Genomic DNA, 144179 nt, shown 5'->3' on the forward strand with positions numbered 1-144179 from the left:
TGAATTTTCCTGGAAATTTTTCAAACTTGCTATCATACAAAAACACTAAGTCATTTACTTTGAAGGTGCGCAACTTGATATGGTAGTCGTGCCAAGCCTTTTCTCGCTACTTTTGTACCTGCTGATGAAATCCAGCCAGAAATCGTTCTTCCTCGAGTTCTTCTAATTGCGCAAGCCTTTATTCTAGAGCTTCGCGATCCATCATGCCTTCGAGTGCTGCTATTTGCAGACTAGGTACAATGTATTCCATTGGCATGACAACTTCGTGCCATAGACAAACCAGAAATGTGTTTGTCCCATGAATTTATTGCACATTGTCCTATATGCCCATAATATGATAGGTACATGAAAGTCCCAGTTGTTTTGTTGCATGTTACATACTTTGGCCGTTGTCAGTTGAAGCACCTATAATTGAAGATAAACCCTCTGAGTCCACATCGGACCAAAGTCAATAGGTCGAGATCATAGTCGACCCAATCTTGTCTTTAGAGGACCCACCTTTAGATGATACTGTCACCAAAGAGAATGAGAACAACACCATTCATATTCTCTTCGTAAACACAAACTCCGATGAACATGGGGGAAATCTACCCATTACTTTACTACAGGAAGGAAGTTCTTCAGAGACTTATCCAGCCGTTTATTCGGTCCCACCTCCAAGCAATCTAGTCGTTTCCTTTGATTGGAATCTACTAGGGAGACCCCGCCTACCATCTAATGTACCATTCCGAATAATAGTACAAGCTTACAGAATGATCATGGTTGGTACTATCATAGATGAAGGGGCTTCTGTGAGTATCCTTTCCTCAACTTCTTGGAAAGTGCTTGGTTCTCCATCGCTTCTGCCTGAGATTCAAAATTTGACAGGCTTCAACAAAGGAGCTAGTCAACTGTTAGGGATCCTTTAAAATTTTCCTATAACTTTGAGAAGGAAGACTGTTTATCTGAACGTGATGGTAGTCCAAGGACCTCTAGATTGCAATCTTCTCCTTGGGCGTGACTACGTTTATGGTATGGGAGCTATCGTTTCCTCACTCTTCCGAGTGATGTGTTTTCCACATGAAGGCAGAGTGGTCCACCTAGTTGACCAACTTTCATTCCCTGGTTCAAACACAACTATTATTCAAATGCCATCCCTAACTGGTCTTTTTGAACAAGGAATGTGTAATCAATCTCCAGTCTGTCCACCTGATGATCACAAGTGATTCGGTGATTGTGACTGAAACCCAGGAGGCATGCGCCCTGGTCTGCTTTGGTAGAAAAACCCTGGATATAAGGTAGGTTTCTGCGTAGGAATATGACTAGTCTGATACCCCTGTCCATTTAGAAAAATATATTTGGACTGGAAAAATATTCCCGCGTCAAAGGTTATGTGATTAGGATTGACAATAGTCACCTTTGTCTATTTCGATGGACATCACCAAGGAAGTGTTTTGTCTGCGACGCGGGTGGAACAATCTTGCTAATGCAAGAACTTCCATATGGGGACCTGGAAACTTTACTTTATACCTGGGGGCATGCAAACCTTTTGCACACAAGTGAAAAGCGACCAGTGTAACTCTAACCCCGTAGTTTTTACTAACTTCAACTGCTTAAGTTAGGTGATTGGTCTGATCAACCATTCACCTTTGTCAGGACCAACGGAAATGGCAAAGTAAAGGAGATGTTTCCCATCGAGAAGCTATCCTACCTAACCTTAGTAGTTCTTTAACCCCCTGGACAGTAGTTGGTCATTCCTAGCTTGCATACAAAAGGTTCCGGAGCAAAGTTGCACATGGGGCAAGCTCCCTAAAAAATGAACCTACTGATGAGACATCCTTATTATATGACTGGCACGAGCAGTTTTAGACAAAGTTCAAGCTTGTTAAAAAATAAACCTCGCCATGAGCAGTTTTACACAAAGTTCAAGCTCGTCCAAAAATAAACCTAGCAATGAGCAAATGTTCCCATAGAGTTTAAGCTCATTAAAAAATGAATCCCACCTTTTGTAAATAACCATTGCAATTGCGTAATTATTAGCTTTTGAACCTTGGTCGTGTTCTTACCATCACCTCCACTATTTTTTTAGCTGATCCTACGCCTCCATTTGATTGTTTACTCTTTTGAGGAACAGCTACGACGAGTAATTCTATTAGCCACCTTCTTTACACTGCCGTGATTGAAAAGTTCCAAACCTTACCTAGAACCAGTTGCTATCCAAAAAACATCACTCATTCCTAAAAAAACGAGTCTCCTTTAAGCTCTTTTCATCTGACTCGTAAAATATGAAAAGATTGCCGAGCAATTGGCCTCTCCAGATCATTAAAGCAATCAGAAGTGCCATTCCTCCTCTAGATTTTAATCTTTTTGGACCTGAGGGATTATTACACAAAAAGATTGAGCGCTTGTCTTGTTTGGTTCATTAAAAATATCGAAAAATCATCCCTTTCGTATTATTTTACACTTTTTCGGACTTAAGGGATTACATTATGAAAAAGGACCACTGGAGTTTCCTTTCCATCCCTTTTTAGACTCTCTAAAATTGAAAAGGACCAAGTTATATTTATCATTAAACTCGTTAAAACAATAGCGACAAACTTGTACATGCAGATAAGAGCAAGTTTCACTATCGTTAGGCTGGTTAAAACATAGCGACAGGTTTGCCCGAAGGGAAAATTATAGAACAAGCATATGTTATCCTCCTCAAGCTTGAGAAAAATAAAGAGGTACTGGTCAGCAATGACTGGGGAAAAAGGGAAGAAAACTTGAATAGCTTCATTGGTAGTAGGTTTCTCTTGAACATGACACTTTCACTCCATCACCATGATTGAGTCGGGTTGGGTTATTTCGTTCGCCAATCATATCACTATTGGTCCACTATACCATCCACCTTGGGGTTAATGGTACCAATCCATTTCAGTGTCACCGGTATGTTCAAGAGAAGTCACTTAGAGAATTCACCAACCTAGCCAACATCTCATCCACTTCAATACCTTCACTCTCCACTTTTCATGACCGCCACCCTGAACCTTATATCATCAGATCGTTTTCACTTCCACAAGATCATTTGCTCCATTCCGTGTCGTAGATGTGGGATTCATTAAGACCCTGTTACACTAAAATTTGTCACCATGACTATTTGCAGTTAGTATGGCTCCATCAACTGTCATACTATCCTCCTTGGCAAGTCTCATACCTCTGCTCTTCATGTCAAACTCCAAGAAAGAGAGAAAGTCTTTAAAAATCTATATATCTCTGGGTACGCAGTTTCTCTTAGCCTTACCTGCGTGTACACACCTCAAGTTCACAATACCTACGTACTTGTATGCTCTGTCTATAAAGGGGTGGGTGCGTACTCCTGTAAAGGTCAAAAGGCGCAAGTTTCACTTCAAAAAAGTTACTTGTGGTCATTTCTAGAGCATTCTAGAAGCTTGTTTGACGTGTATTGAGCGCCTCCAGATGGTTCATAAATCCCTATGAAAGAGGAACTTATCCCATCAAGAGGGGAGCTATTCCATTCAAAGAGGGGCTTATCCCATTGATGGTGGACCTGATTAACTTCCTCTAGAGCACTATAAATACAGGCATTGGGCCAGAAGGAGGAGAGGTTGAAAGCTGAACATTCCTAAGGGTAGATGCTGCTGGAATCACCCACTTCCAAATAAGGCTAGGAAAGGATGGGAATCTCTCCTCTCAAGCTCTTCTCTTCGAAACCTGCATTCACTAACAAGCCAAAAGATTACATAGCACCTGATAAACTTATAAAATAAAACATATTCATCATACAGACCAAGGAGTATATGAAACAAATCATGTATAACAATCTGTTGAGAAAAGTGAGCTTATTTGTATTAAGTGGAAACAAAAGAAACCATTACAACCTGAGCCTTGGTGTTGTGCAGGTCCCTCCTAGGGTCCAACAAGAGTTTTCCTTTACTTTGATCAGCTCACCCACTTCCAAATAAGGCTAGGAAAGGATGGGAATCTCTCCTCTCAAGCTCTATAAGGAAGTCCTAATTCCAGCAGCATCTACCCTTAGGAATGTTCGGCTTTCAACCTCTCCTCCTTCTGGCCTAATGCCTGTATTTATAGTGCTCTAGAGGAAGTTAATCAGGTCCACCATCAATGGGATAAGCCCCTCTTTGAATGGGATAGCTCCCCTCTTGATGGGATAAGTTCCTCTTTCATAGGGATACATGAACCATCTGGAGGCGCTCAATACACGTCAAACAAGCTTCTAGAATGCTCTAGAAATGACCACAAGTAACTTTTTTGAAGTGAAACTTGCGCCTTTTGACCTTTACAGGAGTACGCACCCACCCCTTTACAGACAGAGCGTACAAGTACGCAGGTATTGTGAACTTGAGGTGCGTACACGCAGGTAAGGCTAAGAGAAACTGCGTACCCAGAGATATATAGATTTTTAAAGACTTTCTCTCTTTCTTGGAGTTTGACATGAAGAGCAGAGGTATGAGACTTGCCAAGGAGGATAGTATGACAGTTGATGGAGCCATACTAACTGCAAATAGTCATGGTGACAAATTTTAGTGTAACAGATTGCCCCCTAAAGTGCGAAGTGTGTAGTAGATTAGGGTTTCATATCATCTAGGAAGGGTGAAGTACTTTATCATTTCAAGGATTATCTTATGGAGAGCCCAGTCGGAACCTGCAAGTATTCAACACAAATTACATATATAAGATCATATCATCGCTGAGGTAGGCATTCCCATACTCAGATTGAAAACTTTAACTAACAAACTAACTACTGCTGTGATACAGGAATGATTTCGCAGTACATCATAATCATAGAATTTTGTAGACACAGTATGGACGCAGCCATCTGTTTATAGTTAGTCTACTGTATAATGAATACAAAACTCCTCGCAACCTGGATGATGGAAACTAGATCCAGGGTCTTCATTTCTACTTCCCGAAATAGTACGATTCTATCCATGCGAATAAATGAGTTGATGTCGAACATGGTAGAAACCACTTGATTACCAGTCAATGATGTAAACTGTTAACAAGTGTGAGAGAAACCACCAGTGATGTCAATGGTTCTCAAAGTACCCAATACAATCCATGAGATGTGAATGAATGAGTTGATGTCGAACATTTCACGGAATCCTTCGATCGAAAGTCAATGATGTAAACCGTCGTCAAAGGCGAGAAACCTGCCATTGATGCATGCAGATTTCAAGGTACTGACGATTTCTAGGTCATCTCTCTAGATAATGTGTTGATGTCGATAGAAAGTGACCCGTTGCAGGCAAGCCCACAACACGAAATCATAGATCAAGTTGAAGAAATGTAGCTGTAAGGACTGACTCAGGGATGGTTGAGATGGATGACGGGTATTTTGCAGATGAATGGTTTATTTGCAGTGACCTCTTGAACACATAATGACACAACAGATGGCTTGGTGACATTTGACCCAAAGTTAATACCCGGCTGAAGACTTTCAATGTGGTTTGATCAACTGTGAGGCAAAGGATTTCCCAACCCAGGTGAATGAAAAGTGTCGTGTTCAAGAGTGGTGATAAGGCTTCTTCTGAGACAAAGGATAACAAATAGGCTCATTTTTCTCTCTTTTCCCCCACCATTTCTCGCAAGTACCTCTTTATTTTTTACAAGCTTGAGGAGGATAACATATGCTTGATTATAAGCTCATCCTTCGGATGAGTCCAACTTAGTTTTGATTCGAACCCTAAGAAGGAGTGGTCCGTTCCTGTTTGTAATCGAACAGGTCCTTTACTGTGAAATTTTAACGAGTCCAGTATAGGAGAAACTCGGCGTTTTTCATTTTTAGAGAGTCTGAAAAAACTTAAGAAGACTCCAGGGTTGAACTTTTTCGTAAATTTGTGTCTCCCAAGCCCGAAAAAGTATAAAATAATACTTGAGAGAACCGCTTGATCTTGCGACCAAGGAGTACTTTCATGATTAGTGTCTTTGACCTGAAAAGTAAAAAGCGATCAAGGACACGTAGTTTTATTTCCAGTATCGAATTTGAAACGACAAAAATTCGGCAATCTTTTCCTGTTTTTACGGTCAGAAAAGGGCTATAAGGGGACCGTATTTTAATTCCGTTTTAACGAGTGTAAAAGAAACGCTCGGCAATCTTTTCATGTTTTAGGAGTCAGAAAAGGGCTTAAAAGATGACTCTGATGTTTTTGTTTGTGAAAAATGACAATTTTCCCTGAAAATCCTTTTATCCTGCACAAAAACCAACACATTACTCATACCTGTTTAAAGATAGATAAAAATACTTTGAAAAATACCTTTTCACGGTGGAAAATAAACAAATTTGACATTTATTTACTCAAAAAACCTATAAAAAGGGCTTTTACCATTTCATTTTTACCATTTTACTATTGAGGAGAGAAAAAGGGCTTTTGGCAAGAAACTTCCCGTGGACATTGCGGAGAATCTGACCGTCGAAACCGAACGCCGTCTCATTAGGTATTCTACAACATCCTCCTCTTCATTTGCATCCGTTTAGAATTTGTTTTTAAGCTTTAGTTTCATTTTTTGGAGGCCTTGGGGGTTTCAAGGTCCGCTTTTCGGGGTGCGCAGGTGCTCCATGGGTGACCTGCGTACCCCGACATTTTCTCAGTTGGGAAAATGCCGGGCGTACGCAGCTTGCCTTAAGAGAACCTGCGTACATACGCCCTGTCTCCAAAGGCGGGCTGTGTACACCGCGGGGAGGATTTTCAAACCTCCATTTCTCCAAAATGAACCAAAAACTTTTAAATTTATGGACTCTAACAGATGTTTTATGGTGTGTAGATTGCCCACCATGTTTGATTGGTGTGAGAGAGAACACGAAGATGTTGATTTGGCCGCCATTAATCACCAACCTTCCATTGATGCTTTGAAGATGTTAGTGTCAGTCTTTCCAGCCTTCCTCCAGTGATCAAATATGCTCTTACAAAGTGGTCTCAGAGTGTCAAGGTCAAATTTTGTCATTTCAGTGAGTCTTCAAGCAAAATTTGGTCACTAGGCATTAGGTCTAGGGTTTGCTTTAACTCCTTCTAAAGTTGTCCAAATGTCGGTCCATTTCACCATTCAGCTGAGTCTATCATCCTTCATAGGGTTTTCATTATCATCTCAGTGTCTAATGAGTCATTTTACACCTTGTCCAAGCTTCAGTTGCGCCTAGGCAGGGTCATTTCCCTCTCCTAGGGTTTTGAAAGCTAATCTCTCTTGGGTGGTCAAATCACTAGAAAAACTTGTATCCAGATGTTCATACACCTTCCCCTATCTTTCATGTACCTTATCCAACACTTCCCATCCCTTAGATCCGCCAAATTCCTCATTTTTGCACAAACCCTAGTTTCTAGCTACAACCTGGCTATTTTCTAGGTTTGGCCTGTGTTTTGCCCTTTTGGACCCCTTCCCCTCACTCAATCTCTAAGATTCCACTTCCCCCTGCTTCCTAACATACCTACCTACTTCCAAAAATTACCCCAAGAATTTAGAAGCCCCTTATCTCCTTCATTTCGACAAAATTCCTTGTTTCACACATCGGGGCAAGTTTCACCCAAATGATGTTTCAGAGCAATAAAATATGAATTTTTGGAAACTGAGAGAGGTTTTTGTCCAAAACATGCCAAATAATAAAAACCTCTTTCACTTTTTTCACAGGTGTCATGGTTTGAGAGAAATGTCAAGAATTCCGTTGCCTCAGGAGAATCAAAGACACCTCTGAAGTGACCTTGGGAAAATCAAGTTTTCGCCTAGCTTGGTTGGCCAAATGATTTGCTTGATGGGTAAAATGATAACTAGACACAAATATATTTCCAATGAGCTATCATGAGCTCAATTTGGGGTTGAGGAAGGCATTTAAAAGTTGACTGCAACAGCACTCTTCCTTGAGGCAGCCTCATTTGGCACATTTTGACCAGTCTTGGGATATTTGATTTTTGATAGGTCAAATCAACACCAAAATGAAAAATTCCAGTTGGGTTAGAAAGTATGCTCAGAGACCTTTCCAACGAGCTATTCTGTACCCAATTCCGACACCGGGAAGGCCTCCAAAAGCCTCCTGTAAAAACGCGACCCGTTGAGCCTGGCGCGCGACCCGTCAGGGGCGCGCGACCCATCAGGCTGCCTTTTCCAGTGCAAAATTTACACAGGTGCGACCCGTTGAGGGCGCGCGACCCGTTGGGCAGTGCGCGCGACCCATCAGGGTTTCCTCCATAGAAAATTGCCAGCAAGCTGCCAAATGACCCCAGAATTGTTCGAGCTTGCAGTTGAACCTGCTCCAGGAGTTGATACTGAAGGTATTGAAGTTGCAACAGAGTGTCTCGTGGATGTTTTCAAGCTTGGCACAAGGTCTGGAGATGAGCAATTGCAACCTCATTTATTGATTGACCTTTTCAAGTCATCTGGATTGGATTCATGTAGAGAGCAAGAGTCAACAAATCCCTACCATGCAGTATCTTCTCTCACAACTCCATCTGAAAACATTTCTCCAAGGCCTATCAATAATGAAGAAACACCTATATCTGTGGATGAAGCTGTTTCTGTGGAACCTAGAATGCAAGAAGCAGGAGGCAATTCTCAAGATGAATTATTTGAGCAATTTCGGGAAGGTTTGGAAAATGCTGGCTTCTTTGGAAACACACCTGTTGGTTCTCCTGATTATGTTGAACAATTGAACAAAGCTAAATGTGTACTCAAAGACACTATGAAGGAAATGGAAAAAACAGGAACCTCTTCTGGAGCAGAACATAAAGTCCTTGGTGAAGCATTCAAAATTCAAGGCAATGCAGCCATGTCTTCAAAACGATACTTCGAGGCTATTGATCTGTATACATTAGCTATATCACTGTCTGGGGATAATGCTGTATATTATTGTAACAGGGCAGCTGCTCATACCCAGGTTGGTAAATACACAGAAGCAATAGAAGACTGCAACAAATCTATTGAGATAGATGCACACTACAGCAAGGCATATAGCCGTTTAGGCCTTGTTTACTATGCACAAAGAAAATATCACGAGGCCATTCAGCAAAAGGAGGCTGAGAACCGCTTGTTGCAGCAGAAGTTAGAGATGGCACAATGGACGATCACATATTTAGAGCAGCACAACAAGCAGTTGGAGGATGAGCAAGTTCTTGACGAGTTGTGGAGGATTCGTGGAGACCGCATCTTGAATAGAAGAAGACCCGGTGATCTATTGCCCGCTGGGCGAGAGTCCATGCTTATCCGGCTCAATGCACACTTGGAGAGGATGTTGGCTAAGGCCAACCAAGAGAAGAAATTGATGAGGAACATGAAGAACCATTACTGGGCAAGAATGCATGTGTGCAAGGCAAAGATGAAAATGTTTCAAAGGCGGTTGACCGAGCCACTAAAATGGAGAAAGAGGCCCAATCCCCTCCGTATCTTGGCTGAGGCTTCACTCAAGGATCAAGGCACTAAATAGCCTAGCCACAGCACAAATCCCAAGAAATTTTGAGAATTTTGGGTGAATTTTGGCATTTTCAAGCAATTTGCAGGTTTTTCCCATTAATGGGTCTCACCCCCCACGCGACCCTTCATCATGGCAACTCCATTTGACAAAAACTCAGCATTTCCAGATTTTTCATGCAAAGTTACACATGCTCATGGATGGACTTGAGATTTGGTGAAGTTTTGGGCCTCCAGAAAGTCAAAAAACTAGTAAAAAATGACTTTCTGCCACTTTTTTGAATTGCAGAAAGCAGTCTTGGGAGATTTGATTTTTGATAGAGCAAATGAACTCCAAATTCAAAAATTCTAGTTGGGTTGGAAAGTAGACTCACAGACCTTTCCAACAAGCCTACTCTTGCCCAATTTGGACACCTGCAACTGCCCTAAAAGTGGCTCCAAAGGCGCGCGACCTGTCAGGCAGGGGCGCGCAACTCGTTAGGCAGATTTTTCCAAAATGCACTGTACAGCTCAGAAAAGCGCAATTTGACTCAGTTTGACTTTTTGGGGTGAATTATGATTCTCTTTGATGTAATTATTGTACTTTAAAGACACTTTTACTCTTATGTAACACTTCTATAAGATTCATTCATGAAAAGGGTAAATATTAAATGAATGAATTGGTTTCCTAGCTTATAGAGGCAAGTTGTTTTGACTGCCTAGTTTGTAGTGCTTAGTTTAGAAGTGGTTGAAACATCTCCTAGGATAGTGAGATCAACCCATGTAGGCAGGGAAAGAGGTTAGATGATATATATTATGTACTTTCTTGCTCATTTTCATGGTTGGACTCTTGAGGGATAAGCTATCATTGTATTATTCACTGTATCTCTGCAATTTTTGGCTAAGGAAGACCAGGGTTTTGCAATCCTCTTTGGGATTCTTGTGGACTCATGTGTTGATGGTGTGTTTCTCAATGTTCTTGTAAGCTTGTTATGTAATTCATTTCCTTTCTTTTACTTCTGCACATTAAACAAATGAAGTGTTAAAGTAAGAATTCATGCTTGCCATGCTTTGCTTTTAAGTTTGTTTAATTTCAATGTTTTCTTCTGTCTAAAGAGAATTCAAAGTTATTGTTTGCTATCTTTAGCTCTTCATCTTTCATTCCTGACCATACACCTCAGTTAAAGGCATCAGCACTGTCTCCTACCTCGCCCAAGGAACCCCCTGCAGAAACTGTGTCCAATCCCCGCACCCAAAATTGCCCTCTCCTCAATTTGCCACCAAAAACCCAAAAAATCCCAAATCAACCCTTTTGATCAGTATACTAGCCTAATATTAGTGTTACATTATTGGTCATCTCATCTATTGAAGATTTTACGAGATAGACCGGAGAGAGCCTTCTCCTGCCCCGTAGGGCTAGCTACGAGGCTAAATGGTTTGATGTTGCCTTGAGGTTTACCTCTCTCAGCCTGAGGTGAAATTTCAAGCGCTAACAGAAGGCATGCGGTCTTTACAAATACTGGGCCATACCTGGCATGAGGGCCCAGGTGCGCTTTCTAGAGTGGCTAGTTGAAAGGTGGAACGTTCAGGATCAGTGCTTTTACATTGGAGGGCACCAGCTCGAGATAGAGCCCTCAGATATTTACTTTCTCACTGGTTTGCCCAAGAGGGGCGAACAATTGACTCTGTCCGGGACTAGGCCGGGTGGCCAGTCCATTGCTAGTCTCCGACTAGAGTGGTGTAATAATCAAAACCAGGATAAGGGGATAGAGATTAAAAAGATATCCCGACCTGAACTTATGGTAATTGCCTTTACAGTTACCAGACTTTGCGGGGCTGCCGCTTTGCACATTGCCACTGGATCCCAGATGCGGATGGCGATTGATTGCTATCGGGGCACCATTTTCAACTGGTGCGATGCTGTGTTGGCCAACTTAAAGGGCCAACTGACTAGGACCAAAAACGGACAACTGAAGACTTTTGGTTATGGGCCTTTAGTTGTGAGTTTTGCCCTAGAGAGGGTTCCGATGCTGATCCCACAGCAGCTCACTGTTGAGGTTGGGCCTCCTCGAGAGCCTAAGTTGACTCGATGGGTTGCGGTGATGGCCTGTCATCCTGACGAGGGCACGGAGGTTGTCCGATTTAGACCGGAGTATTTTCACTGGTTAGAGAACCAGGTCTTCTCGATACAGGATTTTCCTTATGCCGGAGTTGATTTTCGTGGAGATCCGGACATGATTCTTCCACCGGGAGAACAGTGGGATGACACAGGTACTTCATTTTTCACAAGTTTTTAAATTATCTATTTTTTTGTTTTTATATCGTCTCAAAGCTGACAGTGACATGTTTCAAAATGCAGATGTAGGTCCACAGCATCCAGCCAATCTCCGACCTTTCTAGAGGAGAGTACCAGTTGCACCGACAGCGACCCCACAGGACGCGGCCGCAGAGACCTTAGCTGAGTTGGAACAAGACCTAGAGCGTCTTACGGCAGACATACCAGAGACTACTATAGATGATATTCCTATCAGGCTTCAGCGCTATGTCGTCGTAGTCCTAGGACCTTTTAGGAGGTTCTTGTGTAGGGTAGCCCGTTCAGTGGTGTCGTATAGAGAGCATCACCAGTGACTGGATGGTCGCTTTTGTAGACACATGTGACATTTTGGTTTTTTGTACTTATCATTTTTGCCGATCATAAGGTGTTTTTCAACCTATGATCGAAGACGATGTATTTTTTGACACACTCCTATCTATATATATCATTATTACCGGCTTATCTTGTTAAACATGTGTGATGAAATGTTTTTAAATTTACATGTATGATTATCGCAAATGTCTGTCTAACATTCGAGAAGCAATTGCATCTGCTAATGTATTTAAAGACCTTGGAATATGCTGATATTCAATGTAATCAAATTCATGTTCCAAGAGGCGCACTCTAAAAAATAACCTTAATAACACTGGATTTCTAATGGCATACACTCTATTAAGCTGTAATACAACGAGTTCATAATCTAACCTCACTATCAAACTCCGAATCCCAAACGAAATAGATTCAGACAATAATTCAATCACTGCACTGTATTCTGCAATGTTGTTTGTTGTTTGACCGAGGCTCACCCCATGCATAGAAACTAACTCGTCAGAGGGCGAATAGATAACCCAAGCTGCGGAAGAGATATTCCGTGTACTACGACAAGCACCATCAGCGAATCCAATGTACGTTTGGAGAGGCGTTGACATCTGCAATATCAAGAGTAAAACCAAGATAAGCTAGAATAACGACAAAAAACACACTTTCTAAGCTAAGCACACTGTCTATACTAACAAACACGCCAGCTAGAAAGAAAAAACTTAACCTAACTAAGATCTCCATACCCATCATTTAAGCATAATACCTCTTTAGGTAAAGTCCATTTCTGGGTTTACCCAAAGAGTCCCCGTCAAAATCTATCAGCTCATAGGCCCCTTTTGCTAGCTTTCACTTGACAATGTAGGGCCCATGCCACATAGGAACGAATTTTCCAGCACCTAATATATCGTTAGCTTGATCATATAATAGCACTAGGTCTCCTTCCGAAAAATTTTGAGGGGTCACATTTCGATCATACTGAGCTTTCATACGTTTTGCGTGAGTCTTGATTGCCAATGCAGCGTCACGTCGAGTCTCATCTAATTGAGCTAAGTATAATAAACGCTTCTCCTCTTCGGAAGTAGCTGGAAGTAATTCGATAGCCATTTGAAGTGACGGGATTTCACATTCAATGGGCAGCACAACTTCCAAACCATAAACTAGTTGGAAAGGAGTGAACCCTGTTGATGTTTTCACTGAGGTTCGGTATGCCCAAAGCGCGGAAAATAACATGTTGTGCCAATTCGACCGATGAATACCGATGATTCGTCGGATCATGATAACTAAAACTTTGTTGATGGACTCAACCAGACCGTTCGCTTGTGGATAATAAGGAGTTGAGCTATCGTGACGTAAACCAAGCTGGCCTGTAAGTTCTGTCATCATAACGTTTCGAAAATGGCACCCATGGTCAGTGATTATCGCTTGTGGGACACCAAACCTAGCAATAATGTGATTGAATATGAAAATTGCAGCTGTCTTGCCGTCTGCATCGAATGTAGGCATCGCCTCGGCCCACTTAGTAAAATAATCAACCGCAAGGATGATATATGCATGCCCCCCGGCCGAGTGAGGGTTACATGTAATAAAATCGATACCCCATTTGGCAAAAGGACCAACGACAATTATAGAGTGGAGAGGAGCAGGTGGTGCGCGCATCTTGTGATCAAACACTTGACAGTTGTGGCATTTCCGGACTGCAATAATACAGTCTTTAAACAAGGACGGCCAGAAGTAGCCAGCGCGCAATATATTTTGGGCTGTGGCATACCCAGACGTATGACCGCCACACGCTCCAGGGTGACAGTCATTCAAAACCATTTCAGCTTCCTCGTGAGTTAAGCAACGACGAAAAACCAAGTCTGCCCCACGGCGATAAAGAGTATCTCCAATAATTTTGTACTGTTGGGACTGGAATCGAATTTTCCGACGTTCCAACTTTGAAATTTCAGGCCAAAAGGATTGGGTCTGGAGATAGATGATTATATCCCCATACCACGGATCTAAAGTGCTGATGAGAAACAAAGATTCGTCCACAATGGGTTCCTCTGCCACAGTTTCTGTGTCAGCACGCGGGAAGTCACACATTAACTCTGCAAAAACTAAAGATTTCTTAGACTTAGATTTTTCAAACTCCAAGTCGAACTCTTGCAGGATAACAATCCATTTAGAGTACTTGCCCCCTAGCAATTGTTTAGTCAAAATGTAGATCATAGGGTTGCAATCCGAAATGACTGTAGTTTTACGGAATAGAATGTAGTGACGAAAACGTTGGACAGCTTGAACGGCTGCCAAAGCCAATTTCTCCACATGTGAATATTTGAGCTCAGTGGGGTTTAATGTCCAACTTAGGTAATAGATCACATGTTCTATTCCGAATTCGTCTTCCTGTACTAAGACCATTCCAATGGTGGAATGAGCGGCGGCAAGGTACAAAAAGTAATCCTAGTTGTAGTTGGGAGGATGCAGCAACGGTGCATGGGTCAACGCGTGCTTGAGCGCATCAAAAGATTTCTGAGATATCTCATCCCAAGAGAATTGAGCGTTCTGTTTCAACAACCGAGTAAAACCCTTGGTAATCTCGGCGTAGTTAGGAATGAATCGGCGTAAAAAGTTTGCTTTCCCCTGCAAACTTTGGAGTTGGTGAAGACTCAAAGGAGGAGGCAATTTGATGATAGCTTCTACCTTCGAGGGATCGACGCGAATGCCGGCTTTTGAAACTACAAATCCCAGCAATCGTCCCACTTCTATATAGAAGACACATTTGTGTGGGTTCAACCGTATACGATAATGCCTACACCTCATGAAAATTTCTCGTAAATGGACAAGGTGATCAGCTCGATGCAATGAGTGAGTGGGCAAATCATCGAGATACAGTTGCACAATGTGTTTGATGTCATGAAATGCATAAGACATCGCCCTTTGAAAAGTGGCTCTGGCATTCTTAAGCCCAAAAGGTAATTTGCAATAAGCAAATGTCCCCCATGGACAAATGAAAGCCATTTTTGGTTGATCGGCAGGTAGAATATTGATTTGATTGTAACCGGAAAAACCGTCCATAAAGGAAAATATTTCACTGCCGGCACAATCATCAATTATTTGATCGATATAGGGCGTTGGATAGTTGTCCTTGGGACAAGCACGATTGATATCCCTATAGTCGATACATATTCTTATTGTTCCCTGTTTTTTGTTAACCGGAACAATATTCGATACCCAATCCGTTAACGAGATCGGATAAATGAAACCTGCTTTCAACAGCTTCTCAACTTCTGCTTTAATCGCAGCCGCTTTTCGTGGGTGAATCTGACGCAAACATTGCTAGACGGGTTTAGCATCCGGGTAAGTCTTGATCTCATGGACAACAATTGCGGGATCAATTCCTGGCATTTCCTCATAGGACCAGGTAAACACGTCGCGGAATTCTTGAAATAGGGCCTTGTATGTCTGAATTTCGTCATCTGAACACGAGGCACCTATATGAATGTGCTCAACAATTCCGGGCTTGACTGAAATGTCAATGGGCATAGTGCGAGAAATGTTTCCCAAATTCAGCTTCGAATCAGGATGTTTCATTGGACTCTGAGCTTCTTTGACATATTCAACTTTAAAGATTGATGAGAAATTGTTTTCAAAACGATCATCCTCAGGTAAAAACGAAGATCTATGATGGAGATCTTCCCCTGGTAAATCGTCTACGCACAGGACTTCACAAAGTTGTTCGTCAGATGACACAACTTCGGGAAATGCTATTAACTCCGAGGTTGACGCGAAAAGTGATTCCTCATGGACCACATTCATTTGGTCGATTTTGGTTGAACTCGGGTCGATAAAAGACTGCACGGCTTCATAGGCAATTTCATATGGACTCAAAGGCATTGCGTCACCAAATGAGTCTATCTCAGATTCAGAAGGAACGATCCAAGGATCGTCATAAACAATGGTGTCTGAAGTAATCATATGAATAGATGCAAATGGAGACACGGCGTTGATTGGAGGAAAAGGAAAAGTTCCCAGTAAACCGACATCTTTAACTAATCCTACGCCAACATCCTTATAAGGGATAGCTATTTTACCGACATGCTGGATACTTTCTGAAGAGGCTGGGTCGAATGAAAAATAAGCTAGCTGGTCTATGGTTACGATCTTGCCATTATGTGGAAACTTTATTACTCTGAAGACCGATGAAACGACCGCTGTCATAGCGTAAGACCAACTTTGACCCAAAAGAAGGTTGTAGTCTAGAGGGGCATCAACCACCTCCACATCTAGACTAATGGTTTTTCCTTCAACCCCTATAGGCAAATCCTGTAGAATGCCAAACGGATGGAACCCACGACCATCAAAGGCCTTAAGAATTGTCGGGGATTGATTTAGTGATGGAGAACCAAGTGATCTCCAGCACTGTATCGACATAATACACGTGGAAGCTCGCTCATCAATTACAGTCCGATGAATAGGCATGTTTTTGACTATCACTGGGATCTGGAAAGCCATCTGATGAGGCAAACGCGGTGTACTATTTTCTAGATCAAAGATTATTAGGTTCGGGTCCTGAACATCAACAGCTCCTATAGCCGACAAAAGTAATTTTCGCTATGCTGGGCATGATTGCAGCACTTCTAAAGCCGACATTGCTGAGGGTGAAACAGCTAAATCCTCAACAATGTTGTAATTCTGGGCCGCTCTTGCATGTGGATTGAAAGCAGACCTTCGAAGTACACCCTTGGTGGGCGGTTTGATTACTAAGTCAGGGTTAGGTTTCTCGATCTGTAGTGGATCGGAACCGGCAGCTGAGGTTGATGGATTTGAATGAGAAGATTCTGCTTCTTTCGATCCATCAACAAGACTTTTACTACCATAATCTTGCGATCGAGTCGCAATCCTTACATGAGACATCATCAATATGGGTTCTTCACTGGCACTCGAGGAAGAACCTATCATCTTACTCTCCTGCTTTGGAAATGGATCTTTCAAAACAGCAGGAGTTGGGGAACCCTTGACGATTTTCACAACCTCGGCCCGATGAGGGCAATCTCTTGTAAAATGATCCTCTTCACAAATAAGACAAGGATATCGAGGTTTGCGCTTTTCGTCATTGGTTTCTAAATTTTCTGTTTTCTCCTTTGGAGTCTTGTCTGCTTTATTCTTCTTCTTGCCTTTCTTCTTCCCACCGTTTTTTGATTTAGCCATAGATGACTCTACAGTGTGAATATTGGCAGAAACTTTAGCAGAAGATTCTCCTGTCGGGGAGTCTAGTAAGGTTATAATGGGCGAAGAATTCTTTGAAGACTTCTTCTTTCTTTTAGTATTTACCATACCAATCATGCCATCAGCAGCATGAGATCCCGAAGGAGCAGCAGCGATTTGATTTGACTTTGGAAGATCTGGGATCTTTTCGTGTAATGTACCTGACTGAGTGTAAACTAAGTCAAGGTACTGCACTTGAGCAATCACTTGCTCCTCAGTAACTACTCCGGCCTTAGCTACATCTTCAGTAATCTTCGGTAATAATGATTTAACAAACCATTCAGCTAAGATTTGGTCCGGGATAAAAACTTTCACTAATCGCCTTCGACGTCTCCATTCATGTATATGATCGGAAATATAAGTGGACGTCGACTGTTTTAATGAAGTTAGTAACTCCGTGCCATTATCATATCTGACCGGCAACTGAAAATGAGTTAGGAACGAGGTAGCTAACTGACTAAAATTATAAAAAGAGGCCCGTGGTAACTCAATGTACCACTTGGCCGCGAGACCAATGAGCGTACGCTGGAAAAGACGTAAGCGGATTGAATCATCCGAGATGGAATTTGAAGCACACCAGAGGTGGTAAGTCATCACATGATTTGATGGATCCTCTCCAGACTTACCCTCGAACTTGGGAATGTCACTGGGCAACTTATTTGGCATTGGCAGCCGAAACGGAAGATAATTGATCGGATCGTTCGTTAGGCGCGACAAGTCTGGTAAATCCAAAGTTGCGATAAACGGTAATTGCTGATTAGGATCCCTAAAACTCTAGGTCACAAGACCAGTCCGAGGAGGAGGATATCCAGGATAACTTGGAATAGGAATCGCATTCAGGATATTGTATCCTCCCGGAAAACCAGGATTAACCGGACCGTACTGGGGTTGCTGAGGTTGTTGATAAGTGTACCCAGGATACGGTTGATACTGGTAAACTGGTTGTTGGACAGCAGGCCCGTATTGGTACTGTCCCTGGTACGGTTGATAAGTGAATTGTGGTTGACTAGTGACAACCGTACTTAAACCAGGCTGTCCTACAGGCATCTGAACCGTAGTTTGAATCATGGATCCAGAGAATGGTAAAGATGTCTGAGGCGTAGTTGCAGAGATAGTAGAAACCGGAGCTGTCGATACTCCAGAAGTAAGTGTGGTGAATGGAACAGATGTTGCGGTAGTTGCAGCAGTCGTTTGAGATGGAGTACTAGGTGCAATGGGCGACTGAGTAACTACCGAAGGTACAGAAGTTTGAAATTTAGACTGGACTGGTTGCTGGGGTGAACCAAAAACTAAGGGATGTCCAGCTTGAGATGACAACTGTACACTTGGCTGCAATACCTGTTGAACTTGTGATGGATCCCACACTATGTTCATTCCGGGGTATTGACACATGACAGGTTGAGGATATTGAGATCCATAACCGGATTGAGGGTAGGATTGATAATTGAAAGGTACATTTCCTGTACCTTGAACATAAGATTGACCTTGGGGTGGTTGATAACCTTGACTCGAGTACTGACCTTGAGGTAGATACCCTTGAGGTAAGTACTGATACTGGGGTTGACCTTGAGGTACAAATTGATACTGAGGTTGACCTTGGGGTACATATTGAGGCTGGGGTTGACCTTGAGGAATGTATTGCACTATGGGTACATACTGTCCTTGAGGTTGCCCCCCAGACGCAATTTGTGTACCTTGAGGTTGCCCCCTAGGCATTAATTGAGGCTGCCCCCCAGGCGGTAACTGGCCACCTTGAGGTTGAGAACCGGGAATTGAACCTGACATCATGTAAATGTCTCCTACACCCAACGGATTATTACCATTGTTTCCAGCTAATAACCCATGTTCAATGGGTTGAGGAGATGCTCCCGCAAAAGTACCAGAAAGTGACTGATACCCAGAGGGAACAGAAGGACCGCCGTACAAGAAAGATTCAGGAGATTGAGTGAACATGGACGACTGACCAGACATATTTACAGGAGTATAAATACCTCCAGGTGGATAAGGAGTACGAGGTGGAGAAAAACTTGACCCTGAGTTGTCCAAATAATTGGTTAACGAAAGATACCAAGTAGTACTTCTAGGAGGACTGTAAAAGATGGATTCACGCTCCCTTAGATCAATAGTAGGTTGATCTTCAAGGATAGAGATGCCTATTTCTTCTTCTGGAGCAAGTTCTTCAATAGCTATCAAACCAGCAGGAAGATTTTCGGTGATGACTCTTTCTACCCTAGGTGAATTAGGAGCACTAGAAGTTGGAGTAACAGGTTCAGAGATTTCAGGTTCTTCGCCTATATCACTAGTAGATGAAAAACTACCAGCAAGCTCAGAAACTGCAACAGCTTCAGGATTATAACCTGTTTCTAGACCTTGGTAATCTGGATGGACTACCAATGATGACTCTCCTTCTTCAGGTGAACCTACTTTACTGCCACTAGGAGTTACAAGGACTTTCAAACCTTCGTAATGACCCAGGACGTCTTCAGGAGGTTCGCCCCGAAGTCTACGGGACTTCCTCAAAAAATCGGCCACGGTAACAATCTCAGGAGACTGGCCCCGAAGTCTACGAGACTATCTCGGTAATTCAGCCACAGTTAAAAACTTTTAACTACTGCACACGCAAACAAAGTAAAATCTCAAAGCAAACTGTATAAAGTCTCTAAAGAACCAAACAAATTCGAATCACACGCCTAAAGAAGCTAGGGCGTCAAACCATACACAAACAGTAGCCTTCCGGACTGAAAACACTAGTTGGTGATGAAGCCCAACATCGTCGAATTCAGTACAGAAGTGGTGGGTGGAACAGTTACCCCGGCAACCTGCTTAATGAATAGACCGGCACAAGTTCCTCCACTTTAACCGTCTCGAGTGAAGTGAACCCCCCGGAAAATCCAAGTGAGTCTAGCCGACGTCTGCTCCAGGTACAGTGGGATCTTCCCTCCACCGTCACCTCGGGTAGAATCCTAAAGATAATGGTCACTAAGGTTACCAACAGCAACAAATATACCTGGGGGAACAGTCTACGACCCGATAGCACACAAGGGCAGAGTAACAAGCTCAATCCCCTTGCCGGCTCCTTGACAATAATCCAAGGTTTACCGACAAGTGACCCCAGGCTACTCGACAATAATCCGAGGTTTACCGTTTGTAGTACGTGCGTATCTGGCATCTTTCCCAATGAAGGAGGATTGATCCCCTCACTGGTTCGGACACGGTCTCGTGCTTCTCCTTTAAGAGTAGCTTTCCCAGAGTACAAATGAAACAGTTGGATTTTTCCTACCACAAGATGAGCTACTTGTTTGGTTTTACTATCTTGGAGAGTTAATTACTCTCCTACTCCAAGACACTAGCCTGATCTATATTGGTGTTTCAGAGCCCTAGTAAATAAAAGTTACTAAGTTGATTTTACTTTAAACGTTAATTTTTTATGGCTTTTCTTTAGGACAAAAGGTAGTGGAGATGAAACTGATGGTGTGTAGACTCAACTGAAATCCACTAAAAAGATGCACTTAGGATGATTTATACTAATTTTCTTTTTCAATGAATTCCCTAGCTAAGAGAGTTGGAGAATGAAAAATTGACATAAAGACAACTTTCTTGGCAATGAAAATCAAAGAAACAAACTCTTTATCTTTTCCAAAGCATACAACACATGACCACTAATTACTTCACGAAAATTCCTTTTCTTTTCAAAGACTCAAATGCTACTAAAGCAAACTTTTCTTCAACAGAGATTTTTTGGATTTTAACCTATATTAACAAAGCATGTAAAACTTACTTTAACAGAAATCAAAGTTAAAAAATCTATGGCAATCAAATCAACTCAATTTCACCCAAAAGCAAATCTAAGAGAAATTCACCTAAAAGTAAATCTAATGAAGCAAAAGCCTAGCAAGTATGATTCCAGGATGTTTTACTTAGTCAAAATTTAATTAAGGACTAGTTAATGCAGAATAAAAAACCAGTCAAAAACAAAAATCAAAATCTTTTGTTCTTTTTCTTAAGAATAAAATTCAAAGTTTAATCAACAAACTTTTTTGAGATTCGGCAAAGAGACAACACAAAGGTAGCTTTCTCACAAGGGTGGATTCTATGAAAGGTCCAACTCCTAAGAAGACTGAAAAGACCAGGGAGATCCAAGGTTTTACAACTTCTAAAGCCAAAGTCACTACAGGACCAATGCAAAAATCAAACCCTAGGGCAAAATCTCTATGAATTTCACTAAAACTCTTGACACTGATGAAACAAGCTTAGGTGAATACTTCTGATAGGTAACCAGTGGATCTGGGCAGCAAAAACAAATTAAAAACAAAATAGGCAAAAAAGGAGAAAATTGAAATTTTCTCAATTTTGACAGGGTACGCAGGCAACCTGTTTGCACAGGTGTGTGTACGCTCTGTGCACAAAGCTGCAGTGCGTACAGGTACGCACTGTGCTTAACTCAGAGGGTGCGTACTGCTAGAAAAACCAAGAAAAACTAAAATCTAATTTAACCCTAAGCTATCCCACCCAAATACACAGTCAAACAGACAAAAACTAGAAAACAAACGACTTTTCTCAGATCAAAGTTTCACACAAAGGAAAAATCATTCACATCAATGGAGTCCCCAGTGGAGTTGCCATTTTGTCCGCAAAATTGACTCTTTCCGCATGACAGGCCCTCCTACGATGGGTCTCTTCTTGTCAACATCAGCTCATTATCCAAGAAGTTGACTTAGGAACAACCCTTTCAGTACTTTGAAGCTTGCATGCCTCAATGGCAAGTTTCTTACTTCCGGCGACAGGTTTACATCAATGGCCTTCGATCGAAAGATTTTACGCTGTGTTCGACATCAACTCATGTATTCACACCATGTGAATTGTACTGCAATACCTTGAGGGTCATCATCATTATCAGTGATTCCTCTCGCGCCTGTTAACAACTTACATCATTGGCTAGTAATTAGGCGATGTCTTTCCATGTTTGACATCAGAACATCTTTCACATGGATCAACTTGTAATTCGGGTGAATATTGAATGAGTTTGAAGACCCCGGATCTAGTTTAATCCATTCGGGCTACAATATATTCAGGAAAATAAAGACATCAAATTTACATCACAGTTGCACAGATAATCATCCAAACTAAAGGATGATGGTTCTACCAGAATCATCAATCTGCCACACAAACGATTGTCTGTCTTATGTAAATGAGTATGAATTTATAAATATGAGCATGGGAATTCCTGCCTTAGCTAGATCATGAAAATATTGTGAAGATAATGTATTGTATTGTATCTTATTACAGGTCACCTTCCAGTTTAAAAAACCTCGGATCCTCATTATAAAGCATTTCACCTGACATCAAAAGGATTTACGACCTCATGCTTTAGGGGGCAACTGTTATAGACATATTTGGGCACTACAACCCCAATCAAATATGTCCATAAAACAAGGGCTTATAAACCCCTAAAAGTGTTGCTTCATACCCTAAAGGAACAAGGTCAGTTGATTACATCATCTCCCAGAAGTTCTCCATGAAAAACTACTTAGAACTGGTCAAAACTGGACCATATAGGCTGCTCCATGCATAGGGTGCGATGCATCTCGCCTATTACACATGGGGGGTACGATGCATACTAGAAAGCCCTTCTGTAGGGTGCAATGAGTGAGAGCAGACAAATGGCAGAAGCAATTTGCTAGGTGGAAACCCAAAGAATCTTCTAGAAACTGCTCATATGACACTTGCCTCTCTAAATTCGCCCAGGGATGAGTAAAAGATCTGAAATCTCCAAGTGGAACCAAGAAATATCAATGAAATGACACTAATAAAAATCGCAAAATCTAACTCACTCTCCTATAAACATCTATATATGGATCCCTCATCCAAGAGATCCAGAGGCTAGAATTTGGTAATTTGCAAGGAAGTGTTGTTGGTTTCTCTTTGAAGACATTGTTGGGTGATCTTGCTTTGTATGAGGTGAAGAGGGCTTTCATGCTGGGACGATGATGCTGGATCAAATAGCCTGGTTGTAATCCTCTCTTCTACTACTTCTATCAATAAAGCTATTTGATTTTTCCTCCATATGGTTGTATATCTCTGACTCTTGTTTATATATGCATCTATATGGTTAATGTATATCTGATCCTACATTATTTATGGTTATAGATCTCTATGATTTGATGGTATTTTTCTACCTTGACTCTACAGGTGTTCTTTGAAGTGAGACAAGCGAGAAAGAAGTGGTGAAAGCTGTATCAAGGGGGAGAGGAAACAAGCAAGAGACTAGCGAAAGACTAAGGTTGGTAATTTCTGCTTCTCTCTCATCTATCTCTCATAAAGGAAAACACAAGTGACTTTAGTTTGTTTGTTTCTAAGATAGCTACCTATCTTAGTGGGACTAGCAACTTTGAATGGACACTAGTTTTCCCGATAACACCAAGGTCTTAATTTTCGCTTCACCGAATAGCATAGATCGATACATGTGAATATATGCATTGATGTCGAACATGCATGAAATCATTTGATTACCAGTCAATAATGGAGACCATCAACAGGTGCGAGGAAAGTCACCAATAATGGTGAGGGTCTCCAAGATGCACAGTACAGTCTAGCGAGTGTGAAAAATGTTTTCTTCATTGAACACTCATAGAATCGCTTAACTAGGAGCCAATAATGAGAACCCCTGATCGAACACGAGGTGACCTGCCACTAATGTCTACAAGTACCAAGGCACTGAATGTGTTTCTGGGTTGTCTTCCTAGATAGTGTCTTGAGGTCAATAGGAAGATACTTGTCGAAAGGTAGGCAATACTGTGTCCTACATCAATCGACATGAAACAAGACAAGAATGATTTGTTTTTTGAGGAATCTTTGAACATTGGGTCTAAATGACAGAGGGCATGATGAAAGGATATGCTTGATGGGTTGATGGAGGAAACAAAAGGTTAACCATTGAACAATAGAAGGCACGACAACTGTTTTAACCATGCAGCACTAGACTCATGAACACCAAAGAGTGTTAGGATACAAAGATGCAAGAACATAAGGGTATTTAGGCTAAAACTCATAGAATGGTAGGATTCATATTGAGAGGCTGTCACAAGGAAGGTTTATCTGAGGGAGTGTGTTACAGGGAAAAGTGTTTACACAGAACTGCTTATCCCACTAAGGTTTGATAGCTACCTTAGAAACAAACAAAGTAAAGCTACTTTCATTTTTCCTTTATGAAATATAGATGAGAGAAGAACAAAGAAGACCAACCTCTGTCTTGCACTGATCTCCTAGTTCGATTCCTCTCTCTCTTGATAGTCTTTCGCTACTTGCTCCCTTGTACGCTCAGCTTCACAGAGTACCTGTAAGATCACAGTAGCATAGCACTATACAAGAACATGGATCTATAATCATAAACAATCTAGGATCAGATGTAAATTGACCATACAAATGCATAAAACATAAATGACACAAGAGTATGGAGGAAAACTTGAATAGCTTTTATTGATAAACAAGAAAAAGCCAAGGGAGTTACAACCAGTTGTTCTGACCCAGCATCATACTCTCAGCAAGTAAGCCCCTCTTCACCTCATACAAAGCTTAGATCACCCAACACTATGATGTTGTCTCAAGAAACCAACAACAATTCCTTACAATATGCAAAATTCTAGCCTCTGGATCTCTGGGATGAGGGATCCATATATAGATATATGTAAGGGAGATGAGTCAGCTTGTGATTTGATTAGTGTCTTCCCTCTGATAGTTCTTGCTTCCACTTGGAGATTGATGATCTCTTACTCATCCTTGGTCGAATTCAGAGAGGCAAGTGTCACAGGAGAAGTTTCTGGAAGATTCCATGCCTCTCCACCTCGCGGAATGACACTGCCATTTGTCACTTCTCACCCATCGCACCCCATAGAAGGGATTTTTGAAATGCAATGCACCCACACAGTGTATTTAGGTGAGATGCAATGCACTTTGCCTATGGAGCAGCTGAAATGATCCTGTTTTGACCAGTTCTGAGCAGTTTTTCATGGAGAACTTCTGGGAGAAGCTGTAATCAGTTGACCTTGTTCCTTTAGGGGTTAGAACAACACTTTTAGGGACTTAGGAGCCCTTGGTTTATGGACATTTCATGCTTGGGGTTGTAGTGCCCAAAATGTCTATAACAGTTGCCCCCTAAAGCATGAGGTCGTTAATCTTTTGATGTCGGGTGAAATGCTTTATTATGAGGATCCAAAGTTCTTTCAAGCTGGGAGGAGACCTGTAATAAGATACAATACAATACATTATCTTCATAATATTTTCATGATCTAGCTGAGGCAGGCATTCCCATGCTCAGCTTTATAAATTCATTTTCATGTACATAGGACAGACAATCGTCTGAGTGTAGACTGATGATTCTGGTAGAGCCATCATCCCTTTGATTGGATGATTATATGTATAGCAATGATGTACATTTGATGTCTTTATTTCCCTAAATATATATCGCAGCCCAGATGGATGAAACTAGATCCGGGGTCTTCAATATCGTTCGATCTTCACTCTAAGTACAAGTCTATCCATGTGAGAGATGTTCTAGAGTCGAACATGGAAAGACATCGCCTGATTACCAGCCAATGATGTAAGTTGTTAACAGGCGCAAGAGGAATCACCGATAATGATAATGACCCTCAAGGTACTGCAGTACAATTCACGTGGCGTGAATAAAGGACTTGACGTTGAACACAATGCAAAATCTTTCGGTCGAAGGCCATTGATGTAAACCTGTCGCTAGAAGTGAGAAACTTGCCATTGAGGCATGCAAGCTTCAAAGTATTGAACGGGGTGTTCCTAGATCGACTTCTTGGATAATGAGCTGATGTTGACAAGAAGTGATCCGTCACAGGAGGGCCTTAATGAATCCCACATCAATGACACAGAACGGAGCAAATGATTTTAATGGAGGTGAAAACGATCTGATGACATAAGGTTCAGGGTGGCGGTCATGAAAGAATGGAGTGTAAATGTATTGTAGCGGGTGAGACACAGGTGAATTCTCTGAATCACTTCTCTTGAACATATCAGCGACACTGACGTGATGGATTGGTAGCATTAACCCCAAATGTGGATGGTGTGATGGGACCATAGTGATGTGACTGGTGAATGAAACAACCCAACCCGACTTGGATGTGGAGTGAAAGTGTCATGTTCAAGAGCGACTTGCTACCAACAAAGTTTCTTCAAGTTTTCTTCCCAATTTTTCCCCAGTCATTGCTGACCAGTACCTCTTTATTTTTGTCAAGCTTGAGGAGGATAACATATGCTTGTTCTATAATTTTCCCTTCGGGAAAACCCATCGCTATGTTTTAACGAGCCTAGCGATAGTGAAACTCGTTCTTGTCTGCTATGGACAAGTTTGTCGCTATTAAGTTTCAACGAGTTTAATGACAAAGATAACTCGGTCCTTTTCAATTTTAGAGAGTCTGAAAAGGGACGTAAAGGAAACTCCAAAATTCCTTTTTCGTCATCTAATACCTTAAGTCCAAAAAAGTATAAAACAATACAGAAGGGATGAATTTTTGATACTTTTAACGAGCCGAACAAAACAAGCACTCGATCTTTTTGTGTAATAATCCCTCAGGTCCAAAAAGATTAAAATTTAGAGGAGGGATAGCACTTCCAGTCCCTTTAACAAGCTGGAGAGGCCAATGGCTCGACAATCTTTTCATATTTTACAAGTCAGTTGAAAAGAGCTTAAAAGAGACTCGTCTTTTGAGGAACGAGTGATAAAATTGGGTAGCAGTTGATTCCAGGTAAGGTTTGGAATTTTCCAATCACGGCAGTGTTACAAGGATGGCTAGTGAGATCACTCTTCGCAGCTGTTCCTCAAAAGGGGTAAACAATCAAATGGAGGTGAATGATCGGCCAATATAGAGTGGAGGTGATGATGGGAACACGACCAAGGCTTTTAAATGCTGAAGTATTACATTCACGATGGTTATTTACCGGGAAATAGTTCATTTTTTAATGAGCTTAAACGCGGGGAGAAACATTTGCTCATGACTTATGTTTATTTTTTAACGAGCTTGAACTATGTGCTAAAACTGCTCGATACAACGGTCATTTCTTGACTTTACCATAAATGGCTTTGTTCTTTCAGAGATTGTATTGCATTATCAATTGCTTCATCAAACTAGTTAGAAATGAACAATATATGTTTGAAAAATGAGTTAGAACACTAATATTTTACTTGAATTACGTAAAAAGTAATGTAAAAGTGCTTTTTACCTCTCATTTTACCATTTCTTTTGAACTTTGGTTTGTTGGAGCTTTGGAGGTGCTTTCCCCCCTTGATCTTCATCAGCTGATTCCAGGAGATTCTGTGGATGATTCTTGGCGCCATCTGGACCAGGTAGGAGCTAAACTTGAGCTCTTTTATTTCATGCTTTCCATTTTGCATTCTGAGCTTGATTCCTGGTTTTTTTGAGCCTCTGGGGTTTGAAAAACTCGCCCTGGCTTCAGCGCACCCCTTGTGTATCGAAAGGTGCATTGGATGTTTTCCTGTCTACTGGCCATCTGACATGCAATGCACCCAGAGAACTACTATAGGTGCAATGGGCGCAAGGAGGGAACTTTATGCACAGTTTTTGATGGAAATTTTGCCTATTTCTCACCAAAATCAGGATCTAACTCTTCTCTTGTTTGTTTTCAGAGATTTTTGGAGCAAGATGACTATTACATGGCGAGAACATGAGCATGAAGAAGAGGACATGCTTGCTTTACATGATCCGGTTACAGTAAACGCACTGCGGAACTGTGGCTTGCTGAAGTTTTTCCGCATTTCTAGCATGAGACAACAAATCAACTTGCTGCAGTATTTGCTCGATGCTTGGGATCCTACCAACCAGGTGTTCCAGATTAGGGGCAAATCCATCCCCTTGACTGTAGTGGACATCTATTTCTTGACTGGCTTGTCGAGGCAGGGTGCCCCCATCTCTTTATCAGGTTTGGCTCGAGGAGGTGAATCTGTGAGAGATTATGTTCGTCGGTATTGCAGAGAGGGATCTCAGTCGAGTAAAGATGACAAGATCATCATCCGTGATGTCACTGACAGGTCCCTCAGGACTATTCTGTTTACTTTTGGTAGGATGGCTGGTGGTGCGGCTCTTCATGTAGCCAACCGATCTTATATGCAGTATGCCTTGGAATGTCTCCAACCGAAGGTGTTCAACTGGTGCGACGCAGTAATTCTTGTGATGAAAGAACAATTGACCAAGGTGAAGAGTGGGAGGTTGAAGAACTTTGGGTATGGTTCTATTTTGACTGCCTTTGCCTTGTAAAAGATACCTCTGATGCAGCCGCAGTATATTGCACTCGATTTACCTTCACCGACTGAACCACGTATGCAGAGATGGGTCGACCATATGTCTAGGCATGCTGGTCAGTCTCAGATTTGCTTTTCTAATACCTTCTTCGGGTGGTTTGATCATCAGGAGATGGGTTTATTCCGAGTATCCATATGCTTGTATGGACTTCCGGGGTGATCCAGATTTAGTATTGCTGGCTGGCGAACAGTGGGGCGCCATTGGTAAATTCTTTGACCATATTCTGATTTATCATTTTTCTTTTATAATGTCCTTGTGCTTTATTCTGTCAAGGCTTAATAAAACTCATGTGTTCATGTAGATGTTGGTCCCGTTTGGCCAGTAGTACGCCTGAGAGTGCCAGCTGCCGCCCCAGCAAGAGAGGCTGTTGGAAGGGCTATCCTTCGCGACCTCGATGTGGCCGAGACTCTCACAGCATTACAAGAACAGGTTGAGGGCCTCACTCTTGGTATTCCAGATGTGAGGACTGACGAGTTGCCCTTGAGGTTGCAGCGACATACTACTGGTGTGCCAAGACGATGGACTCGGCTCTTACGCATGATTGCACAGGCTGTGACTTGCTATCACGAGCATCATTAGACTAGGGTGCCCCCTAGCGTTTTGAGTTTTGGGTCATTTGACCGATTTTGTCTTGGTTACAAAACATTATGTATAAACCATAAACAGTTATATATATTTTTTATTTTCGAAGTTTTATTTTGGTTAAGTTACATGATCCAAATGCAAATATTGATGGTATGCTTCTTTTTATAAATGTTGCAAATGTCTATCTAACACATAATTTGCCAATGATTCAGTTAATGTGTTTAAGGTGATGGAAATATGCTGATATTGAATAAAATCAAATTGCCTTTCCAAAATCTTAACCCTTAGGAACATGCGATAAATAGCTGGATTTCGGACAGAGTAGATACCAGTGAGTTGTAGTATGATGAGTTGTGAGTCTAGCTTGACAATCAGTCGGCGTATACCATGTGTGATGGCATCAGAGAGAAGTTCTATCAACGCGCTATATTCAGCGATGTTATTCGTTGATCGACCAATAAATACCCCTTTGAAACTTACTAACTCGCCGCTTGGATCAAAAATGGCCCAGGCCGCGGAAGATAGGTTCCGCGAACTACGACTCGCTCCGTCGACATATCCAACACATGACTCCAATAGGTTTGACATCTGAAATAAATGTAAAAAGTGGATTACTTGACCAAAAAAAACACCTTAGTGAAAACAAAAACATAACAAAAGCATACGGGTTACTATACTGAATCACGCATAGTAACGCTTGAGGTACAACCCGTTACGAGGTTGTGCCAGTGGAATACCTTCATAATCCATTAACTCGTAGGCTCCTTTTGCTAACACTCGCTTAACAATATAGGGGTCCATCCATAAAGGCTTGAATTTACCTGCCCCCAATTTATCGGATTCTTGGTCATAAAGCAAGACCAAGTCACCTTCTGAGAAGACACGGGGTTTGACATTCTTGTCGAACTACGCTTTGAATCGTTTCTTATGGGCTTCGTTAGCCAAAGTGGCATCATGATGGGTTTCATCCAATTGGATTAGTTCCAAGAAACGAGCCTCCTCTTCTGAAGTTCTGGGGAGAAGGTCAATTGCGAGTTTGAGGGACGAGATTTCATACTGGATTGGTAAGACTGCTTCCAGGCCATATACCAGTTGGAAAGGTGTAAACCCGGTTGCATTCCTTACCGATGTTCGGTAAGCCCACAAGGTCGAGTACAGGATTAGGTGCCAACTTCTTTTGTGAACTCCAATCATCCTTTGCAGCATGCGCTTCAGGACCTTGTTGATTGCTTCAACTTGTCCATTGGCTTGCGGGTAATATGGAGTAGAGCTGTCGTGAGACAACCCTAGTTTGGCAGCTAATTCGACCATCATGTGATTGCGAAAATGTGATCCATGATCTGTGACTATAGCTTGTGGGACGTCGAATCTGGTGACTACATGATTGAAAAAGAAGAGGGGCAGCTATTTCACCAGTATTATCTAATGTAGGCATCGCCTCGGCCCATTTGGTATAATAGTCAACTGTGACTATGATATACCCATGCCCCCTGGTTGAGGTGGGGTTACATGTCATGAAATCGATGCCCCATTTGGCGAATGTCCTGACAGTAACTATTGGCTGCAGAGGTGCGGGTGGTCTTCTGGTTTTGCTATCGAAAATTTGACAAGCATGGAAACTTCTGACTGAGGTTATGCAATCTTTGAACATTGTTGGCCAGAAGTATCCTGCTCGTAAAATTTTTTGTGATGTAGCATAACCGGATTGATGCCCCCCACACGTGCCTGAATGGAAATCATTCAGGACTTTTTCGGCCTCCTCATGGGTGAGGCACCTTCTCAGAATTGTATCGATACCATGATGGTAAAGTGTATCACCGACGATCACGTAGTCTTTTTCTTGGTATCGAATACATTTTTGTTCGGAGTGAGAGGTATTTGGCCTATATTTTTGGGTTTGGAGATAAATGACTATATCCCCATACCACAGATTGCTTGAAGATATCAGAAACAAATTTTCGTCCACGATCGTTTCTTCGGATGTTTCATCGTTGGACGATGATGGGAGGTTGCATAATAATTCTATGAATACTAGAGCTTTCTTTGACTTGGATTTTACAAATTCCAGATCAAACTCTTGTAGAATTGCTATCCATTTTGAATATTTGCCCCCCAGCAACTATCGCGACAATATATAAGTCATGGGGTTGCAATCTGACAGAATGGTAGTTAGATATCATTTTGGGATTCAACTGCGTTAAGTAAGTCATTCACGTATGACCATTTCCATGAGAGGTAGTCGTAATTGACTAATTTCTCATGATTTTTGAATAGTTCACTTAGCACTCATTGCATCGGGTGATGTTCACAGGGGTGAAGAAGTGGGATTGAACTAGTGAAATGAATCACATAGCATCAATCATCACTTCCGGGGCTTGCACCCGGTAACCAGGACTTCCCAGGAGGTCACCCATCCCAGAACTCCTCTGGCTCAAGCGCGCTTATCACGAAATCTTTGTATCGCTTGAACAGCTGCGAGCGCTAGCTTTTCAACATAAGAATATTTTCTTTCTGTATCATTTAAGTTCTTACTCAAATAATATATAGGATGTTCAATTCTGTTGTCTTCTTGAACTAAAACCATTGCGATGGTTGTATCCGCTGCAGCCAGATATAGGTTAAAGTCTTTTTGATAATCGGGAGCATACATTAATGATGCTTTCATTAGGGATTCTTTTAAAGCATCAAAGGAAGCTTGCGCAACCTGATCCCAGACAAAGGGTACTTCCTTTTTCAAAAGACGCGTATAACCTTTAGCAAGTTCGGCGTAATTTGGAATGAACCTCCTCAGAAAGTTTGCTTTCCCTTGGAGTTTCTGAATCTGAAGCAAATTTGAAGGTGGAGGAAAATTTATGATTGCCTGAACCTTACATGGGTCGAGACGAATCCTATCTTTCGAGACTACAAATCCAAGTAAACGACCAGAACTGACACAAAATACACATTTGTGTGGATTGAGTCGTATCTTGTAGTATTGGCAATGTAGAAATATCGCTCTTAAATGTTGCAGATGATCAGTCCGCTTTTTCGAATGAGACGGAAGGTCGTCGAGGTATGGTTGAACGATTTTTTTGATGTCATGGAAGGCATAATTCATTGCCCTCTGAAATGTTTCCCCTGCGTTCTTTAAACCAAGGGGTAATTTTTGATATGCGAATGTGCCCCACGAACAAATAAATGCAGTCTTTGACTGGTCCTGTGGGCGGATATTTATTTGATTATACCTGGAGCGTCCATCCATAAATGAAAAGATTTCACATCTGGCGCATTCATCAATTATCTGGTCGACGAAGGGTGTAGGGTAGTTGTCTTTTGGACAAGCTTGATTTACATCCCTATAATCGACGCACACTCTAATTGTTCCTTGTTTTTCATAACAGGGACAATATTTGATACCCAATCGGTTAGAGGAACCGGGTAAATGAAACCAGCATGGAGAAGTTTTTCAACTTCTGCCTTAATGGTAGCAGCTTTCTTGGGGTGCACCTGCCATAGCCATTGTCATACTGGTTTGACATCTGGATACATCTTGATTTCGTGTTCAATGATACTCGAGTCAATGCCTGGCATTTCACTATATGACCAAGCAAAGACATCTCTAAATTTGCGAAAAAGAGCGTTATATATTTCCAGTTCTGAAGGAGAACAACAGTTGCCAACATAAATATTCTCTACAATATCTGTTTTGGTCGAGATATTTATGGCGATAGTCTCTTCAATGTTGGACAAGTTTCACTCGGAATCCATCGTGTTTGCAGTATTTGATAGAAAATAAAAAACTGAAGGATGATAAAGGTCATCAGGAGTATTTTAAGGATGAAAGTTCCCATTAATATAGGATCTTTTAGTAGGCCTACTCTGATATTTTGAAGTGAATGGGGGCTTCCATGGATCATTGGAATGCTTCCCGTAACTTGAGAACCATTGGGGAGGAAGTTTTGTTGATCGATGATTGTAATCCCTCCTTGAAAGGGAAATGAAATCTTCCTAAAATAGGTCAACACAACAACAGCCATAGCATATATCCATGGTCTTCCGAGTAGGATGTTGTAATCGAGATTTTCGTCGATTACCTCAACATCTATTTCTACTGTTTTCCCTCCTAGTTCAACCTTAAAGTTACTTAGAATACCATATGGGGTATATGTTCGTCCGTCAAATTCTTTTAATGTCATCGAAGATCGTGACAAGGTTGGAGATCCTAAAGTTTTCCAGCAACTCATCAACATAATACATGTAGATGCCCCCTCATCAATAATTATTCGATGAGCAGTTTTGTTGAGGGCTTTCACTTGAACGAGGAAAGCTAGTTGAGTTGGTAACTGAGGATCATATCCTTTATGATCGAAGGATACAAGATTGGAATCCTTTCGGTCTATCCCACCAATGGCTGATGATAAAGCTTTCTTTTGGGATGGGTAATTTTGTAGTACCTCAAGAGTCGACATAGCGGATGGCGATTGGGCCAAATCTTCCACTATATTATAATGCTGTGTCGCTCTAGCATGGGGATTAAATGTCGACTTGTGTACTACTCCCTTTGGTGGTTTTATTCAACTCGGGAATGATGGGTGGCGCAACTTCTGTCGAAGTTGTTGTTGAAATACTAGGTTGATCTTTATCCTTGTTGTTCGACAGCTGTGGATTCCCATAATCTTTGTTCCTTGTCGATATCAAAGCATCATTTTACTGTTTGGAAACCAACAACATCAGCACTTGAGATGGGGAAGCATTTCCACTGTCAACCAGATTTGTTCCTGGATTCGGAAACGGATCAGTTAATACTACTGAGGTCTTTGTATTCTTGAAAAAAAATTTAAGCTCAGCTCTGTGTGGACAATCTGCGGTCCAATGATCCTCATCGCATATGAAGCATGGATTTCTTGGTTTCCTATTTCTAGGAGGGTTTGCAAAAGATTTTTCAGGTGATGATTCTTCCTGTTTCTTCTTCTTCCCTTTGCCTTTCTTCTTGCCCCCTGGTTGCTTGGTTTCTTTGCCTTTATCTGTCGATACGACATTTACTTCCGAGGCAAGAAGTTCCTCTTTTTCATTTTGACCGGAAATCTTACGAGACTTTTTAGATGTAGCCTTTGTCGATTTCGTGTCCGTTGTGGGGAAAAATGCCTATGCAGGACGATCCTATCCACCTAAGGTGTGACAGTGCCTTAGCAACAAACAGAGACAGCTATTCTAGTATTCTTCCTTTATGAATTAAGAATGAAGAGAGATGGATTGACTAACCGGTGTCTTCCGTTTGTCCCTCGATCCAGTTTCTCTTCTCTTTGAGAGTTCCCAGCTAATTGCCTTCTCGCTCGCCCAGCTTCAACAGGTTCCTGCAAGATCACAAGAAGGGAACACTACACAAAGACATAGATTCATATTCATAACTAGTTCAGGATTAGAAATAAACCAAATACACTAATGCAATCATACATCAAAGACACATCAGCATATAGGAGAAACCAAGATAGCTTTATTGATGAATAACAACGTTCAGGAGGAGATACAACCAAGAGAGTTCCAATCCAGCATCTCCTTCCCAGCAAATGAAATTCCTATCTTCACCTCCCTTCAAAGCATTAAGCACCCAATGATTCCAATCTCAAACCAACAGCAATTCTTTGCAATAACAAAATTCCAGCCTCTAGATCTCATGGAGAAGAGATCCATATATAGATATTTGGAGTGAGGATGAGTCAGCTTGTGATCTGACTAGTGTCCTCTCTCTGTCAGTTCTTACTTCCACTTGGAGACTAAGAGCCTCTTACTCATCACTTAGTCGAACTCAGCAAGGCAAGTGTCATGGAGGAAGATTCTGGAAGCTTCCACAGTCTTGACACCTCTCACAAGAGACCCTGACATTTGTCATTTCCCGCTCAGCGCACCCTGGTGGTGCTTCTACCTGCGTTGCAATGCAACCAGCCAGTGTAACCTCTGCATTTCAACACAGGCAGCTAGTGGAGCTTCTGAATTGATCCTGAATTGACTTGTTTTTGAGCAATTTCTGGTGGAGAACTTCTGTGAATTGCGTCGTTTGTTAGCCTTGTTCCTCTAGGGGTAGGAACAACATGTTTAGGGACTTTGGATCCCTTGGATTATGGACATTTCATGCTTATAGCTGTAAGGCACAAAAATGTCTATAACAGTTGCCCCCTAAAGTATGAGGCCGTTTATCGGGTGAAATGATTTATTAGGAGGATCCGAAGTTCTTTCATTGCTGGGAGGAGACCTGTAATACAATACAATACAATACATTATTTTCATACTTTTTTCATGATCTAGCTGAGGCGGGCATTCCCATGCTCAGCTTTATAAATTCATTTTCATGTACATATAACAGACAATCGTCTGATGACAGACTGATGATTCTGAAAGAGCCATCATCCTTTTGGTAGGATGATTATCTGTGCTGCAAAGCTGTACATTTCCATGTCTTTATTTTCTGAATATATATCGCAGCCCGGATGGATGAAACTAGATCTGGGGTCTTCAATCTCGTCCGATCTTCACTCTAAGTACAAGTCGATCCATGTGAGAATTGCTCTGAAGTCGAACATGGAAAGACATCGCTTGATTACCAGTCAATGATGTAAACTGTTAACAAGCGCGAGAGGAATCACCGATAATGATGATGACCCTCAAGGTACTGCAATACAATTCACGTGGTGTGAATAGAGGACTTGGCGTAGAACACCACGCAAAATCTTTCGGTCGAAGGTCATTGATGTATACCTGTCGCTGGAAGTGAGAAACTTGCCATTGAGGCATGCAAGCTTCAAAGTACTGAAGGGGGTGTTCCTAGATCAACTTCTTGGATAATGAGCTGATGTCGACAAGAAGCGATCTGTCAAAGGAGGGCCTTAATGGATCCCACATCGATGACACGGAACGGAGCTAATGATTTTGATGGAGGTGAAAACGATCTGATGACATATGATTCAGGGTGGCGGTCATGAAAGAGTATAATGTATGGTAGTGGATGGGACACAGGTGACTTCTCTGAACGACTTCTCTTGAACATATGGTGACACTAATGCAATGGATTGGTAGCATTACCCCAAGTATGGATGGTATGGCGAGACCATCGTGATGTGACCGGTGAATGAAACAACCCAACCCGATTGTGGTACGGAAGAAAAGTGTCATGTTCAAGAGCGACTTGCTACCATCAAAGTTTTCTTGAGTTTCTCCCAATTTTTCCCCAATCATTGCTGACCAGTACCTCTTTATTTTTGTCAAGCTTGAGGAGGATAACATATGCTTGTTCTATAACTTGCCCTTCGGGCAAGCCCATCGCTATGTTTTAACGAGCCTAGTGATAGGGAAACTCGTTCTCCACTAAAGACAAGTTTGTCGCTATTTAATGCATTTAACGAGTCTAACGACAAGGATAACTCGGTCCTTTTCATTTTTAGAGAGTCTAAAAAGGTACATAAAGTTAACTCCAAAAGTCATTTTTCGTCATCTAATCCCTTAAGTCCGAAAAAGTATAAAACAATACAGAAGGGATGAATTTTCGATAGTTTTAACGAGCCGAATAAAACAAGCGCTCGATCTTTTTGTGCAATAATCCCTCAGGTCCAAAAAGATTAAAATCTAGAGGAGGGATAGCTCTTCCCGTCACTTTAACGAGTTGGAAGGCCAAAACTCGGCAATCTTTTCATATTTTACGAGTCAGATGAAAAGAGCTTAAAGAAGACTCATCTTTTGAGGAACGAGTGATTAAAAGGGGTAGCAGCTGATTCCAGGGAAGGATTGGAATTTCCAAATCACGGAAGTGTCACAAGGATGGCTAGTGAAATCACTCTTCGCATCTGTTCCTCAAAATGGGTAAACAATCATATGGAGGTGAATGATCGGCCAATGGAAAAGTGGAGGTGGTGGGCAAACACGACCAAGGCTTTAATGGTTGATGTTGTCGCTACATTCACGGTGGTTATTTACCGGAATAGTTCATTTTTTAACGAGCTTAAACGCGGGTGGAAACATTTGCTCGGTCTTATGTTTATTTTTTAACGAGCATGAACTATGTGCTAAAACTGCTCGGATCTTGCGTTTATTTTTTAACGAGCATGAACTATGTGCTAAAACTGCTCGAATCTTGCGTTTATTTTTTAACGAGCATGAACTGTGTGCTAAAACTGCTCGATTATCCAGTCATATGATAAGAATGTCTCATGTAAGATGCCATTTTTTATGGAGCTTGTGCCTTACCAAAGCTCTGCTCTGGAATCCTTTCTTTATGCATGTTCGGAAACGACTAATCCTACGAGTTTAAAGGGTTAGAGGTCCTAAAAATTTTAAAAATAAATAGCCGCCCCTTGCTTGCACTCCAAAAGGTTTGCATGCCCCCAGGTATAAAGTACGATTTCAAGATTACCTCTCAATTTGCAGATAAAACATTTGTTCTACCAGGAAAGGCCTACCTCTTTCAGGTTACCCAAAGATTGTTCCATTAATCTTTCAAACAAAACACTTCTTCGGCAATGTCTACCGAAATAGACAAGGGTGAGAGACTCCATCTGTCAACTCACATAACTTTGACAAAAGAATCTTATTCTAGAATAACCCCTCTTCCAAGACGGACGGGGTACAGACTAGTCATATTCTCCCGCGGAAACCTACCCTATACCCAAAGTTTTCTTGCCGAAGCAGACCAGGACGCATGCCCCCTGGGTTTCAGTCATATCCTTTCGAATCACTCGCGCTCATCGAGAGGACGGACCGTGGGTTGAGACATTTCTTGCTTGAAGAGACCATTTAGGGATGGTATATGACTATTTGCGATGCGTGATCCGGGAAATGAAAGCTGGTCCACGAGCTTGACCACTCTTCCTTCGTGCGGAAAACACATTACTCTAAAGAGTGAGGAGGCGATGGCTCTCATGCAATATATATAGTCTCGTCCAAGGAGTAGGTTGTAATCCAAGGGTCCTTGAATGACCATCACGTTCATTTGAACGGTCTTCCCTCTCAATGTTATGGGCACATTGGGGAGGATCCCTAAAGGTTGACTGGTTCCTTTATCGAAGCCTGTCAGATTTCTCATTTCAGGCAAAAGCGCTGGCGAACCAAGCGCTTTCCAAGCAATAGAGGAAAGGATACTCACAGATGCCCCCTCATCAATGATGGTGCCAGCCATTACCATTCTGTATATTTGAACGATAATTCTGAATGGTATGCTTGCTGGCAACCGGGGTCTGCCTAGTTGGTTCCAGTCGAAGGATACAACTCGGTTGCTTGGTGGTGGGACCGAATAGACGGCCGGGTATGATTCTGACGAAGTTCCTCACTGCGATAAAGGAATGGGCAAATTGCCCCCTTGTTCGTCGGAGTCTGTGTTGATGAAGAGAATTTGGACGGTGTCGTCTTTGTTCTCCTCTGTGATGGTATCATTCGAAGATAGAGCCTCTAAAGGAAAAACCGGGTCAACTGCCGCCTCAACTTTTTGAATTTCGTCAGGTATGGATTCAGACGGTTCATCCTCAATGATAGGTGCTTCGGCTGACCACCTGAGCGGGCCAGCCGGGTTCTCAACTGGTGAAGGACTTGGCAGGAGTTTTTGATATCTAGGAGGAAGTTGCACTGGTAAAACCGGGCGATCTTCCAAAACTCTTTTAGCCTTGTCTAAGAAGGGACAACGGTGGATGGCATGGTCGCCTTCACACAGTTTGCAGGGAAATCTAGCTTTCCCTCTCTGTCTTGTGGCTTCACTTTCACTAGTTGATGGTGTGCTGTCAACATGGCTATCAGAGGTTGACGCCACCGAATTGTGCAAGCGGGGAGACCAGTCCCTTAGTATCCGAGGGATGCAAGGACAATCTCTGTGAAAGTGGTCTCCCTTGCATATGACACATGGTGATTTAGGCCTGGTCAGTGCAGTGTGTGGATTTTCATTAGACGCCATTCGCTTGCCCCCAGTCGCTTTTGGCTCCTTCTTCTTCTTTTCTTTCTTCTTCTTCTCCTTCTTCTCCTTAGGAGCTTGGCTTTTGGCTCGGTTAGCTCCATCAAGCGAAGAGGAAGGAGGAGAGGAAGTGGAAGGTTGGTGGGCAGCTCTGGACTGGTCTAGCTGCTGATTCGATTGTTCAGGAATAGTGGTGTTTTGAACAACATTAGTTGAGAAGAGCCAGACAGGCAAGCCGATTGTCAGTCCTGGAAGCGACAATGTGGCCATATGGGGCGCTCCAACATCTCCCCAAGAGGAGAAGGGACTAGGACTTCCACCAAGGGGAATTCCTTGGTTGGAGGGCTCCATTTTCTCAACTAAAAGATCAACGCAGGAATAAGGGTGATTTATTATTCCGTTTAAAATAAGTTTTAATGACGCTTTAGACACAACTTACTTTTTCAATTTTAAAGAGTCGAGAAAAAGCTAAAGATGACTCTAGTCGCCTTCGATGTTTTAACGAGCCCGAAGTGACAAATGCTCGGATGGACTTTTTCCGTTATAGAGTCTGAAAAAGGCCAAAAGGAACTACTCTGGAGTTCTAGGTAGAGGGTGTGCCAAACTTTTCGCAAAACCACAGAATACTTTTTAAGGTACGGGCGGTCAATCTTCCTGAATGCTGTGTTCAGTGCATTGCGATCAGTAGGGAGGTCGACACGGCTTCCTAAGGATAAAGGTTTTATTCCTATAGGGGTCTCCCAATATATACGCGATGGTACGTGGGAGCACAATCCGTACTGGCGCTATCGTCCGTCAGGAGGAATCACCCACCATCAGCGAGATCGACAGTCACCAGGCTTTACGACGCCGGAACACGTCTCTAGCCTAGACCTCTATGTTGTGCGTTATGTTACAAAGCGTTATTAAGTTCATTCAGTTTATTTTATGTTGATCTTTCTTAGAAGTTTGCATTTTTAGGTTCACCACGAGATGTATAGACAACTTCCTAAATGCAATCTAAAATATGATAAGCAAATTTTATCTCTTTTTCAACAATGAAAATCCTAGCTACAAAGGGAAAAGAAAGACACCATCTTTTCTCAGAGAGGAATCAGCACACTCTAAATGCACTTTCCCTAAATCAATCATGCAAACTATCAAGATGCAAATGCACAATGCAAGTGTTTGTTTTCCGCTTTCTTAATATTGATGCCTAAAAAGAAAGCTTTTTGCACAACTTTGAATTTTCTTTTAAATGACAAATACAAACAAGTTTACTTTTCCAAAATCAGAAAGGGTAGAAGAGATTACAACACTTAACGATTTTCGAAATGAATACTTGTTTTGACACTCAAAAGAGACAAACTCAAACCAAAAGCAAAAATGAATGTATAACCAACTGTAAACAGCCAATGAACTCTCTCCTAAGATCACAATCAACAGATTTGAATCAAGGGCTACAGGATGACTATTTCATTCTTGCAAAGGGAAACTGTAAATGATGCCACAAAAAGATAAAAACACTCACAGTCTTTTGTACAAAAGGAGGCAGAATTTAAGCAGAGAAAAGGGGCTATCAGACAGGTACCTATGCTGGTTACAGGCTGCAAAAAGCAGACATCAAAACAAGGCAAAACAGAGCAGAGAACCCCAGCTGCACAAGGCCTAACTGGATCAGCGCGCCTGTATAACAGGGAAACTGAATTTCAACGCAGGTAGCCTTCACGGGAACTGCGTTGAAATGAAGAGTCTCTTCACAGAGCCTGCGCTGAAGGAGAAACGAGAGTTCCTCACTGGGTTCTGGGTCACGGTTTGCTATTTAATCTACAGTTTCAGGCCAAATCAAAGCAACAAGCAAGGTACAATCAAAGGGATGCTTTGAAGAAGGACTAAGATCTATCAGAAAGGATCATCAAATCATTTGTGAGTCCATTGTTCAGATCATAGACAAATCCAGTGATTGGATCAAAGCAGCAGCTGTCTACTTTGCATCTGAGAATAGCATATGCAGTTCGATTGTTGTTGTTGAGTCTATGAAACAAACAATGATAGAAACACAAATAAAATGACTAAACAGATCTCCCCAGCGGAGTCGCCAATTTGTTGTGGGGAAAAATGCCTATGCAGGACGATCCTATCCACCTAAGGTGTGACAGTGCCTTAGCAACAAACAAAGACAGCTATTCTAGTATTCTTCCTTTATGAATTAAGAATGAAGAGAGATGGATGGACTAACCGGTGTCTTCCGTTTGTCCCTCGATCCAGTTTCTCTTCTCTTTGAGAATTCCTAGCTACTTGCCTTCTCGCTTGCCCAGCTTCAACAGGTTCCTGCAAGATCACAAGAAGGGAACACTACACAAAGACATAGATTCATATTCATAACTAGTTCAGGATTAGAAATAAACCAAATACACTAATGCAATCATACATCAAAGACACATCAGCATATAGGAGAAACCAAGATAGCTTTATTGATGAATAACAAGGTTCAGGAGGAGATACAACCAAGAGAGTTCTAATCTAGCATCTCCTTCCCAGCAAATGAAATTCCTATCTTCACCTCCCTTCAAAGCATTAAGCACCCAATGATTCCAATCTCAAACCAACAGCAATTCTTTGCAATAACAAAATTCCAGCCTCTAGATCTCATGGAGAAGAGATCCATATATAGATGTTTGGAGTGAGGATGAGTCAGCTTGTGATCTGACTAGTGTCCTCTCTCTCTGTCAGTTCTTACTTCCACTTGGAGACTAAGAGCCTCTTACTCATCACTTAGTCGAACTCAGCAAGGCAAGTGTCATGGAGGAAGATTCTGGAAGCTTCCACAGTCTTGACACCTCTCACAAGAGAACCTGACATTTGTCATTTCCCGCTCAGTGCACCCTGGTGGTGCTTCTACCTGCGTTGCAATGCAACCAGCCAATGTAACCTCTGCATTTCAACGCAGGCAGCTAGTGGAGCTTCTGAATTGATCCTGAATTGACTTGTTTTTGAGCAGTTTCTGGTGGAGAACTTCTGTGAATTGCTGTGGTTTGTTAGCCTTGTTCCTCTAGGGTAGGAACAACATGTTTAGGGACTTTGGATCCCTTGGATTATGGACATTTCATGCTTATAGCTGTAAGGCACAAAAATGTCTATAACAGTGTCTATTGCGCCAATCATGCCATCGCCGGCATGAGAGTCATTGTTTGATTTAGGAGGAGGAGAAACTGAGAATTCCGGTCTAGGAGCATCAGGTATTTTATCGTAGAGTGTGCCGAACTGAGTGTAAATCAAGTCCAAATATTCACGAGCGATAACCTGCTCTTCGGTGACGACTCCCCCTTTTGCCACATCTTCCGTGATGGAAGGTAGTAATGACTTAATAAACCATTCAGCTAAAAGCTGATCGGGAGCATACGTTTTCACCATTCTACGACGACGTCACCACTCATGTATATGATCAGATATGTGAGTGGCCGTCATTTGATTGAAATTGCTAAGAAGTTCCATTCCCGTTTCGTACCTTATTGGTAACTGAAAATGGGTTAAAAAGGTTGTGGCTAGGGTACTGAAGTTGTCAAATGAAGCTCTAGGCAATTCGATATACCATTTTGTTGTCGGACTAGTTAACGTCCTCTGAAAAAGGCGAAGCCTAATCGAATCATTGTTTAGGGTGTTTGATGAACACCATAGATGAAAAGTCATCACATAATTTGACGGATCTTCACCCGGATTTCCATTAAATTTAGGAATATCTGATGGAAGTTTATGTGGAATTGCTGGCCACCAAGGGGCGTAAGCGATTGGATCGTTTGTTAACCTATTTAAATCAGGTAACTCTAAAGTTGCCATGAATGGTAACTATTGATTCAGGTTAGGCGAAGCATACCCAGGATAAGATGGGATTGCCTGAGCAGTTGGTCTTTGCATACCAGCATAATGCATTTGATGCTGGTAACTCTGGTAAGGTTGGTGGGCATGACCATTGTAGAATGGTTGATTTTGACCGTTTTGAATATACGGTTGCCCACTATTTGCAAAGATTTGTTGCTCAGAACCTTGGTATACTTGTTGGAACTGTGGTTGTTGGTATTGTACTAGCCATGGTTGTGAAGCCATGTGTTGTTGCCCAATACTAACTGTTTGACCAAGATGAGGGGTGATTGTACCCGTTTGAACTTGTGTCATTCCACCAGTCGGCGATTGTGGTTGAGTTGCAGGGTCAAGAGGCTGTTGCATTACAACCTGAGAAACTTGAGGTTGGCATACAATAGGTAGCGCTTGAACTTGCGACACCGTCACAATAGCTGGCGTAGTTGGTATACTTGACATAGGTAAGCATTGTTGCATCGAATATACAACTTTTGGTTGTTGAGGTAGTATCGGTACCCAACCGCTTGACGTAATTCCAGCATAACCCGAATTTTGTTGTGAACTCTCATATGGCTGTCCTCCCGAAGGGGATAATGAAAGGGTATACTGCCCCCCATACGGTGGTAATCCAGTACTTAAGGGAATGGTTTTCCCTTGAGGGCCGGACTGCCCAAATTGACCTCCAAATGGATCAATTTATTGAGACTCGACATAAGAGTTTCTAGATATTATTCTAGATGAACAAACAGGAACAGACCATACCGTTGAAATGGCCCCTGAGTGGGCTCCTTCTAGCAATTGAGAGCTAGTTGAGACAGATGGTATACCAGCGAACAGTGTTGGAGTGACAGCAGGAAGTTTTGCCGTCGCTGTGTCAGATGACACAGTCCTAGATGTTGACGGTTGTTCAGACATTTCTAGTCTATCCAAAAGATTACCTAGCAATTCTACAGGAGCTTCCGCTGGCGGTAGACTAATTTCTGATGAAGAAGGATACAGAGTGATCCCGACTCCAAATTGTAATGGAGTACTAGATGGAGGATCTTCCACAATCTCTTCTATAGCAATCAGACCAGGTGGAAGGGGTAGACCGTCAGGTTCGTAGAATATTTCTGGTGCCAAAGAAGGTATGGAATCTGCAACTACAGATGTTTGGGGAACAACACTCTCCGAACCGGTTGTAGATGGAACTGGTTCAGTGATACAAGTGTTTACCCTCAGACTAGGATCAGTACTACTGTCCTTCTGTGGATGCTGAACTTCTTCTGTAAAGGCAGGGATACCAGAAATGTTTGGAGTAACCATAGTCTTTGATGTTGTTGAAACACTCGTTCTAACTTTACCAGGAGATTTGGAACCGGTTAAACGAGTTCGCTTTGTCCATACTAGCTTCGATTCTGGAGACAAAGACGGTTGACTCGTAAGCCTCCGTGAACAATGGGGTTTCAATTGACTTTCTTCCACGATTGCGGATTACTCGATCAACTAAAAATAAAGGGGAAGTATGTTTCCGAATTAGATGAATTTTAGACGCTTTGACACAACTTGTTTTTTCAATTTTTAAGAGTCGAGAAAAAACAAAAAATGACTCTAGTCGCCTTTGATTTTTAATGAGCATGAAGTGACAAGTGCTCAGATGGACCTTTTCCGTTAAGGAGTCTGAAAAGGAACGAAAGGGACTGCTCTGGAAATCTAGGATAAAGGATTAAGCCTATTGTGGTCTCCCAAAATATACTCGACGGTACATGGGAGCACAAGTCCGTACTGGCACTTATCGTCTCAAAGTGGAGGAATCACCCAACCATCAGTGAGAACAACAGTTACTAGGCTTTACAACGCCAGAATACGTCTCTAGCCTAGACTTCTAAATGTTGCGCGTTAGGTTCCAAAGCATTGTTAGATTCATTGAATTTATTTTATAGTTGATCTTTGTTAAGAAATTTTCCTTTCATGTTCACCGTGAGATGTAGATGTATAATTCCTAAAATGCAATCTAAGATGATAAACAATATTTTATCTTCTTTGTGCAATGAAAATCCTAGCTACTAAGGAAAGAGAGACAATATTCTTTCACAAAGAGCAAAGAGCACACTCTAAATGCACTGTCCTAAATCAAACCAATCAAACAGTCTAAATGCAAATGCACATGCATGTATTTGTTTTCGGCTTTCTTAGTATGTGAATGGTAAAAAGAAAGTTGATGCACAAATCTGAATTACTTTTCAAGCGACAATTGTTAACAAGTTTCTTTTCAAAATAAAAAATGGATACAATCACAACATTTTACGATTTGGAAATGAATACTTGTTTTTGACACTAGAAAAACTACGAATTCACACCAAATACAATAGTAACAGGATAATCGACTATCAATTGCAAGCAAACTCTTTCCTATGACTGAAAATGACACTTACGACACTTTCAAATCAAAGGACGATAGTACGATTACGTTACTTTTTGCAAAGGAGAACTGAAAATGACTCAACAAATACACAAAAACATTTATAGTTCTTTTGCACAAAGGAGGTGGAATAACAGCAAGGAAAAGGGGTTTCAAACAGAGATATACTGATTACAGGTAGCAAAATTCATGAATAGAATTGAAAAGAATGAATCACAGAAACCAAAACTGAACAATGCCTAGTCTGATCAGCGCACCTGTAACACAGGGAATTTGAAATGAAACGCACCTACTACACTTGGGAAGTGCGCTGAATTTTAGATTCACAAAATAGTACCTACGCTGGGCCAGAGACAAGACTTTTCTTGGGTTCCAGGTCACAGTTTGCAGTTCAATTCATGGGTTTTGGCTGAGAAAATGGTAATAAGTAATGCAACAATCAGGGGTAGATCTAAGAAGGTTCTAAGAGCTACCACAAGGGGCAATCAGAGAGTTTGTGAATCAGTTGTTTAAGTCATAAACAAATCCTAGGGATTGACTGAAGCGACATTTATCTACTTTGCATTTGCATAGAAAATGCAGTTCGAAAGCTACCTGGCTCGACTGCAGGCTCCATCTGTAAGTTTATAAAATAGACAATAAGGAAGATAAACAAACAAACTAATTTGTCCCCAGCGGAGTCGCCATTTTGTTACAGGGAAAAGTGTCTACACAGAACTGCTTATCCCACTAAGGTGTGATAGCTACCTTAGAAACAAACAAAGTAAAGCTACTTTCGTTTTTCCTTTATGAAATATAGATGAGAGAAGAACAAAGAAGACCAACCTCTGCCTTGCGCTAATCTCCTAGTTCGATTCCTCTCTCTCTTGATAGTCTTTCGCTACTTGCTCCCTTGTACGCTCAGCTTCACAGAGTACCTGTAAGATCACAGTAGCATAGCACTATACAAGAACATGGATCTATAATCATAAACAATCTAGGATCATATGTAAATTGACCATACAAATGCATAAAACATAAATGACACAAGAGTATGGAGGAAAACTTGAATAGATTTTATTGATAAACAAGAAAAAGCCAAGGGAGTTACAACCAGTTGTTTTGACCCAGCATCATCCTCTCAGCAAGTAAGCCCCTCTTCACCTCATACAAAGCTTAGATCACCCAACACTATGATGTTGTCTCAAGAAACCAACAACAATTCCTTACAATATGCAAAATTCCAGCCTCTGGATCTCTGGGATGAGGGATCCATATATAGATATCTGTAAGGGAGATGAGTCTGCTTGTGATTTGATTAGTGTCTTCCCTCTGATAGTTCTTGCTTCCACTTGGAGATTTATGATCTCTTACTCATCCTTGGTCGAATTTAGAGAGGCAAGTGTCACAGGAGAAGTTTCTGGAAGATTCCATGCCTCTCCACCTCGCGGAATGACACTGCCATTTGTAATTCTCTCCCATCGTACCCCATAGAAGGGATTTTTGAAATGCAACGCACCCACACAGTGTATTTAGGTGAGATGCAACGCACTTTGCCTATGGAGCAGTTGAAATGATCCTGTTTTGACCAGTTCTGAGCAGTTTTTCATGGAGAACTTCTGGGAGAAGCTGTAATCAGTTGACCTTGTTCCTTTATGGGTTAGAACAACACTTTTAGGGACTTAGGAGCCCTTGGTTTATGGACATTTCATGCTTGGGGTTGTAGTGCCCAAAAATGTCTATAATAGAGTGCCATGTTCAAAGGAATGACTACTGCCAAACCACACTTTCTAATACTGAATGTAGTTGTATTGTCTACTTTCACTGTCTGATTAGTTTAGTGAGTCCAAACGGGTAAACTCGTCGATCTTTTCATATTTTAAGAGTCTGAAATGGATCATCAAAAGAGCGACTCTATGCCCTATCTGATTAGTTTAATGAGTCCAAATAAGCAAACTCGTCGATTTTTTCATGTTTTGAGAGTCTAGAAACGATCGTAAAAAGAGCGACTCTATACCTCGTCTGTTCAATTTAATAAGTCTAGATGAGACAACTCGGTGGTCTTTTCATATTTAGAGAGTCTAAAAAGATCGTGAAGAATGACTCCAAGGTGGTCCCTTTGTCATAGTTGTTAATCGGGTGCGACAAAAGGTTAATAGTATACCCAGATCGGTTACTTTTCCGTGAGTTAATCTATTGAATCCAGATAAAGAGAAACCTATGTTCAATAGATGTTGACCTCATTTTGTTAGGAGTACAAGGAGACAGACTAAACTCATTTTTCATCTTGAATTTTTTATGAGTCATGCAACAATAAACTCAACACCTTCATCAAATTTTAATGAGTCAAATGAAGAAAACTCAAGGTATTTTTTTCAGTTTATTAAGCAAGGAAAAAGAGGTAAAATAACTTCTCATTCCTTCTTCGTAGATTTAACGAGCCCAAAGAATGGTAAAAACTTAGGGATTTTTTCGATTTAAGAGCGAGAAATGGTCCCAAAAAAGCAAGTGCTCTGGTCGCTGCTGTAGATTTTTAATGAGCCCGGTGACAAAAACTCATGATTTTTCAGTTTAACGAGTGAGAAAAGTACCTAAAAGAATGCTGTGTAATCTTTATAATTTTTTAATGAGCATAGAGAAAAAACACGAGATTTTTTCAGTTTTATGAGCGAGAAAAAAGCACCTAAAAAGAATTCTCTAATGATCTTTTTTAGTTTAATGAGCTAGAAAAAGAGCAAAAAATAGTTGCTCGGGCTATCGTCGTATGTGTTTAATGAGCCCAACGATGAAAAACTCGGGGATTTTTCAGTTTTTGAGAGTGAGAAAATATCCCATAAAAGAAAAGCTCCTTGAGAATCGCATGTGGTGCTTTTACTGCTTTTCATTCTTGAGGGTATTTTCATCAGAAGTGGAAAAAAGTATAAAAAAGGCAGCAAATCCTATCCATATGGGTTCATCCATGATAAAAAATAATGGGGAATGGACTACTTCCTCGTTAATGATTTCAAAAAGTCATGTCTCCAAAAATAAATATAAGGAATTTTTTGAGCTTTCACATTCACCATTTTGACTATTTGAGAACTGTGAGAGCGTTTTGGAGCTAAAGAGGAGCATATTTTCCATAGACCATTGAAGGAGATCCGAGTGACCATTCGACATGCCATCAGTCCTAGGTAGAGGCTAAAACATTTCTCTATGAATTGCTTAACTTTTCTTATCAGTTTCTGGGGTGGATTTTTGCAGATCTGAGGTGCCCTAAAGCAGTATTTTCACACTAACACCCTCTGTCTGGCTTGTAGGGAGCATTAAACACCCTATATGACCTACTGGAGGGCATTAATCCTCCCTATGTACCACTAGGGGGAGCATTAGAGCTTGAGGGCACAGTTTAAAACCTCATGCGGTGATTCCTGAAGTTGTATTGCCCCATTTTGACTAATTTTTGGGTTATTTTGCATAGGTTTCAGGCCATAATGACTAGCCTATGGAAAGACTGGGCCCATGATAGCCAATAATTACTAAGGTGAAATGATCCAGCATGCATACTTTCTTTGCACTGTTACGGTTTATTGAAGTATGCAAAGTTGGAGCTAATGAAAGGGCAGGAGGATTTATTGAGACGGATTATCTAGTGCTAGGATGAACACGAGAAAGTGTTCAAGATTGGAGATCATGAGCTGGCTATTGACCGTGATGACATGTAATTTTTAACTGGTCTATTGTGCCATGGGGCATAGGCAAACCTAACCAGGGGTATGCCTGTTCCACGATCTACCCTAGAGGTGGTGCAATCCTACTGCATCCCTGAGAGTGGACTTGTCAGCAACAAGGTCTCCATAGAGAAGATAAGGTCTAGGTCTATGAGGGCCATTTTATGGTTGATTGTGTGGTTGGTAGGGTTAAGGAGTCCCCACATTACGACAAAGGCCCAACCGTTGCTTGCAATTGACTGTGTCCAGCCATAAATGTTCAACTGGTGTGAAGTAGTGCTTCACCAGTTGAAGGCAGAGTTAACTGCATGCAAGACTCAAACCCAACAATTTTTTGGGTATGGTACTTGGTGGGCTCCTGTATTGCAGCAATAATGTTGCAACTCCTAGGACTCCCTTCTTTACTTCTATCAACCCGGTAGTTCGAAACAAACTTGGAAGCGACGGTGCTGTATGCACAAGTACTATCTCTTGCCGCGACTGTCACTTGGTCAGCTGGCACAAGTCTGCTAGGAGCTTAAGCCAAATTCTATGAGCTCTTAGAAGAAGATTTTTAACTGATGGATGAAAGCTAACTCAAAGAAGGCTAATCTACTTGCAAAAAGAAACTAGAAATCTGAAAGGAAACGCAAACCCTAATTTCACCAGCTAGCCCTACTGATGCAAGAAAGAGGATGCAAGCTACTGAAAAAGATGCCATTGACTTCTAGGAAGGTAAAATGCATGTTTCTAAGCTACTTCTATAGTAACATCTGAAAAGAAACATCTTTTTGTATTTTTGAATAAGTTGTCAGAATTATCATGCATGTGCTTTGACTGTTTTGACTGTGCAGAGGTGGATTGGCGAGAGGAAATGCTTGCAGACAGTTGGGAAGGTTCAAAGAGGGCGTAAGGGGTCCCTAGCACCCTTCCAAAGAGATTCACAAAATTTGACTATTAAGAAACCGCGCTCGTGAGCTTCTACAGGAAGTCTGCAGGGGTTCTACAGGATGTTCAAAAATGGGATTTTGGAGGGTGGATGGAGGGAGAAAGGTGGAGAAGTGAGTATGGAGGTAGGATAAGGGTGTGAGGAGGTCCAGGACTTGGTGGATGGAGCTCAGGAGAAATGAAGATGGCTAGATTTGTTCAAGGAGGAGTGAAGCAATGTTGCACAAAAATTAGGGTTATGTGAGCAAATGGCAAACGTGAGGCAAGAATCCGCATTAGGGGATGGAGCTGATGGGATTGATGGGTTATGGGCAGATAGAGAAGTAGTATGGCTGCTCTGCAAGTTGTTTCTTCAACTGAACCAACGAAGACTTGGAAAATCAGAGACCTAGTTACATTAACCTAATCTAATCTAGCTAACAGTAAAGAGAATGAACAGAAGTTTATTTGCAATGAAACCATGTATGCTAACTATTCAATGAAGAAATCAAGAATCTGAACATGTAACCAACTTCTACAAATAGAAATCGAACACTAATGATTGCATGGCAAAGCAAGGACAATGTTTTTGGTGGCAGCAAGGTCACCTTGATCCCAGCTCTTGATCCCACTGAGGGAGAGGTGAAATCAGAGGTGCTTGATGGCCTTTTTCTGAAGCTCTTCCCTGTTCATAACCTATCAACTCAATCTGAACATCAAAAGCCTTTCTAATCATCAACAATGACATAGGTAATCAGCAAGATTTTAATCTACTTAACAGAAATTATTTTGCAAAGACATAAAGAACAAATAACAATACATAAAGGAAGCCTGGCACTTGGGTTGGGTCCAAACCCAAGAGCTATAGGTTCCTATAAAGAACTTAGAGTTGATGCCAAATAGAGCTGCTTTTCATTACCCAAAAATAATCATGTCACAAGAAAGTAATAAAGCAGTAGCTACAAAAATGAGTTGAGATAATGATAGCGCTATGGTGCAAAACCCAACAGTTCCAAAAGTAAACTACGAAGGCTGAGGCCTTCCTATTTATGCACTACGAGGGTCCTAGAAGCCCTCCTTAACTCAAAGGACTCAGCTGTTCAAACTGCCAGTAAACAGTCACTCTTCACAAAGCTGCTCGGCTGCCTTTAGGATTCGTTTTGGTGGCCTACTGAGCTCCGAGTTGAGGGTAGAGATTTCGAGGAAGGGCCATTTAATACAAGAGACAACCTCCCTACAAATCCTCACCCTTGCTCCCTCATGCTTGGCTGTCACCTGGCTCATAATTGCTTGGCTTTGCTCCAAAATTTGTCCAAAAGACCTGAAATAATGACGTATTAGCCTCCTTGGTAAAGTGACCACCCTTATTCATTCAAATAACATAAACATACTAAAAAAACGTGCATAATCTATGAAAAATGGTGGATTGATCAAGGACAATTAGGCAAAATGAGCCTAATAAGTTACCTAATTCGGGGCTCATCATCACCCCCCTGCTAAATGGGTTGCTCATCCTCTGAGAAACTAGTCTAGCTCCTCATCCTTGATTGCCTTGATCGCCTCTCTCACATCCCAGGCCTTCACGGTGATATCTTCTTCCCGGTCATGAAATCCTGCTTTCCATTCCACTTCCTCCCACTGTCTATTTTCCTCCTCTTTCTTAACTCCTTCTAGCAATCCCAAAAGCAAGGGAGGACTGAAATTCAGGCCAATCCAATTGGTCTGTAGATGTTGCATTAACTATTTGTAGAGAGGTACCCTTGCCAAGGCCTCCCTCATCCTGGTGGGAGAGTGGTATTTCCTTATCTTCAAGTTGTGAGCAGTGTGTTCCACCGCCTTGTGCAGGCATGAAGGCAGTTATCCCCCAATAGTCTCTCCATATCCTCAAAGTGGGCAATAGCTTGAGCCTGTTGCTCAATGTATTCTGGTAAATATTGAGGGCTATTGGCCAAGTGCTAGTGGGCGCTTATCACTGCTGAGGGGTCATCCGACTCTGCTCTAATCATTAGTGGCTCACTGACTTGTCTGCCTATGATACTGTGGACCTTTGCTACCATTTTTTCTTCATGATTCATCCAAGAGGCCATGACCATAAGTTGGACATCTCCTATCACGGTGTTGGGATCCCATGCATTCATGTTTGGAAGGGCTAATTTGTGCAACTAAAACTCTGATAATTTGGCCCTGTCCTCTGATGAACTACTGCCACATAAAGCTACAAATTGATGATAATTTTTAAATGGAGTGATGCCCCTTTGGGCCAAGGTGTTACTCTGAAACTGTAACAACTGATCCTTAAGGTATAGGGCATATGATTTGGCAGGCTGCCTACACTACAGAGCTTCCATCGCCTAGCTGGCCATGTAGGCCAGTTGGGCCTCCTTTTCTCGTACCTGCTGTTTCAGAGACTGTATCTCCTGGCCTGCTTGCAATTCCTTCTCATGTAGCTGTCTATTTAGTGTCTCAATTTCAGCCTGCAACCTTTCTCTTCTTTGCTGCTCATCAGGGGTTTCTTTGTCTGTTATGGGCTCTTTCTTTTGCTATTTTTCTCCCAGGATGTGAGGCCTGTCTTCCTTTTTCTATCCGTGTAGTTGTAGCTGCTGTTTAAGCAGCTCGTTTTATTCCTATAGCTTGGCCCGCTAGCTGCTCTCCACATGCCGTACCATAGCCAATTCATTTCTTGCCTCTTTGAGTTGTTCCTCCAAGGGACCTATATCTGCCACACCCTTGGACTTAGCGATCTTCATCCAAGTGTGGGTCCTCACTCTCTCTTCTTCTAGTGCAAGGAAAAGAGGCACTGTGAATTTTTTGGGAATGATCTTTCCGGCCTCTAAGAAGTTATAGTAGGAGCCAAAGCTGGGCTAGGGGCTAGGTTCCACAATGTTCTCCACCTTTTCTTCCTCCTATGGTGATTTAGCTGCCTATCCTTCCATTTCTTTGGTCTCCTTTAGCCTAGCTAGTGTTTCCTGTAGAACAGTCTCAGCATCCTGTAGAGAGGCCTTTGTGTCCAACATTTTCATTCTTTCTCTCCAGGTGGATGTCTTCGGGCTTCCCCATTCGTAGGTGATGGATGCCTTTGAGGGAGACCTCTCCTTTTGTGTAGCTAGGTTGTCTAAAATCATGATTGGCTCTTTTGACGGTGGCTGGGGTCTACCAATTTTTATCCACATACTCCTTCTTGCCTTAAAATACATTGAAGGCTCCCTCTTTCGCTTCCCTTTTTGATTTGGAGATGTGCTTAGGGTAGCTAGCACAGTTGTTGCCTCCCTAGCTAAAATCTCAGGTGATTTTTCCTTTTGTTGCCCTGTCTCCATGCTTCCTATAGAAAGTCCTGTGTCGACTGTTTTCTGGCTTCCTGTATAAACTATTTTCTGGCTTCCTATAAAAACTGTCTTCACTGTTTCGGTCTGCTTGGCTAGGGGTGTCTTCCCTTTTAATTTTGGTGTGGTTGCCTTGGTTGTGTCCTCACTTGTTTGGACTTTTTCAATCCTCTCTGCCCTGCTCTGCAATCTCTTCTCCCTGGGTGTTTGTGCCATTGTTCCTCCCACAGTTTTAGGCTTTGCAACTTGGCCTTTTCCTCATTTCTCTTCTTGTTCTGTATGTGGCGGTCTGTCCTGTGTTTCTTTTCCACTGGATTTCTCTTCTACCTCAATGTGTTCCCTTTCTTCACTACTGGATGAAGTGAGTTCCTCGGCCAGAATTCGAATATCATCATCCTTGGACATGTTGCGGAAAATCTCCCAAGAGAGAGGGACAGTGTAGGTATGGAGGGCATCTTCCACTAGAAGCTTGATAAGCCCATGATGGGCTAGCTGATCCAGTGTCCCTTCCTTCAATTTTGTGCCACACTCAATTAATGATTGTAGGAGGAAATAGGGGATGCTTAACTTTTGTTCTAGAGGTAAATCTATCCCATGTCTGAGTTCGCTCAGCAACCGGAAGTGATAGCCGTAAACAATACTGAACCTCCCCTCACAATTACTGTAGTTCATGATCTGAAAGCTGACTTCACTCCAAAAAGGATGTAGGATGGCTCTCCGGACCCCATTCTTGTCTTCTGCAAACTGTTCCTCTGGTAGGAAGAATTATTTCTTGGCTTTTTGGCCCAATGCCCTCTCCTCTTTGCTCCAGGGTATCCCTAATGGCAGATCAGTAACTCGACTAATGAGTTGTGGGGTAAGCTTTAGGGTCAACCCTCTGAAATTCACAGTGGCCAATGTCTTTGATTTAGGCTACAGGGACATTAAGAACTCTTCTGTTACCTCATCGTCATGACCTTGAATTCTATCACAAAAGGTCATCCAATTGGCACGGGTGAAGAGGTTCACCACCTCGAGATGTTCATGCAATTTCCTGGAATCCGAGGGTTCCTTCCTGATAAACCCCCCTAGCATGATGAGAGTGCTCTGTTTTGTGCTCCGAGTAGAAAGTACTTGCTGTTTTATGGTTTCCTTCTTCGAACTTGAAGACAATATCCCTCAGGTGTTTATGTTTTAACCTTGCACCAATTCCCTGGTTTTAAAAACTCGACTGTCTGTGTACAGAAGGAAGACTTGGGTTTCCCCAGACAGAGTGCAGAGCTCAATTTCCACCCCCCAGCATACATATAACCATGTAAAATTCACATTTTTTCTTACACAGGTTAGCCCTGACAGTGCTTTAACTTTTCTACAGGAGGAATTTTCTTCAAGAACCGTGGAGAAAAAATTGGACGCAAAACCAACGAAGAAATTTCATGCAACCACAAGTAAACTTCTATTTTGACTCACAGGTAGACTTGTCTCTAACCCTCCAATTCAAGACAACTCAATTCACCATGTTTTGGACATACACCATGCATTGGAAGGGTTTTTTCGAGCCTACCTCTCTTCGAAACTGCAATTTTGACGCAGAAAGTCCAGGTTTGTCTGCTCTGGGAGGCTATGCCATGTTCCCTGTAGAGCTTCTTCCTGTAGAATGCTTTGTCAGCTTCTGGAGGATGCTACGGTGCTTTTGAATGAGCCTGGGATGCCCGAGAATTTTGAAACAAGCCGAGAAGCTCGAGCTAACAGACTGTGGAGGAGGAGGACGCGTACCTCGCTGAGAACAGTTGCAAGTGTAAATGACAGCGGTTAGCGTGAGTTCTTCGGCCGAGAATTTTTGAATTATGGAAAAATTCATGATGAGGGAGTGAGGTGGCCAGGCCGATCTGTTAGCCAAAGTCATGGCCATCATTCCTCTGTGTGTCTCTAACCGCCATTACCTTTCCTCTGCCATTAACCGCAACCACCACTGCCAATCCTGCTGATTCTCCCCGACTGGACACTCCCCACGTGTTGGCTTCATGTCTCTTTGGTGAATTCAAATGTAACCGAGCTTGTTTCGATCCCACGAAGCCATTCGACTGACTATGGGTGGCCAGTTGACTGGCCACCAAATTCGTTCAATCCGAACCATTTCACAGACATGCAGTTTTTGGAATATAGTCTATGCAATTTGACGAATAAGGTTAGACACTTACCTGTGTGGCCGTGGACGTGTTCTGTAGGCTTCAGGACTTGGAACGATGGCTTCGCTCATTTCTGCTTCATGCACAGGTGCTGGAACTCCTTCTTTCATTAGTTGATGCTGTATGCACGGCTTTGGGACCCGATTCTTTGGTTGTAAACACTGCATGCACAGGTTCTGTCTGGTTTCAGCTGTCGAGGATGTGTTCACATCGAAGCAGAGCTTTTTACATGTCCCCTGTGTCAATTTTAGCTGCTACTGACTCCATAGTATGTGCTCCAAATGGATCAGCTGCTACAGGATTCTTGTAGGATATCTTGTAGTTGCTTCTCCTCTTGGGATGCAGGCTTAAACGAGCAGGGTTTTATTCGCTGATGAAGAGTCCTGATGGGGCTTTGACAGGTAGAGTGTGTGAGCCTTTGTGTGCTTGATTTTTCACTTGGAAAAAAATTTCAATCTGAGGAAAATAGGGCTCTTTGTATGACCATGCAGGAATACATAACCAGGTGGTTGCAATGGCGGTGGAAAGAGATGAAACAGGTGATGGATGGAAGAGAGGGGTGGCTGAAGGCCTAATCAATAGACTCCAAGCTTCAAATCCCCTTCCAAAATCGAAGTTGGCCTGCTCGAAGGCTCTACAGGATGTTTCCTGTAGAAATGCAGAACTTCCTGTAGAAAGCCCAAAAACTTCATGTAGAAAGCCCAGAACTTCCTGTAGGAGGTGGAATCTCGACCCGAATGTGATCAAATCTTGGGAAAAGTGAGTGGCTATGGAGGGAGTGTTTATAAGGATGTCCTGTAGCCTGGTACAGACCCCTGTCCTCATTTTGCATGACCTTCTTTATCTATAATGTATTCCCTGCAACCTGCAATAATTTTACAGAGATTAGACCTCTTTCTTTTCTTTTTCTTTTTTTTCTTTTTTCTCTTTTTTTTTTTTTTCCTTTTTCTTGAGAGACAGCAAGGGTTCCTCCATGAGGTTTGCACCCTCACTATCTGCCCTGGGTGCCTCAGAAATTTTTTCATCCAAGGATATTTTTTATTCCATTTCTTTATTTTCTGAGGGACAACAGCGGAACCTCCATGAGGTTTTCACCCCCACTATCTCCCCTGGGCGCCTCAGAGAGGTTTTCACCTAGGGATCTTTCTATTCCCTTTTTTTTTGGATGATCAAGGTGTGGGTGGAATAGAGGCAGAGCCCTGCTCCACTACCAACACTAATTTTTCCAAAGTTTCAATGAACTTCTGCCTCAAAAGGGGTTTCCTGTAGATTTTCAATCGATGCCCCTTGACAAGCATGGGGATGGCCTCTTCATCAATGGTCTTGATGAGGACTGAACCATTTTAATTACATTTCTCCACTGTATATGGTCCTAACCATCTTGTCCTCAGCTTCCCTTTGAAATCATTTTTATCTTGAGTCATACAACAGTGCCCAATCTCCCGGCTGGAATTGATTTTTGTTAAGGTGCCGGTCATGCCATATCTTCCTCTGAAGTTGAACTACTTCTGAGTGGAGGAGGGCCTGCATTCACTGTTTGTCTAATCCATTTAGCTGCAGTAATATTTCACGTTGAGCATGGCTGAGATCTAGGTCTAGCTGAGCTGCCACCCTCAATGTGTTGTACTCAAACTCTATGGGCAGCGAAGCTTTCTTCTCGTAGACTAGCTCATATGGTGTGAAACCTGTTGTAGTCTTCCAAGTGGTGTTGTAGGCCCAGGTGGCCTCAACCAGGCGATCTGTCCAATCCTTTCTGCTGCTGCTCACCACCTTAGTCAAAATCCCTTCCAATGCTCTATTAGTGACTTCCACCTGCCCATTTGCTTGTGGATGATATGGGGTGGAAGTCCTGTGCTTGATCTTGTGATGAGCGAGCAAGTCTTCAATCAGGTTAGAGGTGAACTGGCTTCCTTGATCGGTGACTAACTCTCTTGGGTAGCCAAACTTGTAGAAGATATTTTCCCTTAAAAACTCAACCACCTTTTCTTCTGTTGCTGCTTTGATTGCCTTTGTTTCTGCCCACTTTGTTAGATAGTCGGTGCACACAATGATGTAAGACCTTTGCTTTGAAGGAGGGTTGATAGGACCCACAAAATCCATGCCCCACTTCTCAAATGGCTCGAAGGTCACTTGAGGTTGGAGAGGCATTTCATCCCTTGGAGTCGGTTTCCCCATCCTCTGACATCGGTCACACTTGTTGATGTATCTTTTGACATCTTGGTGAAGAGTAGGCCAATAGTAGCCTGCCTGTAGAATTTTGAAAGCAATCCTTTTTGTTGTGGCCTCCACAAGGTCTGTCATGACAGGTTAGGAGGATGTCAAAGACTTCCTCCTCCCTAACACAATGCCTCAAGATCTGATCAGGGCCAAGTTTAAACAGGTTGCCCCCGATCCAAGTGAACGGGGCACTCTTCCTCACAATTCTTCTCTTCTCCTTTGAGGATAGATGCGGAGGGAATTGTGCTGAGACCAAGTAATTTTCTATATCAGCAAACCATGGAAAGCGTACTGAGATAGCAAACAAATGTTCATATGGCATCTGGTCATCCACTGTCCCTTCTTCACCTACAGGCAAATCCAATCTAGACAAGAAGTCAGCAACAAATTTTCTTTACCTGGCTTGTCGACAATAGTCAAATCAAATTGCTGCAACAAAAGTAACCATCTAATGATACGAGAATTTACATCAGGCTTATTCATTAAGTATCTAATCACAGCTTGATCAGTGTGTATGAATGTTTGATAACCATTGATATAGTGTCTGAACTTGTTTAGGGAATGGACTACAGCTAGGAACTCTTTCTTGGTTATAGTATAGTTCATTTATGCCTTGGGCAGGTTTTTGCTGACGAAGTATATGGCATATGGTAGTTTCTCCTCAACTTGTCCTAAGGCTGCCCCTATGGCTTTGTTCAATACATCAGTGTGGATGTGGAAAGGTAGGGCCCAGTTTGGACCTCTTAAGATCGGGGTGGACACCATCTTATCTTTCAACTCATCCAGAGCCCCTTGATAGTCGTCAGTCCATTTAAACTCAACATCTTTCCCTAAGAGGCCAAATAATGGTGAGGCTAGCTTACTAAAATCTTTAATGAATCTTCGATAATATCCTGCTAAGCCTAGGAAACTTCGAACATCTCTCACCTTTTGAGGAGGTGGGACCTTTTGGATGATAGCAATCTTGTTACGATCCACCTGTAATCCTTGCAGAGAAATGGTATGACCTAGCACAGTCCCTTCAGTCATCTGGAATTCACATTTTTCAAGACTTAGGGATAGGTTCATCTCAATGCACTTGGTTAGAACTTTTCCCAGGTTAGTCAATGCTTCTTGGAAGTTGGACCCATAAGGAGTAAAGTCATCCATATAAATTTCTACCGAATCGTGGACCAACTTAGAAAATATGCTCAATACTGCTCTCTGGAAAGTGGCAAGAGCATTGCATAGCCCAAAGGGAAGCACTTGGTAGGCAAAGGTACCCCATGGAATAGTGAAGGGGGTCTTATCTTGGTCCTCTAGGATGATTTGGATCTGATTATACCCACTGAACCCATCTAGGAAAGAGAAGAACTTCTTCCCTGCCAGTCCATCCAACACTTGATCTATGAAAGGAAAAGGGAAATGGTATTTCTTGGTGGCTTTGTTAATTTCTCGGTAATCTACGCAGATTCTCCACTTCTCGTTCTTCTTGGGCACAAGCACTAGAGGTGAGACCCACTCACTATCGGAGATGGGGTAGACGAATCCTGCATCCAACAAGTTTTGCAATTCTTCTTTGACAATGTCTTTAAGGGTTGGGTTCATTCTCCTCTGAGGCTGCCTAACTAGTTTAAAATCTTCTTTAATGTAAATGTGATGGGTACAGACCAAAGGATGGACTCCTTTCATCTCCTTATAGCTCCAAGCGAAAGCATCCAAATGATTGTTTAGTAAACTACACAGCTCCTTCTCCTGGGAGGGAGATAGGGAGGAGCTGATCTTTAAGGCTCTTTCGGGGCCAAATTCCACATTCTTAATTCTGGGAGAGGTCAGATCAGTCACACAGAGGTTCACTAAAGTGCTGGCTTGGGTACCCTCCACCAACTCTTCTAAGGACAATGCACTGGGAGGTGGATTTTGAATCAGCTTCTTAAGCAAGTCATCCTCGGTTTGAGGGCCTCCCCTGGTGGTTTCTACTGTGCACAATGGTGCAGAGTAGACCTCACCCTCATCTCCCTCTTCCAACCAGAGTGGTAAGTCATGTTTTAGCAAAGGTTGGGCAGGAGGGTATAGAACTAGTTGCTTAGACATAGGCCCATTCTTGATGGTCATGCTTCTAGCTCGAAAACTAATGTAAGCATCTGCAGTGGCTAACCAAGGCCTTCCCAAGATGAGGGGGTATCCAGTGAGCTTTGCCTTTGGCTAAAGGACCAAGAAGTCCGTAGGGTACTCCCAAGAGTCAATAGAGACCAAGACATCTTCCACAATCCCTTCAGGAGTCACAATGGAGCGATCTGCTAACTGCAGGACTGTCGAGGTCTTCCTTAAGGAACTCTGAATGTTGAGTTTAAGCATGGTGTCCCTGGTCATCACATTAATGGCAGCCCCTAGATCAGTCAAGGTATAGGGGATAATGGTGCCATTGATGTGGACATCAACTATAGGACTCCCAGGGTCCAAATAATTTGGACAGATTACTTGCCCCAACATTAGATCGGACAGTTGTCCTATGACATTGATAATTGAGGCATCTCTCTTTCGCCTGCCTGGGTGCCTGAAACACTTCTCCTTAATCAATTTGTTGTATATTGGTACATCTTTTATGGCCTGGAGAAGCGGTATTTCACACACAACTGTTTAAGTTCTCCCAGAAGTTCAGTCTCCTCTGGGTTTGGTTGTGTGGTTACTGTTAGTCACTCAAGAAAGGGTGGAATGGCTTTGGGTTCACTTTCTTGTTTCTATTCCTTGTCCTCCAGGGGAGGAGTTTGGCGATCTGGAAGGGTCTTCCCAGATCGCAGGTTGATCTCTTGGATCTCCACAGCATAGGTAGGGCATGTTGTCTCCCCAGTGTATACCTGCTGGGCCTGTCGGTTGTTGGGGTTTGGGTTCGGTTGAGCAGGCATCTGGGGTTGTCTTGGAGGAGCAGGAGGTAATGGTTGTGGCTGAGCCGATGGTGGAGGCAGAATGGTAGGAGAAGAGTTTTATTGGGGCCTCCACCCTGGTTGAGGTGCATTCCACTGAGGTTGTGGCTAGACATGTGAATGAAACGAATGAGCAGTGGGTTGATTATGGTATTGACATGGATAAGACCACGGAGGAGGTGCGGACAAGGAAGGATGAGTAGGGGGACCCCAAGAAGGTATGTGAGCATATTGGTTGGGGCTATAATAAGCTTGGGATGTCCCTTACATCCCCTGCTAGTAAGGTCTGGGCCCATGCGGCCTCCTTTGGTTGAGGAAGAAGGGAGGTTTAGTGGTTGCCTCAGTCCCTTGATTCATGGCTTTAAATCTGCGCAAGGTTGGGCATTGGTTTGTGGGGTGGTTTTCCTCACAAATGAAGCATACCTCTACTGAGTGAAATGGACACTCATTCTTAGGGTGCTTCCTCGTACATCTAGGACAAAAAATGGCCAAAGCCCTCTCAGCTTCCTCTTTCTTTTGTTGGATCCGAAAAGTATCAAGTTGCATGGCAATGGTCTGTCTCATCTCACTTTTGAGGTCTTCCATCTGATTAGCAAACTCATGCTTGGAGAAGGTGGTACTAGCTGAAAGTGGATTCCCCCTACCTCTTTTCCGGGCTGCCCTAGAATGGTTTCTAAACACAGTCTTTATGTCTTCATAAGGTAGTTGATAGATGTCTTCTCCAACTAGCATATGAAGGGTATCTAGAAGGTCTTCAGGGACTCCTCAAAGTAGAACCAGCTTCAGATATTTAGGGTCAAGTGTGCACTTGGCCCATTTATAGCTGAGTTGGAACCTTTCCTCGTAGTCTTCTAAAGACTCATCATTTCCCATGGTCATCTGAAAGATTTATCCCTTTGTTTCGTTTGCCCTACAGCAGTCCTGGTATTTATTGTTAAAGACTTGTTGCATCTGAGTGCAAGTGGTGATACTGTTTCCAAGTAACCCCATGAACCAGCACAGTGCTGCATCCTTGAGGGTAGAGGGAAAGAGTTTCAACTTTTTCTCGTCTTCTGCATAGTTATAAGTTCAACAAAGAACAACAAACTCAAACAGGAAGGTATCAGGGTCTTAGTGGTCAATCCATGGAAATGAGGTAAGACTGAGGGACTTATGTTTTTCATCTTCATGTCCCCGTTGGTCTCTCGGATGGGGAAGGTACCTTCTATTCTCTGATCATCTTCTCTACCATTTCTGTTTTTAGCCATGGTCTCAAAAGGAATGTTTTCTTGCTCTTCTTCTATTATAGGTTCTTCATATATCTTAGGAGGTTCACCTATAGGTTCTTCTGGGTCACTGCCACCAAAGAAGAGAGAAGGGTGACTCAGTGAAGTAGTGGGGGTGTTGGGTAGGAATTTTCTGGTATTATCTCTGTTCCTGCGAGGCATGAAAATATTTTTGGTTGCTTTTGATTTTTTCTGCTTGTACCTATAAAACTGAAATAGATGGAATTGCGACTAACTAAAATCTATCTTGCGGAAATGAAATGAAAGCAGGAAAGGACTAATCTATTTTGCTGAAATGAAATTGCAGGAATGAAATGCTAGACTACACTTGTAGAATTGAAATGTTATTCTACGCTTACAGAATTGAAATGCTATTCTATGCTTGCAGAATTGAAATTCTATTCTATGCTTGCAGAATTGAAATTGCGGAATTGAAAGGCTAATCTATCAAAGCAGGAAATGTCTAATTTACTTTTGCTGAAATGAAATTGCAGAATGGAACTGAAATAAACTACTTAGCAGAAGGTTGGAGTAGAAAAAATAGAAGAAAAGCAGCAATCACAAATACTCTGACGCTTCCCTGGAAATGACACCAAAACGATGGTGGGCTCTAGTATTGGAGCAATAATGCTGCAACTCCTGGAACTCCCTTCTTTACTTCTATCAACTGGTAGTTCCTAACAAACATGGAAGTGACAGTGTTGTATGCACAAGTACTACCTCTTGCCGCGACTGTCACATGGTCAGCTGGCACAAGTCCACTAGGAGCTTAAGCCAACTTCTATGAGATCTTAGAAGAAGCTTTTTAACTGATGGAAGAAAGCTAACTCAAAGAAGGCTAATCTACTTGCAGAAAGATATTGGAAAGCTGAAAGGAAACACAAACCCTAGCAAACCCTAATTTTACCAGCTAGCCCTACTGATGCAAGAAATAGGATGCAAGCTACTGAAAGAGATGCCATTGACTTCTAGGAAGGTAAAAAGCATGTGCCTAAGATACTTCTACAGTAACATTTGAAAAGAAACATCTTTTTGTATTTTTGAATAAGTTGTTAGAATTATCATGCATGTGCTTTGACTCTGCAAAGGTAGATTGGTGAGAGGAAATGCTTGCAGATGGTTGGGAAGGTTCAAAGAGGGCCTAAGAGGTCCCTATCTCCCTTCCAGAGAGTTTCACAAAGCTTTGCTATCAAGAAACCGCGCTCGTGAGCTTCTACAGGAAGTCTGCAGGGGTTCTACATGATGTTCTGTATTTTCTACAGGATGTTCAGAAATGGGATTTTTGAGGGTGGATGGAGGAAGAAAGGTCGAGAAGTGAGTATGGAGGTAGGATAAGGGTATGAGGAGGTCCAGGACTTGGTGGGTGGAGCTGAGGAGAGATGAAGATGGCTAGATTTGTTCAAGGAGGAGTGAAGCAATGTTGCACAAAAATTAGGGTTATGTGAGCAAATGGCAAACGTGAAGCAAGAATCTGTGTTAGGGGATGGAGCAGATGGGATTGATGGAGTATGGGAAGATAGAGAAGTGGTACAGGTGCTCTACAAGTTGTTTCTTCAACTGAACCAATGAAGACTTGGAAAATCAGAGACCTAGTTACATTAACCTAATCTGATCTAGCTAATAGTAAAGAGAATGAAAAGAAGTTTATTTTCAATGAAACCATGTATACTAACTATGCAACGAAGCAATCAAGAATCTGAACATGTAACCAACTTCTGCAAATAAAAATCGAACACTAATGATTGCATGGCAAAGCAAAGACAATGTTTTTGGTGGCAGCAAGGTCACCTTGATCCCAGCTCTTGATCCCACTGAGGGAGAGGTGAAATCAGAGGTGCTTGATGGCCTTTTTCTAAAGCTCTTCCCTGTTAATAACCTATCAACTCAATTTGAACATCAAAAGCCTTTCTAATCATCAACAATGACCTAGGTAATCAACAAGATTTTAATCTACTTAACAGAAATTATTTTGCAAAGACATAAAGAACAAATAACAATACATAAAGGAAGCCTTGGCACTTGGGTTGGGCCTAACCCCAAGAGCTACAGGCTCCTATAAAGAACTCAGAGCTGATGCCAAATATAGATGCTTTTCATTACCCAAAAATAATCATGTCACAAGAAAGTTATACAGCAGTAGCTACAAAAATGAGTTGAGATAATGAAAGCACTATGGTGCAAAACCCAACAATTCCAAAAGTAAACTATGAAGGTTGAGGCCTTCCTATTTATGCACTACGAGGGTCCTAGCAACCCTCCTTAACTCAAGGGACTCGGCTGTTCAAACTACCAGTAAACAGTCACTCTTCACAAAGCTGCTCGGCTACCTTTAGGATTCGTTTTGGTGGCCCCCTGAGCTCCGAGTTGAGGGTGGAGATTTCGAGGAAGGGCCATTTAATGCAAGAGACGACCTCCCTATGAATCCTCACCCTTGCTCCCTCATGCTTGGCTGTCACCTAGCTCATAATTTCTTGGCTTTGCTCCAAAATTTGTCCAAAAAACCTGAAATAACCATGTATTAGCCTCCTTGGTAAAGTGACCACCCTTATTCGTTCAAATAACATAAACATACTCAAAAAACATGCATAATCTATGAAAAATGGTGGATTGATCAAGGACAATTAGGCAAAATAAGCCCAATAAGTTACCCAATTCGGGGCTCATCAGTACTCTCATAGTTTCATTCATTCTTGAGAGGGTACCTGTTATGCACCCAAGGATGAGCTTATGTCCCTTTGATCCAAGGGAGCCGATACAGGGCTGATGGTCATCACTCGATCCTCACACAGGAGGAGGACCCATTCGAAATTTCTTTGAGGAAGATTTCTTCCAGTGGCTTCGTGGCCAGATCATGTTGATTGATGACTATGCTTATGAGGGTATGGACTTCATTGGTGACCCTAACTTGATGCTACTGCCCAGGACCAACTGGGGTCTTCAAGGTGAGAATGATTTTTGAAAGTACCTCAAGTATTTTTTAGCTTTTGAATGTTTATGTAATGTTTTTATGGGTGAACAAGTACTGACATGAAGCTTTATGCTTAACACATATGTGGCACCATTACAACCTCCAAGCGAACCCCGCCATATGCAACAAGGAGGCCAACTACTTGCTTGGGGGGGTGATGCTGACAGTCTTCAAAAGGTTTTAAGGAACCTGGATAGCTTGAGCATGGGTGTAGCCCCCCTTCCTATGAGGGAGATTCCCGCTCATATGTAGCAGCACACAGTCGGTGTACCTGAGTGGTTTCTGGTTCCTCTTCGAAGGATAGCTAGAGCGGTTTTAGCATTTCAATAGCGGTAGGATCTTTTTAACAGGTGTCTTGGTGTAGCCAAAGGGTGTTTGTAGCTAGGCTTAGTAGCCATTTTGTACTTAAAACATCCAAGTTTTGGAATATTTTGATGTAAAAGACTGGATTTTATCTATATATATATATACAAACATTTTGGTATTTTGATGGTGTAAATGTTTGTTAATTTTTTTTTGTAAAAAATTTTAGCTCTGTTAATTTTTACTTTTCATGCATGCTTCTATAGTGAATGGATACCAATATAACACATAGTTTACTAGTGAACCAACAACCACATTAACTTCTCTAGAATTGTGTTCATATGTGATTATTTCAAATTGACATTCCAAGAGTTGTACCCTTAAATAATGACGTAACAAGGTTGGATTACGAATGTGATAACTATTTGTCAATTGCATAACAACTAGCTGAGAGTCTAACCTGACCACTGGATTGGAGATGTCCCTTGACGAGACTTCAGTGAGAAGTGAAATTAAGGACATGTACTCAGCAATACTATTGGTGGCGGTGCCGAGAAAGACTCCTCTAGAACAAAATTGTTTCGACTCAGGTGTGTAGATGACCCAAGCAACTGATGCAATGTGCCGTGTGTGACGACTGGCACCATCTGCAAATCCTAAGTATGCTAAGGGTAATGAATACATCTATATTGTGAGAAGGATATATGAGACAAATCCTCCAATAAATATCAAAACAATCCAATCACACCAAAAAAGGGAAGCAAAACTTATAAATACATAAAATTACAAAGCACATGCCTAGTGCAATACTAGGCATAATACTTTTTTAGATAGAGCCCATTTCTAGGCTCAGTGAGTGGGACTCCTTCCCAGTCCTAAAGTTCATATGCCCCTTTTGAGAGGGATTTCTTGATGACATAGGGACCAATCCATAAGGGTTGAAGTGTTCCCTCCCCCAAGAGGTCATGTTTTTATCATAAAGTGTTGGCTTGTTAGGGCTTGATCCAGGTTCAGAGGTGATTTAGCCAAATAAATCCCAGTACTACTGGACATTTTGGCAACAGTCTGTTGGGTGCGAATTAAGGTCTCACTTGAAGTAGTATGGGAGGGTTCTAGAACCAGGTTTCCACACCCTGAAGATGTCTGATGGTTTCAAGTGGTTTGTGGTTCAACCCTGTGTGCACGTCGCTACGCGCACTTACCCGTACCTCACAGCCTGAGATGTTGCCTTCGCACAACCCTACTCGGGGGCCGAATAGTGTTATTACCCAAGTCCTTACTAGTAGCCCGATATTAGTTGATTAACTTAGCTTATTTGTACACTTTCAGTTATACTTAACAATATTCACAATTCATATAAGTGCACATAGTAAATAAACAATATAATTGCAAATGAGATCAAACATGTAATAACTTAGAACAGATGCATAGAATTTGTAACAAAACCTTTCTTTATTAATCTTTTCTTCAGTTACAGACTCAACTCTACCCTGCGCACTCAACTGCAGGGGTCCATGCACTCAGCTGCGGACTCTACTAGGCCTCTGTGCACTCAGCTGCAGAGCCTCTTCCTACTACTACGACCCAAGACACACTTAGATTCTTCTGCTATGCTTCGCTATCTCCTTCTATCCATTCTATTCTATGATGATCATGATCTCTTTACAAATTAAGGCCTCACTTTATTTATACAATCCCATGGTCTGCAGACCATGGCTAGGCCCACATTCCATTCAAACTTAGGGCAGACAACCCTATGACTCTAACATACATTTCACGCCTGCAATTCACGGGGCTTTACAATAATATTACTCAAAACTTGGGATTTGAGCCCCAAAACATGTTTTGGGGGGATTCCATGCCCAACGAGCCCCCAACACAAACATCGTGACTCACCCTCGAGTCACTCTATCAGTGCAGCGATCTTGGCGCAGAGTCCCTCCAACTATTTTTGTATGGTGCTAATGTCTGCAGCACACTGAGCTGCTGCTTGCTAAACCTATTGCATCCTCTGTTCTGAGACCTCCGTCTTTGAATTGTTTCCTTACATTTGTACCAACATCTGTTGCATATTTTTATAGTCTCGCGCCCTTGGTCAGATCCTTGGGTCTTGAAGACTTTGCCTCAGTCAGTCAGTTAGGTAGCCTCCCAACCATGTAGGGCTTCAAGTGATTTCCATTTACTTTGCCTACGGAAGGTTTCCCATTTAGTTTGACTAGATGGACCACACCTCCATCTGTGACCTCGTTAACCACGTATGGTCCCAGCCAATGCATTCTAAATTTTCCCGGAAAATTTTCAAACTTACTGACATACAGTAGTACTAAGCCATTTACTGTGAAGGTGCATAACTTGATATGGCGATCGTGCTAGGCTTTTTCACACTACTTTTGTACCTGCTAATGAAATCCAACCAGAAACCATTCTTCCTCAAGTTCTTCCAATTGCGTGAGCCTTTCCTCCATTGCTTCATAGTCTGTCATTCTTGTGAGTGCTACTATTCATAGACTAGGTACGATATATTCCATCGGCATGATGGCTTCCATGCCATAAACTAATCAGAAGGGTGTTTTTCCCGTCAGCTTCTTGCACGTTGTCCTATACACCCATAACACGACAGGTACGCGTAGGTCCCAATCATTTCGCTGTGCGTTGCACACTTTGGTTAGTGCAGTCTCTAATATTTTGTTGAAAGCTTCTACAGTCCCATTAGCTTGTGGGTGGTACTGTGTACTTTTCTGATGATATACCTGGAATTATTCTGTGAGCGCACTGATAGTTTCGTTCAAGAAATGTGTTCCACGATCACTCATTAAGATTTTCGAATAGCCAAAGTGGGTTAACACGTTTTCGAACAAAACTTTGCAGCCATTCCAGACTGCAATCTTTGATCGGCTATGCTTTTGCCCATCATGTCAGACACTCTATTGCGGTGATGATGTAGAGCATGCCCATCTTTCCTTGAGGTTTGATTGGTTCAACAAAGTCGATTTCCCATTTTTCGAATGGTTGCAGTGTCATTTGTGTATTTAATGGCATTTCGTCCCTCCGCGATGATTTTCCCATCCTTTGACATATATTGCAGGCCTTACAGTGTGCTTTCGAATCCTGGTGTAGGGTTGTCCACCACAACCCTGCGCAGAGAATATTTTGTGCAGTTTCTTGTCCTGCATAGTGTCCTCCTACAGTGCCCCAATGTGGTTCTGTGAGGATATGACTTCTTTCAAATTCAAGTACGTATCTTCGCAATATCTCATCATTTCCCATTTTGTATAGGTGCCCCACAATGACAGAAAAAATTGTCTTGCACATAACCAATTCCTTCTTCTATTCGACAGAGTATTCCTTCAGCACAGTCCCTGTTGTCAGAAAATGGATTATATCTTCAAAGTGCCCGTCTGCAATGCGCACCGCAAAGAGTTGTGCATAAGGTAATCCTTCCTCCAGATTAGTGGGTTCCTCACCCATCTCAATGTGCGATAAATTATACGGTCCTACGTTTAGGTGTCCTAGCTTTACTATGACCTCAAAATCATAGTCTTGGAACAATAAGAGCCACCTACATATGTGCCCCCCCAAAACAGGCTTATTGACCAGGTATTTTAGCGCAGAATGGTCGTTATACATTTTGAAATGTCCTCCAAGCAAATAATGTCCTCGTGCTCAGTGGTGGAATAGTTCTTCTCTGCTTTGGACCACCTCCAACTTGCAAACACGATAGGGTGATCCAATCCTTCCCTGCCCTACTATGTGAGCACTTCTCCTAGTGCGATATACGATGCATCAACATGGACATGAAACTCCACATCCCATTTTGGGAAGACCAGGATTGGAGTGGAGGCCAATTTCCCCTTTAGGACATCCAAAATTTTCATGTAATCGTCATTGCAGCAAAATTTAACATCCTTTTTCGATAGCTTTTCCATCAGTGCTGTGATTTGGGAATAGCTTTTGATAAAATTTATGTAGTACCCGGTGTGTCCCAAGGTAGCGCACAACTGTTTAACACTTCGTGGTGCTTCCAAATTTAGAATAACAACAATCCTCATAGGGTCCACCATCAGTCCCTTCTTGTAGACCACATGTCCCAATAGGTTTCCAAATGCAACGAGGAATGTGCACTTCTTAAGGTTCAATGCAATCTAGTGTAGTTGGCAAGTATCCAGCATCAAGTGTAAGCTTGCTACATGGTGCTTAACTAATCTAAACATGGTCCAATCATCCAGATAGACCTCCAAGAATTTGTGGATGTATTCTTTTAATTCGACAACAACAATGCACGAAACGATGGCTAGTGCGTTCTTCAATCCAAATGGCATAACGGTGTCTTGAAAGCAACCCCATTCCATTGGGAAGGTCATTTTGCTTCTGTCTTCCAGTGCAATCTTAATCTGGTGGTACCCCCAGAACCCATCCGTGAACAAGTATGCTTCTTGTGCGCCAACATTTTCCAATACTTCATCTGTGAACAGTGTCGAGAATGGGTCATGTACATAGACGTCGTTTAGTTTCTTGAGGTCCACTCATATTCTTATTTCGCCCTTCTGCTTTTTCTCTTGTACTACCATAGGACTCACCTAGTCAAATTCTTCCACTGGCTCAATAATGCCGGCTGCGAGAATTTTGTCTAATTCTACGTGGACCTTTTCCTTATATTTTCGATTCAAATGGTAAGGTCTCTGTTTAACTAGCTTCGCGTCAGGTTTTATGGTGATCTTCATCATCCTTAAGTTACCAACAATCCCTTTTAAATTTGTAATTTTGGTCAGGAATAAGTCTTGGTGGTCATGGAGTAACTCAGTGACCTTATCCATCATGGCATCATCTGAATAGTCTCCAAGTGTTGCATACTTTGGTTCTGACTTCGTTCCAATGTTTACCTGCTTCGTTTTTAGTGGCATGGTGATGTCAGGATCCTCAATCAATGGTCCTCAAACCTCGCAACAACCTTCCATTTCTGGAATGTTAATATTTCAGGGGTCCTTATCATCCTCCTCAACATTTACATTGTAACACTCCAGCACGTAGCTCAGCTATGTCGCCCACTCTAGCTAAAGCACTTCCATTGGCTCTTGGGGTATTCTGAAGATATATGCTTTTACTGCTTGTAGCGCATCATCAATAGTATCCCACCAATGATCTTCAAATGTCAAAGTTAACAGAAATCCCTCGTGCAAGGTATCCCATTCGCTCGTACCATGGCGGAGCTCCGTCTCAGTATACCAATTCATGGGTATGATATCTAGGTGTTGTGGCCACAACCACTTTTGAGTGTTTTTACTGTTCCCTCCAGGGAATAGTTGCTATTCCCTAAAAGGAACAACACCTTTTTGGAGTGTTTTTGTTGTTCCCTCCAGGGAATAGTTGTTGTTCCCTAAAAGGAACAACACTTGTTGGAGATTTTTTGTTGTGCCCTAAAGGGAACAACCCCTTTTTGGAGTGGTTTTTTTTTTTCTTGTTCCCTCCAGGAAACAGCTGTTGTTCCCTCAAGGGAACAACACTTTTAGAGTTTTTGCTGTGGCCACAACCACCACCCTATTAAAACTTGCTCTGGGGGAAAATTTGAATGGGTCCCTTAAGAAGTTTGATCTTTCGTCTTTCCGAATGATAACCGTAGTTTTCAGATGGAATTATGTCCTGAAAGCTAAATTGTTCAATGGTTTATTAATTATGGTTGCAATCCATTTTTAATCATCAGTCCCCAAAAAATCATCACACCCTCTTGAGATTTAGAGCCGGAAGGACTCATATAACCCCCAGTTGCAAAGTTTGTCTCTTTATGAAAGTTTTTATGAAGGTAAGGTTTGTTTTAGGCTTTTCTATCATATCTCTCATAATCATAGCTAATGTTAATTATTTCCATAGGCGAGGACCAAGAGAAGAAAATCGAGGTCAATGAGATGATGCATAAGCATTAGGAATGGCTGCAAGGAATGCATACACAGTGGGGACCTACACAACAGACTATGGTGATTTCTTGTTGCTTATCCTCCCTCCAACCCTTCCACTCTTGTAACAGAGCTTTCAATTGCAACTGCTGACTTGCAAAAGGATCTTACATCCTGAAATACCTATCCAAGAAAAGGAGGTATGAGCTGAAATATTTGTTTCATATGTATAGTGTTCTGTGGATCCTAAAAAAAACACCTTCGTCTGCTGGATCTGTGCAAGTTTGATAAGGATCGATGGATGGAAACAACTACAGAGCACTCTACCTCACAATCTATCGAAGAAATGTATGAACACATCAAATCAAGTTATTATTACCTCTGGATACACCTTAAATCAAGACAGATGTCGAAAAATGAGTGCACTATCTGCATTTGCCTTTAGGGAATAAAAAGGAATAACATTCAGTCAATACGTATGCAAAGGGATGGCATGTAGTCATTCCTCTTTCTACAGACATCCATTCATTTTTCTTCAAGAAATAGAACAATCCAGTAGCAATGGCTTCAACGTGTTCACTGTTTCATTAACCATTACATTTTGTATATTTTAATTTGAATATGGAAAGGAAGAGGGAAGGCCGAAGGTTGGGAGAAACTGATGGTCAGTTCTCTTTCTCCATAAGTATCACCTCTAGACAGAGGAAAAGGACTTTTTTTTGGCAGAAGAGGGGTCAATTTTATTATGCTAATAAAGAAGACTATTTCGGTCAAGAAGAAGCCTTTTTTCATATTCATTTTCCTTTTTCTTTTATGTTTGGAATCAGGATGTTGTGACTGGCATGAGGATATATATGTTTTTTTTTTAGCACAGTGATAACAGACAACTTATGACTAGTCTTAGTTATTTGAATATAATTCGTTATCATGGTTAACTCATGAGTGGTCTCTGATTCGAAGCTATATTAAACGTCAGTCGCAAGTTTTATTTGTAGAAACAAGAATGTGTATTCTTGTATGAATAATTAGATTGCAATTAAGCTTAAATACAGCCTTGTTCATTGGTGAACTCAGTAATTGATTCATTTGACATGGAATCTATATATGATGTTTAATCTCTTTTATTATGCTCTTGCAGGATAGATTAGAATAGTTAGAACTAGCTTAAGCAGGTAGAATCTATGTAGATAGTACTTGACACATATAGGTTAGTTATTTCTTTTATTGATTTAATTGAAATCTTCCTCCAAGAAGCAATCTTTCAACACCTATAACAGTTTACAGGATCCTTTAAAACCCATTGGAGCTAGCCACTCCAAATGAAAGCAGATCTCATTGGGGTCTACGATCATGTTGGTTCCCTTTGCTGGCACAACGAACATTCGACGTGACAACAAATTGGCACTAGAGGGAGGACTTGATCCGCCATCGACATCTTTCAGGATTTCATCTATAAACATTGTGCATGGATTCGAAAATATTGATGTATGGATCGTAAAGCTCGAAAAGATCCTTTCGCCCATTTGGAAGAGCCTCATTTCAAAGAAGCAGAGGTCCCTCTAAGTCCTGTGTTTGGGTCACCCAAGGAAGAGAGAAGGTGGGAGTATCCTATCACTCATGAAAAACCAGTCAGAGTACTTACTCGTGCTTACGCTTGTTCCCCATCTCAGCTCCCCATCTTTCATCGTTTACCTCTGACAACTAAAAGAAAGCCAAGGATCTGTCCCATAAATGACAAGATATCTATAGCCCCTTCTCTTGAAGATATTGTGCTAGAGTCCTTGCAAAGTATCGACACTCCTTGGGAAGAGATTCCTAAGGATACCCTCTCTAAAGGCAATCCCTGGCTCGATTTGGGAAATCCTAACAAAGAACACTTGGGGGAAACCTTTAACCAAAGCCTCCCCAACCATAATATGGCTAACATTCCTCCTCCAGGTGGGAATCAACCTCCACCAGCTCCTCCAGGTGGGAATCAACCCCCACCCCCTCTGGAAGGACCCCCTCCCTGGCTTGCACAGGATGCTATAGCAGTACCTAGGCAGCAACATGCCTTACCCAGGAATGTAGAAAGAGTATTGCCCAAATTTGACCTTGAGCAGGGAGACACAACTGATAACCATATCCACTCTTTCTTCCTAGCCGTGTGCATGTTAGGGGTAGCTGATGAGGATGTGGTATGTCGCTTATTCCCTTTTACTCTAATTGGTGCAACATCCACATGGTACTTTAGCCTGAGAATAGGATCAATCACTTCATGGGATGCTTTTTAGCGTGCCTTCGTAGAAAATTTTGGCAATGATAAGACACCTATGGCCTTGGTTTTAGAACTATCACATTTAAAAATAGAAACCAAAGAAAAGGCCAAGGATTTTAACATTCGGTTCAACACTTTGTTCAATAGAATCCCGGCTAACACTAGACCTACTGATCGGGTGCTCATGGAATTCTACATCATTGCTTTCCCTGTCCCTACTGTGATGTGGGTCAAAAGGAGTAATGCACAAACCTTATAGGGTGCCATTGATGAAGCAGTAAAAGTTGAGAATGAAATGATTAGTCTCACAGCATGTCATCATATGACCAAAGAAAAGAAAGCCTCTCAATCATCAAAGAAGAATAATGGGAGTGATAAAAAAGCAGCTAAGATCAAAGAAAAGGACACCAAAGATGTGGAAGGTTTGCATTGAATCATTAATAAATTAACGAACACAGTCATCAATATGAAAAGAAATTATGGAGAGAGTACAAATGGAAATGGAGGAAATAATAACAACAGAAAATCCTTCAAACCTTTCTATCGCAAGAAGAAAGAAGGTGGTCATGGTCAACCTGCGTTACCTACTCCACCTAATGAAGGGATTTTAAATACGGAAGACCTGACTCTTATCAGATTGCTTCTTACCAAAGAAGAACCTATAACAGATCTGGAGAAAGAACAGGAAGATGAGGAAGATTACGAGGTAGAAGAGCCTAGGGACGAGGTATCTCAAGTCAATGTACTATGGGAATTCTATGTAAATGGGAACAATGATGACGAAGAAGATAGTACAGAAGAAATTCACACTAATGAAATCCACACATGAAATAAAGGGCCACTTGCGGATGTGGTGAAGCCTGTAGACCAAAAAAAGAGAGATGTTCGCCCTTCGAAGACATCCGCTCCCAAGGTTCCTATTGAGAAGAATAAACCTAGTGGTAATTCCAAGAGTACTCCAGTCATAAGCTATTCGGAGAAGGATAATACATCACCAAATGCAACGAAGGAAACTCAAAATGGTAAATTCACACCTAAGAGCAGCAAGAACCATATGTTTAATGTAGCAGAGCGATTTTCTTTTGAAAGCTATGAATGAACGAAATTGCAAATATCCCACCAATCTAAATAGTCAAACTGAAACTTCTATGTCCAGACCCATTAGTACCTCTAGTACATCCCAAATTCCATTAGCCATGGAGGCCACTCCGTCGAAAATGAATCGAACACCCCAAGATGTCAATGCAGCCATGATAGGAAGGAAATCAAAATCCATGACTCCACCGTTCCTTATCACATTTGAAATCTTCAACATGAATGTACACAATTGTGTAGTAGATTCCAGTGCCTTGTCCACTATTATGCCTTACACTGTTGCTAAAAGATTTCATGCAATGCCCGAGAAAACTAGAACTCGAATTATGAAACTGGAGAGAATGAATGTAAAAGTAATTGCAGAATTGAAAGATGTGTTGATTCGAATGACTACCAAACCATACTACGCACAAGTCATTGACATAGTGGTAGTCGACATACCCGAGGCATATGGGATGCTTCTTAGTAGGGACTGGTCAACAAATTTGAATGGATATTTCTCAACTGATTGGTCCCATATCTTGTTTCCTCAAAAAGGTAAAGGTGATACACTGAGATTTGATCAAGAAAGTTACATGTAGTATGTAGTGACAGAACTAAATGACCCCAATGAACCTATAATGTTTACCAACTCCATCCTTAGGAATTATAGTTTCAACATTTGTGCCATGGAAACCTATTTTTGAGAATTCCATGCAGAGACAGTTGAAGAAACTGCAACAAACACACAGTTGGAAGCTCTCCCCTATAGTCCAACTGATGAATTATACTATATTATAGTAGATGATAGGACTAATTTCATAGAAAGCAGTTTAATTGATGTAACATTAGATTTTATATTTTGGACACTCTAATTTGATGGATCTAACTGCATAGAGGGCGCAAGTGCCAGGAGCATTCTCATTGACCCACAAGGGAACCAACATTTGATGGTCACCCGACTGGAGTTCGTGTGCACTAACAACATAGCAGAGTATGAAGGCTTGTTGTAGGGCATGAAGAAAGCCATTGATACAAAGGTGAAAAATCTTAAAGTTTTTGGTGACTCACAGATAATTATTGACCAGGTAAGGAAAATGATACATTGCAATTTTCCACACCTGGTAATATACCAACATGGGGTATGGAGCTTAATTAACAATTTTGATTCTTTTAATATCACATACATACCTCGAGGGTGAAACCAAGATGTTGATTTGATGGCTGGTATGGCTTCAAAACTTTTGCCTAACCTTAGATTAAAAAAGAATAAATATTATGTTGAATTTATTTTTAGACCATCCATACCTGATAACATCTCAAATTGGTAGGTATTCGAAGGTGACAAGCAAATCCTTCAGTTCCTGCATTGTGAAAAGACATTCAAAATTGAATTTATTGATGAAAAAGAGCACGACAGGATTATGAATTAGAGTGAAGATGAGGAAAAATATCAGTCCAATATAACTCCAAAGTTAGTTGTCAAGATGGATCACTTTTATGACCTACATGATAAATTTAAAAAGCTGACTAACTGCAAAACGCATAGCTCATCCATGAAGTATGAGTCGGTCAACCTTGGAACCGAAAAATACCCAAAAAATGTCAATTTTGGCTTAGGATGCTCTCCACAATAAAAGGTTGTGTTTGTTAAACTATTTAAAGATTACAAGGATGTCTTTGCATGGACATATGGCAACTTAAAAACCTTCGATACCGGCATCATGCAACATGTAATTAATTTGGAAAAGGATGTTAAGCCCTACCAACAAAAGCTTTGTAAGATGCATCCAAGCCTGGAACCATTGGTGAAGAAAGAATTGAACAAAATCCTAGACGCTAAAATCATTTTTCCGGTCAGGCACACCCGCTAGGTAGCCAATCTCATGTCAATAAGAAAAAAAATGTAGACATCAGATTATGTATCAATTTCAGAAACCTGAAAAGAGCATTGCAGAAGGATAACTATCCTGTCCCATCTATGGAACACATTCTTCAATGCGTTTCTGGGTCTGAAATGTTGTCCCTATTGGATGGGCTTTCGATATATAATCAAGTGTTGGTGTCAAATGCAGATCAACTTAAGACAACCTTCAACCCTAAATGGGGCACCTACGCATATCGTAAAATGCCGTTTGGACTTATTAATGTAGGCACCACATTTCAGAGAGCTATGGACATAGCTTTCTAAGGATTGATTAACAGATCAATAGTGGTTTACATGGACGACATTACTATGTATTCTTATCGCAAAAGGGATCATAGTTATCACCTGAAACAGATTTTCGAAAGATGTCGAAGGTATGGAATATTGTTGAATCCCAATAAGAGCATTTTCGCAGTTATAGAAGGGAAGCTACTAGGTCATATCCTCTCCAAGGAAGGAATTATTATCGATCCTGAAAGAATAGAGACCATCATGAGAATACAACCTACTGCAAATAAAAGGGCAATGCAATCTTTTTTCATGAAGATTAATTTCGTTAGGAAACTCGTTTCAGGCTTTGTGGAAATAGTGTGTCCCATTCAGCTAATGATGAAGAAAGACGTCATGTATAGGTGGAGCGATGAAGCTAAGAGATAATTTCAGTGAATTAAGGAGGCCATCACATAAGCTCCTATGTTGGTTAGCCCCAATTTTTACAAGGAATTCCTCCTATACACTTTCACTTCTGATGTTTTATATGCCGCGATCCTCACCCAAAAAGATTATAACGGCAATGAAGTCCCCATTTTGTATATGAGCTCTAATCTTAAAGGGCCAGAACTGAATTACTCTAACGTGGAGAAACAAATTTTTGCAGTTTTTAAAGCCGTGAAACAATTCTACCCTTATTTACTAAATGCCAGGACCAAGGTGATCATTCCCCACCCTGCTGTAAGGACCCTCTTCGTGCATAGGGAGATGGGAGAATGGAGAGGGAAATGGATAATGACTCTTCAGGAATATGACCTTGAGATTAATCCAGTAAGCATAGTTCAAGGGGAGGGGTTATGTAAGCTTGTAGTAAAAGCCTTGGTAGTTAAAGAAGGGATGTCAGAGGAACCAGAAAATCAGTGCATGCAGAATGCTCAAGTAGCATTCAGGGAAGAGGCCGAATGGGACAACGAAATGTTAATATATGAGCATGAAGTATTGGAAGTCCCATTGGACTCTAATTCGTGGTATTACGACATCTGCTTCTATCTAGCATGGGGGTCATGTCCTGAACACATGGATGCATCACAAAGAAGAGCAATCAGATTAAAATCTAATCAATATCACTTGGCCAATGACACATTATATAGGAAAAATTATGACGGAGTTTGGATGAGGTGTTTGGAAAAGGATGACATTGATCATGTGTTGAAATAAATGCACAACGATCGAGTAGGTGGTCACTATGGTGGAGAGACCACTGCCCACAAAATATTAAGATCTGGGTATTGTTGGCCTACAGTGTTCAAGGACTTGCATTCCTATGCTCGGAAATTCAAGCTGTGTCAAATTTCCGTAGGGTGAGAAAGAAAGCCAACCATTCCCCTTAGGCCCGTTATGATTTATCACCTGTTCCAGCAATGGGGCCTAGATTTCATAGGTGAGATCACTCCAAACTCTTCACAACAACATATGTATATACTCATGGCAACTGACTGCTTCACCAGATGGACTGAAGCCATCCCGCTTTGGAAGGTAACGAAGACGAGGTAATATCTTTTATTGATAAATTTATTATCAACAGGTTTCGCATCCCTGACGCTCTCATATTTGATAATGCTTCTTATTTTTCATCACTAAAATTGATTGAATTTTCTATCGATAAATCAATTTGCATAAGATATGCATCAAAATATTACCCCCAGGGAAATGGATTTGTAGAGTCCTCAAATAAAAACCTCATCCGCATAATCCGTAAATATGTCGTCGACAACCAAAGGAAATGGCACAACGCTCTAACAAAAGCCCTTTGGGCCAATAGAGTCACCCCAAAAGTAGCATTAGGGAATTCCCCATACTTCCTCGTCTATGTACAGGAAGTAATTTTACCTCCCAATGTTACCATTCCCTCTTTACAGCTCTCCCAAGCCTCAAGAGGGACCCCTTCAACCTTACTTCAAAAAAGAATCAACCAACTGGTGAGCTTGGAGGAATTGAGAGAAAATTCCATAAATAAGTTCAGGAATCACCAAATTATTGTGAAGAGATGGTTTGATCGCCATTAGGCAGGAAATAAAGATCATTAAGTTGGAGAGCTAGTCTTGAAATGGGACAAACTAAGTGAGCCAAAGGGTAAGCACACGAAATTCCAACATTTATGGTTGGGCCCGTTCCAAGTTGAGGAAAAAATTGGTCAGGGAATCTACATATTCAAAACTTTACAGGGAGAAACCAAAAAACTCCCTGTTAATGGCCAGCATCTTAAGAAATATTTCCAGTAGCCACCACGTGGTGGTTACCTCCTGAGTAGGTTAGGATTTAATTTTTTTTTTTTTGTTAGCATAGTTATATTTTTCTTTTTTTTCTCGTTTTTGTTTTTATGAAAAGTCTATCTTCCTTTTGTTTTTGAACTTCAGTCTTTTTCAACCATTTGATTTTGGTCTTTCAGTTTCATTTTCACCTTTTATAACTCTCTTCTAATTGCCCTCATTCACTACCTTCAGCCTTTTTCTTCTCTCATTAACCTGCTAGTGAGTCTGTAGAACCCAAAGTCATTATTACCTTTCAAATCAAGCGAACCTTCGATGAGCCTTTGAGAATTGGAAAATTAGTGGTAAAATTCAAATTGAAGCCACTCATTGGCATCTATTAGGAACTAGGTAGGTTCTGTTGATAACCTAGACACCCGAAGCATGAAGGGACATCATTATAAAATGAAAAAATGTGTAACAACGGTTGGACGGGTATGGAGGAATGTTGCATTTTAAAATTCCACCTAGACATAGCCTATACTTGCCTATAAGGTTTGCAGTTATTCTCCATTGGTTCCATCCACCACACTAAAATTTCCAATATCTATCATCTACAAGTAAACCTCCTTTCATGGGCTAAGCTCGATGTCGTATATCCTGTGGCAAATCTAATTGTGCTCTAGTCCTTGTGCTCAAAACTGGAAGGACTTATTTAAAATATATATATATATATATGAAATGTCGAGTCCTTGTGCCAATCTGGAAGGACAAGTTGTTTGGGAAGTTGGTTGGAGTAGGGACTATTGCTGGACTCAGAGTACCGGTTGACACAACAAGCCCAACCTTGCTTAAGCAATTTAAAAATATGGCATGATCCATGATTGTGCCCCATTCGATCATACAAAAGTATAGCACTAATTTTTTTTACATAAAGTGTAGATAGACATATCTACATATATTCATCAAGCTTGATGTGTGATAAAGAGCTGAGGTACACACCCAAACAGGTATTGACAAATCGGTGATGGCCCTGAAAGGATTTTGAAAGTAGAAAATAGGTAAAGGATGGTCAATAAATCCCATAATTCGACCATTGGAGAATGCCTGTCAAAACCCTATCAGTAAGTAGAAGCTATTTGTCTTTATCTTGCCTAAAACGATTAATGTTGAAGTGGAACCCATGCCTGTCCATCTATACAGTTTTCATTTCGAGCTTATCTTAACACCCTAATGTTATATGAATCAAATTTTATTTGGTAACAGAGATAACTAGTTCGCCCAGCGGTTCGCCATTTTGTTGTGGCCACAACCACTTTCGAGTGTTTTTGTTGTTCCCTCTAGGGAACAGTTGTTGTTCCCTAAAAGGAACAACACCTTTTTAGAGTTCTTTTGGTGTTCCCTACAGGGAACAACTATTTTTCCCTAAAAGGAACAACACCTTTTTGGAGTGTTAACACTTTTAGAGTTTTTTCTATGGCCACAACCACCACGCTATTAAAACCTACTTTGAGGGAAAATTTGAATGGGTCCCTTGAGAAGTTTGATCTTTCCCCTCTCCGAATGATAACCGTAGTTTTCAGATGGAATTATGTCCTCAAAGCTAAACGTTCAATGGTTTATTAATTATGGTTTCAATCTGTTTTTAATCATCGGTCCCCAAAAAATCATTGCACCCTCCTGAGATTTAGAGCCGGAAGGACTCATATAACCCCTAGTTGTAGAGTTTGTCTCCTTATGAAAGTTCTTATGAAGGTAAGGTTTGTTTTAGGCTTCTCTATCATATCTCTCATAATCATAGTTAATGTTAATTATTTCTACAGGTGAGGACCAAGAGAAGAAAAGCAAGGTTGATGAGCTAAAGCACAAGCATCAGGAATGGCTACGGGGAAAAGATGCAAGTGAGACCTAGCTGAAACCGAGGAATTTATGACAAGCAACAGGGAAGGCATACACAGTGGGGAGCTACACAATAGACTACAGTGATTTCTTGTTGCTTATCCTCCCTCCAACCCTTCCACTCTTGTAATGGAGCTTTCAATTGCAACTGCTAACTTGCAAAAGGATCTTACATCGTGAAATACCTGTCCAAGAAAAGGAGGTACGGGTTCAGAGATTCTTTTCATATGTATAGTGTTCTGTGGATCTGTTGAGGGCCCTGAAATTGGGTCAACAACAAGGGGGATACCCACCCGGTCTGGAACCTGGTTGGCGGCTCCTTCCCCGTTTGGTGTAGCGGGTCCGACTGGGGATAATGGGACCAGCTTCCCAATCTAAAGGGTGTGTGTGTGTAGAGTTTGATTATGCTGATTCTAGAAGTACTTTAGAGCTAACTCAAATCTAACTTATAAACTAAATCTATGTTATTATAATCTAATGAAAACAACACATCTAATCTATGCTAACCCGGGATATAACTCTTCTATCATGCGATCTAAAAAGATTTTGAACAATAACTGGTAATAAAGATCATTCAGCTATCATAAGAATATAAATCAATTAAGATGAACCATTCTGCATAAAAAGTTAGGCAAAACAGTTGTGAACAACATATCACATAATAAGTCATTCATATGTCAAGCACAAACAAATGATTCCACCGTACAGAAGTGCCAAATGGTAACCCAGACATTCATACATCAACATATAAACCACTAAAACTGCATATCACTCTAAGAATATAAGAAGAAATTCATCAAGAGATAAAAGTACCATTAATGACTAATTTTCACTCATAAACCTCAAGCAATAATGATTTATCTCTACTTCTAACATCTACTAAGAGTACAGAAGTGCAACATCAGTAGCAGACATTAAAACGCAAACATAAATAAATCTCGATCCTTCCATTCATCAAAACCTCCTCTGAGGGTGCAGAAGTGCATGTTCTGAGGACAAGTTTTTGACAAATTTCTGGACCCTTCTCCAATGCAATGAGAAGGGTTAAAATACTACTTCCTAATTCTAATAATAGTATCATTACAAAATTTTAGGATATGGTGTTCAAATGACCGTCCTTTTTCTAATCTAGTTAAAAGAGAAAAAACAACATTCTAAATGAAATCACTTATGAACTTGGTCTTTAAAGTTGCAAGTGTCCAGCGTAGGCTTGAGAAGAGTTGGCTGACTGATTTCTGCGTTGAGATGTGCTGCGAAAACGGCATCTACAAGAGCTGGCGCTAACTTCTCGGCTGCGTTTGTAATGCATTTCACCGTCATCCATTGGCTGTGCGGTTTAACCAAATACGTCCAGTAACATTCCCAATTCAGCCTGACCAATGCTTGGATTGCCTTCTCTTTTTCCTGTGCTTTTTGCCTCCATTCTGTTTCCAGTTGCAACTTGTTTGGTAGGTACCCCGGGGTGGTCTCTGCAATTAAATTTGCCCTGTGTAAATTCTCATTTACATAGTCGATAAGGATGCTTGCCTGTGTCGCTGCTGTCTCTGCTGCTTGCTCCGCCTGCGTGATTTGATCGTCCCATTTATTAAAGAGCAACTCTTTATGATTTTCATTAATCCTGGGTGCACCTGCTCTTTTCCCTTGGTCATCATCTTGCCAAGCCAAATATTCTGTCACCCTCTTGTCGTTTTGATCATAGTCGCTCCATAAATCCACCACTTGACTGGTGATTTTGTCGCTCAGCGCACAATAGTGACTCCACTGTGATATTTTACGTCCCAACTCTTCCTGTTGCTGCAGTAGTTGCTCGTTCAAGCCGATAGATTCTGAGATAAACTCTGCCAGCTTAGGCTCATCTTTATGTGTTTCTTGCAAAGTCTGCAATTGTTTTTCTTTTTCTTCGAGACTCCTTTGATAGCCTATCTGCATCCGTTGAAAGTCTTCCTGTAGCTTTTCAAGCTGTCTGGAAGCTTCAGTGTTTGCGTTGGCTTGTTGCAACTGTTGTTGTAGCAGTTGTATATGATTTTCTTATTCCTTTAATAGTTGCTGAACTTCAGAGGCTTTATCAATAGTTGCAGAAGCATACGCTCCTGCAATCTGAGACAGGTTCGTAAGATTTTCAGTTGGATTATTATTGGGGTCTTTCCATAAGACGTCTAAATGTTCAGCCTCTTGAGACAGTGTATTTTCAAGCTTTCTTTTCTTTCTCTGTCTCCTTACAACTGCTTTGTGTTGGGGACTATAGAATACATCCAGTGGGGGAATTTCTTCTACGTTAAGTAGAAGTTATAAGGTTGGAGCTATAGGAAGGTGTTCAGCTTCTGTGGCACTACTGACCATGGTCGAAACGACTTCTTGCACCACCTGTGTATTATTCACAGGTGTTTTCGGGACTTGCCCTTCAATATTGATCAATTCATTGAAGGTTTCCCACTCTTTATCTAGCTCTGTCGTGACAAGTGGTGCTTCGATGACAGGAGGGGGGACATCTCTTGGTGGTGAGGCGATAACTTGCTGCTGAGACATTGCACTCGACTGAGCTGTGTCTTTGGTTGTTTCTTCGTTTTTTCCTTGTTCGTGACCAGACTCTTCAGGATGCTCAGATACTTCTTGTGCGGTGTTGGACTTAGACCTAGAAGTGCTGGAGTTTTCACTGAGGCTGATGCTTGGAGTTGGTTCCCTAGTAGGTAGTCGCAGCCTCTCTAGTGGTATACTGGCCAGCCTTCTTTCTCTATATAATGTGAATTTTTGGAGGTCATCTGGAGACAACCTCGACTGAGCTTCCCGCAAAATCTCTTTGAGAGAACTTTTACTCTGAAACAGATCATCAAACGGATCTTTCTTTCCAGAGAACACTCTTATCTTGACGTTCGTTGTGAATTCTTGGGCCACATCATTTGGGTCGAATGGCCTCGCTGGGAACTTAAATAATTGAAGACACGTCACATTCTCCACTTCACCAAAAGCGTGTCCTACATCGAACAAAGAGAAGGCCCCACAAGTTACGGGAAATTGAGGCCATATGGCCTTCTTCTTGTCCTTTAGGTCTTTGGTCAGGCCGCCTTCAGAACAGGTTTGATAAGCGATTTCCCGGGCCAAAAGTTTATCAGGGATATATAGGGGTAGGACATGTGGAGGTACAGTGCTTCCAAAAACTCTAATGTAAGTAAACCATTCTTCCCCAAACCATCTCGCGATGGGGATGATGTCAATTTGGGCCTCGGGAGAGCACCTTGGGGGGTCCTTATCATATATCATTCTATATAGGGGAAAAATAAGCCCATGGAAAATCTGGTAAAAGTGAGGGGTAAACTGGAAGTCCCATAAGATCTTATGATAAACATGGATGGGCAATGGGTCTTGGGTAGTCCATTTCCAACCCATTATAGGGAATTTAGATACAAGACAAACATAATCCATAATATAGGCAGACAGATAAAAAGGAGGATAGACCCTTTGAGAGAAGGATCTCTTAGACCGGTAATTGAGAACAGCCGTGTATAGAGTGTCTGAAAGGATTTTCGCCCAATCTAGGATGTCGGTGTTAGTGGCAGCATCAATTAATGGCAGCCATTCAGATGAAAACTTGTTGATATCCGACATCCCAAATAACCTACAGAGCATAGCCGCAGCAAAACAATATGGAGAGGTGAGGGAACCGGTGCTGTACATACCGTTTTTATCCTTTCTTAGCGGCTCGTCTCTTCTAGACCATTCTTTAGTGGTGTCTGATAGATCTGGATTCTCCGCCGCGAACTTCTTAACAAATTGTGCATTATAGGTCGCTTGTGGTTCAGGAAGGTGATGCATAAGCTTCAAATCTTACGCAGCAAACGATCCTGCGAGCCCATGTCCATGAACTTTGAATTGTCTGTTCTTCAATTCTGCATCATCCAGTATCCACTTGATCATATCTGTGTATGGTAGAATTTTGGGTCTTGCCGCTATTCTGTGAAGGAATGAACATGCTAGGTCCTCTAATGACGCCTCAGAAGAGCGTGTTGCACCCGCAACAGCAGTCACCTTCATTATTCTAGGCTTTTCTTCCTCTAGCAGCCTGTACATGCCTTCCCATGTTGATATCCCTGCGTCTTTGTTACAGGCTGTGTCTGTGTACAGGGATGCCATCTCCTTGGTCTTCTCCCTCGCTTCGGAGCTTTGAGCTTTATTTTTCTTTCCCATTTCTCTTTGCGTTTCTGTCTGAGATGTCTTAGCGTTTTGTTCCTGCAGATTATGAGTGAAATGGAAATGACTGATCCAGAAAGGTGATGGGAGAGTTTTAAATGCAACAGATAAATCAAATATGCCACCTTACATGAAGCAAATCTCTACCAAGGCATGCGTCTTTAATCCATTTAATAACTGACAACTAATTCATTTACTATCATTAAAAGCGCATGATTTCGGGTCAGATTATAGTAAGTGGCTTTTCTTTGAATGGCGCGCCCGAAGGATTCGAACCGAAGTGATTTATGATTTGATGACGTAACCTCGCATGTCACGCGATCGCTAGTCGCATGGATGTGGCATCGCAGCGATCGCAATATCGCAGATCGCTAAAATTTGATGTTTATCAAATCTTGCCTGGCTCATTTCTGCGAGATGCGATCTAGCGATCGGCGTTATCGCAGATCGGTGAATCTTTAAGTTTTTCTTTATGAACATTACTATTTTGTGATGCGATGTCATTATTAACACAAGGGTGGTGCGCATAAAAAGGAAAATGAAGGTGTTTCCTATCTTTTGTAATGCGACCTTAAAGGTTTTCTCTTTTATCATAGACTTAGGCTTGAAATATCTAAAAGGTTTTTCCTAAGCGTATGATTGTGACTTCAAGAAGAAACTCTTGCTTTTCCTAAAAATTAACTAAGGGTCCCCATTCATTCAGTATCATGGTTGATACTTAATTGAACAAGGGGGGGTGTTGCTGGCCACAACAATTGGCGATTCACTTGGGAGAACCAGTTATCTTTGCTTTTATATTGACGCTTTCAAACCCCTGAAAAAATTTTCTTAAAGAAAAACTTGAACTTTATTATAAAAAGATAAAGCAAATGATACTTTAAACTGTCAATGATGTTTTGTTTCAACCTCTTTCTATTTCAATTACTTGCATCTTCAGCTTGTGCTTTGCATTTAAATCAGTCATTACTTGGTCTTGTAAAACATAAAATAAAGTCTTCTCTATGTATCAGCTCTTTTTAAATATGCTCCTTTGTCACAGGTAGAGCCTCTGCTGCCAGCAGGCGTCCATAGCCTCGACAGGGTTACCTATTACCCAGCAATGATCCTTTATCCTGCTTAAGGTTATTTACAACTTTTTCAAAGAAAAATCCTTTTTCGATACTTTTTCCTTTTTATTCTCTAAAGAACAATGTCTTGGTTTGGTGGCCAAATTATGACATAGTCATTCACTTGATTTACACTTTTGCTGAAGAGGTTGGCTCGTGATGAGACCCCTTGTCTTTTGATTGCAACAATCTTGAGTCATTGCCCTGTTTTGGTAGACAGTTTTGGCAAAGTCAGCAAGTTATAATATTTGTGATCATGATAAGCCGGCTCGCGATGAGACCTCTTATTCTTCGAGATATAGTGTCCTTTTTGGATTATTCCTCTGAATGCCGTGCTTTCCTTTAGCAGGGAGGAAGTCAAATTTTCTTTCCTTAAGAAAGTTCTGGACAACAATGATAGGGCTGTTTTGGTAATGGTTGTTTCTACAGAGAATCTTTATTTTAATATTGATACCTTTCATTGTGCTGACCTAAAACAAATTCTCCACTGAGATAGCTTTCCTTAAATTTTTTGGCAGTTGAAACTATCATCATATCTGGGTTAAAGCTCTATTGATAATAAAGATCAAATTCCTAAAAGATTTGCTGTTCATAGAAGCAGAAGTTTCAAAAATCTTTAACAGAGAAAAGGTGTCTTTAGTAAATGCCAAATGCCATTAACCAAAGCAAACATTATTATGGAGAAAAATATCTCACGCAATGAGAGGCAAGAATTCCCTAGGTTTATGTACAGAATAACTTTGCCTATCAATTATTAAAAGTAAACCTAATAACCTAGCTAAACTGCTCCTACTCCTATTCTAACTATATACAGAAAATCAACTATGTGAAATGATATTTCCAATGGAACCATCTATTCATTTTTATTCCTAGCCGTATGAAACTTTCAAACATCAGTGTAAAGAACCAAACTTTTCTTGGATCATAAATATTGGCTGTGGAATAAGAACATACAACCTCAATTGGAATTCTGTCTAATTTTCCTTTCTCATGAGAACTTTTTTCCAACTGGATACCTATTGGATCATAAAAATTAGGATGAATTTCTGTTATGAATTGATGATCTCGCAATAGGAAGGATAACAAGTCAGATTGTGAAAATGATTTTTTAGTTTCAATGGCTTGTAACCTGTTTTTCGTTAACGCTGGGCTTTTAGCGATTTCGTTTGAAACGAAAATTCTCATATATAAATTGCTAAAACATGATCTATCAAAAGCTTGAAAATTTAAAAAGAAATCCGATTTTGTACAAAATGAGTTCAGGTGATAAAGAAATGAATGATTATTTGTACAAATATTGTTACAACACAACTGGGATTTCTTTGTAACATCTTGCTCTTCACAAGAACTGGCCAGGTCTTGTGAAGTAGGGAATAAGTTATGATTGCGAATAGGAGTGGAGTTTTCCTCATGATATGAATCATAGATCAGGGTATTGTCTTGGATAGTAAAATCATCCAAATGATTTTTTTCTTTGAAATGAGGGTCGTTTGATATGGTTTCTGATTCAAGCTGTTTCTCATTGTCTGAACCTAGTTGAGTTACTTGGGATAACTCAACGACATCATCGTTGTCAATGTAACTATCACGAAAGACTCTACAGATTTCCCTAGGTTCCTCTTTTTCATTACATATTTTCAGATAAGGGAGGTCAAGCATCTCTTGTTTGACATTAATCAAAGGATGTGCTAAAGCTGTCTCTTTATCTTGAAGACTTAATGATGAGTTGTTTGAATAACCCTTTGTGTTCTTTGAGACATCTTTAATGTGGAGAGGGGAAAAATTATCATCACTAAAAACATCGGGATAAAGAGAAAAATGTGAATCTGGAATAATGCGTTTGAAAACATCATAAAAAAACTTTGTTCATCAGATCCATCATAAACATCGGGCTTTAGATCATACCTTTGTGCGCTGATACTTTTTGAAAGAGACATAGTTCATTGTTCTAACCTTGGCATCTGCATTCGTTGATTCTTAATGATATTGTCTGACTTTGTGTCAGAGTCGTCTTCCGGTTCCAAGGTAGTTTCTCTTTCAGAATTTTCGTTTTTGTTCTCTGGCATTAGAGCATGCATGACTCCTAGGCTTTGCAGATTTTCTTCATTACGGATGATTTGTGTATTTGACTTGAAATGCTCATTCATATTAGAAGAAAATGAAACAAAGGTCGAACTAATTTCTGCTTGATCAGACATAGGAGGTAGGGAATACTCATCATAATCTGAAGATTCTTCATCCGTGAGCTCACTCTCAAGATCATACTTTAGGCATTTAAGATGAAATCGCATATTAAAATCCCTTATTGGTTCATCTTGCTTACGTAGATAATCAATTTCATCATATACCTGGTCGTAGTCATAACAATCAAATTCCAAAATGAAAGTCTTGACGAATTGGTCCCAGCTGTGGATTGATGCAACTGGGAGGGTTCTGCACCATTTTCTAGCTTCCGCTGTGAATGTAAGAGTAAAAATTCTGCACAAAACGCCTTCATCAATTCTTTGAATATCAGAACCTGAAACTTTTTGAATGAACTGAAGGGCATGATTAAATGCAGAAGAATTATTCTTACCATTGAATTTTACCTTAGACAAGAGCCTTACCACATCTGGTGGAGTGTTGGAAGAGGTAGGAACATGGATGCAACTCCAAATAGGAATTCTATGAGTAGCCATCCTGTTTCAAGCTTTATAATTTGGAAAACATTCCAACAGACACTATGCTCAGGCCCTCCTTCTAGCGCCAAATATGTTGAGGGCCCTGAAATCGGGCCAACAACAAGGGGGATACCCACCCAGTCCAGAACCTGGTTGGCGGCTCCTTGCCCGTTTGGTGTAGCGGGTCCGACTGGGGATAATGGAACCAGCTTCCCAATCTAAAGGGTGTGTGTGTGTAGAGTTTGATTATGCTGATTCTAGAAGTACTTTAGAGCTAACTCAAATCTAACTTATAAACTAAATCTATGTTATTATAATCTAATGAAAACAACACATCTAATCTACGCTAACCCGGGATATAACTCTTTTATCATGCGATCTAAAAATATTTCGAACAATAACTGGTAATAAAGATTATTCAGCTATCATAAGAATATAAATCAATTAAGATGAACCATTCTGCATAAAAAGTTAGGCAAAACAGTTGTGAACAACATATCGCATAATAAGTCATTCATATGTCAAGCACAAACAAATGATTCCACCGTACAGAAGTGCCAAATGGTAACCCAGACATTCATACATCAACATATAAACCACTAAAATTGCATATCACTCTAAGAATATACGCAGAAATTCATCAAGAGATAAAAGTACCATTAATGACAGATTTTCACTCATAAACCTCAAGCAATAATGATCTATCTCTACTTACTTCTAACATCTACTAAGAGTACAGAAGTGCAACATCAGTAGCAGACATTAAAATGCAAACATAAATAAATCTCGATCCTTCCATTCATCAAAACCTCCTCTGAGGGTGCAGAAGTGCATGTTCTGAGGACAAGTTTTTGACAAATTTCTAGACCCTTCTCCAATGCAATGAGAAGGGTTAAAATACTACTTCCTAATTCTAATAATAGTATCATTACAAAATTTTAGGATACGGTTTTCAAATGACCGTCCTTTTTCTAATCTAGTTAAAAGAGAAAAAACAACATTCTAAATGAAATCACTTATGAACTTGGTCTTTAAAGTTGCAAGTGTCCAGCATAGGCTTGAGAAGAGTCGGCTGACTGATTTCTGCGTTGCGTTGTGCTGCGAAAATGACATCTACAAGAGCTGGCGCTAACTTCTCGGCTGCGTTTGTAATGCATTTCACCATTGGTTGAAGGGAAAGTACCCCTAGAGTCCTTTGGGCTGAGACTCTACCAGACTGAAAATTGCTTATACAAAGAAACACACACACACAACCATCTTTTTTACTTTTAAGCAAATTCTAACGTTTAGGGTACATACCTAAGGTCCTACGTCCGAGAAGACCGTTAGGGTGCAAACCCTTCTTGGAGTTCCCTTCTTCTTTCTCTGACCTGCAAGACAAACAAATCAAAGAACACAACAGTACATGTATAGAAGTTTATGTATAAATCATCTTTATGCTATAAAGTTAGTTATAAATAATCTTTAAGTAACTACTTTCATAAGAATTCAACACAAGAATCTCATAAGCATAAAGAAAGATTATTCGGGAACAAAGACGTGTTTCTTTATATATAAAGGCAAATAAAGTACATATATCGGAAAGATATCACCTGAACACCTTCAGCAGGCTCCAAGCAAGCTTCCTCCCGGATTCGTTCCAGCCTCCAGCCTCCAACAAGAGCTCCTTCCAAGTCTTACTCAATGATGATGTCAAGGATGAATGATCACCAATACACATGGAAACAAGGGTTTCCTATGCAAAATGGGGGAAGTGCAGGATGCACCAAGGACTTCAGACCTGGTCTAAGGGAAAAATCTCAGCATAATAATCTTGCTCTCCTTTCTCTCTCCCCTTGGCCTTCCCTTTGATGTCTTTTTATACCCTCTCCAAAGTAGTTTTTTAGTTAGGAGTTGGTTGGGAACAGTTGGGCCACGGGCACTAACAGGTGATCCAGCAGGTAAACCCGCGATCACCGCCCGAAAAAGAGGAAATTATATTTTTTTTAAGTGTTTTAATAGATACACGCGGGTTGGGTATGACAGACCCGCGTGTACACGCGTTTAACACAGGGCAAAGTCGCGTACAGGGAATAAAACACTGTTTTTTAAATTTTTGGACCAGGTCTGGAAGGAGGGGTTGCCCTAGGCCATAAGTGCAGCATCACAAACCATAAGAGTGAGATTTGGAGCTATAACAGATGCCCCCTAATGTATGAGGTCAGAAGGGGAACATGATGGCCGAAATACATTAAGTAAGTACAAGGAAAGGAACTCTGCCGAAAAACCGAGGAGGACTTCACCAGAATTCAGCCTGCCAAGCCACCGAAAGGAGATCAGAAAGAAACACTGTCTGAGGCGGGCATACCCATGCTCAGGAAAAGTAAAGCATGTCCGCATATCAAGTACAAGCGGATCCACTAAGTATACAAGTATAAATGACTGTAAAAATACATAATGGATCATCTGATCATAATGAGTAAGTACATGTCTGAATATCACATATAAAACTGTCAATGATGCTGAAAGATGCAACGGATCACTGAAATCAAAGACTGATCCCATAAGGTACCAACTGAACATGATGGAATAGGATGGTACTACACTGCAAACTCAGGTGCCAGCATATAGAATGTCGCCATGACTGACTGCAACATATAAGGTGGAATGGTATCAACTAGCAGCAACAGGAGCAACTGTCAAGTGAACCAATGAACGCTGATACAACCTGAGGTCTTCACCGACCGCCGTGGTACATTTCTACACCATGGGAATAAATGATCTGAAGTCGACCATGTGAGAAATCGTTTGATTACCGGTCATTGATGTATACCGTTAACAAACGCGAGACTACTCACCGATAATGATAATGAGCGTCAAGGTACCCAGTACAATCTAACAAGTGTGAATAGAGGAGCTGAAGTCGAACACCTGTAAGAATCTATCAATCAGGAGACAATGATGGTTTCCCACTGTCGATAGCGAGGAATCTGCCACTAATGACTGCAAACCCCAAGGTACTGCCAAATGGACTCTAGATCTTTACCCCAGAGCAATGAGTCGGAGTCGATAGGGAAAGATCCGCTAGAAGGAAGGCATTAAGGCATCCTCCATCAATCTAGCGCGAGTGTAACCCGTAGGCCAATAATGTGGAAGGAATCGGACGAAAAAGATGTAGTAACCCAACCGAAGTACGTTTCCGGCGTACACAAGATGTGGCTAGCGCACGGCAGAAACCCTCTGAACCAACCAATAATGAAAGCTGACACAGAGGCGAGGTATCCACCAATAGGGTCAAATGGAAACCAAGGTACTGCACGAATCCCAATGTGTGATAATGTATGCTGATGTCGAACACAAGGGAAACCACTCAGTCAAAGACCCATGATACTGATCGATGCTGAGCACAAGGTGACCTATCAATAATGAAAATAGGGCCAGGGTGCGGTCTCTAGGTCTGCCCTCAGAGCAATGTGTCGTCGTCGATAAGGACAAGACCCGCCAGCAAGAAGTCAACGGGGACCTTCTCAAACCGGCACGAGTGAAGGACCAATATAACTGATGTGATGATAGACATGACACTGACAACCAGGGATGGCCGACTGAAAAATGAGTCAAGAGACACCGCAGAAAGGCCGACTCAGGCTAACTTCCCTTGAACAAAAGCACGACTCAATGTGACTATGTGGCAGCATATAATGAATCTGTATAAGTTCGTCATGCAGGAGGCACGAACGAACCCTCCATATGATTGGAAGAGATAACCAATCGGGGGAGGACTGACTCGATAACAAGGTTATGGCTTACCTAAGTCAAACTAAATCCCACCCATGCGGAGGAGACTTTGTTTTGAGTGCTTTGTTCAAGGGTGACACGACTGACTCTAGCTGCCAACAATAAATGGAAATAATGTCCCTGTTCCCGCTCTTTTTGGAATATTTAATTTTTTTGTCTTTTTCTGATAAGCCGGAAAAAGAATAAAAGAATGCTATGGTACAGTGGAAAGAACGAGTGTCGGTGAAACAGATGATCTAGTTCCTGGGAAAGGAACGTTCCTATGCTCAATGCAGGGAGGTGAAAAACTGGTCAGTGACACTCAGAGGTATGTTCCTTCCACGAATCTGGGTATGTCAAGCTGCAGAGGTCAAGGGTATGCAAGGTTGATTTTGCAGACGCCATGGTCAAAAGTGGGCTTAAACATGAGTCCAAGTGAAGCCAGCTCTAGGCCAAAAGGTGCAAATGGTCAACATGCAATGCAGAAGTACAACTCAACACACATAGGAGCCTCTAGGGTATAAGGCCAGAACGAGGCGAGGAAGCAAAGAGGAATGAGTCTTCAACGCACAAGTCATGGCGGGACTACAGAGGACTCCCGAGCCTAGTGACAAAAAATCAGCATGAGTGCCAAGTGACAATTAGGTACTAACTAGGGCACCCATGATAAGGTAGGCTCTACCACACAAGTCATGATACTTCTAAGCAATGAGAAGGTTCCGCATCATAACTTGGTGGGGTCGATCCTAAGGCCAAAATGGAAAAGGAAACTGATAAATGCACAATGCAGGTGGAAAAACCTAACCTATATGCCAAGTTCGAGAACCAATACCTGTCAGAACGGACCAACCATAAACTTCCAGAGGAGAAATCTTCCAAGTTCTGTAAACATAAATAGGAACACTAGACACGAAGTTAATACATCCCACATATAAACTTCATATAAAATCTTTGTGTCATAAGATACAAAACTTGAAGATGCGTACCTCATATATACAATATGGTACAGGGAACCACGCAGCCTTGCGGCTTACGCATAATAGTTCTGCTGAACAAACCCCTTGCAGGGCTCAGGCCAAGGGCTCCTTTGGTAGTCATAACTCATGGCTTCAAAGAGTTCCTCCTGTGAAGGCAAAACAAGTTCTAAGAAATCATGAGAACTACAAGGATCAAAAGAGGGAATTAAAGGGTCCCATGTCCTTATAGGAAGAATCTCTCGGTCAACTGCCGGGACCAAGTCCCAAGAAGGAAAATAATAAGTCAAAGGATCCTTCTTAGAAGCGATTGAACATTGAGGACTCAATGCCACATAATTCACCTGTGGCGGGGTAGAGTCTACTTGAACACTTGGAACAAACCAAGGGGCATTCTGCAGTAAAGTCGAATTAGGGTGGTGATTGTCAGATGCAAGCTGATCAACAGTGACAATATTCCCATTATGAGGAAAGCACATTACTCGAAAGAGTGAAGACACCACAGCATTCATAGCATAGACATAATCACGCCCAAGTAGCATATTAAAGTCTAAAGGGCTATCAACCACCATCATATCGATTAAGACAGTCTTCCCACCTAAAGTGATAGGCACTTGAGGAAGAACACCCATAGATTCACCAGGCCTTCTATCATAGGCTAACAACTGACTCTGAGCTGTCAACAACTTTGGGGAACCCAAAGCTTTCCAAGTCAAAGAGGATATAATACTTGTAGAGGATCCTTCATCCACCATACATCGATAGACATTTGTGGAATTAACTCTGACCTTTATTTGAAAAGGTACAGCGGAAGGAAGACGAGGCTCAACAAGACTATCCCAATCAAAGGAAACACTCTTAGAACTTGGAGGGGGAACATTCGAAGAAACCGGAATGCCCCCTATACTAGAAGACTCTGTACTAGAGATCAAACAGACTCTTTTGTTAGGCACTTCACCCCCCAAAAGAGGAGTGTAATCGGCCAGCGATTGCACTGGCTTTACCACATTTTCAACTGATGGTTGATGGGATTGATGAGAAACCATATCAAGTGTAGGAGTAGAAGTACTTTCAGACTCGGACCATATCCTTTGAACCTCTGGAATACCAGGGCATAAATGAGTAAGATGGTCTCCCTTGCATATCTTACAGGGGAACTTAGGTTTAAAACTTCTACGTCTAGGTTTCTTATCAACCTCCATTCCACCAACATAACTAGCAGTGGTTTGCGGAGAGTCCTGAACATGACTTGCAGAGGTTGGTGACTCATTGCTAGTATGACTCGCAGTGACTAGACTCGTGCCCCCAGCATGACTCGCAGCGGCTGAAGACTCATCTCCAACATGACTTGCAGAGGTTGAAGATGAAGTGCTAGTATGACTTGCAGTGACTAGACTTGTGCCCCCAGCATGACTTGCAGCGGCTGAAGACTCATCTCCAACATGACTTGCAGAGGTTGAAGATGAAGGGATAGAATTATTCTTCTTCTTTGACTTCCTTTTTCTCCTCTTTTTAGATATCTTATTACAAGAAGGAGAAGGAGAAGGAATCCCAGATTTCTCTTTGAAAGAAGATGAACAATTAGCACCCATATGATGCCCCTGAAATAAAGCATTCATCTGAGAAGCTTCAAGAGCATTCGGAATATTCGGAGTGGACCACAGCCAAACGGGTAGTCCAACATTCAACCCAGGAATATTCAAAGTGGCCATCAAGGGAGTACCAACGTTTCCAAAGAAAGGAAAAGCACAAGGATCCCCTTTTGGGAGGGCACCTTGGTTGGTTTCCACAGGAATATTGGCCATATCTAACTGATCCAAAGACCCTTCCCTTGCGGGAATATAGAAATAACTCTTCAAAGAATATGGATAAGCAATCAAAACCTTTGCCCTAGAGGAGGCAACTCCACAACTTCTGAAAGAACAACCAAAAGCCTTTCAAGATCGGTAGAGTGGCAAGCCAGTCACTCAGACTACAAAGTCCAAAGGTGACTAGACAAAAATACCTAAAGCCAACTATATACAAGGAGCAAAGAGCACACACTATAAAGTCCCTAAAGAAACAGCCAGTCAAACAACTTTCAAGTATTTCCGCTCCGGGTGTTGAGGACCGGACACCAAAATACAAGAAAGCGGAGTCAGGGGCCTTCCGAAGATAGTCTGGGATAATGACGGCCCAGTCCTATCAGCGAAGGTATCAGAGGAAGTTACGCTGACCTCCTAACAACAGCCTGCGCCGGTGCAAGCCCCCAAGCTTCGCAAGGGTGCCCTCCAGAAGTACTGTCGAGAGTGATACAACGTCGACCTCAGGTGCCACGGGATTCCCCTCTGCAGCCACCTATGCAGATCCCTAGGAGAGGCAACTATGGGTACCAACTCGTCGCAGAAGCCAGGCGGAACAGTCGTGAGGTAAGTTCGGACAAGTAGGAGAGGGGGTATCTCTCTTCCCTGTCTTCACAGACCCTCGTGCTTAACTCCCAGATCCGGAGCTTTCCTGGTCTCCCTAACGCTATTGGATTTACTCTCTTTAATCAGACTCTTATGTTTGACGTTTTGTGTGGCCTTGGAGAGTTAACTCTCCACTCGCCTAATCCAAGGCCCTAAAATCCTAAACTTGTTGGTGTAATAACTAAAACAAAAAGTTCTAGTGGATTTTAATTAAGCGCTTGATTTTATTAGGCTGTTCTTTAAGTCAAAGGTAACGGAAGTGAAACTTGTGGTGTTTTTAGGATGCTCAGATACTTCTTGTGCGGCGTTGGACTTAGATCTGGAAGTGCTGGAGTTTTCACTGAGGCTGATGCTTGAAATTGGTTCCCTAGTAGGTAGTCGCAGCCTCTCTAGTGGAATACTGGCCAACTTTCTTTCTCTATATAATGTGAATTTTTGGAGGTCATCTGGAGACAACCTCGACTGAGCTTCCCGCAAAATCTCTTTGAGCAAACTTTTACTCTGAAACAGATCATCAAACAGATCTTTCTTTCCAGGGAACACTCTTATCTTGACGTTCGTTGTGAATTCTTGGGCCACATCATTTGGGTCGAATGGCCTCGCTGGGAACTTAAATAATTGAAGACACGTCACATTCTCCACTTCGCCAAAAGCGTGTCCTACATCGAACAAAGAGAAGGCCCCACAAGTTACGGGAAATTGAGGCCATATGGCCTTCTTCTTGTCCTTTAGGTCTTTGGTCAGGCTGCCTTGAGAACAGGTTTGATAAGTGATTTCCCGGGCCAAAAGTTTATCAGGGATATATAGGGGTAGGACATGTGGAGGTACAGTGCTTCCAAAAACTCTAATGTAAGTAAACCATTCTTCCCCAAACCATCTCGCGACGGGGATGATGTCAATTTGGGCCTCGGGAGAGCACCTTGGGGGGTCCTTATCATATATCATTCTATATAGGGGCAAAATAAGCCCAAGGCAAATCTGGTAAAATTGAGGGGTAAACTGGGAATCCCATAAGATCTTATGATAAACATGGATGGGCAATGGGTCTTGGGTAGTCCATTTCCAACACGTAATAGGGAATTCAGATACAAGACAAACAGAATCCATAATATAGGCAGACAGATAAAAAGGAGGATAGACCCTTTGAGAGAAGGATCTCTTAGACTGGTAATTGAGAACAACCGTGTATAGAGTGTCTGAAAGGATTTTGGCCCAATCTAGGATGTCGGCATTAGTGGCAGCATCAATTAATGGCAGCAATTCAGATGAAAACTTGTTGATATCCGGCATCCCAAATAACCTACAGAGCATAGCCGCAGCAAAACAATATGGAGAGGTGAGGGAACCAGTGCTGTACATACCATTTTTATCCTTTTTTAGCGGCTCGTCTCTTCTAGACCATTCTTTAGTGGTGTCTGATAGATCTGGATTCTCCGCCGCGAACTTCTTAACAAATTGTGCATTATAGGTCGCTTGTGGTTCAGGAAGGTGATGCATAAGCTTCAAATCTTGCACAACAAACGATCCTACGAGCCCATGTCCATGAACTTTGAATTGTCTGTTCTTCAATTCTGCATCATCCAGTATCCACTTGATCATATCTGTGTATGGTAGAATTTTGGGTCTTGCCGCTATTCTGTGAAGGAATGAACATGCTAGGTCCTCTAATGACGCCTCAGAAGAGCGTGGTGCACCTGCAACAGCAGTCACCTTCATTATTCTAGGATTTTCTTCCTCTAGCAGCCTGTACATGCCTTCCCATGTTGATATCCCTATGTCTTTGTTACAGGCTGTGTCTGTGTACAGGGGCGCCATCTCCTTGGTCTTCTCCCTCGCTTCGGAGCTTTGAGCTTTATTTTTCTTTCCCATTTCTCTTTGCGTTTTTGTCTAAGATGTCTTAGCGTTTTGTTCCTACAGATTACGAGTGAAATGGAAATGACTGATCCAGAAAGGTGATGGGAGAGTTTTAAATGCAACAGATAAATCAAATATGCCACCTTACATGAAGAAAATCTCTACCAAGGCACGCGTCTTTAATCCATTTAATAACTGACAACTAATTCATTTACTATCATTAAAAGCGCATGATTTCGGGTCAGATTATAGTAAGTGGCTTTTCTTTGAATGGCGCACCCGAAGGATTCGTACCGAAGTGATTTATGATTTGATGACGTAACCTCGCATGTCGCGCGATCGCTAATCGCATCATCGCAAATCGCATGGATGTGGCATCGCAGCGATCGCAATATCGCAGATCGCAGAAATTTGATGTTTACCAAATCTTGCCTGGCTCATTTCTGCGATATGCGATCTAGCGATCGGCGTTATCGCAGATCGGTGAATCTTTAAGTTTTTCTTTATGAACATTACTATTTTGCGATGCGATGTCATTATTAACACAAGGGTGGTGCGCATAAAAAGGGAAATGAAGGTGTTTCCTATCTTTTGCAATGCGACCTTAAAGGTTTTCTCTTTTATCATAGACTTAGGCTTGAAATATCCAAAAGGCTTTTCCTAAGCGTATGATTGTGACTTCAAGAAGAAACTCTTGCTTTTCCTAAAAATTAACTAAGGGTCCCCATTCATTCAGTATCATGGTTGATACTTAATTGAACAAGGGGGGGTGTTGCTGGCCACAACAATTGGCGATTCACTTGGGAGAACCAGTTATCTCTGCTTTTATATTGACGCTTTCAAACCCCTGAAAAAATTTTCTTAAAGAAAAACTTTAACTTTATTATAAAAAGATAAAGCAAATGATACTTTAAACTGTCAATGATGTTTTGTTTCAACCTCTTTCTATTTCAATTACTTGCATCTTCAGCTTGTGCTTTGCATTTAAATCAGTCATTACTTGGTCTTGTAAAACATAAAATAAAGTCTTCTCTATGTATCAGCTCTTTTTAAATATGCTCCTTTGTCGCAGGTAGAGCCTCTGCTGCCAGCAGGCGTCCATAGCCTCGACAGGGTTACCTATTACCCAGTAATGATCCTTTATCCCGCTTAAGGTTATTTACATTTTTTTCAAAGAAAAATCCTTTTTCGACACTTTTTCCTTTTTATTCTCTAAAGAACAATGTCTTGGTTTGGTGGCCAAATTATGACACAGTCATTCACTTGATTTACACTTTTGCTGAACAAGCTGGCTCGTGATGAGACCCCTTGTCTTTTGATTGCAACAATCTTGAGTCATTGCCCTGTTTTGGTAGACATTTTTGGCAAAGTCAGCAAGTTATAATATCTGTGATCATGATAAGCCAGCTCGTGATGAGACCTATTATTCTTCGAGATATAGTGTCCTTTTTGGATTATTCCTCTGAATGCTGCGCTTTCCTTTAGCAGGGAGGAAGTCAAATTTTCTTTCCTTAAGAAAGTTCTGGACAGCAATGATAGGGATGTTTTGGTAATGGCTGTTTCTACAGAGAATATTTATTTTAATATTGATACCTTTCATTGTGCTGACCTAAAACAAATTCTCCACTGAGATAGCTTTCTTTAAATTTTTTGGCAGTTGAAACTATCATCATATCTGGGTTAAAGTTCTATTGATAATAAAGATCAAATTCCTAAAAGATTTGCTGTTCATAGAAGCAGAAGTTTCAAAAATCTTTAACAGAGAAAAGGTGTCTTTAGTAAATGCCAAATGTCGTTAACCAAAGCAAACATTATTATGGAGAAAAATATCTCACGCAATGAGAGGCAAGCATTCCCTAGGTTTATGTACAGAATAACTTTGCCTATCAATTATTAAAAGTAAACCTAATAACCTAGCTAAACTGCTCCTACTCCTATTCTAACTATATACAGAAAATCAACTATGTGAAATGATATTTCCAATGGAACCATCTATTCATTTTTATTCCTAGCCGTATGAAACTTTCAAACATCAGTGTAAAGAACCAAACTTTCCTTGGATCATAAATATTGGCTGTGGAATAAGAACATACAACCTCAATTGGAATTCTGTCTGATTTTCCTTTCTCATGAGAACTTTTTTCCAACTGGATACCTATTGGATCATAAAAATTAGGATGAATTTCTGTTATGAATTGATGATCTCGCAATAGGAAGGATAACAAGTCAGATTGTGAAAATGATTTTTTAGTTTCAATGGCTTGTAACCTATTTTTCGTTAACGCTGGGCTTTTAGCGATTTCGTTTGAAACGAAAATTCTCATATATAAATCGCTAAAACACAATCTATCAAAAGCTTGAAAATTTAAAAAGAAATCCGATTTTGTACAAAATGAGTTCAGGTGATAAAGAAATGAATGATTATTTGTACAAATATTGTTACAGCACAACTGGGATTTACTTGTAACATCTTGCTCTTCACAAGAACTGGCCAGGTCTTGTGAATCAGGGAATAAGTTATGATTGCGAACAGGAGTGGAGTTTTCCTCATGATATGAATCATAGATCGGGGTATTGTCTTGGATAGTAAAATCATCCAAATGATTTTTTTCTTTGAAATGAGGGTCGTTTGATATGGTTTCTGATTCAAGCTGTTTCTCATTGTCTGAACCTAGTTGAGTTACTTGGGATAAGTCAATGGCATCATCGTTGTCAAAGTAACTATCACGAAAGACTCTACAGATTTCCCTAGGTTCCTCTTTTTCATTATATATTTTCAGATAAGGGAGGTAAAGCATCTCTTGTTTGACATTAATCAAAGGATGTGCTAAAGCTGTCTCTTTATCTTGAAGACTTAATGATGAGTTGTTTGAATAACCCTCTGTGTTCTTTGAGCCATCTTTAATGTGGAAAGGGGAAAAATTATCATCACTAAAAATATCGGGATAAAGAGAAAAATGTGAATCTGTAATAATGCATTTGAAAACATCATAAAAAAAACTTTGTTCATCAGATCCATCATAAACATCGGGCTTTAGATCATACCTTTGTGCGCTGATACTTTTTGAAAGAGACATAGTTCGCTGTTCTAACCTTGGCATATGCATTCGTTGATTCGTAATGATATTGTCTGACTTTGTGTCAAAGTCGTCTTCTGGTTCCAATGTATTTTCTCTTTCAGAATTTTCGTTTTTGTTCTCTGGCATTAGAGCATGCATGACTCCTAGGCTTTGCAGATTTTCTTCATTACGGATGATTTGTGTATTTGACTTGAAATGCTCATTCATATTAGAAGAAAATGAAACAAAGGTCGAGCTAATTTCTGCTTGATCAGACATAGGAGGTAGGGAATACTCATCATAATCTGAAGATTCTTCATCCGTGAGCTCACTCTCAAGATCATACTTTAGGCATTTAAGATGAAATCGCATATTAAAATCCCTTACTAGTTCATCTTGCTCACGTAGATAATCAATTTCATCATATACCTGGTCGTAGTCATAACAATCAAATTCCAAAATGAAAGTCTTGACGAATTGGTCCCAGCTGTGGATTGATGCAACTAGGAGGGTTCTACACCATTTTCTAGCTTCCGCTGTGAATGTAAGAGTAAAAATTCTGCACAAAACGCCTTCATCAATTTTTTGAATATCAGAACTTGAAACTTTTTGAATGAACTGAAGGGCATGATTAAATGCAGAAGAATTATTCTTACCATTGAATTTTACCTGAGACAAGAGCCTTACCACATCTGGTGGAGTGTTGGAAGAGGTAGGAACATGGATGCAACTCCAAATAGGAATTCTATGAGCAGCCATCCTGTTTCAAGCTTTATAATTTGGAAAACATTCCAACAGACACTATGCTCAGGCCCTCCTTCTAGCGCCAAATATGTTGAGGGCCCTGAAATTGGGTCAACAACAAGGGGGATACCCACCCGGTCCGGAACCTGGTTGGCGGCTCCTTGCCCGTTTGGTGTAGCAGGTCCGACTGGGGATAATGGGACCAGCTTCCTAATCTAAAGGGTGTGTGTGTGTAGAGTTTGATTATGCTGATTCTAGAAGTACTTTAGAGCTAACTCAAATCTAACTTATAAACTAAATCTATGTTATTATAATCTAATGAAAACAACACATCTAATCTACGCTAACCCGGGATATAACTCTTCTATCATGCGATCTAAAAAGATTTCAAACAATAACTGGTAATAAAGATCATTCAGCTATCATAAGAATATAAATCAATTAAGATGAACCATTCTGCATAAAAAGTTAGGCAAAACAGTTGTGAACAACATATCGCATAATAAGTCATTCATATGTCAAGCACAAACAAATGATTCCACCATACAGAAGTGCCAAATGGTAACCCAGACATTCATACATCAACATATAAACCACTAAAACTGCATATCACTCTAAGAATATAAGCAGAAATTCATCAAGAGATAAAAGTACCATTAATGACTGATTTTCACTCATAAACCTCAAGCAATAATGATTTATCTCTACTTACTTCTAACATCTACTAAGAGTACAGAAGTGCAACATCAGTAGCAGACATTAAAATGCAAACATAAATAAATCTCGATCCTTCCATTCATCAAAACCTCCTCTGAGGGTGCAGAAGTGCATGTTCTGAGGACAAGTTTTTGACAAATTTCTGGACCCTTCTCCAATGCAATGAGAAGGGTTAAAATACTACTTCCTAATTCTAATAATAGTATCATTACAAAATTTTAGGATACGGTTTTCAAATGACCGTCCTTTTTCTAATCTAGTTAAAAGAGAAAAAACAACATTCTAAATGAAATCACTTATGAACTTGGTCTTTAAAGTTGCAAGTGTCCAGCATAGGCTTGAGAAGAGTCGGCTGACTGATTTCTGCGTTGAGCTGTGCTGCGAAAACGACATCTACAAGAGCTGGCGCTAACTTCTCGGCTGCGTTTGTAATGCATTTCACCATCATCCATTGGCTGTGCGGTTTAACCAAATACGTCCAGTAACATTCCGAATTTAGCCTGACCAATGCTTGGATTGCCTTCTCTTTTTCCTGTGCTTTCTGCCTCCATTCTGTTTCCAGATGCAACTTGTTTGGTAGGTACCCCGGGGTGGTCTCTGCAATTAAATTTGCCCTGTGTAAATTCTCATTTACACAGTCGATAAGGATGCTTGCCTGTGTCGCTGCTGTCTCTGCTGCTTGCTCCGCCCGTGTGATTTGCTCGTCCCATTTATTAAAGAGCAACTCTTTATGATTTTCATTAATCCTGGGTGCACCTGCTCTTTTCCCTTGGTCATCATCTTGCCAAGCCAAATATTCTGTCACCCTCTTGTCGTTCTGATCATAGTCGCTCCGTAAATCCACCACTTGACTGGTGATTTTGTCGCTCAGCGCACAATAGTGACTCCACTGTGATATTTTACGTCCCAACTCTTCCTGTTGCTGCAGTAGTTGCTCGTTCAAGCCGATAGATTCTGAGATAAACTCTGCCAGCTTAGGCTCATCTTTATGCGTTTCTTGCAAAGTCTGCAATTGTTTTTCTTTTTCTTCGAGACTCCTTTGATAGCCTATCTGCATCCGTTGAAAGTCTTCCTTTAGCTTTTCAAGCTGTCTGGAAGCTTCAGTGTTTGCGTTGGCTTGTTGCAACTGTTGTTGTAGTAGTTGTATATGATTTTCTTGTTCCTTTAATAGTTGCTGAACTTCAGAGGCTTTATCAATAGTTGCAGAAGCATACGCTCCTGCAATCTGAGATAACTTCGTAAGATTTTCAGTTGGATTATTATTGGGGTCTTTCCATAAGACGTCCAAATGTTCAGCCTCTTGAGACAGTGTATTTTCAAGCTTTCTTTTCTTTCTCTGTCTCCTTACAACTGCTTTGTGTTGGGGACTATAGAATACATCCAGTGGGGGAATTTCTTCTATGTTAAGTAGAAGTTCTGAGGTTGGAGCGATAAGAAGGTGTTTAGCTTCTGTGGCACTACTGACCATGGTCGAAACGACTTCTTGCACCACCTGTGTATTATTCACAGGTGTTTTCGGGACTTGCCCTTCAAGATTGATCAATTCATTGAAGGTTTCCCACTCTTTATCTAGCTCTATCATGACAAGTGGTGCTTCGATGACAGGAGGGGGGACATCTCTTGGTGGTGAGGCGATAACTTGCTGCTGAGACATTGCACTCGACTGAGCTGTGTCTTTGGTTGTTTCTTCATTTTTTCCTTGTTCGTGACCAGACTCTTTAGGATGCTTAGATACTTCTTGTGCGGCGTTGGACTTAGACCTGGAAGTGTTGGAGTTTTCACTGAGGCTGATGCTTGGAGTTGGTTCCCTAGTAGGTAGTCGCAGCCTCTCTAGTGGAATACTGGCCAGCCTTCTTTCTCTATATAATGTGAATTTTTGGAGGTCATCTGGAGACAACCTCGACTGAGCTTCTCGCAAAATCTCTTTGAGCGAACTTTTACTCTGAAACAGATCATCAAACAGATCTTTCTTTCCAGAGAACACTCTTATCTTGACGTTCGTTGTGAATTCTTGGGCCACATCATTTGGGTCGAATGGCCTCGTTGGGAACTTAAATAATTGAAGACACGTCACATTCTCCACTTCGCCAAAAGTGTGTCCTACATCGAACAAAGAGAAGGCCCCACAAGTTACGGGAAATTGAGGCCATATGGCCTTCTTCTTGTCCTTTAGGTCTTTGGTCAGGCTGCCTTCAGAACAGGTTTGATAAGCGATTTCCCGGGCCAAAAGTTTATCAGGGATATATAGGGGTAGGACATGTGGAGGTACAGTGCTTCCAAAAACTCTAATGTAAGTAAACCATTCTTCCCCAAACCATCTCGCGACGGGGATGATGTCAATTTGGGCCTCGGGAGAGCACCTTGGGGGGTCCTTATCATATATCATTCTATATAGGGGCCAAATAAGCCCATGGCAAATCTGGTAAAAGTGAGGGATAAACTGGGAATCCCATAAGATCTTATGATAAACATGGATGGGCAATGGGTCTTGGGTAGTCCATTTCCAACCCATAATAGGGAATTCAGATACAAGACAAACAGAATCCATAATATAGGCAGACAGATAAAAAGGAGGATAGACCCTTTGAGAGAAGGATCTCTTAGACCGGTAATTGAGAACAGTTGTGTATAGAGTGTCTGAAAGGATTTTGGCCCAATATAGGATGTCGGCGTTAGTGGCAGCATCAATTAATGGCAGCCATTCAGATGAAAACTTGTTGATATCCGGCATCCCAAATAACCTACAGAGCATAGCCGCAGCAAAACAATATGGAGAGGTGAGGGAACCAGTGCTGTACATACCGTTTTTATCCTTTTTTAGCAGCTCGTCTCTTCTAGACCATTCTTTAGTGGTGTCTGATAGATCTGGATTCTCCGCCGCAAACTTCTTAAAAAATTGTGCATTATAGGTCGCTTGTGGTTCAGGAAGGTGATACATAAGCTTCAAATCTTGCACAGCAAACGATCCTACGAGCCCATGTCCATGAACTTTGAATTGACTGTTCTTCAATTCTGCATCATCCAGTATCCACTTGATCATATCTGTGTATGGTATAATTTTGGGTCTTGCCGCTATTCTGTGAAGGAATGAACATGCTAGGTCCTCTAATGACGCCTCAGAAGAGCGTGGTGCACCCGCAACAGCAGTCACCTTCATTATTCTAGGCTTTTCTTTCTCTAGCAGTCTGTACATGCCTTCCCATGTTGATATCCCTGCGTCTTTGTTACAGGCTGTGTCTGTGTACAGGGGCGCCATCTCCTTGGTCTTCTCCCTCGCTTCGGAGCTTTGAGCTTTATTTTTCTTTCCCATTTCTCTTTGCGTTTCTGTCTGAGATGTCTTAGCATTTTGTTCCTGCAGATTACGAGTGAAATGGAAATGACTGATCCAGAAAGGTGATGGGAGAGTTTTAAATGCAACAGATAAATAAAATATGCCACCTTACGTGAAGAACATCTCTACCAAGGCACGCGTCTTTAATCCATTTAATAACTGACAACTAATTCATTTACTATCATTAAAAGCGCATGATTTCGGGTCAGATTATAGTAAGTGGCTTTTCTTTGAATGGCGCGCCCGAAGGATTCATACAGAAGTGATTTATGATTTGATGACGTAACCTCGCATGTCGCGCGATCGCTAATCGCATCATCGCAAATCGCATGGATGTGGCATCGCAGCGATCGCAATATCGCAGATCACTGAAATTTGATGTTTATCAAATCTTGCCAGGTTCATTTCTGCGATATGCGATCTAGCGATCAGCGTTATCGCAGATCGGCGAATCTTTAAGTTTTTCTTTATGAACATTACTATTTTGCAATGCGATGTCATTATTAACACAAGGGTGGTGCGCATAAAAAGGGAAATGAAGGTGTTTCCTATCTTTTGTAATGTGACCTTAAAGGTTTTCTCTTTTATCATAGACTTAGGCTTGAAATATCTAAAAGGTTTTTCCTAAGCGTATGATTGTGACTTCAAGAAGAAACTCTTGCTTTTCGTAAAAATTAACTAAGGGTCCCCATTCATTCAGTATCATGGTTGATACTTAATTGAACAAGGGGGGGGGTGTTGCTGGCCACAACAGGATCCTAGAAAAAACACCTTCATCTGCTGGATTTGTGCATGTTTGATAAGGCTTGATGGACGAAAACAACCGCACAACACTCTACCTCACAATCTGTTGAAGAAACATATGAACACATCAAATCAAGTTATTATTACCTCTGAATACACCTTAAATCAAGCCAGATGTCGAAAAATGAGCGCACTGTCTGCATTTGCCTTTAGGGAATAAAAAGGAATAACATTCAGTCAATACGTGTGCAAAGGGATGGCATGCAGTCATTCCTCTTTCTACCGACATCCATTCATTTTTCTTCAGGAAATAGAATGATCCAGTAGCAATGGATTCAACATGTTTGTTGTTTCATTAACCATTACATTTTTTATATTTTAATTTGAATATGGAAAGGAAGAGGGAAGGCTGAAGGTTGAGAGAAACTAATGGTCAGTTCTCTTTCTCCATAAGTATCACCTCTAGACAGAGGAAAAGGACTTCTTTTTGGCAGAAGAGGGGTTGATTTTATTATGCTAATAAAGAAGACTGTTTTGGTCAAGAAGAAGCCATTTTCAAATTCATTTTCATTTTTCTTTTATGTTTGGAATCAGGGTGTTGTGACTGGCATGAGGATATATATGTTTTGTTTTTGTGCATAGTGATAACAGATAGCTTATGACTAGTCTTGGTTATTTGAATATAATTCGTTATCATGGTTAACTCATGAGCAGTCTCCGATTCGAAGCTATATTAAACATCCGTTGCAAGTTTTATTTGTAGAAACAGGAATGTGTATTCTTGTATGAATAATTAGATTGCAATTAAGCTTAAATACAACCTTTTTCATCAGTGAACTCAGTAGTTGATTCATTTGGACTTGGAATCTATATATGATGTTTAATCTCCTTTAGTATGCTCCTACGAGATAGATTAGAATCGTTAGAACTAGCATAAGTAGGTAGAATTAGTGTAGATAGGACTTGGTACATAAAGGTTAGCTATTTCTTTTGCTGATTTAATTGAAGTCTTCCTCCAAGAAGCAATCTTTTAACACCTATAATAGTTTACAGGATCCTTTAAAACCCGTTGGAACTAGCCACTCCAAACGGAAGTGGATCTAATTTGGGTCTGCCATTGGGTTGGTTCCCTTTTGTGGCACAACGAACATTCGACGTGACAACACTAGGGTATGAAAGAAAAAATGCACCCATTCAGGCTATGGCTCTTCCCTGAAGACCTTGGTCCATTTCACTAGGTGTGTACGTCGATCATCCCATCTATCATACTTTTTTGCTAATCGCATCTACATTTTCCCAAATCGTAGGCACATCATCCTTCTACATCCATGCCAGTCCTCAAAGTTTCTCTGATGCGTACCTCATCATCTTGCGGGTGTAGCGCGTAGTGCCCATTTCAGAGAATCAAAACACTACTTTTCTGGCACTTCTCTTTCAAATTTGTTCAGGAATATATCTACCACTGTCAACCCATCATACATAGGCAATTCCTTACCTGTGTTTTCATGAAATGCAGTGACCTTACCATCATGTTGCAATTGAGCATGGTTACCTCATGTAACTGATTCTACCATTGTTCTAGTTCTTTGTCTGAATCTGAAGTGTAGGAACTTTCACACTCCCACGAAATCCTACCATCTTCTGTTGGATTCACCCAATCCTCCTCTCGAGTAGTTATCTTATAGATACAGTTGATATCATCATCACTCATCATGCACTGGTTCTGTGTAGTGCGATCCTTCCACAGGGTCTAGAGGTACCACTATGAGTAGTGACTTTTTCTCAAAATTCATTTTGTGCTTCTTTAAATTTATCACTCCATTCATATCAATGGCCTAGTCTAATCCCAATAGCATGGGATAGGGATTGCTTTCATCGACAATCTCGATCACTTTGAAATCTGCAAGCACACACGCACCTTCGATGTCTGCCATTATTCCCTGCAATCTCCCCATCGATAGGATCTTTTTCTGGTACACCATTCACAATTGAATAGGGGACCATTGCAACGCGGGCCTACCCATGCATTCCCATGTCTGCTTTGGCAGTACATTCACATCCGATCCTAGATCTAGAATCACTTGATCCATTTCATATTCTCTGATTTGCGTAGTCAATCTCATTTCCCTTCCTGTTCGCAATGTGTGCTTTCCAAGCTTCCAGACTAAGCATGGTTCTCCTAACATAGTGCACCTAGTGATAAGTTCCTGTAGTCCTTTCACAACCTTGTTTTCACGTAGCAGCTTCATACATGTCTCCAGAAAGGTAGTGAGTATTGAAGGATCCATACCCAGTTCTAGTTGATCCTTACTACATGAAGTGGAGGCCTCCATGAAGCTCTTCTTAGCTTCCATGAATGTCTCCTTCATGCGCTCCAAATAAAATTTAGGTTCCTTTGTAGGATATTTTTTAACCCATGCACTTTCTTATGGCTACTTACCTTTGTCATCTCCTATTGTGATACCACTTCGAAGCACGATGTTTACATTTGGGTCCTCTTCACGCAGCTCAAACCTCATCATTTGTAGGTTTTGAGTCGGGGGAGGCTGGAGTACTCCTTTATCGCACAAACTCGCTATTAGTGTAGGGTAATCCTCCCTCTCATGATCAAATTGGGTACAATATAAACATGATTCTCTCATTGCATTTGTACAATCGTGGGCATAATATCCTAGCCCTCTGCAGCTATAACAAATCAGTTGTCTGTGACCCCTTCCTGGTCCCATTCCACCTTGACCTCATCTGCGCCCCTGAAATACAACATGCGTTATCCCTGCAGTGGGATTGAGGGCTCATGTTTCAGTCTATACTCTATAGGCACCAGTCTGATCCATCATTAGCTTGTAACTTCTGCAAGTGCGCTCATCACGGCCTACCGACCTACAAAAACTACAAAACAATTGTTGGGACGTCTGTGTATAATTTTGTAATAGGTGATAGTTATATGCAGTGCATTTTCCTCCTATCTAACAAATCCCACACCATAATGTAGGCGTCACGCTCGGTCCTACTTGTGCCTCTAGTCTTAATGGCATCGACCCTCCTCCTTCCAAGTAGTTTGCAAAGACTGGATAGTGGTCCTTGTCATGCCCCTGGCCTTTGCATTTTATGAACCATACCTCCTCACGCGCCTCTGGCCGAGTTTTCTTGTCCTGTTTCAAACTCTGCATTTCAAGACACAAATTTTGCAGTTGCAAGAGAATTTGTTGGACTCCCAGGCCAAGATCTTGTATTTGGGTCTCATGCAGTCTCATTATGATCCCCAAAGCTTCGGTCTAGGTGGATAGCTTCTGCTGTCACAATGTCATCCTTAAAGGTGGTGTTAGTGACACTACAAACCATGCGCAGTGTTTTCCATCCATCAAGGTCATGTTGGGTTCGTGAATTATACTCTTCAGTCTCTGGTCCAGATCCCATGGGGTCTTGCCTGGAAGCATCGTGATTTCCTTAAACCCGATAATCGACTATCTCCAATTTTGGTCTTCTAAATTCCCTATTCAGTGCGGCCTAGATATCTGCGATCCCCGCATTTGGATGGTCTTTAGAATGCTTAATGTACCATGTTAGTGCACAATATTTCAACGTGCTTACCAGCGTTGCCTTATTTATATTATCATCCATGACTCCTTGTGCTTCCCTTACATCCTTTACTACAAACCAAAATTGGTTCAGGTCTCTGTTCCCTACTCCTTTGAACACCGTCAATTTTATCACACTCACCATATTAAACTGTGATGGTGGCAGAGGTGGTGTGGGTGGAGATGGGGGTGATGATGGTGAAACCAATGGAGGTGTAGGTGGGGATGGTATGCGCGAAATTCACTGCCTTATCAGAATGATAGTGCTTCTCAAAGAAACTTTTGCGAGCTCTTCCTCACTTTCTCACTGCGGCGAAATCAAGGGGCTATTTTCTATCTATGTGCTACCTTCATTTCTATGGATCCTCCCACTTTGCATAGTCCCAAACATCAATTTATTTGCATAACCCACTTTTCACACAATAGAATTTTAATCCAAGTGTTCAAAGATTTAATATACTTACCTTGCAGCCCCTTGAGGTAGCATCATTCTGCCTCACTGTAGCTGATGTTCATATGTACCATGAACTCAATGATAAATCCTCCTATAATTCAATCGAGCCAATGGTCCACAGCGCATGCAATCTTATCTTTCAATGCTTCTAGTATGCACACCAATTCTGGATACCACACAATCGGTTTGTTGAACCTACACCTTCCCTGACTCTCTGCTAGATTCGTGATCCACTCATAGAACTGAGAGGGGAAGGATGCAAAGAAAATTTCATGGATTTCCATATATAAGTAGTGCTCTAACCACTGTTCCTTTCATACTCGTGGATTCCTGTTTTCCTGCACCGTGAACTCGTGAATCCTTTTGTCCAACCACCCTTCAATTTATTTCTTTGTTGGATTCCAGTGACATGACATCAGACATCCCTTATGCAGATCCCAGTCTCGGAATGGAACCATTTGTTGGCTTGTTGGGGCCCGACCCAGGTTCAGAGGTGATTTAGCCAAACAAATCCTAGTATTGCTGGCCCTTTCGGCAAAATTCCATGGAGCACAGACTGAGGTCTCACTCGTAGTGTGGGATGGTGCTAGAACCAAGTTTCTACACCCTAGAGATGTCTAATGGTTTCAAGTGGTCCGCAGTTTGAACCTACGTGCACATTGCTACGTGCACTTACCAGTACCTTGCAGCCTGAGATGCTGCCTTCGCGCAGTGCTACTCGGGGGTCGAATAGTGTTATTACCCAAGTCCTTACTAGTAGCCTGATATTAGTTGATTAACTTAGCTTATTTGTACGCTTTTAGTTATACTTAACAATATTCACAATTCATACAAGTGCACACAGTAAATAAACAGTATAATTTCAAATGAAATCAAACATGTAATAACTCAGAATAGATGCACAAAATTTGTAACAAAACCTTTCTTTATTATATTTTCTTCGGTTACAGACTCAACTCTACCCTGTGTGCTCAGCTGTAGGGGTCCACGCACTCAGCTGTGAACTCTACTAGGCCTCTGCGCACTCAACTACAGAGCCTCTTTCTACTACTACGACCCAAGACACACTTAGATTCTTCTGCTATGCTTCGCTATCTCCTTCTATCCATTCTATTCTATGATGATCATGATCACTTTACAACTTACAGCCTCGCTCTATTTATACAAGCCCATGGTCCGCGAACCATGGGTAGGCCGACATTCCATTCAAACTTAGGGCAGATAGCCCTATGACTCTAACATACATTTCGCACCTGCAATTCGTGGGGATTTATAATAATATTACTCAAAACATAGTCTTTGAGCCCCAAAACATGATGTGGGGGATTCCATGCCCAACATAGAGCAAAACAAGATCTCCCTCTTGGTAAGAACGAGGCTTGACCTTTTTGTCATATTGGGTTTTTACCCGGCAATTGTGAGCCTCGAGTGCCAATTCGGCATCTCGACGGGTTTCGTCTAGTTGATTGAGGTATAATAGGCACTCTTCCTCGGTAGTAGTGTCGGGTAGGAGTTCAACGAATATTTCTAGGGAAGGGATCTGACACTCGATTGGTAAAACTGCTTACAGGTCATAAGCTAGTTGAAATAGTGTAAAGTTTGTGGTAGTTTTGCTGAAGTTCGGTATGCCCATAGTGCTAAATATAACATTCGATGCCAATTGGTTTTATGATTTCCTACCAACCTATGGATCATGGTCTTTAATATGCCATTGATGGCCTCTACTTGACCATTATCTTGGGGGTAGTAGGAGGATGGTTGATCCTGACTAAAACCTAGCAGCGATGTTAAGTCAAACATTATGTGGTTCTCGAAATGAGATCCATGGTCTATAACAATTTGGCGAGGTACACCAAAATGACAGATAACCTAATTTAACAAGAATAGTGTTGTGATTTCCCCATCGGCTCGGTAGGTAGGAAGGGATTTGGCCCATATTGTGAAATAGTCCACAGGTACTATGATATAGTTGTGTCATGCAAAGGAAATAAGATTGCAAGTTATGAAGTCAATCCCCCATTTGGAAAAGGGACCGACGGAGATAACCGGGTGTCGTAGGGTTGGAGGAGTGTGCATTTTCATTGTGAACAATTGATAAGGATGAAATTGTTGGATGGCCTTGACATAATCTTTGAACAAGGTCAGCCAGTAATAGCCTGCGCGCAATATTTTTTGTGCCGTAGATATGCCAGAAACATGACCACCACATGCCCTAGCATGGCAGTCATTTAAAACATGTTCCACCTCTTCATGAGTGAGGCAACGTCAAAGAACTATATCCGCACCATGATGATATAACTTTTCATTAATCACTAGATAGTGTCGCACTTGGTGGTGGATGCGATGATGGTCACCTGTCAATAGTTCGAGGCAGAACCGTTGTTCTTGGAGGTATACAAGAATGTCACCATACCAAGGGTTAGTGGTGTCAATAAGATAGAAAGCTTCATCTGAAAGATGATCGTGGGCTATCTCATTAAGATCGACGATGGGAAGGTCCAACAAAAGTTCGGTGAAGACTAAAGAGTTCTTTGCCTTGGCACCTCTGGAAACCAAATCAAATTGTTGGAGGATCACTATTCATTTCAAATACTTTCCTCCAATTACTTGACGAGACAAAATATGTCTCATGGGATTCTCCAAGGTGATGACAGTAGTCTGTCACAGCAGGATGTAGTGTCAGGATCGGTTGACAGTAAAGACGACTGCCAATGACAGATTTTCCACATGTGAATATCTGAGCTCGGGCCCAACCAGGCCTTTGGATAGATAATATATCACATGTTCACTCTGGTCATCATGAGTTTGAACTAGACCATTCCGAGAGAGGATGGCGAGGCTACCAGGTATAGAAGAAATTCGTGGCCTTAGTTGGGACTGCTAAGGAGTGGGGCTAATATAAGCGCCTTTTTCAAGGCATCAAATGATCATTGATCTTGATCATCCCACAAATACGACACTTCCTTCTTAAGTAGGAGCATAAATCCTTTCATCAACTCAGCATAGTTTACGATGAACCATCATAAAATGTTTGCTTTCCCTTGCGAACATTGGAGTTGTAGAACGGATTGTCAAGAAATTGAGTAATTGCCTTTACCTTATCGGGATCAACCCTAATCCTGTACTTGGAGATAAAAAATCGAAGAAAGCATCCAGACTTGACAAAGAAAACACATTTATGTGGATTCAGGCGGATGTTTTAAAACCAACACCTAAGAAAGATGGCTCTTAAATGGTTTAGGTGTTGCGTTCGTTGCTTGGAATGGGCTAGAAGGTCATCCAAGTAAGCTTGAACGATATGCCTGATATCATGAAATGCATAGTCCATGGCTCTTTGAAAAGTTGCTCCAGCATTCTCTAAACCGAATGGGAGTTTGCAATAGGCAAAGGTGCCCCATGGGCAGACGAAGGTGGTTTTGTGCTGGTCTTTCGGTTTTATAGCAAACTAGTTGTAACCTGAGAATCCATCCATGAATGAAAATGATTCACAACAGGCACAGTCGTCAATGATTTGATCGATGAACGGTGTCAGATAATTATCCTTGGGACATGCGGTGTTAAAGAATCGATAGTAGACACATACAAGGATGGTTTCTTGTTTTTTATCGACAAGAACCAGATTGGAAACCCATTTTGTTAAAGGAATAGGATAGATGAAACCAACATGTAACAACTTCTCCACTTCATTTTTTATGGCTACCATTTTGCGGGGATGGACCAGTCGAAGCCTTTGACGAATAGGTTTAGAATTTTCATAAAGCTTGACCTCATGCTCGACAATAGACAGATCTATGCTGGGAATTTCCTCATAAGACCACGCAAATACATCGTGTAATTCCTTAAAAAGGTAGGTGAAGCTTGCAATTTCCTCAGGATTGCAATCCACTCCAATCTCGATGTCTTCCATGATGCCTGTCTTGACAAAAATATCGTTGAGAAACGTCTTTGAAATATTTCCCATGTTTCCTTCCGTGTCCAAAGTTTGGATAGTCGTATAGGGGGAGGAAATGATTTTTGGTATGTCAAGTGACAGGATTTGAAGAGGCATCATGTCCAAATCAGATATCGAAACATGATGGTGTGAATCCTCCCAAGGATGCTCTTCTAAACTCATGATTTCTCTAATAGCTTCATCTGTAGGTAGGACTTTGTCACACGGAATGAGTCGTTCTTGCGGACAAGACCGACCTCCCTAGTATCTAATGATATCTAGTGACAAGTAAGCCAATCAAATTCTATCTTTCTCTAAATATGCAATTTATAAACAAAGGCAAATAAGCGTTTTAGGCCTACCTTGGGTCCAATGCAAGTTTGTGGAAACCTCGCTCCTTTGATCCAAATGAGCTCCCTTGTAGCGAATCTACAAACAAAAACAAGCACACAAATTAAATAGCACCTGAAAAGCCAATATAATAAAGCATACTTATCATGATGATCAAGGAATTCATGAAACAAATCACATAAGACAATTTGTTGAGAAAAATGAATCTGATTGTATTAATTCAAATCAAAGAAGAAATTTACAACCTGTGCCTTGATGCTGTATAAGCTCCTCCCAAGGTCCATCAAGAAGTCTCCTCTAATTTGACAAGTTTCACTCTCTTCCCAATGAAGCCAAAAGGTATGTGATCTCTCCTCTCAAGATTAACTAGGAAGTCTCAATTCCACCAGCATTTACTCTAAAAAATGTTTAGCTTCTAACCTCCCCAACAACCAGCCCAATGCCTTAATTTATAGTGCAATGGAGGGAAGTTACTAGGTCCACCTTCAAAGGGATAAATCCCTCCTTCAAAGGGATAGCTCCTCTCATCAAGGGATTAGCTCCTTCACTTTTGGGATGCATGAACCACCTAGGAGTGAACCATCCACATCAAGATTCCTTCTAGAATCATCTAGAATTAACCCAAAGTGAGTTTTTAAGAATAAACTTGTGCCTTTTTGACTTTCACAGGGGTCCGCACCCACTCCTTTAGAGATAGAGAGGGTAGGTCCGCAAGTAACATGAACAGGGGGTGCGGGACCACAGGCAATAGTGAGAGAAAGTGCGGAACTAGAGCTTTATTGATTTTTAAGGTATTTCTCTCATTTTCAAAGCTTGACATGAAGAGCTGAGGTTTGAGACTTGCTTAGGAGGATAGTATGAATGATGATAGACCCATATTGACTGCAAATAGTCATGATGACAATATTTTGTGTAACAGATTGCCCCCTAAAGTGCAAAGTCTGTAGTAGATGAGGATTTCATTTATCATCTAGGAAGAGTGAAGTACTTTATCATTTCGAGGATCATCTTGTGGAGAGCCCGGTTGGAACCTGTAAAAACATTCAATGCAATATATATATATATGAGATCATATCATCGCTGAGGTAGGCATTCCCATACTCAGATCAAAAGTGACTAGAAAACTAACTATTACTTTGATATAGGAATGATCTTGTAATACATCACAAGTATAGACACATGTAGACACAGTATGGACGCAGCCATCTGTTTATGAATAGTCCACAGTATAATGAATACAAATTCCTCGTAGCCTGGATGGTGGAAACTAAATCCAGGGTCTTCATTTCTACTTCTCGAAACAGTACGATTCTATCCATGCGAATGAATGTGTTGAAGTCAAACACGGTAGAAACCACTTGATTACCAGTCAATGATGTAAATTGTTAACAAGTGTGAGAGAAACCACCAGTAATGTCAATGGCTCTCAAAGTACTCAGTACAATCCATGAGATGTGAATAGATGTGTTGATGTTGAACATGCCACGAAATCCTTTAATCGAAGGTCAATGATGCAACCTATCATCGAAGGTGAGAAACCTGCCATTGAGGCATGCAGATCCCAAGGTACTAACGATTTCTAGATCATCTTTCTAGATAGTGAGCTGAAGTCGATAGAAAGAGATCCGTCGTAGGCAAGCCCACAACACGAAATCATAGATCAAGTTTGAAGAAATTTAGTTGCAAGGACTGACTCAGGGATGGTCAAGATGGATGACAGATATTTTGCAAATGAATGGCTTATTTGCACTAACCTCTTGAACACATAACGACATAGCAGATGGTTTGGTGACAATTGACCCAAAGTTAATACCCAAAAACCGACTGAAGACTTTCAATATGGTTTGATCGACTGTTAGGCAAAGGATTTCCCAACCCAGGTGAATAAAAGTGTCGTGTTCAAGAGTGGTTACAAAGTATGACAAACAGGCTCATTTTTCTCTCTTTTCCCCCACCATTTCTGGCAAGTACCTCTTTATTTTTGACAACCTTGAGGAGGATAACATTTGCTTGATTATAAGCTCATCCTTCGGATGAATCCAACTTAGTTTAAATTCGAACCTTAAGAAGGAGTTGTCCATTCCTATTTGTAATTGAACAGGTCCTTTACTGTTAAATTTTAATGAGTCCAGTATAGGAGAAACTCGGAATTTTTCAATTTTAGAGAGTCTGAAAAACCTTAAGAAAACTCCATGGTTGTCCTTTTTCATAAATTTGTGTCTCCCAAGCCCAAAAAAGTATAAAATAATACTTGAGAGAACCGCTTGATCATTACGACCAAGGAGTACTTTTCGTAATTAGTGCCTCTGATCTGAAAAAGTAAAAAAGCGATCAATGACACGTCGTTTTATAACCAATATCAAATTTGAAACGACAAAAATCCGGCAATCTTTTCATGTTTTTACGGTCAGAAAAGGGCTGTAAGTGGACCGTCTTTTTAGTTCCATTTTAACGAGCTTAAAAAGAAAAACTCGGCAATATTTTCATGTTTTAGGAGTCAGAAAAGAGCTTAAAGGTGACTCTAATGTTTTTTCGTCGAAAATGATCGATTTTGCCTAAAAAATCCGTTATCTTGAACAAAAACTCAAACATTACTCATACCTGTTTAAAATGGATAAAAATGTTGCAAAAGTTACCTCTTTAAAGTGAAACATAAACAAATTAAAAACTCATTTATTCAAAAAACTTATAAAAAGGGCTTTTGTAAATTCATTTTTACCGTTTGAGTTCTGGGTGAGAAAATAGAGCTTTTGGTCAAAAACTTCCCGTGAAGATTGCGGAAAATCCATCCGTTGTAATCAAACGTCGTCTCCTCCAGGTAATCTACATCATCCTACTCTTTAATTTCATCTGTTTCAAAGTTGTTTTTAGGTTTTAATTTCATTTTTTAATGGATTCTTAGGTTAAAAACCCGCGCGCGGGGGCTTGCAGGCACAACACAGGTAACCTACAGACCCCGACTTTTTCGTAACGGGAAAAAAGTTAGGGGTCCGCACCTGCCGTGAAGGCAAGGTGCGGACCCACGCATGGTCTCTAACAGAGAGGGTGCAGTCCCCGCAGCAAGGGTTTTTAAACCTAAATTTCTCAAAATTCACCCAAAAACTTTGCATTTAGACATTTTAATTCGCCGTTTTGTTGAATGTAGAGTATAGATCATGCTTGATTGGCGAGAATGGGAGCATGAGGATGTAGATCTTGCTGTGATAAATCATCAACCTTCGATTGATACATTGAAGGCATGTGACTTATACAAATTCTGGGCCATACCTGGCATGAGGGCCCAGGTGGACTTTTTGCAGTGGTTGGTAGACAGGTGGATTATACAGGACCAGTGCTTCTTCATTGGTGGTCACCAGCTCAAAATGGAGCCAACAGACATTTACTTTTTGACTGGTTTGCCTAAGCGAGGTGAACACTTGACTCTATTTGGGACTAGGCCAAGTGGCCAGTCTGTCGATAGCCTCCAGCTAGAGTTCTGTAACAACCAGACTAGAGACAAAGGGATAGATATCAAAACCATATCCCTTCCTGAACTCAAGGTAATTGCGTTTACTGTTACCAGGCTCTGCGGGAGCGCAACACTACATGTAGCCACTGGATCCCAGATGCGGATGGCAGTAGACTGCTTTCGAGGCACCATCTTCAACTGGTGCGATGCTGTGTTGGCTAATATAAAAGGCCAACTGACTAGAGCAAAGAACGGACAACTGAAGACCTTTGGATATGGTGCTTTAGTCGTGAGCTTTGGTCTAGAGAGGGTTCCAATGTTGGTCCCACAACACCTCACTGTTGGAGTTGGACTTCCTCGAGAGCCCAAACTAATGTGATGGGTTGTAGTTATGGCCCGTCATCCTGAGGAGGGGACAGAGGTCGTTCGATTCACTCCTGAGTATTTTCATTGGTTGGAAAACCAGGTTTTTGCTATTCAGGACTTTCCTTACGCTGGGGTAGATTTTCGTGGTGACCCAAACATGGCTCTTCCACCAAGAGAGCAGCGGAATGATTTAGGTAAAATCATTTTCAACATTTTCTAATTTAATTTTTTTGTTTGTTTTTTTCTCGTCCCAAAATTGATAGTAAAAGTTTCAAATGCAAATGTAGGTCCACGGCAACCAGCTGCTCTCTGGCCCTATGAGAGGAAATAACCAGCTGCAGTGGCACCATCCCCACAGGACGAATCAGAAGAGACCTTGGTCAAATTGGAGAGCCATCTAGAGCGTTTGATAGGAGAAATTCTGGAGACCGGCATAGATTACATTCCTCTTAGGCTACAGTGTATGTGATTGGGGTCCCAGGACCTTTCAGGAGGTTCCTTTGTAAGGTGGCCCGTACAGTGGTTTCTTATCGAGATCATCACCAGTGATAGGATGATCGCCTATTGTAGACACATATGACATTTTTTTTCTTTTTGTACTATCATTTTTGCCGATCATAAGGTGTTTTTCAACCTATGATCGAAGACGATGTATATTTGACACACTCCTATGTTATACTACATCACTATTACTGGCTTATCTTGTAAAACATGTTATGTGATGTTCTTAAATTTACTTGTATGATTATTGCAAATGTCTACTTAACATTCGAGAAGCAATTGCATCTGCTAATGTATTTAAATATATTGGAATATGATGATACTCAATATAATCAAATTCACGTTCCAAGAGACGAACTCTAAAAAATAATCTCAATAACACTGGATTTCTAATGGCATATACTCTATTACATTGTAATACAACGAGTTCAGAATCTAACCTCACTATCAAACTCTGAATCCCAAATTAAATAGATTCAGATAATAACTCAATCACTGCACTATACTCGGCAATGTTGTTCGTTGTTTGACCGAGGCTTACCCCATGTTGGCATTATGATACAAGTGTTGTCCTTGACTGCAACTCACTCAGAAGCAGGTACAAGTGATGGCAACTTAATCAGAGGACAGATCTTAGTACAGCAGGACAATAAAGAGATATACGCAGGTTCATTAAGGAAAATCAGCGTATACACGCAGGTTGGCTTCAGTAAAAGCGCGTACATGTGAAAACGTACCTTTGGTCCGTGGCGGTTAGTCCTTGGAAGTTGTGCCTATGGTTTTGGACCATGGTGTCTCGACGGGCGTGTCGATCCCTAGTTTTGAAGTTGATGGTATTGTGTTACTATGGTTTTGGACCGTGGTATTGTGAAGGGCCTAAGGCTATATAAGGAGAAGATCATTAGGCAAAGTTGTGCAAGCAATGTGTGTCTGATGAAGTGAGAAGATCTGGTATTGCTGGTTATCTGTTTGGGACGCTTGGCAAGGGTCGGATCTGACAGCGAAGGTATAAGTAATTATTTCTAGATCTGCACGCGGGTTGCCTTTGGAGAAAGTGCGTATACACGCGGTTTTGGTATAGCGAAGTAGCGTATGCATAATAAGATTTGATATTTCAGGTTACTCTTGATTCTGGTGATTGTTGCAGAGTTCTGGGCTCTGGTTTGTGTTCTGTGTTCTTGATGACAGAGTTTCAGTGATTCAGTATTGGGTGATTATGATGCAAGTATAAGTTGATGATTGTATTGAAGCAGTGTTTGTTTTGTACTCATGGATCCAGTCTGAAAATTGATGAAACGTGGTCCCTGAAGGAAAGAAGGTTGTAGCCTTCTGTAGGGTCAGCACCTACATACTAGTAAATGGATCGGCTAGTACAAGAGCTGAGGGGGTTGTAGCTCCCTTCCAGAAGTAGCTGGAAACCGAGAGAGGGTTGTATCCCTCTGCAGGTTGTAGCCTGCATACTGGTATAAGGCTGCACCAGTACAAAAGATTGTAAACTAAAGTTTCTTATTAAAGAAAGAAAGAGACGACTTGCAGTAGGTGGTTTATACCCACATTGGGTTTCCACCTTATATCATGGTGTTCATGTGTGTGGCTTTTGTGTGATGATCTGTTCTGTTATACTGCACCTGTTTACTATTAATATGTTTAATAATGTCCTGATGCATTTACTGAAGATAAGCTAACTGAATCATGAGATTTCTGGTTATACGCTGGTTGCTTTAGACACAGTAGCGTGTACACGCTGGTTCACTTAACTGAAGTAGTGTATATGTTTCTGAGTATGAAATTGGAAAGGTTTTACTGATCTGATAATACTGATTCACCCCCCCCCTCTCAGTATTATTTCCAACAATTGGTATCAGAGCAGGTCCTTCAGAGGAAGCTTGATCGCTTGAAGGAAAAGATCCATCAGAATGGCTAATCCAGAAAGAGAGGCACACATCAGGCCACCAGTCTTTGACGGGAACAATTTTACCCACTGGAAGATAAGAACCACTGCATATCTACAATCACTTGGAGCAGAAGTTTGGGGAATCGTAGAAGGAGGATATAAATTCCCATCAGCAACTCCTACAGATCCAGCAGAGAAAAAGCAATATGAGCTCAATGACAAAGCTGTTACTGTCTTATTGAGTAGTATGACACAATCAGAATTTATGAAGGTCATGCATTTCAAATCAGCTAAGGAAATATGGGACAAAATCGTTACAAGCTACGAAGGAGATGATCAGGTAAAAAGAGTAAAGCTTCAAACTCTCAGAATCCGGTATGAAAATCTTAAGATGCATAGTAATGAAAGCATAGCTAATTATTTCCTGCGTATGGATGAGATTGTAAATTGTATGAGGGATCTGGGTGAAGAATTTAAGGAAGTTGTCTTAGTTGAAAAGGTTTTGAGATCTCTGTCTTCTAAATTTGATTCCAAAGTGTCTGCCATAGAAGAAAAAGAGAACGTGCAGAAAATCACCATGTCACAGCTTCACGGGATCTTAACTGCTTTTGAAATGTGAATAGAGGTACCATCGGAAGCCGCATTCAAAGCGTCGGAGGAAGAAGATGAGGTAAATTTTGTCAAGAATCTTGAACGGGGAACTGGACGGTTCAAAGGTAAGCTACCTTTCAAATGTTTTCTATGTGGTAGAGTTGGTCACTATGCTGCTAGATGCCCTCATAACAAAGGAAAGATGTCTGAAGAAGATGGTAGAAGCTATTATACCCATGTTAAAGGTAATGATTCATTCAATGATAGTGAAGATATTAGAAGTCTCATGGCACATGAAAAGCAGAATGCTTCATCCAATAATAGTGAAGATATTAGAACTCTCATGGCACATGAAAAGAAGAATGCAGAAACTGAAGAAGTTACCAAATTAAACGAACAATTGGAGACAGAAACCAGGGTAAGGGAGCAATTGCAGGATATAGTAAAGGATCAGAGCATAACTATTCAGAGACTTGAATCAAAGATCCTCTCTCTAAAAGAAGATCTTAAAAAATCAAGAGAACAGAACAGAGAAGCTCTTAAAGATCAAGAACATGAAGTGATCAAACTAAAGCGACAAGTGGAAGAAGGAAGAAAAGCTGAAGAATACCTAAGGAATCAATATCTGAAAAAGGAAGAACAACATCAAGTTGAGGTAAATATCTTGAAAGGTAAATTAGAAGAAAAGGATAAGCTTTTACGATTTCAAGATAGTACTAAAGTCTTGGACGATATTCTTAATAGTCAAAGGTCTCCTGCTATCAAAACTGGTCTTGGTTTTCATGAATATGTTGAAGGTGAATCTAGTTCACAAGGTGAGGCAAGAAACTCTAATGAGAAATCTGAAATGCTCAACAAGGAACAACCAAGGAAAGAAATTCCTCAAGGAATATCCTTTACTCTTAACTATGGACGTGATAGATGATTATTTCCTCCACTGAATAATGTTGAATGTTATGTATGTCATAATCTTGGACATGTTGCAGCCAGATGTAGAAGTCGAATGGTTCAAGACCATTACAAAAGATCATTGCATCCCAAGTATTTCAGAGGATATTGCTTTGCCTGCAATGCATATGGACACAAAGCAATTGATTGCGATAGAAGGAACATGAAATATGTAAGATGTTATACATGCAACAAATATGGGCATAAAGCAAGGGAATGCAGGAGCAGATTTCAAAATTCAAAACAAGAGGACCATACATCATCACAGTTCTAGGAATTGAAGAAGACAGAAAGGTGTGGCATAACTCAGTCAGTTGACATAACAGACACAGGGGAATCTGAAAGTGATGAATTTCAGTATTCCATCTTGCATACGCTGATATAATGAAGACAAGTCGCGTATATACGCGAGTTACAAGCTGCAAAGTCGCGTATATGTAGAAAGGGCAGCAGAACAGACCCAGGAAATGGTTAAGTCATGGTTGGCTCAGGCTCAGGGGGAGCATAAAGGGCAGCAGAACAGACTCAGGAAATGGTTCGGTCATGGTTGGCTCATGCTCAGGGGGAGCATATACTTCAAATAATTCATTGTTGGCATTATGGTTGCTGATGAAACTAAATGATACATCTTGTTGTTTGATCAAAGGAATGGTATTGCAGGCTTATGCGTATGGTACAGATCATATATGATAAATGATAGTTATTGCTGGTCTTAGAACCTGCATCTGCTCATGGGGAGCATGGATGGATTGATACAACTTGGCATATACAAAGGGGAGCCAAATCAGAAACTTCAGCATGTACTCAGGGGGAGTATGGACAGCAGAAGGTATACCAAAGAAGAGAATATCTTGGTCCGCCCTTTGCCCTTGATGTCAAAGGGTGAGAGTGACTTGGTGTAGTGGTTGCCATCAAGTCCAAAGGGGGAGATTGTTGGAATTATGATACAAGTGTTGTCCTTGATGGCAACTCACTCAGAAGCAGGTACAAGTGATGGCAACTCACTCAGAAGCAGGTACAAGTGATGGCAACTTAATCAGAGGACAGATCTTAGTACAGCAGGACAAGAAAGAGATATACGCAGGTTCATTAAGGAAAATCAGCGTATACACGCAGGTTGGCTTCAGTAAAAGCGCGTACATGTGAAAACGTACCTTTGGTCCGTGGCGGTTAGTCCTTGGAAGTTGTGCCTATGGTTTTGGACCATGGTGTCTCGACGGGCGTGTCGATCCCTAGTTTTGAAGTTGATGGTATTGTGTTACTATGGTTTTGGACCGTGGTATTGTGAAGGGCCTAAGGCTATATAAGGAGAAGATCATTAGGCAAAATTGTGCAAGTAATATGTGTCTGATGAAGTGAGAAGATCTAGTATTGCTGGTTATCTGTTCGGGACGCTTGGCAAGGGTCGGATCTGACAGCGAAGGTATAAGTAATTATTTCTAGATCTGCACGCGGGTTGCCTTTGGAGAAAGTGCGTATACACGCAGTTTTGGTATAGCGAAGTAGCGTATGCATAATAAGATTTGATATTTCAAGTTGCTCTTGATTCTGGTGATTGTTGCAGAGTTCTGGGCTCTGGTTTGTGTTCTGTGTTCTTGATGACAGGGTTTCAGTGATTCAGTATTGGGTGATTATGACGCAAGTATAAGTTGATGATTGTATTGAAGCAGTGTTTTTTTTGTACTCATGGATCCAGTCTGAAAATTGATGAAACGTGGTCCCTGAAGGAAAGAAGTTTGTAGCCTTCTGTAGGGTCAGCACCTACGTACTAGTAAATGGATCAGCTAGTACAAGAGCTGAGGGGGTTGTAGCTCCCTTCCAAAAGTAGCTGGAAAACGAGAGAGGGTTGTAGCCCTCTGCAGGTTGTAGCCTGCGTACTGGTATAAGGCTGCACCAGTACAAAAGATTGTAAACTGAAGTTTCTTATTAAAGAAAGAAAGAGATGACTTGCAGCAGGTGGTTTTCACCCACATTGGGTTTCCACCTTATATCATGGTGTTCATGTGTGTGGCTTTTGTGTGATGATCTGTTCTGTTATACTGCACCTGTTTACTATTAATATGGTTAATAATGTCCTGATGCATTTACTGAAGATAAGCTAACTGAATCATAAGATTTCTGGTTATACGCTAGTTGCTTTAGACACAGTAGCGTGTACACGCTGGTTCACTTAACTGAAGTAGCGTATATGTTTTTGCGTATGAAATTGGAAAGGTTTTACTGATCTGATAATACTGATTCACCCCCCCCCCCTCTCAGTATTATTTCCAACACCCCATGCATAGATACCAACTCATCAGAGGGCGAATAGATAACCTAAGCTGCGGAAGAAATGTTCCGTGTATTATGACAAGCACCATCAGCAAAACCAATGTATGTTTGGAGAGGCGTCGACATCTGCAATATTAAGAGTAAAACCAAGATAAGCAGGAATAATGACGAAAAACACTCTCTAAGCTAAGCACACTTTTTAAACTAAAACACACCATCTAGAAAGAAAACTAACCTAACTAAAAAATCTCCACACCCAGATTTAAGCATAATACCTCTTCAGGTAAAGACCATTTATGGGTTTACCTAAAGAGACCCCGTCAAAGTCTACCAATTCATAGGCCCCTTTTGCTAGCTTTCGCTTAACAACATAAGGACCATGCCACATGGGTAAAAATTTCCACGTAATTTATCATTTGCTTGATCGTACAATAAGACTAGGTCTCCTTCCGAAAAATTTCGAGGGGTAACATTTCGATCATACTGAGCTTTAATACGTTTGGCATGAGTTTCGATTGCTAATGCAGCATCACGTCGATTCTCATCTGGCTGAGCCAAGCATAACAAATGTTTTTCCTCTTCGGAAGTGGCTGGAAGTAATTCGATGGCCATTTGCAATGACGGGATTTTGCATTCAATGGGTAACACAGCTTCCAGACCATAAACTAGTTGGAAAGGAGTGAACCTGGTTGGTGTTTTTACTAAGGTTCGATACGCCCAAAGCGCTGAAAATAGCATGTTATGCCAATTCGACCTATGAATCCCAATGATTCGTCGGATCATGATGACTAGAACTTTGTTGATGGCTTCAACCAGGCCATTAGCCTATGGATAATATGGAGTTGAACTATCGTGACGCAAGCCAAGTTTTCCTATAAGTTCAGTCATCATAACGTTTCGAAAATGATGCCCATGATCAGTGATAATAGCTTGTGGAACACCAAACCTAGCAATTATATGATTGAACATGAAAATCGCAGCAGTTTTGCCATCTACCTCAAATGTAGGAATCGCCTCAGCCCACTTGCTAAAAATAATCTACCGCAAGGATGATATACGCATGCCCCCCGGCCGAGTGAGGGTTACATGTAATAAAATCGATACCCCATTTCGCAAAAGGACTGACAGCAATTATAGGGTGGAGAGGAGCAGGTGGAGTGCGCATCTTTCGATAAAAAATTTGGCAGTTGTGGCATTTTCTGACCGCGTTAATACAATCTTTAAACAAAGTCAGCCAGAAATAGCCATCGCGCAATATCTTTTGGGCTGTGGCAAACCCAGACATATGATTGCCACACACTCCAGAGTGACAGTCATTTAGAACCCTTTCAACTTCCTCATGAGTTAAACAACGTCGAAAAACAGAGTCCGCCCCACGACAATAAAGTGTATCTCCAATAATTTTAAATTGTTGGGATTGGAATCGTATTTTTTGACGTTCTGACCTTGAAATTTCTGGCCGAAAGGATTGAGTCTGGAGATAAACGATGATATCCCCATACCATGGATCTAAAGTGCTGATTAGAAACAAGGATTCGTCCATAATGGGCTTCTCCGCCACAGTTTCCGTGTTAGCACGCGAGAAGTCACACATTAACTCCGCAAAAACTAAAGATTTCTTCGACTTAGACTTTTAAAATTCCATGTCAAACTCCTGCAGGATCACAATCCATTTGGAGTACTTGCCCCCTAGGAATTGTTTGGTCAAAATATAGATCATAGGGTTGTAATAAAAAATTACTGTAGTTTTACGTAGTAAAATGTAAAGATGAAAACGTTGGACAGCTTGAACAGTTGCCAATGCCAATTTCTCCACATGTGAGTATTTTAGCTCAGTTGGACTTAAAGTTCGACTAAGGTAATATATCACATGTTCAGTACCGAATTCATCTTCCTAAGCTAATACGATTCCGATGGTGGAGTGGGAGGCGACGAGATACAAGAAGTAGTCCTGGTTGTAGTTGGGAGGATGCAATAACGGTGCATGGGTCAACACGTGTTTTAGTGCATCAAAAGATTTATCAGCTATCTCATCCCAAAAGAATGGAGTATTCTGTTTCAACAACCAGGTAAAACCCTTTGTGATCTCGGTGTAGTTAGGAATGAATCGACGTAAAAAGTTTGCTTTCCCTCGCAAACTTTGGAGTTGGTGAAGACTCGAAGGAGGAGGCAATTTGACAATAGCTTCAATCTTTGAGGGATCGACGCGAATACCGGCTTTCGAAACAACAATCCCCAGTAACCGACCCGTTTCTATACAGAAAACACACTTTTATGGATTCAACCTAATTCGATAATACCTACACCTCATAAAGATTGCTCGTAAATGGATGAGATGATCAACTCGATGTAACGAATGAGCAGGTAAATCATCGAGATAGGGTTGCACAATGTGCTTGATGTCATGAAACGCGTAAGACATGGCTCTTTGAAAAGTTGCCCCGGCGTTCTTGAGCCCAAAAGGTAATTTGCAATAAGCAAATGTCCTCCATGGACAAATGAAAGCCGTTTTTGGTTGATCAGTAGGTAGAATATTGATTTGATTGTATCCGGAAAAACCATCCATGAAGGAGAATATTTCACTGCCGGCACAATCATCAATGATTTGATCAATATAGGGAGTTGGGTAATTGTCTTTTGGACAAGCTCGATTAATGTCCCTATAATTGATACATATTCTTATTGTCCCTTGCTTTTTGTTAACAAGAACAATATTCGATACCCAATCTGTTATCAGAATTGGATAAATGAAACCTGCTTTGAGTAATTTTTCAACTTCTGCTTTAATAGCAGTAGCTTTTCGCCGGTGGATCTGACGCAAATGTTGCTGGACAGGTTTACTATCCGGGTAAGTTTTGATTTCATGAACAACAATTGTTGGGTCAATTCCTGGCATTTCCTCATATGATCAGGCAAACACGTCACGGAATTCTTGAAATAGGGCCTTGTATGTTTGAATTTCATCTTCCGTACAAGAGGCACCTATATGAATGTTTTCAACAATTCCCGGCTTAACCAAAATATCAATAGGAATAGTTCGAGAAACGTTTCCCAAATTTAACTCTAAATCAGGATTTTTCATTGGATTCTGAGGTTCCTTGACATATTCAATCATAAAAATAGATGAAAAATCATTTTCAAAATGATCAATCTCAGGTAAAAATGAAGATCTATGATGAAGATCTTCCCATGGTAAATCATCGACACATAGGATTTCACGAATTTTCTCATCAGTGTGATCAAGTTCGGAAAACGTTGTTGAATCTGAGTTTTATGTTGAAAGTGATTCCTCATGGACCACATTCATTAAGTCAAGTTTGGTTGAAGAAGGGTCAGAAAATGACTGCACAACCTGATACGCAGTTTCATATGGACTCAAAGGCATAACATCACCAAATGAGTCTATCTCAGATTCGGAAGGTACGATCCAAGGATCGTCATAAATAATAGTGTCTGAAAAAATCATATGAATGGTTGCAGTAGAAGATGATGCATTGATAGGAGGAAAAGGAAAAGTTCCTAGTAAACCAGAATCTTTAACTAATCCTACTCCAACATCCTTATATGGGATAGTTGTTTTGTCGACATGCTGAATGCTTTTAGAAGAGGCTGGGTCGGATGAAAAGTAAGTCAGTTGGTCTATAGTTACGATCTTTCCATTATGAGGGAACTTTATAAGCTGAAAGACTGATGAAACGACAACTGTCTTAGCGTAAGACCAACTACGACCCAAGAGAAGGTTGTAATCTAGAGGGGCATCAACCACCTCCACATCTAGATTAAGAGTTTTGCCTTCAACCCCTATTGGTAAATCCTATAGAATGCCAAAAGGATGAAACCCACGGCCATCAAAGGCCTTTAGAATCGTCGAGGATTGATTTAGTGTAGGAGAACCAAGCGATCTCCAACATTGTATCGACATAATACACGTTGAGGCTCCCTCATCAATCACAGTCCTATAACAAGGTCTGTTTTTTACTAACACTGGGATCTGGAAAGCCATTTGATGAGGTAGGTACGGTGTACTATTTTCTAGATCAAAAATTATAAGGTTCGAGTCCTGAACGTCAACAACTCCTATAGCCGACAATATTAATTTACGTTGTGCTGGGTATGATTGCAGCACTTCCAAAGCCGACATTGCTGAAGGTGAAATAGCCAAATCTTCGACAATGTTATAGTTCTGAGCCGCTCTCGCATGTGGATTGAAAGTCGACTTTCAAAGTATACCCTTGGCAGGTGGTTTGATTACTACGTCTGGGTTAGGTTTCTCGATCTGTGGTGGATCGGAACCGGGAGTTGAAGTTGATGGGTTCAAATGAGAAGATTCTGCTTCCTTACCATCAACAGGACTTTTACTTCCATAATCATGCGATCGAGTCGCAATCCTAACATGGGACATCATCATTATGGGTTCCTCAGAGGCATTTGAGGAAGAACCTATCATCTTACTGTCTTGACTAGGAAAAGGATCCTTCAAAACAGCAGGCGTTTGGGAACCTTTGACAATTTTCGCAACCTCTGCACGATGAGGGCAGTCTCTTGTAAAATGCTCTTCGTCACAAATGAGACAAGGATAATGAGGTTTGCGTTTCTCATCAGTTGATTCTGCTTTTTCTAGTTTCTCTTTTGAATTTTTATCTGTTTTATTTTTCTTCTTCCCTTTCTTCTTACCGCTGGATTTTGATTTGGCTGTAGATGACTCTACAACATGAATATCGGTGGAAATTTCCACTGAAGAATCTCCTGTCGGGGAATCTGGTAAAGTTATGATAGGAGAAGAATTCTTGGAAGATTTCTTCTTACTTTTGGTATTAACCGTACCAATCATACCATTAGCGGCATGAGACCCTGAAGGAGCTACAGTTATTTGATTTTGTTTAGGAAGATTGGGGATTTTCTCGTGTAACGTACCTGACTGCGTATAAACTAAGTCAAGGTACTGAGCTTGAGAAATTACTTGCTCTTCAGTAACGACTCCGGCCTTAGCTACATCTTCAGTGATCTTTGGCAATAAAGATTTTACAAACCATTCAGCTAAGATTTGATCCGGGATAAAAACTTTCACTAAACGTCGTCGACGTCTCCATTCATGAATGTGATCTGAAATGTAGGTGGATGTTGACTGTTTTAATGAAGTTAATAATTCTGTGCCATTGTCATATCTGACTGGAAACTAAAAATGAGTTAAAAATGAAGTAGCTAACTGACTAAAGTTATAAAAAGTGGCTCGTGGTAACTCAATGTACCACTTGGCCGCAAGACCAATTAGAGTGCGCTGGAAAAGACTTAAACGGATTGAATCATCTAAAATGGAATTAGACGCACACCAGAGGTGATAAGTCATCACATGGTTTGACGGGTCCTCTCTTGATTTGCCTTCAAACTTAGGAATATCACTACGCAACTTATTCGGCATTGGCGGCCAAAATGGAAGATAGTTAATTGGATCGTTCGTAAGGCGCGACAAGTCAGGTAAGTCCAAATTTGCAATGAACGGTAAGTGACGATTAGGGTCCCTGAAACCCTGGGTCATGAGACTAGCCCCAGGAGGAGGATATCCAGGATAACTAGGAATTGGAATTGCATTTGGGATATTATATCCTCCCGGAAAACCAGGACTAACCGGACCGTACTGGGGTTGTTGAGGTTGTTGATATGCATACCCAGGGTATGGTTGATACTAATAGACTGGCTGCTACACAACAGGACTGAATTGGTACTGTCCCTAGTATGGTTGATAAGTAAATTAAGGTTGACTTGTGACAACCATACTTGGACAAGGTTGTCCTACAGGCATTTGAACCGAAGTCTGAATTGTGGATCTAGACTGAGGCAAAGATGTCTGAGGAGATACAGGAATAGTAGAAACCGGAGCTGCCGATACTCTAGAAGTAGGTGGGGTAGATTGAACAGATGTTGCAGCAGTTGCAGCAGTCGTTTGAGGTGGAGTACAAGGTGTACTAGGCCCAGACTGAGAAACTACAGAAGGTGCAGAAGTTTGAATAGTAGACTGGATAGGTTGCTGGGGTGAACCAGAAACCAAGGGTTGTCCAGTTTGAGATGACAACTGTACATTCGATTGCAAGACCTCTTGAGATTGAGATGGATCCAACACTAAGTTCATTCTTGGGTACGGGTCCATAACAGGTTGAGAATATTGAGGACCATAACCAAGTTGAGGGTAGGGTTGATAATTCAAAGGTACATTTCCAGTTCCTTGGACATATGATTGACCGGAAGGTGGTTGGAAACCTTGGGTTGGGTACTGACCTTGAGGTTGATAACCTTGAGGCACGTACTGATACTGGGGTTGACCTTGAGGTACATATTGATACTAGGGTTGACCTTGAGGTACATATTGAGTCTGGGGTTGACCTTGAGGAATTTACTGTCCCGTAGGTATGTACTGTCCTTGAGGTTGCCCCCCAGGCGGGAAATGGGTACCTTGAGGTTGCCCTCCAGGCGATAATTGAGGACTTTGAGGCTGCCCCCCAGGCGGTAACTGGCCACCTTGAGGTTGAGGATTAGGAATAGTACCTGACATCATAAGAATATCTTCTACACTCAACGGCTTAGTTCCATTATTTCCAGTTAATAACCCTTGTTCAATAGGTTAAGGAGATGCTCCCGAAAAAGTACCAATAAGTGACTGATACCCAGAGGGAACAGAAGGACCTCCGTATAAAAAGGTTTCTGGAGATTGAGAAAACATGGATGACTGTCTTGACATATTTAACGGAGGATAATAACCCCTAGGTGTTGGGTGAAAAGGAATACGAGGTGGTGAAAAACTTAGTCCCGAGTTTTCGAAAAAATTGGTCAATGAAAGATACCAAGCGCTACTCCTAGGTGGACTATAAAAGATTGATTCACGCTCCCTAAGTTCTATAACTGGTTGATTTTCGGGGATAGGGATACCTTCTTCTTCCGGAGTAGCAAGCTCTTCAAAAGCTATAAGTCCAGAAGGAAGATTTTGGGTAATTATTCTTTCTACCCTGGGTGAACCAAGACCACTAGAAGTTGGAGAGGAAAATCCCGATGTTGGCGTAGCAGCAAATTTAGTTTCAGGTTCGGATATATCAGGTTCCTCACCTAAATCACTAGTAGATGAAAAACTACCAGTAACTTCGGAAACAGAAATAGATTGTGGATTATAATCTGCTACTAGAGCTTGATAATCAGGATGTACCACTAAAGAAGATTCTCCTTCTTCAGGTGACCCAACTCTACTGTCTCTAGGAGTTACAAGGGCTTGTAACCCTTTAGGCTGGCTCGGTGAAAACTCAGGAGGTTGGCCCTGAAGTCTACGGGACTTCCTCGGTAATTCAGCCACGATTAAATATTTTAACTACTTCACACGCAAACAAAGAAAAATCTCAATGAAAACCACCTAAAGTCTCTAAAGAACCAAACAATTTTGAATCACATGCCTAAAGAATCTAGGAGATCAAACCACACACAAACAGTAACTTTCCGTACTGAAAACACTAGTTGGTGATGAAATCCAACATCGTAGAGTTCAATACAGAAATGGCGGTTGGAACAGTTACCCCGGCAACTTGCTTAATGAATAGACTGGCACAAGTTTCTCCACTAAACCATATCGAGTGAAGAGAACCCCCCAGAAAATCCAAGTGAGTCTAGCCGATGTCTGCTCCAGGTACAGTGGGATCTTCCCTCCACCGTCACCTTAGGAAAGAATCCTATAGAATATGGTCACTATGGTTACCAAAGGAAACAAATATACCTGGGGGAATAGTCTATGATCCGATACGCATGCAAGGGCAAAGTAACAAGCTCAATCCCCTTGAAGGCTCTTTGACATAATCCAAGGTTTACCAACAAGTGACCCTAGGCTCCTCGACAATGGTTAATCTGAGGTTTACCGTTTTTAATACGTGAATATCTGGCGTTGTTCCCAATGAGGAAGGATTGATTCCCACACTGGTTTAGACACGATCTCGTGCTTCTCCTTTAAGAGGAGCTTTCCCAGAGCATAGATGTAACAATTGGATTTTATCTCCTACCGCAAGATATAGCTACTTGTTTGTTTTACTATCTTGGAGAGTTAATTACTCCCTACTCCAAGACACTAGCCTAAGCTATATTGGTGTAATAGAGCCCTAGAAATAAAAAGATTACTAGATAGATTTTACTTTAAGCATTATTTTTATTGGTTTTTCTTTAAGTCAAGAGGTGCGGAGATGAAACTTATGGTGTGAAGACTCGACTCAAAATCACTAAAAAATGCACTTAAGATGATAAGAAATCTTTTCCCTTCAATGAATTTCTAGCTAGGAAAGAGTTGAGAATGCAAATGCTTGTAAAAACAAATCTTTTCCTTAACAAACAAATCAAAAGAAGAGCATTTTGTCTTTTCCAATGCATTAAAAAACGAGACAACTAGTTATGCTCACAAAAATTTCCCTTTTCTTTCAAACACTCAAACACTACAAAAACAAACTTTTTCCAAAAGAGATTTATTTTTTATTTTTTATAAAACACTCAAAACTATGGAAAAATCTAATCTTGAGATCTATAAATTCTAAGAACTATTTGAAGTAAAACCTTACAAGATTTCTTTTCAAGGATGTTTTACTTAGCTATAAGAAAACTAAGGACTAATTTGTCCATAATCACAAATCAGTCAAAAAACAACCAATTTTTGTTTTCTTTTCTAAAAATGAAATCTAAAACTTTTAACACAAGTCTTTTCGAAGTTTCGCAAAGAGAAACACAAGATGGATTCCTCAACAAAGGTAGATTTTGCAAATGGTCAGACTCATAAGAAGGCCAGTAAAAACCAGGGTGATATGAGGCTTCTAAGGCTTCTAAGCTCTAAGCTACTACAAGACCAAAATGAAAATCAAGCCCGACAACCAAAACTTCTAGGAATTTCACCTAAAACCCTAATACCAATGGAATTAACCGAAGAAAAGTTCCTGACAAGTCACATGCAGGTCTGGGCAGGGGATATAAACACCTAAACAAAAACTAAGCTGACCGAAAGAGAAAATTTTAAGTTTTTCAAAATTTTGACAGGGTCCGTAGGCCCGCAGTCCACACATGTGCGGTACCGCTCTGTGTGTAAAGCAAAAGTGCGGATAGGTCTGCAGTGTGTTACAAGCAGAGGGTGCTTTCCTCTCCCAAATGTATGAAAAACAAAAAAATAATCCAAGATCTACTAAATCTACCCAATTCCACACATAACAAGCCAAAAACAGAAACAAAAACACCGTTTCTCAAGTCAAAGTAAAGTAAATCAAAAAATCAACTCCCCAGTGGAGTCGCCATTTTGTCACACGGAATGAGTCGTTCTTGTGGACAAGACCGACCTCCCTAAGATCTAATGATATCTAGTGACAAGCAAGCCAATAAAAATCTATCTTTCTCTAAATATGCAATTTATAAACAAAGGCAAACAAGTGTTTTAGGCCTACCTTGGGTCCAATGCAAGTTTGTGGAAGCCTTGCTCCTTTGATCCAAATGAGCTCCCTTGTAGCGAATCTACAAACACAAATAAGCACACAAATTAAATAGCACCTGAAAAGCCAATATAATAAAGCATACTTATCATGATGATCAAGGAATTCATGAAACAAATCACATAAGACAATTTGTTGAGAAAAATGAATCTGATTGTATTAATTCAAATCAAAGAAGATCTTTACAACCTATGCCTTGATGTTGTACAAGCTCCTCCCAAGGTCCATCAAGAAGTCTCCTCTACTTTGACAAGTTTCACTCTCTTCCCAATGAAGCCAAAAGGTATGTGATCTCTCCTCTCAAGCTTAACTAGGAAGTCTCAATTCCACTAGCATTTACCCTAAAAAATGTTCAGCTTCTAACCTCCCCAGCAACCAGCCCAATGTCTTAATTTATAGTGCAATGGAGGGAAGTTACTAGGTCCACCTTCAAAGGGATAAATCCCTCCTTCAAAGGGATAGCTCCTCTCATCAAGGGATTAGCTCCTTCACTTTTGGGATGCATGAACCACCTAGGAGCGAACCATCCACGTCAAGATTCCTTCTAGAATCATCTAGAATTAACCCAAAGTGAGTTTTTTAGAATAAACTTGTGCCTTTTTGACTTTCACAGGGGTCCGCACCCACTCCTTTAGAGACAGAGCAGGCAGGTCTGTAGGTAACATGAACAGGGGATGCAGGACCGCAGGAAATAGTGAGAGAAAGTGCGGAACCAGAGCTTTATTGATTTTTAAGGTATTTCTCTCATTTTCAAAGCTTGACATGAAGAGCTGAGGCTTGAGACTTGCTTAGGAGGACAGTATGAATGATGATAGACCCATACTGACTGCAAATAGTCATGGTGACAATATTTTGTGTAACAGACTTGATTGAGTGGATCGAAAGAAGGAGAAGTTATGGGGGGGAGTAGTGATACCGTTGGCCGTAACCAAAGTGACTGGAGATTCGGATGCAGATTGAATGGCTTGGTAGGCCAATTCAGCTGGTGACATCGAAATTTGTTCTCCATAAGTGTTAATGTTTGAATGAGCTGGTAGGATCCATGAATCAGTCTATTCATGAGCAATAGATGAAATCATATTGACCGTTTTTGAAACCTTGGGTGGCTAAACAGGGAAACAACCCATCAGGGAAGAAGCCTTCAGTAGATTGGTACCAATACTGACATAAGAGTCAGGTACACCACCTACTAGGGGTACAAAGCTGCTTGGTAATGGGGAATAATTAGGGGTGCAGAAAGAAAGCTGGTCCACTGTAACTACCTTTCCATCCAATGGAAATAGGATGATCCGAAAGATAGTAGATACTATGACCATCATTGCATACGTCCAACTACAACCTAGCAAGAGATTATAGTCAAGCTTTTTATCTACGACTTCTATGTCCACCATTACTAATTTCCCATACAAGGTGATGGGGTAGCTAGCTAGGTAACCTTTCAGGATGAAAATGTGGCCATCGAAAGCTTTAAGGGAATTCGAAGGCAAGGATAGGGTTGGAGAACCCAAAGCGAGCCAACATGAATCCGACATGACGTAGGTAGAAGCACCTTTTTCGATGATAGTTCTGTGTATACCTTTACTGTTCGAAAATATTTGCACCTTGTTAGCGCTTGGAATTCACCTAGGCTGAGATAGACAAACTCTCAAGGCTACATCAAACCATTTCACCTCGTAGCTAGCCCTACGAGGTATGAGAAGGCTCTCTCGGGTCAGATTCGGTAGATCTTTCAATATGATAAGCTGACCAATTAGGAATAAAGATTTTAGGCTAGTAAATTGATAAGGGGAGTTGATTTAAAGAATTTTGGGGTTTTTGGTGGCAATTGGAGGGAGTGCAATTCAGGGTGCGGGGATTGGGCTCAGTTTTTGCAGGGGGATCTTTGGGGCTAGGTAGGAGTGAGTGCTGATGCCTTAATCTGAGATGGATGATCAGGAATGATAGAGGAGGAGCTAAATAGGGCAAACAACAACTTTGAATCCTCTTTAGACAGTGGAAAACATAGATATTGAACAAAATTAAAAGCTGAGCATGGCATGCATGAATTCAAACTTTATCACTTCATCTGTTCAATTAGCAGCAAAGAAAGAGATGGAACACATAAACACACTTACAATAACATGTAGAGAACACACCATCAACACAACAATCCACAAGAATCCACAATGATGTCTGCAAAACCCTGGCCTTCCTTTTCCTTAAATTGCAGTAATAGATGTACAATATACAATAATGCTTCTCCCACAAAAGTCCAACCATGAAAATGAGCAAGAGAAGGCATAATATAGACCATCTAACTCCTTTCCCCACCTCTAGGGGTCGAGCTCAGCGTCCTAGGAGCAGTTTGAACTAATTCTAAACTTAGCACTAGATAATAGGCAGTCAAAACAACTTGCCTCTAAAACTTAGCTAACTCATCCATGCATTTAATATTCACTATTTACATCAAGAAATCTTCTAGAAGGGTTAAGAGAGATTAAATCTATCAATGTGCCATGAAAATTATCCATACATCCATCATTTACAAGTACAAATGATTAACCAAGGTAAAAACTGAGTTTTGCAGGCCGAAAAGTCAAAACTGGCAATTTTCAGCTTGAGTGGTCGCGCCCCTTGCTTGAGTGGTCGCGCCCCTTTGCAGCACATTTTGAGTGGGTTTCAGTTGTCCAAATCAAGTACAAGATGGCTCATTGGAAAGCTCGGTGTGTCTACTTTCCATCCCAAGTGGAATTTCTGGATTTGGAGTTGATTTGACCCCTCAAAAGTCAATTCTCCCAAGGTCACTTTCTGCAACTCAAAAAGTGGGCAGAAAGTCAAAATTTTGATTTATTTTGAGCTTTTGGAGGCCCAAATCTCTAAATCAAGTTGACCCCAAGTATAGGTAATTCTAGTTTTTGCATGCCCTTTCCAAAAATGTCAACTTTTTGTGATTCTGAGCAGTCCTCCCGAGTGGTCGCGCGCGGGGTGAGACCACTCCAATGGCCAAAACCTGTAAATTGCACAAAAAATTCACAAATGACAAAATTTTCTCCAAATTTCTTGAAATTTGGGCTGGGAGTCCCCAATCAAGTACCATGCTCAGTCAAAGAGGCTTTGGCCAAAGTTTGGAGTGGATCGGGCATTTTCCTTCGTTTTTGTGCTTTGGCCAACCGTCCTTGGAGCACCTTCGTTCTCGCCGGTATTTTTGATATTTCTCTCAAACCATGACACCTGTGTAAAACGTGAAGGAGGTTTTTCTTCTTTGGCATGTTTTGGACAAAAACCTCGCTCAGATTTCCAAAATTCATCTTTGATTGCTCTGGAACATCATTTTGAGTGCGACTTGTCCCGATGTGTGAAGCAAGGAATTTTGTCGAAATGGAGCGAGATGAAGGGGATAGGGGTCTTCTAAATTCTTGGGGAAATTTTTGGGAGTAGGGAGGGATGTTAGGAAGTAGGGGAAAGTGGAATCTCAGAGATTGAGTGAGAGGAAGGGGTTCAAAAGAGTGAAACACAGGCCCAACCTAGAAAATTGCCAGGTTGTAGCTAGAAACTAGGGTTTGTGCAAAAATGAGGAATTTGGCGGATCTAAGGGATGGGAAGTGTTTGATAAGGTATTTTAAGGATAGGGGAAGGTGTATGAACATCTGGAAACAAGTTTTTCCAATTATTTAGCCGCCCAAGAGAAATTGGCTTCAAAACCCTAAGAGAGGGAAATGACCTTGCCTGGGCACAACTGAACCATGAACAAGGTATCAAATGACCCATTAGACACTGACATGATAATGAAAACCCTATGAATGATGATAGACTCAGCTGGATAGTGACATAGACTGACATTTGGGCAAACCCTAGACCTAATGGCTAGTGACCAAATTTTGCTTGAAGACTCACTGAAATGACAAAATTTGACCTTGACACTTCAAAATCACTATGTAAGAGCACATTTGATCACTGGAGGAAGGCTGTAAAGACTGACACTAACATTGGCTCCAATGGGGATGGTAGCTCCTTGGAGGTGCCAAGAACCTTAGACCTCTGGGAGAGCAGACCAGTGCTTTATTCATTGGGCAATGGAGTCATAAACTCAAGCTGAAATGCATGACTGAAAACTGACACAAACTAACTTAACAACAAGACTAAAAATTGACTCATAAAGGACTCATGACTCAACTAGAAACTGACTCGATACTTAAACACAACCGACAAACTGAAAATAATGCTCAAAGTGGAGCTTATTCATCACAACCTACTCTAACAGTTTCATTCATCACCTGATCAAGTGAAATGAAACAACCAATGCAACCAAGTAAGTATTCCGTCTGCTGTTTGAATCCTCCACAAGTGCTCACTTATGAACAACAAGAGAGAACTACTGAAAGGCAACTCTGATGGCAACTTAGAAATAGATCCGTTGAATGATATGAACTCTCTATCCGCCTCCAAAAACACTGCATAAGGATCTTGAAATTCAAGCACATTGGAACTTAGCTCATACAATGGAGTACTTCTCTTTTCCTCATACCATGCATGCAAACTTTGATCTGAGCCTTGTGACGAGACCCCTGCTGAAAATGACGAAGAAACTGGTTGCCAGATCAAATTCATATCAGCACATTTTTCAAGCTCACATGTAGTCAATGGAGAAAGATTTTGACTGCAAAACTCATCCAAAACATCAGCTATGGGATCATGAAAAACTTGAAAAGACTGTTGCAATCCCATTTCTATTGGTTCCGTTGTGATTACATGATTTCCTACATGCTGCTCATCCTGTTCTTTAGAGATTTTACAAAAATTCTGCCTTATAAACTGAAATGCTTCGAAACAAAAGGGTATAGAATCTTCCTGCATCATTACATCATGTATTTCATCCTCCACATCTTCATCTATAATCTGACCTTCATCCTCAACATTAAAACTGAGTGATTGTTGATTTGTTATAGGTTTTTCATTTGAAGATGTACTATGCAATCGACCCTTCAAAAACTGAAATGATTCAAAACAGAATGGTACGGAGTCACCTTGAATCATTAAATCAGCTGCAATTTGACAATCAATGGCTTTCGAGGGTTGCAAATCTGAATATGAGAAGTCTTGAACAAAATTTTCATTGCCCTCAAGATGATCTAAATCAAGACTTGTTGACATTTGATTTCTGATTGCATGGTAGTTATCTCTGATGAACTGACATGAATCAAAACAAAAAGGCAAAGATCCTTCACTTACTTCAATATTTGCTGCACTTTCCTCGTCACTGTCATAGCTGATATGTAATGGCTGAACATTGTATTCAAACTGCTGAAAATGAACTTTTTCCTCCCACAAACGAGCTGCTGATTTGTCTGCAAGATTAGCTTCTGTTTGGAGAACATAATCATCATCATACTGATCATACTGAGGCAAATCATCACTATAAAACACATCATCAAGCATGCATGTCATATCAACAGCTCTCTCTTCTTCACAATGATCTATAAAACAATCACTACGACAACTAGGGTAAGAAACAAAATGTTTTGGATCAGCAACTTGTTCTTCTTCAATCAGCGAGCCATGAACATCATAATCACTCCTTGAGTTGATCTTGTCCATCATCTTTTCCACTGCACTTACCAAAACGTCAAGCTTTACCTCTAGAGATGTTGATTTTTCCGGATCTATGTTTTTCATCTCTTCTTCCTTCAACCTTGCCCTTCGGATCAGCAGATGCGCCTCTACATTTACTGCACTATTTTGCATCTCGTGAAGTGTTGCAATATCCCTTTCTCTCAGTTGGAACTCCATCTCCGGATCAAAGGCACCCGGATAGTGCAAGAGAGCAGATCTAGGAGTAGGCCTTATATCAGCCGGCATCGAATAATAAACTTGGTTAAATCTGGCCGAAAACTGTTGTACTGTCTCACCTGGCAGTCTTTTCAACTGGTTATACTCTTTTACAATCAAGAAAAGGTTTTGACCGATCATCCACCTCTCGAGAAAAACTTTGACAAACTGCTGGAAATCTGAAATGCTTGCATCAGGCAGGGCTTTGAACCAACTCTTTACTTCAGCTTGCAAAGAAAGAGCAAAAAGCCTAATACTAACATCTTCTTCATCAACTTCAAAAAGATCTAGAAAATTCTCAAAATTCTGGACATGTTGCTCAGCGTTGACATTCTTACATTCACCATCAAACATCGGCAAGTATAGATCATAGTTTTTGGGGAAAGCATGAAGAACAGGAGGTAAAACAAGAGGTTTATACCGATCTGGAATTTTACAAGGTGTATGGGTATGTACAGCAGGTATATAATCGGACTTGGTCGCTTGGGGTTCATCACAAAATTCGGAAAAAGGATCTTGATCAAGCTCAAAAGCATGCAAATCTTTGGTATTCACAATCTTCAAAGGGAAAGAATCAACTGCAGGCCGAGGATCTCTTCTCAAATACAATATGCTTTGCAAAGCCTTCTTGACATTCTTGGGAAAAGAGAAGAAATAATTTATGACAAAGAACAAAATGTCTTGGATGAAATTCCAACTTGAATACCCGATTTTGCCATATTCTCCTTTCATGTTTTTGCTGGTCGGGATCATCCTCCAGTGGAGTCTTTGGATCTGATCTCAAAACTGATTTAGAGTCGCCAGGTGAATGATTTCAGCCTTTCAAGTGTCTAATCGTTGTTCACCATCAACAATCAGATCTGAACTTGATATATGTACTGGGGTAAAATGCAAATGAAGTGCTACGTTCACAAGCTCACGGAGATTGACTGAAGCAGCATTTATCTACTAACGCTGATGTAAAACAAGAGCGTTTTCGAAGGCTTCTGGCGTAACTTCAGGCTCCGTCTAAGACTTATGAAACAAACACATCAACCCACAACAAGTTTGTTCTCCCCAGTATGGTCGCCACTATGTTAGCGCTTGGAATTCACCTAGGCTGAGATAGACAAACTCTCAAGGCTACATCAAACCATTTCACCTCGTAGCTAGCCCTACGAGGTATGAGAAGGCTCTCTCGGGTCAGATTCGGTAGATCTTTCAATATGATAAGCTGACCAATTAGGAATAAAGATTTTAGGCTAGTAAATTGATAAGGGGGGTTGATTTAAAGATTTTTGGGGTTTTTGGTGGCAATTGGAGGGAGTGCAATTCAGGGTGCGGGGATTGGGCTCAGTTTTTGCAGGGGGATCTTTGGGGCTAGGTAGGAGTGAGTGCTGATGCCTTAATCTGAGATGGATGATCAGGAATGATAGAGGAGGAGCTAAAGAGGGCAAACAACAACTTTGAATCCTCTTTAGACAGTGGAAAACATAGATATTGAACAAAATTAAAAGCTGAGCATGGCATGCATGAATTCAAACTTTATCACTTCATCTGTTCAATTAGCAGCAAAGAAAGAGATGGAACACATAAACACACTTGCAATAACATGTAGAGAACACACCATCAACACAACAATCCACAAGAATCCACAATGATGTCTGCAAAACCCTGGCCTTCCTTTTCCTTAAATTGCAGTAATAGATGTACAATATACAATAATGCTTCTCCCACAAGAGTCCAACCATGAAAATGAGCAAGAGAAGGCATAATATAGACCATATAACTCCTTTCCCCACCTCTAGGGGTCGAGCTCAGCTTCCTAGGAGCAGTTTGAACTAATTCTAAACTTAGCACTAGATAATAGGCAGTCAAAACAACTTGCCTCTAAAACTTAGCTAACTCATCCATGCATTTAATATTCACTATTTACATCAAGGAAGCTTCTAGAAGGGTTAAGAGAGATTAAATCTATCAATGTGCCATGAAAATTATCCATACATCCATCATTTACAAGTACAAATGATTAACCAAGGTAAAAACTGAGTTTTGCAGGCCGAAAAGTCAAAACTGGCAATTTTCAGCTCGAGTGGTCGCGCCCCCTGCTCGAGTGGTCGCGCCCCTTTGCAGCACTTTTTGAGTGGGTTCCAGTTGTCCAAATCAAGTGCAAGATGGCTCATTGGAAAGATCTGTGTGTCTACTTTCCATCCCAAGTGGAATTTCGGGATTTGGAGTTGATTTGACCCCTCAAAAGTCAATTCTCCCAAGGTCACTTTCTGCAACTCAAAAAGTGGGCAGAAAGTCAAAATTTTGATGTATTTTGAGCTTTTGGAGGCCCAAATCTCAAAATCAAGTTGACCCCAAGTATAGGTAATTCTAGTTTTTGCATTCCCTTTCCAAAAATGTCAACTTTTTGTGATTCTGAGAAGTCCTCCCGAGTGGTCGCGCGCGGGGTGAGACCACTCCAATGGCCAAAACCTGTAAATTGCACAAAAAATTCACAAATGACAAAATTTTCTCCAAATTTCTTGAAATTTGGGCTGGGAGTCCCCAATCAAGTACCATGCTCAGTCAAAGAGGCTTTGGCCAAAGTTTGGAGTGGATCGGGCGTTTTCCTTCGTTTTTGTGCTTTGGCCAACCGTCCTTGGAGCACCTTCGTTCTCGCCGGTATTTTTGACATTTCTCTCAAACCATGACACCTGTGTAAAAAGTGAAGGAGGTTTTTCTTCTTTGGCATGTTTTGGACAAAAACCTCTCTCAGATTTCCAAAATTCATCTTTGATTGCTCTGGAACATCATTTGAGTGCGACTTGTCCCGATGTGTGAAGTAAGGAATTTTGTCGAAATGGAGCGAGATGAAGGGGATAGGGGTCTTCTAAATTCTTGGGGAAATTTTTGGGAGTAGGGAGGGATGTTAGGAAGCAGGGGAAAGTGGAATCTTAGAGATTGAGTGAGAGGAAGGGGTTCAAAAGAGTGAAACACAGGCCCAACCTAGAAAATTGCCAGGTTGTAGCTAGAAACTAGGGTTTGTGCAAAAATGAGGAATTTGGCGGATCTAAGGGATGGGAAGTGTTTGATAAGGTATTTTAAGGATAGGGGAAGGTGTATGAACATCTGGAAACAAGTTTTGCCAATTATTTAGCCGCCCAAGAGAAATTGTCTTCAAAACCCTAAGAGAGGGAAATGACCTTGCCTCGGCGCAACTGAACCATGAACAAGGTATCAAATGACCCATTAGACACTGACATGATAATGACAACCCTATGAATGATGATAGACTCAGCTGGATAGTGACATAGACTGACATTTGGGCAAACCCTAGACCTAATGGCTAGTGACCAAATTTTGCTTGAAGACTCACTGAAATGACAAAATTTGACCTTGACACTTCAAAATCACTATGTAAGAGCACATTTGATCACTGGAGGAAGGCTGTAAAGACTGACACTAACACACTTGAAATGCAAGCTGGTGGGAAAAAGGAGGTTTACAATTTTCCATGTTCAAAATTGCAAGCATGGAATCTTGTGGGTCGATACCACCAATAGCTGAAAGCAAAGCTTTCCTCTGTGCTAGACATGTTTTCAATACTTTGAGCGTCGACATAGCTGACAGCACTTGCGCCAAGTCTTCTAAAATGCTATAGTTTTGGGCAGCACGTGCAGATGTATTGTTCATTGTGCATCGAAGTTCCTGTTTTAGGGGGCAAATCACAAGGTCAGCAACCAACCTCTTGATATGCAAATTGTTAGGTGGCGATGGATTTTGACTTGAGGAAGGTTCCTCTGCATGAGCAATAGGAGCTCCATAGGACTTGCCTCTTGTTTGTAGATCTACCATTTCAAAGGTGTAAATGGTAGAGGATCCTTCACTAGCTGAAGGATGTTGTCAACCATCGTTGTCCCCTTGCAAGGGTTGGGGTTGGTTTGCAGTAAGGTGTTTCTATTGCTAAGCAGGGAAAGGATTATTAAGGGCAGCAGGAGGTCCTACCAGTACCCTTTTTAGCAATGAAATCTGTGCATTCATAAAGACGTGGAGAGTGATAGGTCATGTGGTCTTCAACACAGATTTTGCAAGGGAATCTGGCACGTTTATCCTTTCCATCGTCAGGAGGTGCATCAACCTTCTACTTTGGGTTTTGCTGCTTTGTTGACTGCTTTTTAGAAGGAGTGGTATTTTTCTTATTCTTCTTGTTCTTGCCACCAGGATTTTACATAGACTGCATAGAGTTTATCACGGTGGTAGGAAGAGAAGTCGATTTGGTAGAGGGGTCCACTGACATTTGAGCAATGTGACCACTGAGTGGATTTACAGCATCCCCAGAGGTTGCGCCGATAATCCCATCGGCATGAACTCCGAGGTGCTGAGTAGCAGAAGCGTTGGAGTTGTGAGGGGAATTGGAGATGACATTGTAAAGAGCTCCAGACTGTGAAT

At 41.2% G+C, this 144179-nt stretch overlaps 1 protein-coding gene across 1 annotated transcript; it reads left to right on the forward strand.

The window, feature by feature from the left end:
- Positions 1 to 8203: 8203 nt before the first annotated feature.
- On the forward strand, positions 8204 to 55030 carry LOC149199205 (uncharacterized). Its single transcript, XM_089400485.1, has 2 exons — positions 8204 to 9027; positions 54856 to 55030. The coding sequence occupies exons 1-2, from the start codon at positions 8204 to 8206 to the stop codon at positions 55028 to 55030; spliced, it is 999 nt and encodes a 332-aa protein (XP_089256611.1).
- Positions 55031 to 144179: the final 89149 nt, after the last annotated feature.

The sequence above is a fragment of the Pinus tabuliformis genome, chromosome 2_1 (assembly GCF_031772625.1).
Source record: "Pinus tabuliformis cultivar Carrire ecotype Pingquan chromosome 2_1, CPIR1, whole genome shotgun sequence".
Classification (NCBI taxonomy): Eukaryota; Viridiplantae; Streptophyta; class Pinopsida; order Pinales; family Pinaceae; genus Pinus; species Pinus tabuliformis.

Bases quoted from the DNA above. Each gene is read 5' to 3' on its own strand.
- LOC149199205 (XM_089400485.1), top strand. From the start codon at position 8,204: ATGACCCCAGAATTGTTCGAGCTTGCAGTTGAACCTGCTCCAGGAGTT. The intron at 9,028-54,855 runs GTTAGAGATGGC...TGTTCCCTGTAG, and splicing joins AACCGCTTGTTGCAGCAGAA to AGCTTCTTCCTGTAGAATGC.